General features: G+C 59.8%; 6 protein-coding genes across 15 annotated transcripts; 3 read left to right on the top strand and 3 right to left on the bottom strand.

The window, feature by feature from the left end:
- Positions 1 to 37,526: 37,526 nt before the first annotated feature.
- ASIC4 (acid sensing ion channel subunit family member 4) lies at positions 37,527 to 66,388 on the top strand. 2 transcript variants are annotated; one of them, XM_061459463.1, is made up of 10 exons: positions 37,527 to 38,833; positions 61,354 to 61,498; positions 61,643 to 61,770; positions 61,859 to 62,018; positions 62,370 to 62,426; positions 62,524 to 62,677; positions 63,052 to 63,143; positions 63,442 to 63,521; positions 63,863 to 63,967; positions 64,255 to 66,388. In XM_061459463.1, exons 1-10 carry the CDS (start codon positions 38,258 to 38,260, stop codon positions 64,372 to 64,374), a joined length of 1,617 nt encoding a protein of 538 aa, XP_061315447.1. In that variant the 5' UTR covers positions 37,527 to 38,257; the 3' UTR covers positions 64,375 to 66,388. The 2 variants fall into 2 exon arrangements, with proteins under 2 accessions (XP_061315447.1, XP_061315445.1); XM_061459461.1 differs by lacking the exon at positions 37,527 to 38,833 and adding an exon at positions 60,388 to 61,117.
- A 4,278-nt stretch (positions 66,389 to 70,666) lies between these two features.
- CHPF (chondroitin polymerizing factor) lies at positions 70,667 to 75,797 on the bottom strand. The gene is made up of 4 exons (XM_061459460.1): positions 75,404 to 75,797; positions 73,777 to 74,341; positions 73,428 to 73,610; positions 70,667 to 72,928 (listed from the first exon to the last, which is right to left on the bottom strand). Exons 1-4 carry the CDS (start codon positions 75,712 to 75,714, stop codon positions 71,666 to 71,668), a joined length of 2,322 nt encoding a protein of 773 aa, XP_061315444.1. The 5' UTR covers positions 75,715 to 75,797; the 3' UTR covers positions 70,667 to 71,665.
- Positions 75,798 to 77,969: 2,172 nt separating this feature from the next.
- TMEM198 (transmembrane protein 198) lies at positions 77,970 to 83,426 on the top strand. 2 transcript variants are annotated; one of them, XM_061459458.1, is made up of 5 exons: positions 77,970 to 78,111; positions 80,204 to 80,454; positions 80,562 to 81,137; positions 81,362 to 81,552; positions 82,020 to 83,426. In XM_061459458.1, the coding sequence occupies exons 2-5, from the start codon at positions 80,265 to 80,267 to the stop codon at positions 82,164 to 82,166; spliced, it is 1,104 nt and encodes a 367-aa protein (XP_061315442.1). In that variant the 5' UTR covers positions 77,970 to 78,111; positions 80,204 to 80,264; the 3' UTR covers positions 82,167 to 83,426. The 2 variants fall into 2 exon arrangements, with proteins under 2 accessions (XP_061315442.1, XP_061315441.1); XM_061459457.1 differs by lacking the exon at positions 77,970 to 78,111 and adding an exon at positions 78,534 to 78,555.
- Positions 83,427 to 83,566: 140 nt separating this feature from the next.
- Positions 83,567 to 100,323, bottom strand: OBSL1 (obscurin like cytoskeletal adaptor 1). 8 transcript variants are annotated; one of them, XM_061459446.1, is made up of 27 exons: positions 99,781 to 100,323; positions 97,685 to 98,501; positions 96,665 to 96,934; positions 96,184 to 96,444; positions 95,535 to 95,840; positions 95,141 to 95,422; positions 94,760 to 95,035; positions 94,351 to 94,623; positions 91,602 to 91,874; positions 90,947 to 91,222; positions 90,593 to 90,868; positions 90,002 to 90,277; positions 89,503 to 89,778; positions 89,138 to 89,413; positions 88,604 to 88,885; positions 87,644 to 87,919; positions 87,233 to 87,508; positions 86,882 to 87,148; positions 86,458 to 86,727; positions 86,109 to 86,375; positions 85,538 to 85,804; positions 85,088 to 85,200; positions 84,784 to 84,937; positions 84,522 to 84,683; positions 84,285 to 84,389; positions 83,895 to 84,161; positions 83,567 to 83,713 (listed from the first exon to the last, which is right to left on the bottom strand). In XM_061459446.1, the coding sequence occupies exons 1-27, from the start codon at positions 100,129 to 100,131 to the stop codon at positions 83,706 to 83,708; spliced, it is 7,203 nt and encodes a 2,400-aa protein (XP_061315430.1). In that variant the 5' UTR covers positions 100,132 to 100,323; the 3' UTR covers positions 83,567 to 83,705. The 8 variants fall into 8 exon arrangements, with proteins under 8 accessions (XP_061315430.1, XP_061315428.1, XP_061315429.1 ...); XM_061459444.1 differs by having other exon boundaries at positions 97,685 to 98,753; positions 99,781 to 100,322; XM_061459445.1 differs by having other exon boundaries at positions 90,593 to 90,865; positions 97,685 to 98,753; positions 99,781 to 100,322.
- A 761-nt stretch (positions 100,324 to 101,084) lies between these two features.
- On the top strand, positions 101,085 to 103,485 carry INHA (inhibin subunit alpha). Its single transcript, XM_061459459.1, has 2 exons — positions 101,085 to 101,530; positions 102,205 to 103,485. Exons 1-2 carry the CDS (start codon positions 101,164 to 101,166, stop codon positions 102,936 to 102,938), a joined length of 1,101 nt encoding a protein of 366 aa, XP_061315443.1. The 5' UTR covers positions 101,085 to 101,163; the 3' UTR covers positions 102,939 to 103,485.
- Positions 103,486 to 103,964: 479 nt separating this feature from the next.
- Positions 103,965 to 108,649, bottom strand: LOC133272333 (gap junction gamma-1 protein-like). The gene is made up of 3 exons (XM_061459456.1): positions 108,526 to 108,649; positions 105,055 to 106,250; positions 103,965 to 104,927 (listed from the first exon to the last, which is right to left on the bottom strand). Exons 2-3 carry the CDS (start codon positions 106,223 to 106,225, stop codon positions 104,920 to 104,922), a joined length of 1,179 nt encoding a protein of 392 aa, XP_061315440.1. The 5' UTR covers positions 106,226 to 106,250; positions 108,526 to 108,649; the 3' UTR covers positions 103,965 to 104,919.
- Positions 108,650 to 110,484: the final 1,835 nt, after the last annotated feature.

The following is a 110,484-nucleotide window of genomic DNA, read 5'->3' as shown; positions in this document are numbered from 1 at the left end:
ATGCTCCATGCAACACATCTGGCTCACGGGGAAAAAATCCGTCTCCACTGCTGTGCGAGATTAAAGGGAACGCGGAATGGGTGCGGAGAGGGGAGGGACGGCTCAGCAGACAGCGTGGTGGGCAGAATTCATCCCTGAGCATCACCCCACTGGCTCCTCAAACCCTGCTGGCAGGAGGCTGTGGTCCAGGACTGCCCTGCAAAACATGCATCCCCTCCTCTCCTCAGCACACATGGCAGCACAACACGTTGCAAGATGAGGGATAATTATCAGCTCAGAGATAAATGGAAATAGGGCCACATAAAACATAGTTTTATCAGAGGTAGATGGTGCCTGTCACACCAGATACCTGCTGCTGCTGCTACAGAGCTGGTTTTTGGGGGAGGAGGGATACAGATCTCAAACCAGCCACTGTGCCATGCAGAAAATTATTGCTTTGCACAGATTAGGGGATTAGCACCAGATCGAGGAGCTGGAAAGAGGCTGGTGGGAGAAGGAGCTCTGCTGCAGGGAGAGAGGAGATTTCTGGGAGAGGCTGCTGCTGGGACCACTGCAGATGTGCCTCATTTGATAGCTTCCTCTGTTACCTGAAAAGTGTGGGGCATGACAGAATCTGCTGGTGCCTCAAAACCATACCTTTTCTCTCCACTCGGCTCCTGAATTGCTAGTGCTTTGCTCATCATACCCACTTGCGATGTCTGGATGGTCTCATGGATATTTAGTGTTTTTCTTATGGAGCAGTTTGGCTGGCCAGGCATGGGGGTAAGCTGTGCCTTCATGAGCCCTTTCTCCACCAGTTTCCCCCAGCATCTCATGGCTCCTGGGGACTTCATCACTCTGTGGGCTCTGCCAGCAGGACACTCTCCCTTGCTGCCCCACATCAGGGCTGCTTCCATGAGAGACCCTGCTGTCTCATGGGTACCTCCGGCACATCCAGTCCCCAGCTGCTGGGACCTGGAAAGGCACTGTTGAAGCTGAAGGGGACAGCAAGAGGAACTTCTCGATGAGGGGAAAGGAGGCTCCAGGCAGGATGGTAACTCCTGTGTGTGGTGCTCAGTGTGAGCATCAAAGGACCCATCAAAATCAGGAGAAACTGTTTTCAAGGAAAAATGCTTCAGGTGGCTTCCAGCAAGACCCATACTATAGGCTACTCCGCCGCTGAGAAGGGCATGTGGGAATTTGGGACCTCTGACCCTGCACTGATCCAGCTGAGGAGCAAATGTCATTGAGGTTGCATGAAGCTGCCTTGCTGAGGCTCATCTAGCTCCCAGGGCATCAAGCAATGGGTCTGGGGCAGCTCTGCTCCTTGTCAGGGCCGGGCTCTGGGGCACAGGGCTGCTCCTGGATGCAGAGACACTCGAGGGCCTTTGGCAAAACCTGGTGACAGAGGCAGAGCTGGGGGAGTTGGGACAAGCGGCACAAACCCAGCCAGCCCTCAGGCAGCCTGGGGAAATCAGATACTGGGGAGTTGGAGCTGCTGCAGCAAGGGCTGCGCCGTCACCTCCCGGCAAGCAGCCTGATTTATTGCCTGTGCGAGCTGCAATTGCAGCTCATGCTGGGCAGAGAGGCAGGACCAGATCCCCTGCCTGGAGACACTCATGGCAGAAGTTCAGAAATGCTGGGCAAAGGAGACACACAGGAATGGCTTGAGACCTCCCAGCCAGCTGTGCCTGGCTGGGCACGGCCGCTGCCCATGCTCCATGCCGCTTCCCAGCCAGAGCTCTGCAGGCAGAGCCCATGGCAGGAGCAGAAGAGCCTTGAAGCTGCAGGATGGCTCTGGGCATGCAGAGGTGGTGTCCCCTGACGTCCCCCGACAGGTGAAGGGAGGCCACTGGGCTGGCTACAAGCATTGCCCCCATGGGGCTGCATCCAGCTTTTTCAGATACAACCCATGTGCTCCTGGCACAGCTGTCCTGGGAGCCAAGACATGGAGTGGGAGCTGCAGCACGTTCACCTGGGGTGGGAGATGGGATACATTGGTGTCACAGGATGGCACCATGCTCCCCATGGACCTCAAGGCTACCCCATCACCCTCACCTCCTCGGCTGCAAGCGGCCCAGGCAGGGGTTGGCTGTCTCTGCTAAATGGATTAATTCCCTGAGATGCTCTATCAAATGCTTTAATAAAAGCCTGATATATCACACTTCTTGTGTCCTCTCCATCAATTCATTTGCAATTTTACCCCAAAAAAGACAATCAAGTCAGACTGGGCAGATTTATTCTGTGTGAGCTCCAAGCAAATCTTTATTCCGCCTCGTTCATCTGCCCTTGAGGTCCTCAGACGCATTTTTCTCTTAATATTTGTTCTACTATTTTACTAGGGATGAAGCTCTGCTAACGGGCAGTAATTGCCTGGACTGCCCTGCCTTCCCATGATGAAGATTGGTACATTACTGGTGGCTGCTTCCCGCCAGCCTGCTCTTCTGTCCTTCCTCAGCAACATTATTGACTAGAAAAGTTCATTAACAGGCCCCTTAATGGCTGTAGCTGTGCCAGCCATGATGCTAACCTCTCCAGTGGTTTCCTTTGGTGCCAGCTTGCAGGAAGAGACATTGTAGGAGCAATTTTTTCATCTCTGAGGCTGTATGGGTGCCTGAGCCACTTCTAAAATCCTGCTGACTCCCCTTGCCAGTGGATGCTGCCCCTGGTTTTGGGGTCTGATGCTCCCAGGCAGGCTGTGTTGGCCAGGCAATGCAGGCAAAATGTGGGTCATCAGTGGTGGAGAGCTTTTGGGGGTAGTGGGAGCATCCCTGAGGCTGACTGTCAGGGCTCCCTGTACTGGTGCTTGCTCTGTTGCCTGCCATCCCAGAGCCGGCAGCCATGAGAGCCAGGCTGGCATGGAGCCAAGTGTGATGCTGGGATTAGGCACTGCCTCCTACAAATGAGCTGTTAATTATCATAATCTGGTAATTGAGAAAAATCTAATTATGCAAAGCTAATGGATTTAGAGCTGTGCTGGGGAGCACAGGCCAGGGGAGTGCAGATGGGCAGGGCCAGCATTGCCATCCCATGGCTGCAGACACAGTGGGGCTTTGCAGTGCCTTTCACTCCATACCTGCTGGGTGCCCAGCAAAGGCTGACAGAGACTGGGCAGGAGAGAGACCAGTCCTGCCCACCTCCAGACCTGCTGGTCCTGGGCTCTACCGTCCTCCCTGTGCCCCAGCATCCTCACTTCTGATTTACCCATCATCCCTCTCAGCAAGCTCCTGCACTGGTACCGCTGGTGAAGCAGAAACAGGGTGGGGGAACGCAGCCCACCCTCCCAGCTTGGGCATCCTCCCCAGTCCTGACCTGTCCTCCCTGGCCCCATGGACATGTCTCTGCTGTGTGTCTCTGCTCTGCTCACTGCCAGGGAAACAGTGCTGTGGGTCTGCCCGAGTGAATACATGTGTGGTGAGCCTGGTAGGCAAAGGCAGTATCTTCTACTAGACCAACAGAGATGGTTCAGAAAAAGGGATAAGATTTTGGGTACACAGGTGTTTCTTAATGCTCACAAGCAACTTTTTTCCTCAGCTAAATTGCTGGCCTCGTAAAAGACTTTGCCTCTTCTATACACCTCGAGGGCAAGGGATGCTGAGCTGTGCCAACCCCAGCACTGTACAAGACCTCCTGGCCTCAAGGTAGCACCATGCTGGAGAGCCTGGAAACATCCCCATGGTGGCATGCAGGTGGTACCAGCACTGGCACTCACCTTGGGTCTGCGTCACTGCCCCCCAGGTGCCCTGTCCTGTGCTCATGAGAACCTGACCCCTTGCAGCTTTTTGGGGTGCTGGAGCCCAAGAGTGCAGAAGCTGTGATACTCGGCACGTGAACTCCTTGACCAGTCTGATGCCTTGGAACTATGTTCCTGCGAGGCTGGTGCAGATCTTGGGATACCACCACATCCCTGTAGCCAAAGAGCCGTTGCCCCGAGTCATGCACATGCATCTCTCCTGTGCCCAGCGGCATGCAGCCCTGCCTAGGTGGCTCCTACATGCTGTGAGTGGGGGATGTGAGGAGTTTGCCCCTTCTCCTTCCCTGGGGAGCGCACGCTAAGTGCACGCAGATGCTGGAAGAGAGCAGGACTCCAGCTAATTGCCCGCACCCCCAGGGGACAGGCAGGGAGCGTACCCTGAGCTTTCCAGGAAGTTTCAGCCTCTGGCTCTGGTTCCTGCAGGATGGGATGCGGTGAACGCTAAGTAGTCTGTGGTCTCGGCACTCAGCGAGCTTCCTGCCCTCCCCGGCACTAGCGCACGCTGCGTGTCGCACAACCCCAGCCCGCCGTGCCCATCGTCCGCTCCTCAAACCTCCTACAGCGCCTTGGGGAGCACCAGAGCCGGGCTGCAGCATGTGGCTGGAGGAAGGCCGGAGTCTCCCTCCACGCCCCTGGGATACCCCCGAGCCCTCAGCAGCCCTTCCCAAGGGGCACTGTCCTTCTGTGCACCCAGCACGGGATGCCCCGGCCCCGCAGCAGCGCTCGTGCAGCCTGGAGGAGTTTGCCAGCCGCTCGACCCTTCACGGCATCCAGCACATCTTCCGGCACGGGCGCTACACCGCGCGCAACCTGCTGTGGCTGCTGGCCTTCCTGGGCTCGCTGGGCCTCCTCATCCACACCTATGCCAAGTGTGTGGGCTTGTACTTTCAGTACCCCCACAGCACCCAACTGGAGGAGGTGACAGCACGCAACAAGACCTTCCCTGCCGTCACCATCTGCAACCTCAACCCTGCCCGTTTCTCGCAGCTCTCCAGCCATGACCTGTACTGGGCAGGGGAGATGCTGGGTCTCCTGGACGGGGCTGGCCAGCCCCTCCTGCCAGAGAGCACAGAGAGGAGCAGGCTGGAGGCTCTGCGAGGGACACTGGACATGAATGAGGAGGAGAAGAGCCACCCCTTCGACTTGGAGGAGTTTTATGGGCGTGTGGGCCACCAGCTGGACCTGGGCGAGATGCTTGTCCACTGCATGTTCAGTGATGAGGAGTGCAACGGCAGTGACTTCCAAACAGTGAGTGCCCAATGGCAGGACATCACAGGGGAAAGGGAGGGCTGGGCACGACCCATCTGCTGGCACCTGCAGAATGGGGCACTGCTGTGGTGCTGACAGAAAGATCCTAGTCCCTGGTGACTGGGGATCAGGGAAGGGGAAAGCTGCCAGGGGACAGTTTTTGGCGACTGTGAGGCTAACTGGTTTGACATGGGGTTTGCTGAGGCTGGGGCAGAGCCCTGAGCAGAGTAGGGGAGTGAGTTGAACTGATGATGTTTTGGCAGGGCCTGTGCTGTGAAGCTGGGCATGAGAGGCACAGAGAACGGGTGGAATGGGGAGTCCAACCCTGGAACTTGCTGAGCCTGGATCAGCCCCAGCAGAGGCAGGCTATGGCCTTGCTCCAGACCGACTGGAAAGCCTGACTCCTTACCCCTCCTGTAGGCTCCCAAGGGAAGGAAGGTAAACCCCTTCCCTGAGAGCTTTGAATGGGAGCAAAGCATATGCATCCTAGGAGAGCAGGGACCAGGGGATGGGTTGCATCCAGGCAGTAGCAAGTGAGCAGAGGGAGGCACAATCCAGGGATATGCCAGGGAACACTGGGAGGTGGCAAAGCTCTAGTGTCCTCAGAGCCAGAAGGATTACAAAAGCTCATGAAAGTCTGTGATGGAAACCCTGCAAACATCTGAGAGATGATCAGCACAGGTTTGCAGGATTCCAGCTCTATCAAAGGTGAGGGAGAGCCTCATCCTAGATAGGTCAAGGGTGAGGGAGAGCCACACCGCTGACATAGGAGTCTAAGGGAGCCACTGAAGCCTTGCTGGGGTGGGGAGAGCTGTTACACAGGTGCAGGGGCAGGCAGGGCTGTGCAAGCCCAGTGCCCCACATCAGGAGTTGCACCCCAGCCCTGCCTTGCCTGCAGCCTCCCAGGGTGCCCGCTACCACTGTGCTGGGCTCTCCTGGCTGTCAGCCACTGCTGGTGTGGCAGATGCAGTGCTGCGTGTCAGTGTCGGGAGGGTCCCTAATTTAGCGTGACGGCTCCACTCATGGCACTAATGAGAACAAAGCAGGGCTGCCGCGTGGGGCCCTGCTACCAGGTGTCAGGCAGCCGGTGGATGCACAGCTGTGTGCTGGGACCGGAAGGCAAGGGGAACCAGTGGCTCCCTGCACAGGCCAGCTCAAGCAGGGCCGTGGCCACTGCCGCAGACACCTTCCCCCATGCCACCCTCCATAGTCTCCCCATGGGCTGCAGAGACCCCAGTTCCCAGCCCGGCACCACAGGGTTTGGTGCGTGTCACCCCAGCACTGAAACCAAGCAGTCATTGCTCAGGGATGCAGGCAGGGCAGAGGTGATGCCCAGGAGAAAGCCACCTCCTCATCTTTGCTCCCGAGTCAAAAGCTGAGGATTACAGGGCTGTAAACAAGGGGATCAATGGTGCTGATGGGAACATTTCCTGGTAATAGCTCCAGCCTGTAAAACACTGCAGCAGGGGGGAGGAAGGGGAGGCTCTGCTTTCACAGCTGTTAACCCTTCCCATCCACAGCCATGTGCTGACTTCTTGGCTGCCAGGGCTTGGACTTGCAGGGGTGGGGCTGGTGCTGGGCCAGGAAAGGATTGGGTGCTGCTGTAGGCAAGGGTCAGGAGTGCCAGCAGCTCTCAGGCCTATTGCAGCCCTGGGGACATGGGTGACTGGCTGTGGGTCAGGCTGCTTGTGTCTCAGCTTAGGCAGGCACCCTGAGCCCTTGGGCACGTAGCCATCAATGTCTGCTCTGTGGTGGGATACCAAGGCAGTGATGCCAGAGGAGGCATCCTGGCCTCTGTGGCTGTGAGGTGGCTGGCCTGTGCTGCTCAAAGATGGCTGTGAATATTTAAGTGTCATCCCCAGTAGGAGCTGCCAACGCTGATGGGAAATGTTAATGCAATTGTAGAAGGATGTTCAGTTCTAGTCTGTGGTGTATGGGAAGACAGGGCAGATGGAGAGGTGGGAGCAGCCACTGTGGCATCCCCTGGCTCCTGAGCAGGCATCCCCCAGTCCTGACAGGGATTTGGACAGGCTAAGAGGCCTTTTTCCACCAGTTGCAGGGGAGGGTGCCCAGGCAGGTTTCCTTCACCTTCCTTGGGCATTTCTCAGGGAACTTCTATTGACGATCCCAGCCCTGCCTTTTCGCTTCACTACCATCCCCCTGGGAGGAGTGAATTTCTCAGCAGGCTCCGAACTCAGGCACCAGCCCTGCCCTGAGCTCAACCACAGCCCATGCCTCAGCTGCACACCTCACTGTCAGCCACCTTGCTGCCCACCTCGCTGCCCACCTCCATCCACAGACAGCTCTGAGCATGCCACAGCCCCAGCAGGCATGCTTGGCTGTCCTATTGCTCCAGCATCAAAGCCTGTGTGCCCTGCACATGGTCCTGCCTCAGTGGGACCCTCCATCACTGGTGCTGCCCCAGAACACTGCCCTGCAGGCACATAGCCACACTCCTGCATGCTGCCCCTGTAGCGTGAGCAAAACAGCAGGCAGTAAATGCCTGCCACTTGAGTGAATTCCTGTACCCCTCTGTGGAAACAGCCTGGCTGTGGTGCCCTCCACCTGCCCTGCTCAGGGCTGGCAGATAAATGTCAGCCTATTTTTATCCACTCCCCCATGAGGCAGATGTTCCTTCCATTTGGATGAGCAGATATACCTCCATTTCCCATCCTGCTGGGTTAATCTCCCTGAAATTCACCTTCCCTCCTTCCTAGAGCTGCCCTTCTCAGGGCTGGGCAGTGGGGGATCACAGACTAATCCTCCCGAAATGAGCTGGGTTGCAATGGGATCTCAGTATCACAGTGTGGCTGCTCCTGAGAGCATCACCTGTGGGTTAGGAAGGCAAGCTCTGTGGTGACATGGGACTTTGAGGGTGATGTGGGCAGCATTGAACAGCGTCAGTGCAATGTATACCTAGCAGCACAGGTAGTGGGACTGCAGTGGAAATACCCCTGGTAAGCATCATCAGTGTAATGATACCTGTTTTCAGTGGTTTTCCTAGCTGAGGGGCTAGCATGGTGGTCATGGCCATGCTGAGTGATGGAGTGTGCAATAGCAGAGCTGGCAGGTAACAGCAGCCTTGGAGTCCATCAGAACTCCATTCCTGGAGGATGCTGATCTCCCCTCTCCTAGAACAGCTGACAGTTACAACAATGCTTGCCATTCTTCCCACCATGCCAGCACTGGTAGTGCCAGGGCTTTGAGCAGGACCAGAAGGTGGCTGTGCAAGTCATCCAGGCACCCTCGCCTTCACTCCCAGCTTTGTGCCTCAAATATCAGTGGATATTTTTGCGTTCTATTAATAGTTTTATCCCCTTAAATTACTGATCTGAATTTACAGCTGGAGCTGCCAGTTTAACAACAGGTTTTCTCAGGAATCAATTTGGATCTTGCACAGGAGATATGGGGCAGAGGGGATGGGAATGGAGGGGGGGGAATCCGGTGTGGGGCTCCCCGGGCACACTGCTCACTTCCCACTTCTGCTGAGCTGTATCAGAATGATGCTCTCAGTGCTTTCCCTCAGTGAATGCTGAGTCCCAGCCTTTCTTTCTCAGCTGGTAGGTGCCAGCAGGCCCTGGGCAGCCGGTGGGGACGGCACTGCTATCTCTGGCGCCCAGCCGCTGCTGCCTGCTCGCACCCAGCTGCCTGAGGGAGCATCTGTGCTCCAGCTCACCTCCGTGAATTATTTAAATCTTCCCCGGCTGCCGCGGGAAGACGGTAACATTGGAACCAGGGATGGACGGGAGCTGCAGATGCAGGGCAGCTCGTGAGGAGCTGCTCCTGCTTGCACTTGGAGTCGGTGCCACCCCCTGCACAGGTCCATGTGCAGCCAGGCTGCTTTGGGGATGGAGCTGAACCCTCTACAGGAGCTGGTATGAGGCTGTGACCCTGGAACTTGTGGTGGAGACACGATCGACACAGGAGAGGAGTGTGTGGCCCCTCTTGTGCGCGCCCAGGATTGTCTCCAGGGGTGAAGGTTGCAGGTCACCGACAGGCAGAGAGCTGAGGCAGGCAGAGGCAGCAGGGCCAGGCAACGTGCCCCGGCACGGGGGTGATGCGGTGGTGGGGCGGGGGTGAGCAGGTGTGGGAGCCCCGGGCCCTCTCAAGGCTGATTGCGGATCCGCCTGGCAGGGATGCGGAACCTGCCGAAATAGCGGATCTAATTATCTCTGCGGAGCAGCGGGGGACCAGCCAGCGAGCAGGGAGGGGGTGGCGGGTACACGGGGCTGGGGCATCTCAGAGAGGGAGGCAGCGAGGTCTCGATCTAGCAGGAATGTGCTCCCACAGCCTCTAGCCCCATGGCAGCCACCCACGGCTCCAATGCCCAGCGCCCCCTCCCGCCTCCCTGCAGAAGACACACAGCCCCATGCTGCGGAGGGGCGCCCAGCAAGGGTCCCCATCTGGTGCTGGGGACCCCCTCGGCCGTGTACCCCCCTGCAGCCCCTTCTCCGGCCCCAGCCCTGCTCAGTATGCTGCACGCTCCCTCTGGGCACTGGGCAGGAACTCTTCATTTCACACATCGTTTCCTGCTGCTGCTGCAGAGCCGCCCACAGTCCCATCCCCGTCCCCCTCTGCTGTCCCTATCCCCATCCCCATCCCCTTGGCATCAGCCCTGCAGTAATTCCTGGGACTGCTCGGTGCACGCTGCTGTCCATGTGCCCTTGGCACTGCCCGTGGCCATTCATCACACCCTGTCCACTTAGCACTATCCTTTTGTCACCACCAGCTATCTTCATACACTCAGCCCTAATCCCTGGCGTCATGCCTATCCCCTCCTCTCTGTCCCCTTATCACTACCTAACATCCCTGTCCCCTTGGCTCCCACAGTCCCCTCTTGTGCCCTTGGCCCCTCTCCTTGCCAAGGGGTGCTCTGCACTGCCAAAATATCCCTGCCTGCTCTGCTCTGAGCCCCAGCTGGGAAAACCTTGCTATTGTCCCCAGAGAGGGGCCCTGGCATCCCAGCCAGCCTGAAACTAGGGAGCTCCTTGTTGCCCTGACTGCTACAGCACAGAGGGGTTGCTCGACTCTGGGAGCCCCCAGGTCTGGAAGAGTTAACTGGCAAGGCCAGCTTGCTGGCCTCACCAGGCAGGAGGGGCTGCAAGGTGAGGGAGCAGTGGGAGCAACCAGGAGTGATCAATACCTTGTGCTGGAGCCATGCACAAATCGCATCTCAGAGCCATAAATCTCCTTCCCGTCACACGCGATGAAGACTAGCTGGGAGCTTATCTCCCTGCTGCGGCGCTGCCAGCTGCTCCTCCTACCCATGCCCCACCAGGGGACCATGCCAAGTGTGTGGGAGCTGCAGCCTCCCACCCCACCGGGCACCCCACGGGCTCTGCAGAGCAGTGGTAGGTCAGTGGTGGGGAGGCTGGTGGCATCCGCATCCATGAGGAGCGCCTTGGTGGGAGCAGGGGCACCAGTTCAGCCAAGGGCTGGAGACAGGCAAGGCATCCCAGCCCAGCTGAAGCTGCACTGGCTGCTTCTGCAGCCGCCTGGGATGAATCACCGGGGCGAGTGAGTCACCTGCCAGCTCCCCTGGCCACAGCCACCTTGGCAGCAGGGCTTGCAGCAGCATCCGCCGCTCTTCCTCACCCACCCCTTGGCACAGCTGTGAAGCTGTCACTGCTCCACTTTCTGCTAGGGAAGAGCAGCGTGGGGGACATCCAAGGGCTTGGGGAAGGACAGACAACATCAAGGACTCGGGGGCAGAGTCTCCAGGAGTCACTTCAGTGCTCTCTTTGTCTTTCCCAAAGCCAGATGCTGGCTGACCCCTGTCTGAGCACCTAATGCTCCAGGCAGGCTCAGACCATGGGCATGTGGCAAGTAGCCTGCTGCTGGCCTCTGGCCAGGATATATTTAATCTGTCCTACCCAAGGAAATCCAGCTCAGTCAGTTCTGGAAAGCACCAGTGCCTGGAGCAGCAGGCAGGTCACAGGCTGTGCTGCTGACCCAGTCCCACAGCCCTGGTCAGCCTCCAGCTGCCCCGGTAGGGCATGGGCTGGTTGCTCACTGGACTTGAGGGGAGGCCAGGGCTGCTCTGGCTGTGTCCAGCTCATAGCCAGCTCTGTGCCAGCAGGCTGCTGCCCAGAGCATCCTCTCCCCCGGTCCAGGGGAGAGCCAGGACCCATCACCGGGCACTGCCCAGACCCAAGCAGATGGCAGACCTGGCTGCTAAGGGCTGGCAGCTGCCACCATCATGCCCAGCAGCCTTAGTAGATGTCTTAGTAGACCAGTGTGGCATTGGTGGCCCAGTTAACCCCCAAAGCAGGCAGAGATGGATGCTGGGACTGGCAGCTGCCACCATCATGCCCAGCAGCCTTAGTAGATGTCTTAGTAGACCAGTGTGGCATTGGTGGCCCAGTTAACCCCCAAAGCAGGCAGAGATGGATGCTGGGACCCAGTGATTCCTTGGGATCTCCCAGCCAGACCTGCTTGGAAGCAAAAGGTTGTGCAGTCAGCAGCTGAGCCGGGATTGATGTATTGATCTGGCATCCATAGGGGCGGGAGCTGGGAGGGGCTCAAGCTTTGATCAGCCTCCTGCAGAGGAGGCAGATGTCAAAGGCTGGAGTGTGGGCAGCAGTGGCCTCTCTCCAGGGCAGCGGGTAAATCCGGCTGCTGTCCTGCTGGACATGGCCTGGGCTGGGCCTACAGAGAGATGGGGCTGGGCTTTGGCAACCACAACTGGCACCACCACCCTCTCTGGTGGCACTGGGGAGGGGAAAGGGCTGGCAGGAGCTAGGGCATCCCTGGATGAAGCTGATCCCCAGGGAGCAAGGGGTGCCAAGAGGATGGGCAGCCAGTTTCCCTCTCTGTGCTGCCACCACTGGGATATCCACCATCACCAGGAGAAGAAGCAGTCAGGGCTGCAGCTGCATCTCATGTGATGACGGGAAGCAGCATGGGGCAGCATCAGCTCCATGGCTGTGTCCAGCTCTGCTCCAAAGACAGAGGAGTGGGAGAGGTGAAAGGAGTAGGGCAGATGTTAGTGCAGCTGCTAAGCAGTGGTGACAGGTGGGATAAATGAGCTCAGGCTCTCCAGGGGCCAGTAAATTAGAATCAATAGGAAGCAGGAATAATTTATTTGTTTGATATCACTTGTTAATTAACTGGGCTGATGTGTGTGATGGGGAGCTGCAAGAACCCCTCCACCTGCTAAGGTGGTGCCTCTCTGATGGGGCTGGGAATAGCACGGGGGAGTCCCATCACCACCAGTGCAGCATTCATCCCCACTCTCAGCAGTGGGATGGGAGGGGACAGCATGTGAAGGCTCCGCAGCAGGGCATGAGGCATGGGGACACTGTGTGGTCAGAGGACCAGTAGTGTGCACAGTGCCTTTCTGCATTATCTTCTCGCTGTCCTGGGAGGTTGAAGGAGCTTGGTGCTTGGCTTGGTGCTCCCTGGCTGCTGTGGCACCGGTGTGGGCCACAGGCGCACTCAGCAATGAGCGTGCCTTCAACCTGGACTGCCTCCATCTCCACTCTCACACCTGCTCTCTGACCAGAGCACCCAGCAGGGCTTCTGGCTGGACCCACATGTCACTCGTGATCCCAGCACATGCCCTTGGCCCTGCCTCTCCTGCGTCCTGCTGGGCTCACACGCATCTCTGGCAGGAACAGCTGTGAGCACAGCTGGATAGAGACGTGTCCGGTGTGGGTTCAGAGCTGTACCCAGGCCCCTGCCGGTGGGGTGCTAGGCTGACCCTGCTCCACAGCCCTGCCTCGTCCCCTGGCCCCCAGCAACACCAACACCTCCCTCTTTTTTTTTAAAGAATAACATTTCTGCTAAATACTTTAATCAGATTAGTAGCAGTGTGTCTGCAGTGCTGTTAAATCAATGCTCCCCAACACATCTCGGCGGATAGAAATCAATTACTGTTTAAGCCGTGCCTTGGTCCCTGGCCTGCGATCAATATAGGAGATGTATTACTCTCCCGGAGTCTTTCCCACTAAAAACCTTTCATTTGTATAACAGGAGCTCAGGCAAAATGCCGGTCATCCCCCTCCACACTCCTTCCCCTTGCTTCCCCAGGAACCAGGCAGTCCCATCCTGGGGGCATTAGCTGATCTGGGGGCTATGTGTCACCAGGTGAGGACAGTGGTCCCTGCTCCATGGGGAGTTGTGCAAGATGAAGGAGTCTCCAACACACTGGGGTGGCAGGCTAGAGACCCATGGGCAGGATTGTCTGGAGCCCCCAGTGATTCCAGCCCCTTCTACAGGGTGGCTGAATCCCTTGCTTGCCCCAGCTTCCACCCATCACTGCATCCTCAACCAGGGCACTGCCAGACCCAGGTACCCTACAAGGAGAGTTCCACCACTTCCCCTTGTGCCCCTGCCACAGGGCTTTGCCCCTCTGCCGGCCCCTCTCCCCACAGGGCTTTTTTCCCCCTCCTCCATCCTTGTCCTATGATTTGAGAGGGAGCTCCATTATTCATGATAAGGATCTTTAATTAGCTGTGAATATTAATGACTTACTCTGTAATTAATCATGCTTTGCATGCTGGGGAGGGGGTAGCTCCCACTGACACCATGGCTAAGTATGGGTGGGGAGATCTGCTCCCGTGGCTGGGGTAGCCCTGGGTCTCACCCCATCCTAGGGGAGATGTGGGGCTGGAGGTGCTGAGTGAGACCCCACACATGCGCCACTGCCCTACTGTTTTGGGGCCAGCACCCCCACCCACCTCATGTGACTCTGGGCAGACCTGGCCCACCATAAACACACTGGCAGTTTCCCAGCCATGGGTCCAACCTCCTGACCCCAGGCCAGGGCTGAGGATGCTGTGAGGCACAGAGGGGTGCTGCTTTCACCCTGTTCCCTATTGTGGCCCTGCTTCAAGAGCTGGGGGCAACCCGGGTTGTGCTGTAATCATATTCCCCTGCCCAGCCCTGGGGAATGCCTGGTGAAGGATGAAAACTGTCTTCCATGGCATCATGTCCTCTTCTGTCCCATGCAGTGGGCTCTGGCAGGGTCCAGGCTGGGTCCTACCCGGCACTGCTGGGCCAAAGCACATGCCTGTGAAGGTCAGGTCAGCATTTTTGAAATCCCAGTCTCGCTCCTACGTAGCTGTGGGTCCCCTGCCTGAAGCAGGTGGGCATCATGCTGCCTGTAGATCCCTGCACTTTCAACCCACCTGCCTGCACACCACCTCTAGTCCCAAATCCTGCCTGGTAGCCCCAGATGTGGCTCTCACCTTCCCTGCACCAAGGGGAGGCTGAGGCACCAGAGCTGGCAGTGCAGGGAGAGCCCCCACACTGGTGTCACCTGCCTGTCCACATCCTGGCATGATAGGGACCTCCTAGGAGTGCCAGGGCTGGGTGCCTCAGCTGCTGTAGTGGCAGATGGTGAGCAGAGGTGCCCACTGCCCACAGGAGTCTCCCCCCTGCCCTCATCAAATGCTCCCGAGAGGGCAGAGTTTGCTTAAACAGAGACAGATTTAACTATTTCCATTACAGCGAAATGATGAGGTCCATAAACTTTATGGCTCTGTGCGCACGAGAGCGGCTCTAACGGTCTTCACCATCTGGAGGAGATGGCTCCATGGGGGACCTGCCACCCGCCTGCCCACCCGCTGCCAGGACCTGTGTGCTGAGCCAGCACCAGCACCGGCGGGTGGCATGATGCTGCTGGCTCCCTGTGCAGGGCTGGCTGTGTTTGACCACGATGTGATCCTGCTACAGAGCAGATGGGCTGGGTGTGGAGGTGGCCCAGCTTACACTTGCGCCTGTGGGGGTCTGCAGCCCTGCCTGCACTCGTGCTGCAATGGGGTGATGGGAGGGCACTCCTGGGTGTCCCGCTACTCCACAGGGGCAACATGGGGGGTAGGCATTCACTTTGGTCCTGCCTGTACCCCCAAATGCCATGGCCTCCAATGTTCTCCCTGACCCTTTGCTGCCGGTGCTACGCTGCAGGATCCATCCCTAGCAGTAGCAGGCACGCTGCCTGGCGAGGCCATGCCCTGAGCACACAGCAAATCCTGACTAGCCCCTGCCCGATGCCTGCTGGCTGCTGATTGTGGTGGGGATGCAGGGGTCTGCGATGACCTGTCACTGGTTAGCCCATACAAGGGGCTGTTGGTAGTATCACTGTGATCCATGCAGGAATGCTGCTGGGCCAGCTGTCCAGGCAAGGTGCTGCAGCACAACCCTCTCCTCTGGAGGGGTGCTGGGATTAGGCAGGTGAAGACACAAAAGCCATTGCCTCTGTGCTGCTCACCTTACTTGTGGCTTCCATGGCAGTACCCCATGGTTCAGAGCATCCCCCCATGATTGTGGGCTAGACTTTACATGGAGGAGCAGGAGTAAGTGGGTGTGTGGCTGCTGCTGGCCCAGGCAGGAGGGCTATGGGGCTGCCAGCTGCCATCCCGCACTGTGAGTGGGGGCTGTTGGCACAGTGCTGCAGCAGAGGATTAGGTTTGGTGCAGGAGAGCCAGCAGAGATGCTTTGAAGTCTCATGAATATGAATCAGTGGCTTGGGGCGGGAGTGGAGGGTCTGTGGCTAATCTCTCCCTTGCCATGGTGACAGGTGTGATAAACAGTGTGGGGGCCAGGAGGAGGCGAGGGCAGGGAGCAGACAGAGGACAAGGGATGGGGCTGCCCTGCTGGCATGGAGGACAGCGCTGATGAAGGGGGGCAGGCAGCTGGGCCATGCTGGGGTGCTGCACCTGGGGCTCTGCAGTGCACCCCACAGAGCCCCCCCCTTGTGCCCATCCCCAGCTCCCCACTGGGTGGGGGAACCACAGCTGAGGAAAGGACCTGAAGGGGCACACCCCTGTCCCCTGTCATCTCCCCGCCAGCCCAGCCCTGTACAAGCTGCTGGAGTCCTTACGGGGCCCAGCCAGGTCCCATCGATCCGGGCCCCTGTGCCATCATCTTGGCAGCGCTGTGGCCCTGCCTGCCATTCCCCGGGCTCCATGGAGATGTCATGTTTGGGTCCGCTCCTCCTGTGACAGCCTGAAACCCTTGGTGCTCTCCTAGGAGACAGTAACTAGAGCGGACACTTGTTCCTGGCAGGACGTGACTGGGGCTTGCAGAAGAGTCTGTGAGATCAATTTGGAGGTTGTTTTGATGCTCTCCTGGTTATGCAATGGCGGTGGCAGCTGCCTGCTCAGCCCAGGGGACAGTGCGTGGGCAAGCACTGGCTGGCAATGCACAACTGTTTGTTGTTGGGGCTCAGCAAAACCGTTTGGTCTGGTATGAGCCACAGTGGAGGCTGTTGGCTTTGCAGGTGCTGGCAGAGAAGCTGTTGTTTGCTCCGAAGGGTGATCAGACCTGCCCTCTTTCTCCCAGCACCCATGGCCTGGAATGATGTTCCTCTGGGCTGGGGCAGAGTGGTGAGCAGGGGATGTGAAGCCATCCCGGTCTGGAGTGCTTGTCAGAGGACAGACAGGAGAGCGAGGGCTGAGCCACGTCACGGCAGCAAGACAGACACATGCAGAGCAGATGTTTAATTATCAGTGCAGCGTCCTCTGATCCCTGGAAATCTCTGCATCCAAACATAGATATTTTACGAGAGCATACGCTTCCGCTGAGAGCTGGAGCCATAACACAGCTGGTCACCCCACCTTCCTGTGGATCATGTATTGTCAGGGCTGGGGCAGTTTGCTTCTGCTGTGGATGGGGCAGCCATGTGGCTGGAGCTGGGTTGGACAGAGCTGCCAGAAGCCATGTGCCTATTCTTGGGGATGAAACTCTGCTGCAGGCCTGTGGCCCCAGTGGCGCAGCCCTCCGTCCACCCTGCTGCATCACACTCTGAGGGACACGCTGGGATGCATGTGGCCATGAGTCTGGCCAAGCACAGGGGCAGGTAGGGACTGGAAACTGCCTTCTCCTTATAAACGTCACCTCTCACAGCTGGTCTCTACTGGCCCAGGCAGCTTGTAGACATTTCTTAAAGTCCTCTGAGACCTCTGAGGTCTCTGTTTTACACTGTATGAATTGCTGGGTGTAGGCATGAGTGTCATCCTTGTGGACAGGCTATATCTCCCATATCTCACTTCCCTCCTGTGGCCCTTGGCTGTTTTCTGGCACACTTGGGGCAGGTGGAAGGCTCTGCCATTGGCAGAGGGGGAGTTGGGGGAGAAACAGGCAGGGCAGACAGCAGAGCTTCATCCCCAAGAGCCGCACATTGTTCCTGGCAGCTCTGCCCAACCCAGCTCCAGCCCCATGGCTGCCCTATCCACAGCAGAAGCAAACTGTTGGAAAGTTCCAGAAGTGTTCCAAACGAGTCAGAAAGGCTGCCTGCCCTGCCACGAGCCATGTGCTGTAGGTCCCTCAAGACAGGGGCGTGATGTAGGTCCCTTGAGACACTCAGCATGAGGCTGCAGCCAGATGTGGGGCTTGTCTCCAGCAGAGAACCCAGTGCTGTGTCTCTGTAGTAGCATCATCCAGGCAAGGGCTGGCTGAGGGCAGCCCCAGTGTCCCTGCCTGGGCCCGTGGGCATGGGGAACCTGCTGTGCCAAAGAAAGGAGTCAGCAAGAAGAAACAAGTAAAGGGTGATCCTTACCCACGGGCAGGAGTGAGGGGCACCATGGCAGGAAGCACCAAAGGTCCCTCTCTAGCATCACTGCAAGAGACCTCTGCAGGCCAGGGAACCCTCCATGCCAGGGCTTTGCCACAGGAGCAAGTTCAGCATGAGGGCACTGGGCTGCCCTCAGTCCCCTCTGCCAGTTCTGCAGAGTTGCTGGGGAGATGCTGGCGCCAGGGATGCCAGCAGTCTCTCCCCTGTGTGGCCAGCTCAACCCAGGCAGCCCAGCCTGCCTTCCCTGCTCCACAGTCACCATGTCCCCTGAGGCTGTAAACATTTTGGATTCCCTGCCTTGCGTGCTCAGCCATCTTGCAGATTCAGGGCATGTTGCTGTCTTAAAACCTATCAGGTTTCCTGTCACCTCCTGGGGCCCATGAATCTGCGGGCTGGTGATGGAACTGGGACTGAAATGACCCTGCAGAGAACATCTCTGTGCACCCCTCACACCAGCACCAGCTCTCAGCGCAGCAACTCAGCCCACAGGTTTATAATTGCCCTCAACCCACGGGGAACTGCTCCAGCCCCTCAGAGGGGAGAGCAGTCCCAGCCATGCTGGAACTGGCTGCTTTTCCCTGGGTTGGAACACCCGGAACCCAGGGACATCCTGGGTATTGGGTACCACCTCCCGCTGTGGCCAGTGATGTGCCCTGTCTACCAGCTCTGCCAGAGGGCTCAGAGCTGGGACAGGCAAAGGGCTTGTCACTCCTGTCAGCCTAATAACCCAGGACTTAGAGGCCAGGGCATTTTTCTGCTGTCATGCCACTTACATGCCGCCTGTATTCCCGCTCCCAGAGAGAGGGGAAAAATGATGCTGTGAGTACTGGAGTCCCACCAGGTAGCGGCAAACATAGGCTACATGTGCAGCCGACACCCCCAGGCCCACATAAATCTCTCTCGCATGGCCCATGGCTCGCCAAAATAGATTTGATTTGTAAAATATTAATTTAGGGTTGAGTGGTGGCCTGTGCGCACGCCCTGCTCTCCCACCTTCCCTCCACCGCCACCTCTGCTCCTGCCCGATGCATCATCCCCAGCCTGCACTCTTGCCCCAGCTGGGGTGCTGGGAGCTGGGATAAATCATCCTGATGCCACGCTCAAAGATGAGCCGATTGCTCGCTCAGCGGCAGGGGATCACAGGGGAAATCACATGGCGTGCCACCCTCCCCTTGCCGGGGGTGGGGGAGACGCCACGCTCAGGCAGAGATTTATTTATTTGATTTTACTGGGCTGGCATTTTTTTTTTTTTCTTTTTTTCATCTCTCAAACGCCCACCAGGGAATTGCAGCCCCTGGAATATTAATGCCACACAGGAAGTCGCCTCGTTAAAATGTCACCTGGCTGTAATTTCTCCTGCGCTTATTATTCCCCAGGCAGCACAAGCTCCCATCTCTCCCTGCCCGCGGCGTCCTGGCACGTGGGGCAGCCCTGCCCGTCCCCTTTGCTGCAGCACAAGTGTTGCTCCATCATGTCACCCAAAATGTTCCTGGCCCTTTTCCACCACCGCAGAGGTGGGCTGCACTTCCTTCAGCATCTCCCACTGATGCTGGGAGAGCCCTGTGCCACCGGCCAGCACCAGTATGGTGTAAACCCAGCCTGGCCAGTGCGAGGGACAAGGGGTACTGGTGTGTGCAGGGGAGCAAGGGCAGAGAGGGTCGGGCAGAGGGCAGTGCCAACATGGGCTGGGGGCAGGGTGGCACAGGGAACAGCTGCCTTAAGGAAACTTTGGCTCAGTTCCTGCAAATTAATGTTTTTTTCCCAAACAGTTTCCTGGCTCTAAGCGCGACGCGGGGAGCAATTATCTTTAGTGTCGATGTTATTACCATAAAAATTGCATTGAGGACTTTTCTCCTCCGATTAGAAAGTTAACGATCATCACTGCCTTCATTGTTCCCCGCACCGTGCTCACTCTAATAAAGAGTCTGTGCACTTTACTTTTCACTTAGCATGAAAATTACCCAGCTGCTGCTATGTGCGGCTGTGCAGCCCCCGCGCTCACCTCCCGGTGATGGGCCCTTGGCAGGTACCAGTGGGGAGCAGTCACCATCACGCCAGGGACAGACAGACTGACTTGTGGGCTTCCCCGCGTTGCAGGGGCTGGGATCAGCTCAGGCTTTGGGGCTGCCTGCCCCATGTGTGCACCATGGGAGTACCTGAGGGATGCTTTTCCACGAGGAATGTGTTGTCAGTGGTCCTTGCCCATGCCCATCCACTGGGCATCCCTGGCCCTCAAAACCCAAATCCATAGGGGATCACCCCTGCTCCCCCTGCTGAGTGCTTGGGGTGTCTGGGATGGGTCCAGCCTCACCATGGCCACTGCACTCCCAGTGTCAATCTCCACCGTGGCTCTCCACCCACGGCTGAGCTGAGGGTCCCTCCTGGCCACACTCCCATTACCTCTTGTGGGCAAGGGTGAGCCCTGCTGCTGCCAGCTCCTTGCCTGCCCTGGCACGCAGGCAGCACAGCATCTTCGCACGCAGCAAGCCAGCACTGTGCCTGCCTGTGGACATCCAGGCTACGGCACTCGCCGTCGGTCCTGCGGGCTGCAATTTTCACAGGGAGTATTTGTATCATTTTGTTCAATACCAGCATAGCTCTTTAAATTCTCCAAGTGCTGTAAAAATCTTAGCTAATCTTCAGAGAGCCTTTTTTTTTTCAAAGCTCTTCATTACTCCCTAATTGTTCAAACTTCTCTTCTTTTCCTTCTGATTAAAAGCAGATTTTAAAAGTGCAGTTCAGTTTCTCAGCTATTTTCAAGTCAAATGGATTCCATCCCCCTCTCCATGTATTAATAACCTGTTCTCGTGCATCCCCCAGTGAGCCAGTAAAAGCCCTTCTGAGCAGAGACAAGGTGACAGCAGTGCTCCGGAGGGAGCAATTGGAAGGGGGTTACAGCTTGGAGGGAGAGAGATCCATCCATCCAGCTATCTATCATCCACCCCGCTATCATCCATCTACTGGAGAAATAACATTTGCAATTCCACTTTAGCTCTTCCTAATAATCATTAATTTTTTTTTAATCTTCCCAACCAGCAGCAGGAGGAGATGCATGGGTTTGGGGTGTGGGCAGCGCCATGGGGTTTGGGGGCTGCGAGAAGAGGGGTGTACAGGGGGGTAATGTGATGGTGTGTGGAAGCTAAGGTGTCTGCATGCTGGTGTGCAGGATGGCTGTGCTGCTGGGAAGCTGGATTATAGGAAAGCAGGAAAACACAGTGCTGGTCCCCAGCACAACCTGCAGCAGGAGGGAGCATGTGCCAGGCTGGAGGAGCATCTTTCCAAGGGGATTGTGGGATGTAGGGACCCTAGCGGTGAAAAGCTGGTGTGGTGGCTCCCTTGGGCTCTGCCCCTGCCCAGCAAGGTGAGCCTGGTGCTGGTCCTGGGAGCAAACGGTGCAGCAGGGTCACACACAGCACCAAGGGCGAAGCATACATCATCCTCTCACCGTCCCCTAGGACCAGCCCCAAGATGTCCTGCTGCCTCCGGCTGGTAACGCCAGACCTCCCTGCAGAGCCCTGTCCCCCAGCCCTGCTGGCCTGCCGCAGGAGACAGGGCAGTGATGGATTGCAGTATTTACACATCTTCCCAGGGAGGAAATGCCAGGTCCTGCTGGGCTCCAGCAGCTGTCGGCAGCAAGCAGGATGGGGCTGCAGCCATGCTGGTGAGCAGGTACCCATTTCTGATGAGGAGCAGGAACCCCAGGTTCTTCCCTCTCTTCAGCACCTTTCTCTCCTTTTAGTTACCACCACACAACCAGCCTTAAGCAGGGGAAATGGCATTAAAGTGTCTCCATGATTGTCTGGAGGTGCCAGGGGGAGACCCCAGCATGGCCCAGGGGATAAGCCATTGTGGCTAATGGTCCTGCTCTTTATCACGCTTCAGACCTGTTGCTGGGTTGCATTGCACCATCTTTGAGCCACTTGTTGCTCTTAGACCATCACCTGCCAGTGCTGGTGACTACAAAAGATTTTAGAGCTTGTGAACCATCTCTTTGGTCACCAGGGTTGCTAAGACCCAGGCTAGGACAGTCCTCTGCAGCTCTGAGCTTTGGTGCCTGCCCTCCTGGGCGGGCACATAGGAGCCTTGGACCCCCGGCCACATCCATGGCAAGTCCAAGATGTTCCCCATGCCATGTTGGACTGATCTCCTCTTCAAAGCTCTCAGTCATGCCACCCACCATGCTTCCCACAGTGTAGTGTGGGACAGCAATGGAAGCTGATGGGGCTGGGAAAGCCAGGGTTGGTACTGCTGTGCTTCAGGGCGCTGGCGTCCCCTCAGATGCCTGCCCCGGCAGATGGCAGCAAGGATGCGTCGCAGCTTGGCAGCGCGTGGGGACCTGCCTCGCGCCCCGACCTTGGAATAATCTTCAGTAGGATTAAGAGCTTAAACGTATAAATGTAATTGCCAGGCCCCTGCTGAGCTGGAGAGAGTGTTAGTGCCAGCACGGGGAGGCAGTGCCCAGGCACGCCTTGCTCCCTCCTGCTGCCTGCCATTGCCTGCTGCCATTGCCACCACTGCAGGCACTGCTGGGAACCACCACCCCGAGCATGGATGGTGGGTACAGGCAAGTAGCTTGAGAGGAGAGGGTGCCTGGCATGCAAAGGGATTGTGCCCAGTCACTGCCAGGGAATGAGCCTCAAAGTAGGCTCTGAAGGAGGATACCAAGTATGTGGAGCCCTGGGTGTGCTGCCCACACCCCCCCTCACCGTGGCCTCAGTCCTCCTGGGCACTCCTCTGGCACCCACCAGCTCTGCGCCCAAGGCAGGACATGTGTGCTGCTGTGTGTGCCTTGAGAAATAAGGAGGCTTGGCTGGGATCCTGGGGTTCCTGGGACTGTGTCCTCCCAGGCTGAGCCTGCCTGGATGGATGATCCAGAAGGATTTGTTCTCCTGGCCAGGGGGAGAGGGCACATGGCTGGTGGTGTCTGGACCTATGTGGGTTTTTAGCACCCACCAGTAATCAGAAGGTGTTCAGGGCTGGCAGAGGTGCCAGGGGGTCTCAGACACCCCCAGGGAGTACCCAGGTGCTGGTCTGGGGACACCCAGAGCATCAGTGTGACCCCTGCCCAGCATTGCCAGGGGGGGTGTCAGAACCCAGGTCCTGGCCCGTCCGGCTGATGCGGGGCTTGGCAGAGAGCGGGGAGCTGCCATCCCCCTCCCTGTCTGCCTAATGGTCCCTGACATTTAAATGAGATTTAGTGCTCAGCCCGACGCTGAATATTCATGAGCCCATGCGGCCCTGACAGCCTGGCTGGGGCTGCTCTCATGATTAATAATTTGTTTTTCCCTTTACTGTAAACCTCACCTGCACTCGCTGCTTGTTCTGGCACCACCAGCTCCATTGCTGCTGGGAAGCACCCATGCTTTCATGCAGTGGGTCCATCACCTCCCTGCCTGCTGCGGGTCACCTGCTGCAGGGACAGGCAGCCCCCAGCGACCCAGCCAGGGGAAAGAAGCATCTACCAAGCACCAGGAACATCTTTATGTGCCAAGCTTTGTGTGAGGGGCGCAAGCATCTTGCCTGCTCCTGATGAGGTGGCAGCCCTGGGTGTCCAGGTCCATTGCAGTGAGTCCTGGAGTAATTCTAGTTGCCCCCAGATAGAGCTATGCTGGAGAGGTACAACCAAGTTCTGCTGCTTGCTTGATGGGCTCTGTCTCTGATGGCACCAGTGCTGTCAGTACCAAGGCTGCTGGGCTCTCCCAGGTGGACAAACAGTGTGCAGGGAGCTTCCAGCACAGCCAGCAGTCTGTGAACCAGCATCTGGGACCGAATTTTGGTGCCATTTGTGTGGTTTGTGGCTATTGCAGATGTTCCCACTGCAAACCCAGCACAACAATGCCCAGCCCCATCTCAGACTCTCTGTCCTGCCTTGCATCCATCCCCAAGGTCATTGCTCCCAGGACCCTCTCTTCCCATCTCACTGCCTGCAGTGTGGAGGTTTGTGCAGCAGGAGGGCTGAGCCCCAGGGAGGTCTCATGAGACCTGGGGAAAGCCAGGGGGCCAGGCTGCCACCTCCCCTCTGGCTCAGCAGCTTGGCTTTAGCAGCTCTACTTAAATTGCATAAATATTCATGGCAAACCAAAGGAAATGTGACTGTCCCAGCTGATTATATGTGCCTGTCCTGAAGGCTGCGGCTGCTCTCCAGGTACTGCCAGCTAAGCACCTGCCTCACAGCAAGAGCCAGCAAGGGCACCCTGTGCTGTTCACCTGCAGCATGGCGTGGGCGCAAAGCAGCTGGGACCCCACACAGGGGTGGAAGAGGGGCTTCAAGCTCAAGCCAAGAATGAGGCTTTTACAGAGAAGGTCTCAAGACTCAGGGCTTTACAAGGTGTCCCAGCAGCCTTGCCAATGGACTTGTGGCCTATCCTGAGCACAGTCATGGGATGCCTACTACCTGGTGATGTGTCACAGCCACTTTGGTGACCCTGGCTTGTTCAGCACTGCCTCTGCTCTGCAGTGCTTTGGGAAGACGTGTGCAGGGAGCGGGACAGAGCTCCTGGGAGGAGCCTGGGGAGGCAACACAGCTGGGATCCCTGCACGCTGCAGAGATTAATCCCCTGCAGACCTGAGCAAGGTGCTGGGCTAATAGCCTGATTTATTTCTTCCCATCTCTCCGGAGCACGCGAGGTTCCCCACTGTGTCCTGAACGACCTCATGCATAATACCATGCACAATCCTATTAACGCCGCCCTGCCACGCGCTCCCTGCTTAGCGCCGCCACTCGCCAATGCAATTTCCCCATGATATATGGGAAAAATAATTGAACTATATTTGAAAATATATTGAGAATTATGGCTCGCACCCAGCGGGATTTATAAGGGCCATATTTCACAAAACCACAGCCCTGCAGACCAAGTCACACGGTGCTTCCCGGGAGAGACCCATGGTGACTGTGGATGTGTACCCAGGGCAGGCAGTGGGGGAACTGGTCTCACCGCCTTCATGGGGCTCAGCGTGTGCAAGGCACAACGGGATCTGGCACAGCCCTGTGCCACGGAAGAGCTGTGTGGGTGCCCTGGGAGCGGGTGGTAGCTATAGCAGGCATGGAGCACCCAGCTGCGCCGGGAGCCGAGGCAGCAGCTGCAGCCTCGGGTGCAGCCGTGCTGGCATGGATGGCTGCTGCCAGCCAGAGCCGGGATGAGCTTAATCCCCTCCTGCCGGGAGGGAGGAAGCGCTGCTGGCATCACACTGCCTGCTCAGCTGCACGGCTCTGCGTGCCGTGCCAGCCGGCCGGTCAGCTGAGCATGGCGTCCCCTGCCCTGCCGCGGGGTGTCCTCCCGAGCTGATGGTGGCTTCCCGGCCAGGCCACCCACATGCCGGCAGAGGCATGGAAGGGGCTGAGGGCTCTGCCTGTGGGGTGGCATTTCCCTGCCTGCCTGCCTCTGGGTGCCTGGTGCAGTGACGGTAGCTCGGGGCTTCCCATGTCCCTTCCCTCTGCCTCACACACAGCCCCTTGCTCCCTGCCCATATGCCCCGTGCACCCCTGCTCCAGACCTCCGGCCTGGGTCTCCCTGCCAGGCACGTCCCCAACACAGTGGGTGCCGCAGGGAACATTAATTTTCTGTCAAAGCCTCTCGCTGGAGAGAGCAGTGCCTGGCTCAGGCGTGCAGCAGATGCCCGCTGTGATCAGGGCACAGGGGGCTCATCTGGGGCGCCCAACCTTCCACTGCGCAGCCTTGTGAGTGAGGTGAGCAGGGGAGCAGTGGCAGCAGATGTGTGCCTGCCCGTGGGGAGGAAGAGGAGAGAAGCAGCGGTGCTGCCCAGATGGAGAAGCTTCCCCAGGGCCACCGGCTTCCTGGGCTGGGCAGGGAGCTGACCCAGGAGGAGCCCACCCTCTCCCTGGCCCTGGCTGACCTGGCTGCCCTCAGAGCTGCTCCTGCACCGGGAGCACGCAGGGATGGAGCATCTTGGCGAGCAGCTCCCAGTGCTGCGGGCTGGAGAGCCTTCATCCCTGCAGCCCATTGGAGGGATCCCAGGGCATTGCTGTCTGGAGGAAATTCCCGGCGTGCCCTGGGGAAGGGGAGCTATAAATAGTCACCCAGCGCAGGGTGGAGGGGGACTGTTTGGGAAGCTGCTTTGTGATAAGGACAAAGAAGAGGCGTCTTTGCACTTGCTCTTCATTAGCTGCCTTCCTCTGGCTGCCCGGGCCAGGATGCGTTTGCATCGAACGACAGCAGGATGTAGCTGCTGGTGTCAAGGACACGAACAATAAGGGCTTTAAATAGCAGCGCTGCCTTTGAAACCCGCTTGCCTGTGCCACAGACAGAGCCCAAGAAAATTGTGTGGTGCAAGAAGCCAAGGGACATGGGAGAAGGGTGCCCTTGTCCCAAGGAAAGGCCACCCAAGTGCCACTGCTGCTGCCCATGGGCAGGCTGTGCTGTGGCCAGGACACGTGGATCCCTGCCCGGGAGTGGTCCAGGTTGCCTTGGCAGATCCATCCAGCCCCTTCTGCCAGCTCCCAGAGCAGCAGAGTGCAAAGCTCACCCTGCACAGTCCCCTGCAGCCCCTGGGCCTATAGTTAATGAGCAGCACCTTCCCACACTGCCAGAAAGGTGCCTCTTGGCTGCGGTCTGCTTTCCTCTCCCTCTGGCTTTTGGGCTCTGATCTCCTCCTGCCTTCCTCTAGGAGATGAAAGAGCCCTGGGGGCGTTGCTGGGTACAGAGGCACCTCTTCACCTCCACCAGGATAAGCCAAACATCTGAGCAGCATTGGTGGTGCCAGCAGGGATTTATTGGCATGTGAGGTGGAGGAAGAAGGTGTTCTACTGTCTCAGGAAGCCCAACTCCTTGCTGTGCTGGTGCAGGATGGCCCCGGCCCTGGGTTGGACATGGGTTTGGGGACCCAGGAGCTAATGGAGAGGGATCGGAGCTGGTGAGCCACGTGTGGGCACGTGCATATGCACGGGGGGAGCCTGGCTGTGAGTATTAGCAGGCCCTTAAATCAACACAGCACTTCAGACAGGAAGGAAATAGGCTTTGCCGACGGCAGGAGCGGCACTTGCTTTGTGCACATTACAGAACATCAGGAAAATGTCAAATTTACATAAAAATGATACAAACTCATTGGAAGAAACATGCATCCAATTATCGGCCCCAGCGCTGGCACGGCTCCGCAGCCAGAGGCTGGCCGGCCGGCTGGCTGCAAGGGACCCAGCCCCGGGGTACGCATTTCATCTCTGGGTGTTTAACATCAAAGCAACAAGCAGCCCTGGCTCTGCTGGCTGCACTGCTTGCCCGATCCCTCCTGCCAGCTGCCCACCAGCATGCCCGGGCATGCCAGGTGCAGGCAATGAGGTGCCAGTGCCTGGCCATGGCAAGGTGCGGGTTTGGTCCTACTGCCAGAGCACTTTCTCCCCTTCCTTCTCCCACCTATTCCAGAAAACAGCCACAGGCATCCCCAGGGCTGTGAGAAGCTACGTCTGACACATCTCTCCTTCTGTGGGCAGGAATGTGGCAGCGTAGGCCAGGCACAACAGCCTGCATTTACTCTGGGCCTGGGGACATGGGGCTGGACATGGGGACACGGGCAGGGGTGTCCCCAGTGACTGTCCTCCACCTGTGCCTGCTCCCTGCCCATGCTGGCATCCCACCTAGGATTGATGGCACATCCTGCAGCCTCTTCCCAGCACACTGAACACTACATTTCTATCCTTGCCGGCTGCCGGGATTGATGTCTCACTGAGCGCAGGCAGCCGCCATAACTCATGCCCGGCAGCCAGGCTCCCGGCTCGTTTCTCACCGGGCACCCTCACCCCTTGAGATATAGCTTTGCCTTGTGTTGGGACATCTCAGCAGTGAGAGATCAGGATGGGGGGAGACACAGATGAGGACAGGGGACAAATCTCTCTCCAAGCATCCCATGGGCTGTCGGCCCTGATGCATCCACATTCACCCCACCAGCTGCCTCCATCCCCGGCAGCGAGTTGGAAGTGGGATATATGCAGTCCCCACGGGGGGACACTGGGGTCCCGGCTGGGGACGAAGGGCTCACTGCAGCTGGGATTCCCTGCTCCACACCAGCCAGCTGGTGCCCAGGCTGCAGTGTGTGGGGGAGGCTGACGAGCTGTTAATTACAGGTGCTGCTTGGCTGGTGCAGCGTGTCTCTGCTGCTCGGCTGGCAGAACCGTGCGGCGGGTGACACACTCCATGATAAATTGATATCCCGTTTAGCATCAATTTTCCCTTCTCTGGTGGCAGACAGCTGTGCTAATGGGATGGGACAAGTGAAAATGAAATAACAGGCCCTGAGCACACCAGCACACACCGCACCACTGGCCTTTCTGGGCACGGCTGTTGCTCCCTGAGAGACAGGTGGGACCCCACACACCCTGGGGAGGGGGAACCATGGGGCTGGCAGCCTGCGGGCAGGGCTGCCTTCACACCCCTGGCAGAGCTCTCAGATGCTGTGGCGCACCCGGGGCAGGTCTGTGACCTGTGGTGTGCCAGTGTTTGGTGCTGCCACTGAGCCAGGTGTTAGCAGAGCGCCCCAGGGCTGCCTGGCGGGAGCTGTGCTTTGAAGATAGCATTGGAAGAGGTTGCCGTGTGCCCAGCTCTCAGTTGTCAGGACAGGGGGTCCTGGTGTCTGTGTCTGTTTGGTGTTTGTAATGCATTGAGAGGGTGGTGCCTTGGCACATTTCGTATTTATAGCGCAGCACATAGCAAGGAGCCAGAGAAGCAGTTGCTTGGCACTCAGTGCCCATGCTATGTTGGGTGTTTGCAATGCACACAATGCCTGGGCTGATGGATGCAGCATCCCCAGTGCTTGCTCCAGGTTTTGTGTATGCAATGTCCTATAGCCCTTTGTACCTATACTCCACACTCTTTTCAGTGTGCTCAGCACCAGCCATGTGCTCGTTATCAGGAGTGTATTTGTCAAATTAGTGCCTGCAGTGCGTTCGCCGTCGTGGTGTGTGCAGCACTTGATGCCCATGGTTTGCTTGATAATTGCAGAGTGCTCAGCACTTAATACCTGTGGCATCGTTGTTATTTGCACAGTGCTCCCACTCAGTGTCAGCAGTTCTCAGTACACACGAGTATGCTTGGGCTGTGGGACCTGCCTCTGCTGATGTCTCCAGCACCTTCAGCCCTTGGTGTCATCTGTGGTTTCATGTTTGCCAAGTGGTGAACAATCTCTACAGGCAGTGTTTCATATTCAAGGTGTGCTCAGTGCCTGTTAGATTTGGCATTTGCAGCACAGTTAGTGCTCATACCAGCCTGCTCTCTGCGGTGTGCCCGGTGTTTTGGCTCCCGTGGCGTGATCAGTGTTCACAGCAGACTTCTGGCACTGTGGTCGGTGCTCAGTGCCAGTGCTGTGTGCAGTGCTTGCAGTGGGCTCAGGTCCTGCTGCCCACATGCTCTCTGCTCACTCCTGCAGGTGTGTGCGCTTGCTGTGTGCCCCCAGCACCTGACACGTTACTTGCTTGGTGTGTGCTTTGCGATCTCAGCCCATGGTGTGGTCAGTACAAGCTTCCTGATGCTTTTGCTATATACAGATCTTGCTGCACAGTGCACAGTATTAGTAGTGTTTCTGCTAGTTAGCTTGTGCTTGGTGCCAGATGCCAGCCCTCTTTGGAGCGGCACCATGCTCTGTGTGCACTGCTAGCACCAGCTCTCACATTAGCAGGGTTGTCAGCCAGTGCTCTCCCTGCGAGTCTCACTCTGCACCACACCCATCATTCACAGCCTGCTGTACATCCCATGCTCAAAGCACAGTTTTCAGTGCCTGTGGCACACACGGCACTGGCAGTGCCCTCGGTGCTTGGCGTGAGCTTCCTGTTTGAAGGGAGCTGGCACTTGGTGCCTGAAGGTCACATTTGGGGTTGATGCTTCCAGGATGCTCATCAGTCAGATGCTTTCCATATTCATAGGGAAGATCAGGATGAAGCCCAGCAAGGTGTTTGTTGTTTGCAGTGTGTTTCACGCTTGGTGCCAGCAGCATGCCTGGAGTTGGCAGCACATGGGTTTCTGAAGGTGCCCAGTTCCTCAGTGCCTGACATGGCACAGGCAGCGCATTTGCCGTTACCCATGTACTCTGCAGCAGGTGGTACCCTCTGTGCCATCAGCACTGGTGGCCCATGCTGAGGCTGACTGATATGGTGTGCTTGGCAGCCAGCTGTGCATCGTGCCCACAGTGCACACAGCCCCATGGCCAGATGCCGGGCTGGATCCCACCCCCAGGACCTGGGCTGTGGAAATTGCATCAGGACTCCCAGAGGCCTCCTCTGAATTCCAGCTCCCCCCTGCAGATCCAGTCTGGCCTCCACTTCTCTGCCAGCCACTGAGGCGCAGTCCTGGCTTGTCCCCCAGCCCCTTCACCCGGAAGACGGGTGAGAGCACGCAGGGTGCCCCTGCTGCACTTGCCTTTGGTGGGGCTGTGGCGCTGAGGTTTTGATCACACAGATGTCAGGAAATGGGGAGCGATGGTTCCCATGGTAACGCTAACTCTGCCCCTTGCCCGCGGCGCTGCGGCTGTGCGTGCACAGGGCCATCATGGGCACCATGCAGCTGAGCTACGGCTGCTCGGGGAACCATAACTTCCCATCTCCTGACTTGGGCGCATTTAAAACCTCAGCTGAGGCAGCTCTGCTGGCGGTTTATGGCTCTGTTGGTTTTAGGAAAGGCAATCGGGAGGCAGGAGCTTTATGGGCGAAGTGCTGTTGATGGGGCAACAGGAGGGGGCCAGGGCCGGGAAGAGCTGCAGGGCAATGCCTAGGTGCTGGTGGCTGCAGGCGACAGGGCAGGACAGGGCCTGCAGACACAGCCCAGCACGAGGTAACAGCTGGGTGATGTCTCTCGGAGCATGAAGAACAGACCCGCATGCTTCGCTGGCTGGGCATGCTCCCATCCGGCCCCTCACATCCCTTTGGGCCAGGGCTGAGACAGCGGAGCAGCAGTGGGTGGGAGCTGCCTGTGCAAGTGATGCTGGAGTGCCAGCATTACCTGTGCCCTGCACCCAGGCTACTTCCAGGTTGCACCTCTCCAGAGGTGCCTAGAGAGCCTGGTGATGGGATCCCTGTCACTGCTGTGCTGGGCTCCAGCCCCGTGGCATTGATCACCCTTCTGCTCCCATGACAGTGCTGGAGAGATCTGCTCCCTGACACAGAAACGGGGCTGTTCAGAGTGGGATGGGGCTCTCATCCTCCTGGCACACCACACCAAGGCTGCATCCATCTGCACCCTGCCCCATCAGCATGGCACAGCTCTGGGCATGTCCCCTTGGCTATGAGATTCCCTCCCAGCTGTGTGAGCTGTGCCTGTACAGCTATGTTCAGCAACACCCCTGCTCAGGCATGCATGCCAGCCCTGTGGTGTGCACTGGGGCTGGCACTGTCAAGGCAGGACAGGGATGTCCAGCTGGTGTTCAGGGACTACACACTGTGGCTCACCCCAGCAGGGACCCCAGTGCTGTGGGGGCCTCCTACTGCTGGAAGCAGGATGGTCCCCCAGACTCATGTCAGTTCATCCATCCGAGCATCCCCTGCCCATGAGTCAAAAACTGCAGGTGGGCTGCCTTAGGGGGAGTCCCTTGGTTGCTTGCACCAACTCCTTTTTCCCTAGTGGTCTCTTGGCCTGGTTTATGATAAGGGAGGACAATGGCCAAGGTGGGCTGCCTGCCCTCCAGTCACTTTTGCTTCATTGTCACTTGGGAAGGAGAGAAACGGGGGAGTGTCCTGCTCACAGTAGGGCCAAGGGAGGCTTGACCATCTCCCACAGTGCTGGCTGGAGCATCCCCCAGCTCCACTGCTGACCTCCCAGCCTAACTGCTGCAGCTCCCATAATGTATTCCTCCCAGGGTGCCCCGGTACAGCTTCAATATCATTACTGGAGTTTATTAGACCATTAGCTTTAAAGTTTTATAAATCACTAGGCAGGTGACAAGTGGTGGAGGGGGCGACTCAGGCTGCGGGCAGAGGGGCTATGCAAGGATAGTGCTGGGGACTGTCCCAGCAGGGTGCTAAGCAAAGTTTCCCTGCCGTGCTGGTGCTTTCGCTAGTGGTGCAAGCGCAGCAGCACCCCAGGCACATGCTCTGCTGCTGAGCGGCTCAGTGCAGCCACGTGCAAGCGTGCCCGGCTCCCTCCTCAAGATGGCAAAGACCAGGGAGGATCAAGCAGCTGCAGCAATAAGAGCCTATAAAACCAAACGAGTATCTCTGCACGCTGCAGTGGTGGCTCCCAGGATGCCTTCCCCTTCCCAAGAGCAGGAGGGACCATGCTCGCCCCAGCACCCAATGCCCAGGAGCGAGGCTCCTGCTGCTCCTCGCAGACGCTCTCTGGTCACGTCTGCGATGGCCTCTTCAGCCACGGGGGATGCTCTGAGGGCAGTGAGGCCATTTCCTCCACTCCTCCCACTCAGGCCTGGAGGGCAGCATTAGCCAAGCCTGACCTCCTGCTGGCCACGGACACAGAGCCTGGAGACAGGTGCTGGGCTGAGCATCCTCCTGGGGGTGCTGAACACCTTCTGTGCCCATCCTGCTGGGAAGGGAGCTCTTCTCTACGGATCTGGGAGGCTTATAGCTGTGTTTTGTCTCCGTGAGGATGTTTGAGTGCTGTGATCAAGTGGCTGGCCCAGTTTGGGGGTGGCTTGTACTGATAGAGTCAGAGCCAGACATGGATCAGGGATGCTGGTCACTGCTGCTCCTCTTGCAGCAGGTCCATGGCAAGTCAGATGAAGACCAGGAGCAAGCAGGGGCTGCTGTGCATGGCTGGGCAGCCCACAGCAGCCGCTGCCTGCTGCCACTCCCTGGGCACGGGGACAGGGACAGCCTGGGATGTGGGCACAGCTGCTCACCTCAGAAGGGCAACCTGCTCCTCAGGGTTAAATACCATGGAGTCAGCCTGGGCCCAGCAGAGACCCTCCTCTCCTATGAACTGGGCTCGCTTTTGATCCATTATCCCATTAAGAGTCTATGGGATTTAACCTGGCTCTGACGTGGGCAGACATTGTCCTCTCTGCCATGGTGGAGTTCTACACCCAGATCCTACTGCAACCCACTCCTTAAATTCTTGGAGGCAGGACCCCAAAAGCCACATAAACCCAGTGTTGTTTTTCTGGCAACAGCGAAAGGTGTCCAGGGTATCTTGTGTGAGCTCGTGCACGCAGCTTACAAAAGAGACTTTGTAATTGAGGTTTTGCGCTTAATGAAGGAATAAATTGAACGGGAGTGTTGTCCTTAATTGGGGTGTTGCATTAATTAAGGTATTGCACTTAATTGGGATAAAGCATTTAATAAGGTATTGTTTTTAATGGGGATAGTTTATGTAAATGCGATCAGCGCGTTAATGGGGTGCTACACCACCAATGCATCTGCCAGCCCTGGCAGACGTGTCATCTGTCACTGTGGGCTAAACTGAGCATCAGGTCCCTGCACATGAGGGAGCCCAGCGCAGACATAGCCTGCCCACAGGACCAGGGCCGCTAGAAAGGCTGGTCTGAGATGGCAGAGCTGCCTTCCTCCCCATTCCAGCACCGTGTGACTGATAACAGTGATGGCTCTGCTCCCTACTCCTGTGCGTATGGGTCCCTCCCACCGTTCCCAGCCCTGTTGTTCATCATGGGCACAAGACAGCCAGAGGTTTTGTCGAGTGGGGTGCAGGCAGCATTACTGCTCCAGCAGCCACCCCACAGTCAGCTCCATGGTGGATGGTGACGCCCAGCATGCTTTTCACACCATCGCCATCCCTGTTCTCCTGTAATTAGAGTGGACATCTTGTCATCCCAGATCTCCCCACAGATGAGGTGTTCACTGCCCTCACTGTGGACCCCGACCTGTGGGGTGAGCACCATCAGCGTGCTGTGCTGGGGAGGCTGCGGAGGAGGCTGTGCTTGTTAAGCCGACGTGTTTCAAAGGGTCTCGGAGGATCCAACTGGTGTGAGGCAGAGCTGAGTGCTGCGGCCAGCTGGGCTCCGCAGTCACGTTTCCTTCAATTAGATCAAAATTAATGATCGCCCTAGATCCACTTCCCTCCAGGCACGGGGCTGCGGCCAGCACTGGCTCTGAAGCGTGTGGAGCTGGCAAGGAAGATGCGGCAGCCGGCTCATGGGCTTGAGCTGGCGGCAGAAGTACGCAAAAAGCAGGACCCATGTCCCGCCCAGCTCGGACAAGTACAGCATCAAGTGGGTGTTACCTCCTGGGGGTCTCCCCTTGGGCAGCCTGTGGCTGTAACTATCCCACCACCTGTGTCCCCCACCCTCCTGGACTACCCAGCCATGGCACCCTTTGGTCCCTGGGGTTGATCCCCTGTTCCCCCAGTGAAGAGCCACTGCCTCGCCGGGTGGCTGGGAGGGTGAGCTCACTGCAGCAGCACAGCACCAGTGCCAGAGCATGGCAGGAGGATGACTGAGTGCTGGTACAGCAAGGAGTTGATCCATAGGCTCATGGCAAGATAGGGAAAGCCCAACCAAACCCTCATCTGGATCAGCTTAAGAATAGAAAGGACAGCATCTAAGTCTTGAGGGGATGAATCATCATGAGGGTGCTGGGGTGCACCACAGCAGGATCAGTCCCACCAGGCACCCCTCCAGACTGTGGGCCAGTTTCTCCCACACAGAGACCCCACCTAACTCCCTCTGCCTTTTACAGTGTGTCAGGGACCTGATGCTCCAGAATGCCCCTCCTCTGTGCTCTGTAATTTTGTCTACAGATGCAGCCTCTTGGCCTCCTCTGCTCTCGCCCAAGCTCCCAGTGCCTCCAGCCAGTCTCCAGCACTGTTCTCCGTTATTGCCATCCTCTCTACTCTTTCCAATTAGTTTGGATTTTACCTGACATGTCATCCAGGACCAGGCACAGAGCTTCCACCAAGGCCTCGCCAACAGCGAGTGTTTCAGATCCCTTGCAAATTACACTTCTTCTCACAGAGCCCTGAGCAATGTCCTGCTTTCCACCAAGCTTAGTGCAGTTGCAGGGCAGCTAGATATCCTATATATTAAACTGGCAGATCCCATATCCCAAATGAAGGAGGCTTCTCTTGGTTTTCCCTAGCTCCCACCTGCTTTTCCAAGCCAGCTTCCTGGCTGCTGGGCATCTGGAAATGCAGCTTCTGCATGCACAAATAATGGCACGTGTGCGGTGTGTCCTTCCTGGTGGGGTCTGACCCTCTGCATGCCTTGTTTATCCATCTGGTGTCGGTGCTAAACTCAGACATGCCAATGGTGCTGCCCACTGCCGATGAGGGCTCTGCCCTGCCGCCTGCCTGCTTGGCAGCCCTGCCCTCTGGCTGCTTGCCCTCCACTCGCTGGGCAGATTTGCTTCCCGCCCCAGCCCAGCTCTTGGCACTTGTCCTTTTGAATTGTATCTGATTGTTTTCAGGCCATTTCTCCGATTTGTCAACATCATTTCATATTCCAGTCCTGTCTTCCCCAGCACTTGCAGCTTCCCCCCGTCATCTGAGTGTAGTGCGTGGGCTCTGCGCCAAGCCCCTGCTGCTCAGCAATCCCCTGGGATGGGGGGCTCGGGAGCAAGCAGAGGGATCCTCCTCTCCCAATCCAATTGCAAGTCCTTGGTTGATTTCCCTGTTTTGTCAGCTCGCTTGCATAGTAGGTAGTGAAGTCAGTACCCAGGTGCAGCCCCGCTGCATGCCACAGAGTCCCTCCTTGTGGCCTTACGCCCCCCCATGCGCAGGCGTGCAGTGCTCAGCTACAGGTGGGATGCTCCTATGCAGAACTGTGGGCTGTAGACAGGATGCTGAGTGGCCATTCCCAACTGGGGCTGTGCTGGCTGCCTTGTCTGGTTCCAGGAGAAAGTGGTCCCTGAGCCCTGCTGCCCCCCCTTCCAGCCATGCTACTGCTCTGCTCTCTGCCTCTCTAGCCCACTGTCTCCCCCGGCTTGCCCCCTTCCCAGGTGCTCCCTGGTCTTGAAGCCTTCCCCACTCCTTGGCATGCAGGAGGCATGCAACCACAGGTGGGGATGGGGCTTTTCCCTTGGGTACCACTCATTTGGGCAGCTTGATCCCAACCCAGTGCTGTGCCTTGAGTCATCCTGAAAGGTGATGGCCAGGCAGAAGCACGGCACAGCAGAGGAAGAGGGGCAGGAGAAGACATATCTTTTTGGCCACAAAGGAGGGGACCATGCTGAGAGGTGTCCCCAGCCAAGGTGGCAGTTGCTAATGGAGCAGAAGATGTCCAGAGAGAGATGGGGTCTGTGGTCCCTGTGGTGTGGGGGCAAGGGCTGTGTAGGCAGCTGGGAGACAGACAGTCGTGCTTCCATGCCATGTCCATGCCATGGCTCCTGCCAACCTCATACTCACACAGATCATCTTGCCCTGTACCTCAGGATCTGCGTTTACAGGGTGGACCTGCATGTCAGATCCCCCATGCCCTTGCACCCCTCACCACCACAGCATAGAGAGATGCAGGGAGGGACTCTGCACCAGGCACTGCAAACCAAACACCCATTGCCAGTCATTGCCTTGTACCAAGAACCTTCTTTGTCACAGGATCAGGCCCTTGCTGTCCAGTCTTTGAAGGGCCAAGCATCTCTGCAGGGCTAAGCCATGCGGAAGCAGCTCATGACTTGTGTCTGTGTGTCTGTGGCCATCCGTGGTGGTGGCGGTGTTTGGGCACCTACTCAGCCCACTCCCTGCCATGCCTCTCCAAGCTGGGGATGCGGGGCTGGCACGTGCACACTGCATCCGCCAGGCAGGGTGAAGCGGGTGACTGGGGCTGTGCGTGCTCACTGCCGGAGGCAGCCTATCATGCTGTATTGACCTGCACAGAGGCAGGAACATGTGTGCCATGCACAGATCGATGGGAAGATTGAAGATGTGTGTGTGCTTGCCGGACGACTGGGGAAAGCTTTGCCTTTGGCATCGGCAGCACAGTGAAGGTCACGCTGACCTGCGGCGCAGTCCCCAGGGAGAGGCGAGGCCTGTTGCTGAGCTCACGAGGGGCTGTCTCTTCATTGTCCTCCAGGGACCCCAGCTTCCCAGCCAGGCATGCACCTCCCCAGCAGAGCCATGTCTTCTGGGGGGAGGGTACCCAGTGGTGGGCTTGTTCTGGAGGTGGAGAGTTGATGTTTCCCCCACCACTGGGTCACTAGGCAAGGTTGCAGAGGGTTGCTTGTCTTGTGGGTGAGGGGTCTGCCTCAGCCTTTCTAGCAGAGCTAACCGTCTGTCATCAGTGGGGAAACTGAGGCAGGAAGCTTGGAGAGATCACGACTTGCTGGCAGAATGTGTGTGGGGCACACACATGTGATCCAGGCACCGAGTGGCTCTGTAGTTGCTACCACAGGGTGAACCCCTTAACCTCATCACAGCTCTGACCCCACTGAATAATGCAGGCAGAGCCTCACTTCTGTAGGCAGGAAGGTGCAGGAGGACACCCTGGGTCCCCTGCTGCCACGGGAGCCGAGTCCTGCGTGGGGCTATGCACAGAGACAGAAGGAGGCGAGTGTGCCTGGAGAGAGCAGAGCAAGACCCGAGGAGGGGCAGGGTCTCAGCAGGGCAAGAAGAGGTGAGGGGACCCCGGCTCAGCCTTTCTACCAGGGCCGGTCATTGCCTGAAGTGACCCCGCTACTTGTGGTCTGCCCTGGGGAACCGCGGAGCTCAGCGTGCGGCACACAGGGGCCGGGGGGCAGGAATGGATCTGGACGAACCCATCCCGGGAGCACAGCAAGCGCAGCGGGGAGGGGAGCGGTGGTCACGGAGTGTGCGTGCTGGTGCTGCCGCCCTCGTGGCTCCGGGACACCGAGGAGCACGTAGTGTGGGTAGGGGTGCACCTCCTGCGCCCCGTCTTCAGCCTCGCTCAGGCGGTGGCTAGGCGGCCGGTTCTCCGCGGGGCCGGGACCAGGACCGACGGGTCCCGGCGCTCGCCGGCTCGGGGAGCGGCGGGCCGTGGCAGGGAGGCGGTTAACGGCCAGAGAGCCGCTGAGGCAGGAGGAGTCCGCAGGCGGGAGAGCAGGAGGGGGCCGCCGGGCGAGGTGCCCGCAGGCTGCCCGCCCCTGCCAAGCCGCGCTGAGCCGCGCCGCGCTCTGCCCCGGGGCGCTCGGGCCGGCGGGGTACAGCGGGGAGAGGCGGCAAGATCAGCATTGGCGGCGGCGGCGGGGGGCAGGCTCCGTGCCCCGCCCGCCTCGGCTCGGCACGGCTCGGCACGGCTCGGCATCGCACGACCCGGCACTGCTCGGCATCGCACAAAGCGGCGAGGCACGGCTCGATTCGGCACGACGCGGCTCTGTTCGGCTCGGCTTGGCACGGGTCGGCACGGCACGGCTCCAGCAGCTCCCGAGCCATTCAAACAAGTGGCTCCGGCAGCACTTCATAGCTGGGGCTGGGGAGAGAGGGTGCAGCGCGGCTCCCTGCCCCGGAGGCGCCGGGCCCCCTCACACTGCCTCTTTTCTCTGCTGCTCGCTCTTTATTTGACGATGAAATAATGTTGACATGTCTTGAATTATTAAGTATTCCCTGGATTTTATTAGCACATGATGCCTAAATGCTGCCTGTATCTGCTGGGGTCTTAACCAGAAAGGAGCGAAGGAGAGAGGCAGAGAGACAGAGCAAGGGAGAGGAGAGAGAGGGGTTTTTGACAGCTGTATTTGTGCTGATAAGCGAAGGCACAAGGAGACGATCGACTAGTGAGACAAGAGGGAAGCGGCGGCTCAGAGCTGCTGAGAGGGGCTGCGCTTCCCTCCCGAGACGGCTCGGCCCTCCCGGCGCCGTGCCGGGGCTTGGGGGGGACCCGAGCCCCCTCCCAGCGCCTGGCAGGGCTCTCGGACAGTGCCCGTGCCGGGGGGCAGCTCGCTGGCTGGGCACGCCGGCGGCGAGGGGCAGATGCCGATTGAGATCGTGTGTAAAATCAAATTTGCCGAGGAGGATGAGAAGCAGAAGGAGAAAGAAGAAGGGGATAAGGAGAGCCTGATCGAGGAGCCTGCCCGGCCCCGCTCTCGGGACCTGGCTGCCTTCGCCAGCACCAGCACACTGCACGGCCTGGGACACATCTGCCGGTCAGGGGGGCTGGGTGTGCGCCAGACCCTCTGGGCACTTGCTTTCCTCGCCTCGCTCGCCTTCTTCCTCTACCAGGCCACTAAGTCAGCGCTGCTCTACCTGGAGCACCCCCACGTCATGGCCCTGGATGAGGAGGCCACGCGTGAGATGGTCTTCCCCGCCATCACCATCTGCAACATCAATCGCTACCGGCACTCAGCGCTCACCGATGCTGACATCTTCCACTTGGCCAACATGACCGGGCTGCCCCCCAAGGACCGGGATGGCCACAAGGCCACGGACCTGCTCTACCCTGACCCCGACATGGCTGACATTGTCAACCGCACCGGCCACCAGCTCGATGATATGCTCAAGAGCTGCAACTTCAGCGGCGAGAACTGCTCATCGCATGATTTCACTGTGGTGAGTGCACACCTGGCTCAGCTTCACCGGGGTCCCTGCCAGTGCAGGGGGCATGCACCCAGACATGCCTCACTGGAGCAAGGCTGCTCAAGTTTGCATCTCTCTGTGTGAGTTTCCCTCCAAGTTTCACACAGAGGGAGAGAAAGGATCCTCCATGGGAGCTCTTGGCAGGGCTCTGTGCCGCAGGACTGGGCTGTCAGCAGGTCTGTGCCAGAGGGGCTGTGAGGCAGGGGCAGGAGCAGCGGTGCTCAGCAGTCCCCAGGGTGGGTATTCAGTGGGAAAGCTGCAGTGGGAAAGCAGTGATGTAGCGCTCTGCTCCAGCCTGTGCTTCCCTCTGGGTTGAGGTGCTCTGTTGCAAGATGCCTTGCACAGGGAGAGTGGCTGGGGTGGCTCAGGAGACATCCCATTGCACATCAGGGAGCTTTCCTGCATTTGAGAGGGCTGGTGCTGGGATGGGTGTGAATCTGGAGGCTGCCAGCATTGCACACGTGTTCACACACATGCTGAGTGGACCCACTTCAGAGGCACAAGAGTGGGGGTGAGTGAGGGGCTGCCTGGGGCTGCCCACCCACAGTCCAGGTCTTGCTGGCAGGGCCTTGTCCCAGCAGTGCCCTGCCTGCCCAGGCAGACAGCTCCTGGCCGGGCACTGCCAGAGTGCAGATCCCACTAATATTGAGCCTGGAATCACAAATCCCCGCTGTGGTTTGGGAAAATAAATGTGCTGAACGGGCGGAATACCTGATGGGACCCTTTTCAAACCGTAATGACTCTGGAAATGAGCCGCCTCTCTCCTACGGCTGCCAGGGGCTACTGCTCGGCTGGCTTGCTGTGCCCCCAGGAGCAGGGCTGCCAACCGGAGCCTGCTTTGTGCCGGGGAGGGGGATGTGATGCCATGGGCTGTGCGGGATGCTGTGCGGGAAGAGGAGGTTCCGTGGGGCTGGAAATGGCTGATGCAGCATGTTTTGTTTCACTTCGTGCCCATCGGTGTTGTACAACGCCTGCTCGCAGCCCAGGGTGATGCTGTCCCTGGGAAAGCACCGTTTCGGGGGGAATTGCCCTGTGCGATGTGGTAGCATGGGGATTGCAGTGGATTGGGAAGGAGACGGGATTGGGAAACAGCGAGGGGACAGCCCTGCTCCACCCAGGGCTTTGCTGGGCTGCGTGCCTGCTCTATGCCAGCTGCTGGAGTTTGCCAGGGAGAAGTGTGGTTCATCAGGGCTGGGAGTGGGGAGCTCTGGTGCTGGACAGTCCTGCACGTGGCTCGGCCACGCTGGCTCCAGCCCTGGCGTCCTCCTGGGGAATCCTGCTTGCTTTGCCTTGCGGGGGAAGCAGCGAGCTCAGCCTTGTACCAGGCAGCGGCACGGAGTGGCAATGGGATTTGGTGAGTGCTGATCTGCACTTGTGAGTCTGGCAGGGCAGAGATCAGGCACAGGGGCTGGGTACAAGCTTCCCACAGCGTGGACACGGTGTGTGGTGTGTTCTGTGCTGTGTGGCAGCAGAGGGTGACCATCAGGACAGTCACCAGGACCTGGTTCCTCAGCAGGTGACCAGGCAGGACCAGCTGGCCTGCCTGCCTCAGCTGCTTACAGGTCTGAGCTCTGGTGTGCCAGCACCTGCACTAGAGCATGCTTCAGGCATAAGGATGGTTAGTACCAGCTGATCCACAGCTCATGGCCCAAAGAAGGGAAGACCAGGGCTCCCATAGCCTTCAGCCCTCCAGCCCAGCCTTTGAGACACCAAGGGCTGTCAGCAGAAAGGGCATCCCTGTCACCTCTCACTTGCCTGAAGCAAAGGGGTGAACCTGGGGCAGGAAAGGCTGCAGGGCATTTACCTGTGGAAGGATGAGGGAAGATGTGACTTCCCTCTGCCATATACCATGTCCCAAAGCCTTGCCAGTGGAACCTGTCAAGACATCACACCGTTTGCAGCTGGAGCCTCCTACTCTTGTTCCCTGAGCCGAATTGGTCCCTTGTGCCTCCTGGGAATGACTGAAACACAGCGTGAGCTGCTTGGCAGGCGGGGTGAGTCCCAGCTGTGATGTGTGGGCTTGGGTACTCCTGTGCCTCCCAGCTGTGTCCTCAGTGAAGGGACACCCAGGCTGCCCCGTACCCAGCCGTTGTGTGGCAGGAAGCTCCAGGCTTCATCAATCCCAGTCCTGGATCCCCATGTGTGCCTTTATGTTCAGAAAGCTCTTGTAGACCCACTGCAGTGGGTGGATATGTGAGTAACAGCATGTCCCAGCAGTGATGGAGGGCTCCCAGATTGCAGTACATCCCAGTGGGGTAAATGGCCTGGGGTCTCAGGACGCTCAGCCCGTTGCTGCAGCCCCTGGAGGAGAGGTTGCATCCCCAGGGATGTCGGAGAAGGGAAGGAGCTTTTCCTGCAGCTGTGCTTGCAGGAGTGCTGGAATCTTTCCTTCCCTTTGGGCACAAGGTGGACTTCATCCAGAGGCTGGAAGTTTTGTAGCACGAGGGTGGCCAAGCCGTGGGGCTGGCACTGGCTGGATTCCTGCTCAGGAGCAGGAGCAGCACAGAGGCTGGAGCATGTCCCCTTGCGCTAGAGCTTGCAGTATATGCTTATACAATAAATAACTCGTATGGATCCTTTAAATAAGAGCTGCGAGTAGTAAATGATCTTCCCCTATTCAACGTCACAAATCTACACTCTTTATGGGATAGCAAGTTAAGAAACTATTGGGGGGGGGGGGGGGGGGGGCGGGGAATGCCCAGCATAAGCATCTACAAGCATCTTCCATGTAATAAGGCCTGGCTGGGCTGTAAATCTCCCCAGGCAGCAGGGACAGCCCCGAGCCGCAGCAAGGCTCCCCTGCAGCCCCGCTGACAAATGTGCCCCCTGCATCGGCTGCCGGAGGGCCATGCTGGAGCCCCTTCAGACCCCACTGCCCCTTACTCCCCGTTCTGCACGGAGTTGCAGGGCTGGGCTGCCCCTGCTGCTGTCCAGTGCCCGCCGGCACACTGCCGGGTGCCTCGGTGAGAGCGGTGGGTGCCAGCCCTGATAGCTGGGCGAGAGCAGCTGCGGTGAGAGGGTGCTGAGCGTGTGGAGCCGGTGCGGGAAATCAATAGCGCTCTTTACGTGCCATTAAGCAGGCGGTTGGGAAGCGGCCCCGCGCGGTTGGGGCTCAGCTACCGCAGGTGGTTTGTGCCCAACCCTCGTCCCCAAGCCGGGCACTCAGTGTGGCCACAGCCCGGGGCCGGTGCTGGCCACATCAGGAGACACTGTGGGAAGGGAGAGCCCTCTCAGCGGTGCTTCGGGGAGGCGTGCAGCTAGAGTGTGAAGGGGTCTTGGGGCTGCGGGAGAGGGTGCGTAGAGGTGGTCTCCCCCGACTAGCAGCAATATCCTGCGTGCTCGCCGGCAGCGGCTGCGGCAGGAGGTTTCTTTCGTGGCCGGGCGGGAGCCTGGTGCCTTTCTCAAAACCGCGTCCCCTTGTCAAAAGCCTTTTGTTTCTGATGTGTGGCTGCCGAAGCCAGTCCTGCTACGGCTGGAGGCTGGGGGGAGAGGGAGGTTGCTGAGAGCTGGCAGTGCGTCTCGCAGCTGGCACCGGCCCCAGCTTTCCAGGCAGGGCTTCCCGCCTGCCCCGGACATGGGCAGCACCCCACGCAGACCCCGGATGGGGAAGCCCCTATGACTAAACAGTGTGAGCATCCTCAGCTGCACGCCAAGATGGTCCTGGTTGGGGTGTGGGAAGGGGGAGCAGCAGGCTGTCACTCCTGCTTCTTCTCAGTAAGGCTCTGCCACTGTCCCCCCTTGCCTCTAATGCTGATCCCGACGTGGGGACTCTCTCTGACCTTTCCACCAGAACTGTGCTTAATAAATGTCACATTTTCAGCCCATTTTGACGTGGAGTAAAAGAGCTGGACTCATTGCTCCTCACCTGCCCTGCCCTGCCTGATGCCTGTTCAGCCCCCACCCTGTTTCCCCTCTCCCCTTGTGCGGGGCTGAGTGTGCTCCGGAGTGTTGGGGGCTCACCAGGGGCCTCTCATCTGCTTATTAGTCTTCAGGCATTGCAGGACATGCCCTGGATGGAGCACAGAGGGGGTCTGGGGCCAGGCAGTGCTGTACGGGTCCCAACACAGCATCATCCCCGCTGGAAGGTGGCATCACTGTGGTGATGGTGGGTGGTCTGAGGCTGGTGGTGTTGGTACCCAAGAGAGTCTGGAGCACCCATTGCCAATCCCATACCTGTGAGCTGCTCGTCAGAGCCCAGCCTTGCTCATTTGGGTCACCAGACTCTACGGACACATGTCCTGCAGCCCCAGTCCAGCGCCTGAGCCATCTCCCCAGGGATTCAATTTGTCCAGAGTGCCCGTGCTCACAGCTTGGCCACCATGCTTGTGTGTCCTCAGGTCTGTGTCTCTGAGGTGCAGACGCACCACAGGTTGGTCGCACTCCTGTCTGGAGCCATGGCGGTGGCAGCTCGGGCGCTGTTACACATGAGCCGCCTGGGCACGGCTCGAGGCGCTGTTTGTGCCAGAAAACGGGGGACTTTAATGCAATTCATTGCCATTTAATTTTACACAATTCCTGCTGCTTAATCCACTGAGAAATGCTAATTTATACAATTCACGTCTAAAAATAAATGTCAGTCCAGCAGCTCCCAGCAGCGGGTAGCTGCTCCCACCAGCCCCCGCTGAAGCCTTATGCAGGGACCCCAGCCCAGAACCCACCTTGCTCCTGGCCAGCTGGGCTGCAGTGCTTGGGCTGCAGCAGCAGGAGGGTGGATATAGGGGTAATGAGCATTTGGGGTACTGTGGTGGTCAGCGAGGGGTTGGTTGCACTTCGGGATGTCACCGCAAGGCCCCTTATCACAGCAGGTCTCGGGGCACTATGGCAACGGGACATGGGGTGTCTTGGCGATCTGGCTGTAGATGAGGGTTGTGGATCTCCTGAAGTGCCTTTGGGACCCCCTCTCCCCTGTGGCTTCCCCCAGGAAAGATGAGCTCAGTCCTGAGTGTGGCTGGGGGTGCACGGGGTGAGAGGGGGTTCCCAGTGCAAATGGCTGGCATGAGGCCACCTGGGCTGCATGTGAGGAGTCTGGCTGTGGGCTGGGGCAACTTCTGTGGGGCTGGCAGGTATTAACTGGTCAAAAAGCACCATTAATGAATGTGGGAGGGGAGGAAAGTCTGCACCTCTCCTGCCTGGGGAGTGAGGATGGATCACTAGGTCCCTAAGGAGGCTGCTCCACAGCAGAAAAGGAGGAGGTCAGATTCTGTGGAGAAGAAGACACATGTCTGGGAAGAACCTGTGTTCAGCTCCCCACATAGCTGGCTCTTGTCCCCAAGCTTCTCCATATCCTGCTACTGTCCTCCCCATCCCTGCCGGGCCTTTTGTCTCCTCACCATTGCCTCATCTCTCCCGCCCCTTTGTTGAGCAGAAGCCCATAGGATGGAGGTGGCACCAGCGGTGACACTGGAGAGGGGATGCCAGGGCAGTGGGGTAGGCAGCAGGGGCCGTGGGTGCCACCTCTGCACAGGAGGGGACCGAGGCGGGGGAGCCAGGGGGCGCGGAGGCGACACAGCAGGGGAACGGAGATGCTGGAGGAGCCGGCGGCTTTCCCACCGTCTCCCTGATTGAGATTGGATCACTGTGAGCATAAAAAAGCTCTCTTCATAATTATATTTAATGAATTGACTTTAAAAGCTCTTATGCTCTTATCTGGGTAATTTAATATCACACACTTAATAAGCCTGTCTCTGATATGGGGGGGAGCCAGCGGCCAGGATGCCCGTGCCTGATGTGGCTCCCCAGGGATGTGGGACGTGCCACGAGGCTGGTACCACGTGTCAGGCTGGGCAGATCAGGGGCACTGCTGCCCCCCCAGTCTAGGGCAACTGTGGGGTGTCTGGGGGCACTGCCACCCCAGTGCTGCTGGCTGCAGTGTGGGGTGGGCATTCGGGTGGCTGAGGGAGGGATGGGGTTGGGGCACCCAAGGGGCTTGGCCCCAGGGGTGGGTGCTTGCTGGTGCCTGGGGACACAGGGCTGTGGGGCTGATGAGGTGCAGGATGACTGGCTAGGGGATAAGGGGGGCTGCATGAGGTGTAATGTGGCTGACTGGGCATGGTGGCTCTGGGCATGAGGTAGAGCAGGCTGGGGTACAGGTGCCCTGTACTGGTGGTGTGGTTGGATGCCACAGGGCACCATGGCAGGCAAGGCATTGCAGTGACCCCAGCCATGGTGCCAGTGTCACCCATGGCAGGGGTCCCAGGGACGTGTGGTGCTGGGAGCAGCCATGGGGCAGAGTGCACCAAGGGTCCCAGTGCCATGATGCTGTTGGATCCCTGTGTTCCTCCAGCTCTGGCCACCTTCTCACCCAGGGTAGTGACTGGAGTAGCATGGGGATAAACAAAGGTTTGTCACCACAGTCTCTGCAGCTTTGTCCCCCTGGCTCTTGCACTGCCAGCCGGGGTGCCGAATGTTTCCCTGCAGGCAGACATTGCTGCAGCCCCAGAAGGAGGCCCTGACCCCCTCACAACCCATCGGTGCATGCAGGCAGGCGCCTGGAGCGAGCCAGAGGGACAGGCTCTGCCATATGGAGCCAGGGCCCCCAGGGATCACGGCAGGCTGGAGGTGGGCCCCGTGCTCTGTGGCCATGGGGGCAGACACTGGCATGCCCCATGCCAGGTGCTCGCTGGGCAGTGGGGTGGAAAGCCACTGGTCGGACTTGTTTCCCCTGTATGTCAGAGTTGGAGATGAAGGGATCCAGCTGGTGCCCACAGCCTGACACCACATCCCTGGTCACCCTGCACCCTCGGGTCCCTGATTCCCAAGTGATGGAGGATGGCGTGGCACCTCGCAGCGAACTTGCCTGTGCTGCTCCAGGATCCATGGCAGGGACAGGGAGAGTGGCGAGGGGAGGGTACATAGTGCTGGCCTGTGGCTGGTAGTCCCCAGATGCAGGGGTGCCTGGCAGTGCCGGATGCCATGCTCGCTGCCAAGGCCAGGCGGGCTGGAGGGAAGTGTGTGCCAAGGTGGCAGGGTGGGGGGACGAGGACACAGCTGCTGCCTGGCTCTGTGGGGGGGTGGTGAGACCCCCGGCTCCCTGTCGGCAGCATGGGGCAAGGGGCAGCCATGCCGGGTCTCCCTCCGCAGGGAAGCGGCTGGAGCAGGAGGTTTACGGAGCTGCACTAAGTGACGCAAATGGTTTGAAGCCCATAAAGAGAGACGGTTTTATGTAAGACGACTATATAAAGCTCTGCTGTTCTGCCATTGATGAGATATAGGCCTTTATTTATAGAAGGCAATGTTTGCGGTGCGAGCGCTGAAAGCCAGCCAGGGACCCACAGATAGGGCGTCGAGTCATTTCACATGCAGCTGTCGTCGACACTGTTCACACATTAAAGAAAAAAATTAACAAGTTTGCAGCCAGTCAGGTGGAAAAAACAATAATTGTTGAAAACCGTATTTCCCCCTTTTTCCAATAACAAATAGCTGGAACACTGCTAGGGAGGCTTGGGCTTGCTGCAGAAACGATGGGCTGAGGCTCCAGCCAGGCTGGGTGATGGAGCGGCCAGGGGGAGGCAGCCAGGGGTGGGAGGAGAGCCCAGGCAGGGGCTGCAGGGGCTGCTGCCAGCACCCAGCTGACTGGCAGTGGGGGGGGAGACCCTGCCTGGGCATTTATATATCCAGGACCAGAATAACAGCCCCTGTGGGCAGGGACAATGAGGCCAGCAGAGCAGCACGGCTATGTGTGTGCTGGGGGCTGTGGAGTGGGAGCAAACACAGGAGCTGAAGGTGCTCACTGCATGGGGGGCTGTGGACCAAGCCCCACTGAGTATTCCTGCCTGGTCCAACATTTCCTCTTCCTGCCTGTGCACACAGGGATGCTCTAAGGTTATTTCTTTGCCAGATGTGGCTGGGTTTTTACTGGAGAGCAAGCAGCAAGTCCCTGTGGTCAGAACGCCCTGCCAAATTTTGTTTCATGCACGAAAGGAGGAAAAACTTCTCATGATTAATTGTGCAGTAGGGGAGAACATGCATCTCTCTAACCTGCTCCTTGCTGGTCGCTGGCCTTTTCTCCCAGGTGCTGCCCCAACATGCAGCCAGAGCGGAAACTCATCCCCAGGGTACGCTCCTTGCTTGGGCTGCATGGCAAGGGTGTGAGGGCAGGAGGGTGCCAGATCTCTGCCACATCCTAACTCTGCAAGGGGGGGAAAGCCAGCCAGGGCTTCACAGCGGGGAGCAGTCAAGCTCGTGCTTGAGCAGCTTCCCACACGGTTTTGTGGGTGGCTGTCCCCTGCAAAACCTTCGCTTCGCGCTCTGAGCCGTGCCCCAGTGTGCTGCGCCAGCAGCAGTTACGGGCAGGATGCTGCCGGCCCCATCCACTGCAGCTGTATCACCGAGCCGGAGGTGAGGATGGCCCTCCCGCTGAGCCACGCTGCCAGTCTTGGGGGGCTGGACACACCCCCTGACCTGCCGGGGCTCAGGGCTCCCACATGTGCCTGCCCTGTCCCCATCGCTGCCCAAGCGGCTGGGCCTCCCCAGCCAACCTCATGCAGGTGGGCGGGGCCCATCAGCAGAGGCACCCCCAGCTCACCATGCTCCTCCCCGGGCACACACATGGACCAGAGCTCACTTTCTGTTAAACTTGCCTAAGCTCAGCCGGACTCAACAGGTTTTGCTCCAGCAGAACAAAAGGCTCCCTGCCGATTGCCTCCGGGAAGGTGAGCACAGCAAGAAAGCCAGAGGCTGGGAGGACCTGTGAGTGCTGTGTCCCAGTGGAAGGAGGGTTGGGGACCCCTATCTGTGTCGGGGAGCTCAGCTGGGCTGGAAAGCCAGGCTGGCCCCTGCCCATGGTGGCTGTGAGATAGAGAGCAGGGGCTGGGGGCATCCGCTGGCTTACTGCCAGCCACCAGCCCCTGGGATGGGCAGGGGGAGAGGGGAGAGGAGGCACATGCCTCATCAGAGCAGAGCCCCTGATTAATCGCTAACTGCCGACCCTTCAGCTCATTAACACTTTAATTCCTGGTGCTCGGTGGTGGGCTGTGCAGAGGGTGCTGCGGGTGCTGCAGGCGCTGTGGGTGATGCAGATGCTGTGGGTGATGCAGATGCTGTGGGTGCTGCGGTCAGGCACAGGTGAGGCACTCCAGTGACAGTGGCTGCAGTGGGCAGCCCTGGGGGCAGGAGGCATGCCCATGTCTCCTCCTGTATCTGTCTGTACCCTGGCTGTGCCCAGAGCATCACAGTCCCCGCGTGTCACAGGGCAGGCAGTGGCTATCAGCAGTGTACCGGCTGTGGAGAGCTGTTGCACTCAGCTGCACAGGGATATCTCACTGGTCTGCCATGCCCGGAGGAGCAGTGGCACTCCCCACATCCCTCTGCTGTCCTGTCCCTCTGCCACCTGCACCCACAGGGCAGCAAAGCAAGAGCTGTGGGTAGCACCCATGTCCCTGCGTGCACCATGGTGCCCCTGACACTACCACAGTCTCTTTTCTGGTCTTTTTCCTCCCAGACCGGAGCTCAGGCTGGAGACCCATCCGGGGTGTTTAGCTGGGCCAGGGGAGCAGGGCAGGAGCAGGAGGGAGGTGAGTGTCCCAGGAGAGCAGACACCAGCCATGGATGTTGCCCATGGGCCTTGTGCCCCATCCTAGGCATGTAGAGGTGGGCTGTGGGTGTCTGCAGCTCGACCACCCCCCTTTGCCCTCCAAACCCTGCTGTGCCCTTCACTCACAAGCTGCCTTCCCTGAAATTTTCTCACAGCCCAAGGAGTGAAGGAGGGACTGTGTGGCAGAGGGAAGCATCTCCATCTGTCTTCAACACCCCAGTGGCTGGAGTGAGACAAGGCAGTGGCCTGTGGGTGCCCTGCTGTGGGGGACAATGGGGCGAGGAGAGATGGGGTGCATGTAGGGGCAAGCTGGGGCCCACACTGGGCCTGTGACCCCCATGGAGAAGGCATGGAGCAGCCCACCTTCCCAAGCAGCACAGGACCCAGGGCATGATGCAAATCCAGCTGAGATTGATGAGAGTATTAATTATGCCCCAGTGGCTCAGCTCCCACCCAGCCAGGAAATACGGGTTTGCACTGGTAGTGTGTCCCCAGTGCCTGTCCCTCCCAACCCAGCCTGCTCCCACTGTCCTGCTGTGAACTGTGCTGTGCTGTGCCAGCTCTGCTCTTCTGGACCCATGGCACTGTCTGGTTCAGGAGGCAAAGCCATCACTGAGCAGGGAGGTGACCAGTCTGAGGCAGGAGCAGTGTGAGTGCTGTCAAGCAGCCTGGTGCACCCAGCTTTGTGGTCCTGCTGATTGGAGAGTGTCTGCAATCACATGGGCTTATTATGGGCAGAGGTTCACAGTGATTCCTGCCCTGATGGCGTGGTGCTGGTTGCACCGGGATGAGCTAATCCTGCCTGAGGGCAGAAGCAGATAACCAGGGCCCCTCAGCCAACTCTCATTGCATCCCCATCCCAACCTATTCCACCCCATACTGGACATGGGTCCAGTGAGAGTGGTGCTGTGCTTGGAGCCCCCGTGCATGTAGCTATGACAGCCACTCTGTTCCCAAGCACCTGGCTGATCACATCTTGGTGGAGTTGCTTTTCATAGACGGTTTTTCAGGCTCTGATCCCCTGCGCTGCCGCCGCCGCTCTGACATCCTGTTTCCTTATCGTCTGACATGACCTTAATTAACTCCCTGGGCTGATAATGCTCTGGGCTTCTCCTCCAGGAGCTGTATCTTGGCATCATGTCCTGCTTCACCTACTCAGAGACCACCACAGAGGCTGTGCAGGCAGCCTGGTGCAAGGGAGAAGGGGATGCATAGGGCAGGGCAGTGGTAGCTGGGGACACTGGGATGACATGGATTGGATGGGGCAGTACTGGAGGGGGTGAGTTGGTGCTGTGTTGAGAAGATGCTGCAGGGTAGATGCTGACAGAGTGGAGATAACTGTCCTGGTGCAGAGGTGGGGGTGAGGGGTGGGGGCTGTGCTGATGCCTGGGGCAGGCTGGCACAGGCAGCTGTGCCCGTGGCATCAGCATCTATCCCATGCAGGCAGAGGTGCTGTGCAGCAGCGTGAGGGGGTCTTGGCTCCCCTTGCACTGATGCAGGTAGGGCAATGGGGTTGCTCAGCCAGAAGCCCGGGTGGGGGGCTTGGGGGCTGAGCTATCAGGGACCCATCACTCCAGGGAACTGCTGGCCTGCCCAGCTGCCCCCTCTGGTTCCAGCCGCACCGATTGAAATGCTGGCACCGATGACTTTTGTAGCCACTTTATCTCCCACACTTGGCAAATATTGGCAGAGGGGAGATGATTTAATAGTGAGGTTTGCAGATGGGAATCACAGAGTGTGATCCCATCGGCTCTGTGCCGTGAGGCAGCCCGGCTCTCTCTACAGGAACCACTGCTCACCAGGGCCGAGCCTGGCATGGACACAGCCCAGGACCACTGGGGCTGCTCCTGGCACTGTCTCCCCACAAACTGGTTTCCAGCGAGGCACTGGTCTGAGCTTCACTGTGTTGCAGCACATGTCTCATCCTCCAGCACAGGCCCTGGAGTCCTGAGCTCACACTGAGCCCAGTTCAGTCCCTGCTTGGGAGTCCTGTTACTCAACTGCCACCAGACCTGGAGGCAGCTCTTCCTTAGCAGCATCTGGAGTGATGCCATAAGCCCTGCAAAAAGCAGAGGGTGCAAAATGTTCTCAGGTGGTCTTCTCTGTGCTTGCAGCCACACAACCCTCCTCCCAACAACTCATAGTCTCCAAAATCTTGGTCCTGCCCAACTCAGCTGCTCATCTCCCTAGTCTCCCAGCCCAGACAGCAGGTAGAATATGTGACCACTTGTTCCTGTGGCACCCATGGGCAGGGTGCAGTTTGTCCCCTCTGCTAGTGCTGCCTGCAGACACAGTGGGAGTTGTGTTTTCCTGAAGCTGGGCATGCAGTGGAGACCACAGTCATTATGGAAAGTGTGTACAGATACTCCTTCTCACAGCACATGATGTATGGGCTGCATGCAGCAGACGGTCCTGGGAACATGGCGCGGGCTCTAAGCAGGGGAAAGGAGAGATGGTCTGAAGGACAGAGATGAGAGCTGCCAGTGCTGCTCCCCAGTGTATGAGAGGCAAAGGGGGCATGAGAAAGGGGATGGAGTCCCTCAGCTGCAGGGGCATGTTGTCCCATCCCATCCCTACCAGGACACATCCCTGCTCCCATAGCAAGCCCTAGGAGCCTGGAGGAGCCAGGGAGGGACACTGGGGAGTTCCTGAAGGCACCAAGAACCAGCACAATGACAGTGTGGCTCAAGCATTCACGAGAAGCAGACACCTTGTGAGCCCTGAGACCCCCCCCTGCACATCGCAGCCTGCATGGTGAGCAGAGGATGGGGAAACAGGGATGCAGGCTGCGGGGTTTCCCCTGCCAACTGGTGCCTGTGCCTCCTCGCCTGCCCGGCAACCCCATGGAGGGAGTCCCTGCCAGTGCCTGGGCGTGGGGGCTCTGTCGATCAGCCCCTCCGCCGGGAGCGTGCAGACTGGGGAAAGCCAACCCCTATCATGTTTGTTCCATTGATTTAGCGCCGCGGAGAGGGTTTAATCAGCCTTTAGCCTGCACGCTCCAGCATTAAGAACAAATCCATTAGCCATGAGATAACCACAAAGGGTTGCGCTGAGGCTGGATGAGGTCCCAGCGCCTTCAAGATGCAAATTGGCAATCAAAGATCAAAGCCGCGCAGCTCCCTAATCTCTACTAAAAGGGCTCAGCTATTAACGAGCCCTTTCCCGCTGGGCTGTGATCACCCCACTTCACTCTGGCTCTCAATGTGCTGGCGGGTTACAGCATCACCCAGGCTGCCCCCCTGAGCTGGCCCTGGAGAGGAGGGTGCAGCAGAGCTCGGGCTGTTTGTTTGTGTGTTGTTTCCTTCGGTTATGACATGCTGGGGTCAAGTTTATGTTGGCGGATAGACTGGAGCTCCCAGCATCATTTGAGGTGGTTCAGCGGCTGGAGGGAAGGAGAAGGGGAAGAGGCGGGAGCTGGGATGGAGCAGGGTGGTGGGGGAGCTGCATGGGGCTTATGTGGTGACTTTGGGGACAGAGGGGGTGCTGGCAGGTGGCTGCCCCTCATGCTGCTGGGGATTTAGCCTGGTTCAGCTCCTGTCTGGCTGCACCAGGTGGCTCAGAGCAATCCCTGCTGGCCCCAGGGAAATCAGTGCCGGAGAGCATGGCAGGGGGGGCAGGCAGCAGGGTTTGGGTGAGGAACCAGGGCAGGGTGGGGAGCCTTGAAATTCCACTTTTGGGGCTATTCCTGCCCATCCCTTGTCACCCTGGGGTAGAGGGTGCACAGTGCCCCGGCTCCCATAGCCACCCTGCGTACTTCCATGTGGTGCTGGGGTCAGGCTGCAGGTTGGGAGGTCTCCCCCATCTCCCTGCCTAGGCCATCCTGCCTATGGTGCTTCCATGCACAGCCACCCCAGCAGCCCCACACCACACAGGATTGCTGCAAGGCCACTGAGCTGTGACTGGAGTGGTGCTGCCAGCACCGTCAGCAAATCTCTGGAAGCGCAGATGTGTGTTCTGCTCAGCCTGGTGCAGCTTGGGGACCAGCATCTCCCCGCATCCTGCTGCAGTGGTGAGAGGGTGAGTGAGGCACCCTTTGACAGGCGGGTAGAGGACCCATCAGCCCTGGCAGTGGGGAGCAGAGGGTCATGCCCACCTCTCTTCCGGTCTGGGGACCCACTCTGCCAGTGGCTGTTTGGCAAGATGCTGCTCATAGCTCTTAATGGCACCCACAAGCAGGCAGCACAGTCTTGCAAGAGGAGCAGAGCGAGGCACTGGCAGCGCCTCAGCCAGGGTGACAATAAATCTTGTCAGTGTAAATCCATCCATAGGCAACAGGATAACCCCCGTGACAACCCAGCTAGTGTGCAGGCTTCATCTGTGCTGTGTCAATGCTGCGGATTTACAGACAAATGCCATGGCTGGAGGGGCCATGTCTATGCCGGCACCTGCCTGCTCCCAGGTGTCCCCCAACTCTGCCCTGTGGCTGCAGGAGATGCAGGGCGAGGCCGGGGATGACTCAGTGACATAAACCATGGTGTCCCTGATGGGACGAGCAGAGAGAGTGGAGCTGGTCTGGCACCCATAGGGGAGCACCTGGACGGGTGAGGGTGAAGGGAAGGGGACATGCAGGATGAGGTGGCTTTGTCTTGCCTGCTATGCTGACCCTGCTATGTCCTCCTTGCACTGTCCCACAGAGCTCTGCCTTCTCCATCCACTTAGGAGCACATGAGCATCCTGCAGGCTGGACCACCCCACATGAGTGGGGGCAAAGAAATGTGTTAGTTCATGTGTGACATGGCAGTGTGCCCCAGGCCTGTGTGACAATGCCAGGCGCGAACAGCACCATGTGTAAAACAGTACGCTCTGTGGGTGCAGTCTGTGTGCACATGTCGCTGTGTGTGTGTCCCCGTGCAGCCGCGCCGCTCCAGCTGGGAAGCAGGGGGGATGCGTGTGCCAGGCGTGGGGTGCTGGCGTATGCTCCCCAGCTCAGTGGGCCCGGAGGAAGCTGGGGCTGAGGCAGTGGAGCGAGGCGGGTTGGCAGTACCACTGCCCCAGGCCAGCGTTCCCCGGCTCAGCTCCCGCATCTCCAGGCGTCGCGGCCCGCGCAGCCGTGGGAGCAGTAATGAGATGGAGCAGCAGAAGGACGGCGAGATAAGGCTGCCTGCGCTGCCCCAGCAGATTAAACGCTGGGATTAAGCAGGCGGTGCCAGCTCTGCTGCCTTTTTATCTCGTTGCTTCTCTCCTCTTATTCTCCCGCAGTCGATAGTGAACGGTCTCCGAGCTGTCAGCAAAGGAAATTGCTTGTTAACCCTTTGGGGACGGGAGGCACAGCACTCCCTGCGCGGTTGCTTTCGAAGATAAGCATTCCCCGGGGGCCGGGAGAGCCCTGCCTGTGCTGGGCAGGATCACCGCGGGCACTGCATACCCTCTGCATGCCTCCCCGCAGTACCCGGCATGCGGAGGGTAGCAAGGCAAGGCCCCTGGCATCCAAGATCCTCTCATACCTCTCAGCCAAAAGCCACTAGCATCAGGCACAGATGTATGTGCAGGCCAGGGGACATCCTGCAGCGCTGGGGTCTTTGCAGGGTGAAAGCAGGCAGAGGCTGCCTGAGCTCCACAAAAGAGCTCCAGCAACGCTGTGTACCCCACTTTTGGGTATCCTTTATGCTCCCTGCTTCCTCCAGCCTGCAGAATGGATGGGCTCAGTGCCACCTCTCCACCTGAAATCACAAGCTGGGCGTCCTTTTCTGGTCCTGAAGCCAAGCAGAATGGACCAGCTGTGTCTGCACAGCACTACACATGGTGCTGAGTCTCCTCTGCCTGCCAAGAGGAGCCCACTACCCAAAGCCATAATTATTGCTGTCTGTATGTGTGTGTTTTGTTGGGTTTGCGGCAGGGAGGCTGAGCTGCAGCCCATCCCAGCGCTTATCCGTAGCATGCTGTGCTGTGTGCTCAGGGGCGGTGTGCCGGGCACAGGGGTATCTGAGGATGGGAAGCGGCTGGAGAGCCAGAGGGTGCACAGATTGATAGCAGGATTGCTGCTCAGCACAGTCCAAAACCAAGCCAGCTAACCAGGTTAGCAAGTTCGGTAGTACAGCTTTCGTGCATCTTTCCAGTGACACTGAGCACATCCTGGTTCTGCCCCCAGCTTTCCCTATGTTTCTCCCAGAGGAAGCAAGAGGCAGAAACGTGGGGCAGAAACCTCCTACAGCCCCAGCGCCCAACCCATATGCTTAGGGAGAGACCAGTGTAGATAGGCAGCACATTCAACATCTCAAGAGAGATTTTCTGGCTGCCAAAAGGCTGAAGTGGGCTTCCCCAGCTCCTGCCCCCGCCCCTGCTCTGAACCACAGCACACCTCCCACCTCTGTCAGCAGCCCCGGCACTTCATCTTTTGCAATTCCTTTGGTGTTGGCTCCTTCACTTGCCAGAGTGACCCTTTTGGTTGATGCTTTAAAGTGCTTGGTGCAAGCGAACCATATGAAAGCACAAGCTGCTGGGAGATCTGAAGGTAGCAGTTTAGCCTCAGGTGGGGTGGTCCTGACCTGGGTGGGATGCTGGCCCATGGCTGCTGTGGGATGGAGAGGGCAGGAACCATGTGTCCGTGTTGGCCAGGGATCTCACTGGCACAGTGTTGGAGCCTTGAGCAGGTGGGGCTGAGGAAGCTGCTGGTGAGCTGGAGCAGATGCTGTGCCGGGCAGCCGAGCTACACAGGCAAGCAGTGCCTGAATCCGGAGAGGAAACCAGGAGCAATTGGCATGTGCAGGCTGGCAGGCTGGAGGCTGCGAGGGGATGGGATTGCTGTTTATAAATACATCAAGAGAGTAAACACAAGGGAGGGAAAAGAGCTATTAAAACCGAGGGACAATGCTGGCACGAGAACAAATGGTACAAACTGGCCATGAATAAATTTAGTTTGGAAATGAGGAGATGAGTGAGATTCTGGGATGAATTTCCCCAAGGAGCAGCGGCAGAGGAAAGCACAACTTTGTGATGACACTTGCTCTGCTACCAGAGGCAGTTGTGTGCTGCCATGGCTGCTTAGTGGGGCTGAGAGGTGAAGACCTGGGGTCCCCAGCCCCTTGTTTCAGTGTCAGAGCCATCCAGGCTCTGTGTGGCGCCAGCAGGATGTCCCCATACAGCTCCTGCCTCGGCTGGTGCAGGACTCCTGGGGCAACGGCTTGCATGGATTGCTCTTTTCCTGGCACATGGGTTTGGTTGTGCTGTCATCGATGCTCCTTCTGAAAGCAGTATGGTGCCAAGTGTCCCCCCCTTTACAGCTGTCACTGGCAGCACTGGGGCAGATGCACTGGGAAGGTATGTGCACAGTGCGTCCCTCTGCCATGCATCGCATCCCCATGCTCCAGACGTGCCAGGAGCAGGGAGCCCTACTCCAGATCCTGCCTCTTCCTGGGGGCACTGGGCCACATGCTGGCCCAGATGCTGCAGCCTGGCTGTGACCTGCTGGCCCTGCTCAGCGCTGGAGCCCGGGTGCCTTCTGCGGCTCTGCCTGGCTGGTGGTGCAGCCCGTAGCACAGCTGAGTACTTGGTATTCCAACAGCAAACCTGCTTGGCATGGGAAGGGCTCTGCCAGCATGCACCCATGTCTCTGCTGCTGACTTGGGCCTGGCCATGGGGCTCAGCTGGCACAGGCTGTCCTGTGGACAGAGACACACCTGCAGTGGCATGAGGGGTCCCAGCTCTTCTGGGATGTGCTCACAGCATCCCCCAGGCCCCTGCCATTCCACTGCTCTCTCTCCTACTGGGGAGGTGGGTTGGGCACTGCAGAGGATGCTCCAGAGCTTGGCATTTCACAGGATGATCAAAACAAAGAGCCTAGCCCACAGCTGGTGTGCCCTGCTTGGGGCTGAAGATACCTTGATCTGCTTGGACTGAGGGTGCAGAGCCCAGTGCCCCGTAGAGGCAGGAGCCTCAGCCCCACAAGCACAGCTGCATCCCACAGAACTGGGCAGAGGGCTGCACTGAGGTGCTGCTGGTGTGGAGGATGGTCATACCGCCACCGGAGCTGGATTTGAGCCAAACTGGCGCAGTTCCCCAAGCCCTCCTGGGAGCAGAGAAGGGAAATGGTGCGACCATGCATGAGAGGGGACGTTTGCAGCGGCAAAAACATCCCACTGGCTCAGAAAATTGCTGCAGAACCAGGCTTGAAATGAGTTGAAATTGCTGAATCCAAGCAGATCTTATATCCTGGGCAATTGCAATGCTGGCGTCAGCGCTCCAGCTTCCCTCCCGGGGCACCCAGGCAGGGCCTTGATGTGCTGTGTGTGGAGAGCGGGCTGCTGGGGATGTGGTGGGGGGCTGCCAAAAGGGGCTGCGGGCACAATGAGGGGCTTTGGCAGAGCTGTGCTCTGGGGCAGAAACAGCTGCAGTAGGGGCAGGAGCAGAGCAGGGGCAGCATGGTGGGTGTGCCATTGCCCCAGCTCTACCAGTGTCGCTCCGGTTTGTCCCCAGCTCCTGTGCCATATCTTCTGTCCAAGAGCATCCCTGTGCCTCCAGCTGCCCGGGGTCACTCAGAAGCAGCATTTCCCATTTAGGAGGCTGCTTTCCTTTATACCATAGCCTTGCCCATGCTAATTTGGTCTCTAGGCTGGGGTAGCTGGAGATCACTCTTAAGGTTACACACAGACTAGCATCCCTGCCAAGCCCCGAGTGGGAAGACTCCAGTGTTTTCCCTGTCCTCATTCCCATCATACCCCAGTGATGACTGTTCTCAGGAGGGCCTCTATGCTGGAGTGCTCACTCCTGTGTGGTGTGCCCATGCCCAGGGCCTGCCCGCCAGCTGTGTGATGCAGAGGCGATGTGGGAGCAGAGCTGGGTGTCTCAGTGGGGACGTGGGAGAAGGGCTGGGTGTCCCAGTGGGGATGTGGGAGCAGGGCTGGGTGTCCCAGTGGGGATGTGGGAGCAGGGCTGGTGCCCTGGGCATACAGGAGCACTGGAGCTGCACATGCCGCAGCTCATTTCTCTTGCATGAAAACATTTGGCTGGAAGCTTAGCACGGCCTCTTGTCTCCTCGGAGCAATCAGGATTTGTCGCTGCTTGCAATGTTTAACGTCGTCTTCCAGAGGCTAAATACCATGGGGAGCCATGTAAGCCACGGAAATACCTGTGTGAGCTGGGATCAGCTGGAGGCTGGCACAATGGGCTGCCAGTGATGGGGATGTGGGACTGGGAGTGCATGGGGCTGGTCCTTGTGCTCACAAGGTGGGCTGTTGTGAGCCGGGGTGAGGATGCTGGGGGGCAGCATCCTTGTTCCCCTGGGGCTCCTGAAAGCAGGGGATCAGGACAGTGAGCCCCAGAGGAGTGGAGAGGACTTGGGGGCGGGGGGGGGGGGGGGGGGGGGGGAGGGGGAAGCTGTGTGGGGTGGGGAGGAGTATACAAGACCCCCCAGTGATCTCTGGCTGGGATCTGCCTGCTGAGGTACAAGCAGCTATTCCTCTCAAGGTCGGCGTGTCTCCACAGCAGAGAGCAGGGAAAGGAGGAATTGTATAAAGAAATTCCCTCCTTAATGGGGTCTCCCCTGCACATGAGCATGGTGCAGGGATGCCAGTGTGCAGTGTCTGAGCAGGGAGACTCACACATGGTGTGGAAATCCTGCCATCCCAGCTGGGAAGCTGCAGAACCCATGCATGCCTGGCAAGTGGAGCAGAGTGCCCTGGGGCCTGTGCCCCAAGTGCTGTCCTCAGATGGACATATGTACTCCAGCCCTGCAGGGCACTTTTCTGGGTCAGCTGCAGGGAGGAAATCATGTTCCCAGTGCAGGCAGGCTCTCCTCTGCCCTTCCTCCTCCTCCTCACGTGCTCCCTCTTACCTAATTGAGTTTGTCATGCTGGAAAGGCAAAGCCCTGCAGGACTGCGCTGTGCTCTCTCCAGCACGATTTCACAGCTGGCCTTGGCACCCTGGCAGCCGACAAGTGAGTAACTCAGATGCCCTCCCCATATGCCCACCTGCCCGGGGCTACAGTGGACAAGGCCACCAACACCGCTGGTCCTTCTTCCCCAGCCCTACCCAACACTGGTCCCTGTCCCCAAGCTGTTTGTCCCCACATGCCCCAGCCTCTGTACCGTGTCCCCATCCCTCCCTTGACTCCAGGGTGATTATGATACTGCCCAGAGATGTCTGAACCGACATGAGATGGAAGCGTTCAGAGAAATGACATTTCCTCCAGCCTGGGAAGCTCATCCTCCGTTTAAAAGAAAACTAATATAAAAGCTGCCCTGGTGTGCAAGGTGCTGATGGTATCAGACTAGCAGCCTCCGGCTCTCAGAGCCACAATAAATCTCAGCAAGAAGCCGAGCCAGCTCCAGCAGCCCCATGCAGACGTGCTAGCACAGTGGGGGGGGGCCGAGCCGTGCCCCGGGGATGGTGAGGGACACATGGGCTGAAAGGGACAGCTCAGTGTGGGCTGGGGTGACCCACGGGGCTGGTCCCGAGGGTGCAGAGTGCAGGGACTCCGCTGCCACGCTCCTGTTCACACCGGCACCAGCGGGACAGTGTCAGGACTGGTGCCAGCCCTGGGGTGTCGAGGGCAGCCCCACGGCCTCAGCTTCGTGTTCCCGGGGATCCCAGCTCTGCTCCAGGGAAACACTGCGGCCTCGCAAGAACATCTGCGCTTCCAGCCGAGCAAGCGGCAGCGCCGGCATCCCGTGGTGGGTGGGATGGGGACCGTCCTTCCCCGGGACCCACCGTGCCTGGGGCCTCCTGTTTCGCGCTGCCCTGGGCCGCCGCTGCCGGGATGGCGGGCGGGGCCGGGATGCTGTCCTCACCCACCCTGCGCAGAACAGAGCACAGCTCGGCCAGCCCGGCCTAGGGGCTGCCCCGGTACCGGGCCGGGCGCCGGAAGCGGTGCCCGGCGGGACGAAAACGCGGTGCCCTGCTGCCCCCTGCCGGAGACAGGCCCCTCAGGGGAGCAACCTGCTCTGCTGGAAGCTGTCCTTGCCCATGGCCGCGGGGTGGAATTAGATGAGCTTTAAGGTTTCTTCCAACCCAAACCATTCTGTGATTCTGTGATTCTATGCTAGCTTGGATCCTGGCTGGGCCCCCAGTATGGGTACAGAGTCACGCCTTGCTCAGGCAGCAAGGCCAGCAGCATGGATGGTGCTGGAGTCACTGCTGAGGCGAGTTGGAGTTCCCTTCTTGCCAGTCCTCACTTCTGCTGCTGCCCTCGTCCTGCCCAGCTGCCATGAAGCAGCAGGGATGCTGCCCTTCGCAGGGGGCACAACAGCCCTAGCTCATCCTGGGGTTGCAGCGTCTGGGGACCCCCCGGGGGCCATCCCGGGCCTTGGCAGGGCTGGTGCCAGAGGCAGGGGGAGCAGCAGCAGTGGGAGATGAGAAGCTGCCGGGAGCGCGGTGCTGAGCTTTACAGGCACCCTGACAGGCTGCCGGGGCCCTGCCAGCCGTGCTGACAGCACGGTGCAGAGATACTCCCCCCCCCGCCCCTGCCGCACTCTGATCACAGCATCACTGTCACTTCAAAGCACCCGCCGGGCTCAGGTGGGCTCACATGCAGTTCCCACCCCATGGCTCTGTGCCTCCTGACCCACAAGACCCAGATCCACTGGGGTCCTCAGATCCAGGGCAGGGGATACCAGTTTACAGCACTTGGGACCAAGGTACACATGTGGTCCCGAGCACTGCTGGCAGGAGTCCATAGCCCCTCAGGCCTGGCACTGTCCTGCCCATGTGGGGCAGGGCTCCCAGCCCCAGAGAAGGCACAGCTGGGGATCCCGCGGGGAAGCAGGGCCAGGGCACAGGACAGTGGAGATGAGCTGGAGAGCAGCATTTCTATGCACAGTTCTCACACAGTGTCACTGGAACAGGGAATCACCACCCAGACGCAAGTGCCCATCATGCTGGGGCACTGCGGGCTGCCAGGTCCCTCTGCCCAGGGTAACACAACACCCCCAGCCCCCTTTCCTGTCCCAGCCCTGCTCAGGGAGGAATTTTCCATTCCCGAATGGAGGATGGGTGAAGGCGTGTTTGTAGCAGCCCCCTCCTCTCCCCCCCATCACCCGTCACTGGAGCAGCTCCGGAAGGCGCCTGCCACGTTTGTCTCTAGGTAAGTGCAGAGCAAAAGCCTCCCTGGAGGGAGAGCTCCCTGGAGGGGCCCTGGGTAGCCTCGGGAGCAGCCTGCACCCCACTTTCCAGAGGAGCTACCCTGACTGCAGCCATGCCACTGCCCCTTGCCTGTTGCCAGGATGGGGAAGCTCTGACAGCGGCTCAGGATGGAGGCGTTGCCCAGTTCGCCGTCGGCATCCTGCGAGCCACCAGGATCCCCGGACTGCACTACATGTGCACCCGGCCACAGTCCCGCCTGCGCCGCCTGCTCTGGAGCCTGGCCTTCCTGGCCTCTGCCGGGCTGCTGGCCACCGGCGCCACCGACTGCCTGCACCACCTCTTCTCGCGCCCCGTGCACACCCGGGCACGCCTCACCCGAGCCCCCCAGCTCCGCTTCCCGGCTGTCACCCTCTGCAACCCCAACCGGGCACGCTTCCTGCACCTCACCAAGCCCGATCTCTACTCAGTGGGGCAGTGGCTGGGGCTGGCCTGGGAGAACCACTCGCTGGTGGCCGAGATGCTGGCCGTGCTGGGGGAGGACCGGCGTGCATGGCTGACACGTCTTGCCAACTACTCACGCTTCTTGCCACCCCGCCGCTCCGAGCACACCATGCAGAGCTTCTTCCACCGCCTGGGCCACCAGATCGAGGACATGCTGGTAGACTGCCGCTTTCAGGGAGAGCACTGCGGCCCCCAGCACTTTGCCCCTGTGAGTTCCCACCTGGCAGGGGCAGGACAGCCAGACTGCCCCATGGGCGCTGGGAGAGAAGCTTCACATCCCCCAGCAAGGGTAAAGGGGTGGCAGCATGGGAGGGGGAGGCTTAGATGAGCCTTTCCAAACTTCCTTTCTAGCACTGCCAAAGGATTGCAAAGGGGTTCCTGGACCTCATCCTGCTTGCAGAACACCCTGCTTGCTCCCTCACCACCCCCCTTCTCCATCCCCAGGTCTACACACGGTATGGTAAATGCTACACCTTCAACGGGGACCGGAGGAACCCACGGGTGACCCGCCAAGGTGGCATGGGCAACGGGCTGGAGATCATGCTGGACATCCAGCAGGAAGAGTACCTGCCCATCTGGAGAGAGACGAGTGAGTGGGGCAGTGGTGCAGGCACAGCTGGGAGGGAGGGCTGCTGGGCAAGCAGGGCACGCTGGTGGGGGTAATGAGACAAAAAGGCACCAGAGCTGTGCTGGGGGGGTGCATGCATGCAGCCCCTCTGTCCTTCTCCTGCAGATGAGACGTCATTTGAAGCTGGCATCCGGGTCCAGATTCACAGCCAGGATGAGCCACCCTACATCCATCAACTGGGCTTTGGTGTCTCGCCCGGCTTCCAGACCTTTGTGTCCTGCCAGGAGCAGCGGGTAAGGAAGGATACCCACAGCCCAGGGAGGTGTCTGCGGGCACCCAGCCCAGTGCAGCCCTGCAGCGATGCCCCTCTCACCCTGGCAGCTCACCTACCTGCCGCAGCCATGGGGGAACTGCCGGGCCAGTGTGCAGGGGGAGCAGACGCTGCCTGGCTACGACACATACAGCATTGCTGCCTGCCGCCTGCAGTGTGAGAAGGAGGCCGTCGTGCGGAGCTGCCACTGCCGCATGGTCCACATGCCAGGTGAGGGGTGTGCATGATGGCACGGGGACACCTGCCCAGGGCTCGCTGGCCTGCTACAGCCTACACCGAATGATCACCCCTGCCCCATCCCTCTCCACCCAGAGACCACCCCGTCCTCTCCACATGCTGGGTCAGCCTGTCCTACCCTCCTTACACCCCAGGTTAGCCTCTGTCTGCCTTTGTACCCAGGGGCCACTCCTGCCCCAGCCAATCTGCACCCAAGGGCCACCCATCCCATCCCCTCTGCATTCAAGGGCCACCTCTTCCCCACTGCCTCCAGGGGAGTACATCAAGGGTGGGGGGCAGAAGTGGGCCAGACTGCCACCCCCCTAACCAGCTGCTTCTCTGCAGGCAATGAGTCCATATGCTCCCCCAACGTGTACATCGAGTGTGCTGACCACACGCTGGGTAGGTGAGGTGGCAAGCGGGCGGATGGGGGCCAGCAGGGTGCCCCCATAGAGGTGGCTGGGGGGATGCGACCCTGCCAATGGGTGCATGCCCCCAGATGCGGCGGTGGAGGACAGCCAGGAGCGCTGCAGCTGCCCCACGCCATGCAACCTGACCCGCTATGGCAAGGAGATCTCCATGGTGCGCATCCCCAACAAGGGCTCAGCGCGCTACCTCGCCCGCAAGTACAACAAGAATGAGACCTACATCCGGTGAGTTGCTGGTGCTGGGGTGTGCTGCAGGGTGGGCAGGGAGCTGGGGACCTGGGGAGCCCCCACCCCACTCCTGCCAGCATGCATGGAGTGAGTCCTGCCACACATGGTTCTTGCAGCATCCTCTGCTCAGGGATGGCTGCCACTAGAGTATCTCCCTGACACATCCCTAACCTCCCAGCCCTCCTGATAGCACCTCCCCACCCCATGGTTCCTGCTGGCCTGGGACATACCCCTTCTGTGTCCTCACTACACCATCCTGAATAACAGGAAGCACTTAAGAGCTGGAGGGCTGGGGGACAGGGGAGGTTCGGGGGCAGGTGTGGTGGGAGAGTGACCAGCCCTCCTTGCTGACCATTATGTTGCCCCCACAGGGAGAACTTTCTGGTGCTGGACATCTTCTTTGAGGCACTCAACTATGAGGCCATTGAGCAGAAGAAAGCCTACGACCTTGCTGGGCTTCTCGGTGACTCCCCCAACTTACTCATGGGACCCTGGGGTGGGGAGCTCTGGGTCCGAACCCCAGAAGACGTGGGGATAGTCAGGGAGGGACCACAGAGGGCAGGAGCTGGCCGCAGATTGCCTGAAGGATGGCATGCTGCTGGCTGTCTCCTGTCCTGCATATGTCTTGCTCCTTCTGTTCTGCCATCCCTGCCCCTCTGATCACACTGTCCCTCTCCTTCTGGCAGTCCACTGCCCACATCCCCACTGGCCCACCCCAGGCTCCCAGTGTGTCTTGGTGACCATCTCCTTCTCATCCCCAGGGGACATCGGGGGACAGATGGGCCTGTTCATTGGTGCCAGCATCCTCACCATCCTGGAGATCCTGGACTATGTCTATGAGGTGCGCCAAACCTTCTGGGCTGTGTGTCAGAAGTGGGATTGGGTGAGGTACAGCACATCTGCCGGGCTCCCTGTGGAGGGAGTGCAGTGTATGGCGCACCCCAGGGGCTTATGACAGCCCGCAAACTGGGGAATGCCGAGCAGGAGGCACTGGGAAATCCTCCAGTATCCCTGTGTGTCCTGAGGACGGGGAGAGTGGAGGGCAGAGGTGCTGTCCCCACTGTCAGCCCCAAGTCCCCCATGCAAGGAGGGGAGCGGGTGACAGTCGGTGCAGGCTGGGGTGCCCACACGTGGGGTGCCTCCTGTGTGTGGGTCCAAGGCTGACCCTTTGTCTGCATTCAGGTGATCCGGGACAGGGTGAGCCGGGTCCTGCGACGCTCCAAGCCACCCCTGAAGAAGCCCTCAGGCAGCATTGCCACACTGGGACTGGAGGAGCTCAAGGACCAGGTATCCCCATGGGTCTGGGCTGCCGTGGGTGCTGCAAGGGCAGGGCCTGGGCAGTGTCTGTCCTCAGCCTAGGTGGAAGGGATGTTATCCCAGGAGCAAGGGACAGTGCTGCTTCATGTTTGGTGTCCTCAGGCTGCAGAGCCAGGGCAGCCCCTGAGTGGCAGGGAGCTGGGTGCCCCCCAGGGTCTCTTGGGAGTCTCCTGGGGACAGGCTTTGCTGGGTGTGGGTGTCTGGGGGAGCAGGGTGCATGGGATCTTTGCACACCCCACTGACTGCCATCCCTGCAGAGCCCCTGTGAGACGCTGGGCCGACACGTGGAGGGTGCCTACAACACGGGCATCCTGCCCAACCACCACCACCGCCACCACTACCCTCACCAGGGCATCTTCGAGGACTTCGCCTGCTAGGCCAGCTCGGGACAGGGGGGCAGACCCCTGGACCCTCCTCCCCATCTCCTGCATGGAGAGGGACTGCAGCAGCGGGTGCAGCAAGTGCAGGCCCCTGCCTCCCCCACCCCACTGCCAGGACTGGCCCTTGCTGTTCACCCCTGGCGATGCTGCCAGAGCTGCTGAGGCACTGGCACTGGAGTGACCCCCCCCCAGCCCTTTTGCCTGTCCCCTCCACTTGCCCCCAGCACATGGGTCCAGCCCCGTCTCAAGCACATGGCATGGAGGGGAATGGGCACACTGGGACAGATTGGGAGAGCAGTGGGGTGTAGGGCAGAGGCAGTGCAGAGCATTCTGGGGTAAGCTGTGGTTCCTGCAGGACCCTCCAAGCCCTTCCCATCTGGCCCCTCCAGGGTGGGAGTCTCTGCCCTGCGTGGTCTACCCCAGGAGAGAGACGTACCTGAAGCAGCTTTCCCTCTGCCCAGGGACCACACAATTCCCCCCTCTCTTCCTGCATCAGGGCAGAGCGGCATTGCAGGGCATGTCTCTGAGCAGCACAGTCCACCCCGGCCAGCCCAGGGACACCCCACCTGCAGCCACACCTGCATGGCACCACCACTGTGACACCCTCAAACACCTGCCCGCCCTCCCCAACTTCCTGCAGCCTGCCACAGCTGCAGCCCCTCGTTGCAGTTCCCATCCAGACCCCTGCACTGTGACTGCCACCTCCCCACCCCACCCCCCAGTGTTGGCCCCCGGTAACCTCCAGTCATTGCAGCACTGCAAACCTACTGCCCACCCCTCTCCTGCCCCAGCCCACTGTACCCCCAGCCCACCCGTCCTCTCCTCACCCAGGTATTGGCCAAAGCGGCTCATCCCTTGATGCAGCCACCAGGCCCACCCAGGTGATAGGGGGAGGGGGTCCTGCCCTTGCTCCCCTGCCTGTCGCTCCTCTCTTGCACTGTGCACGTACCCCCTGCCACTTTCCCACCCCCAGGTGCTGAGCACCCGCTGTGCCTCCCCAAGACTGTACACGGTTAGGAGGGTGCCCCGTGCCCAGCACTGCCCAGACAGCCCCAGCCCAACCCACTGGCCAGAGCCTTGGCCAGGACCAGCACCCGCAGCTCCTGCCTGCCCAGAGATGGCAGGACCCATGGCAGGACCCACAACGCTCCCTCTGTCCTGTTGGACATTGCCTCTTCCCCCTCCACTGTAGCAGACACCAGCGCAGGACAAACTGCCCCAAAATATCTCAGGAGGGGGGGCAGGCTGGCAAAGCCCCCCTCAATACACATACACAGCATAGAGGGGGACCCCAGGGCAAGAATTTGGGACCTCTGGGGGAAGCTGGGTTTGAGCCAGGCTTCCCCTGGCCCTGCCAGTTTGGTAGCCATCCCCAGTGCCCGCAGATGGAACACGGCCATGCCATGCTGTGGCCAAAGCCATACACGCAGAAGCTGTTGTCCTTGCATCCTCTAAGGCCCCACATGTGGAAGATGCAGGACAAGGACCTGGTGATGTGCCTAGCAGCTCTGGTTCTGGGTACGCACAGCCCAACATTCCCCCCCAAATATGAATCCATGTGGAAACATGTTCCCCATCAGTGCAAACAGCTGGTTGTGTTGTGTCCCATGTCCCCCTGCATGGGGAGAAAAACAGCAAGCCTTCTGACAAGGCAGGCACAGTGGTGCTCTCTGGAAACCCTCTCCAGAGCACCCTGTGTCAGCTCCCCACAAGGTGCTCCCACATCTGCACATAGGAGTGTCCCAAGAGGGGTACCACGCATTAACCCACGGATGTGCCACGACCATGCCAGGCAGCCCTACACCAAGGTGTCTTGCAGAGGGCAGGGGGGTGCAGGATGTGGCTGCCTTCCTGTCAGCGGGAGCAGTAAGCCCTGAGCGGGAAGCACGGGCACGGGCACCACAGCAGGAGGGCCGACGCGAATGTCCTCGTGCTGGTGAATGTGAGAGATGTGCACCACTGTTTTGTACATGTACAAATGCTCCCTAATAAAGAGGCACAAATAGATCTGAGCTGCCTGTGAGGGCTGTGGGGGCAGAGAGATGGGGCAGCTGGTCTCACCTCAGGAGAAGGTGGTGGTGGGACCCACAGAGCACTTTACAGCCCTGCACTCGTGTGCTGGGCATGGTGAGAGCCGGCATACCCAGTCACCCAAAGGTGAACACGTCTGCCTGCAGAAAGGCTTGACACTGCCAGCTGAGGCTGGCAGAAAAGCTGTTTCAGGACAGGTCCTGAGAGCCCTGTAGCGGTGACCTAGCGAAGACCTGATGTGAAGTTATGTTGATCTGTTTCTCTCGGCACCTCTGTTCTTTCATTCAGCAACTTCCTGCTGGCACCTAGAGATGACACCTCCTGTAGGCTCTCCCACCACCTCCAAACAGGATGGGCAGGTGAAGTGACACCAGCATCTCCCCCTGCCTGTGCTCTGCCTGATGTCCCAGTTCTGAAGGTGCTCAGCTGAGGAGGACCAGCAGCATGACCCAGATTTAGCACCCCAGGGCCAGCCCCAAACCCCAGCACTGTGGCCCCTGAGTGCCCCTTCCCACACTGTGCCCATCCAAAGGCTATTGGAGAGGGACGCTGCCACCCAGGGCTCACTGGGCTGCAAAGCTATCTCAGCCCAGCCCAGCACTGCTTGAATCACCCGTAATGAGCCACATGAAGTAGTCTGGAGATAATTAGAAGGGGATCCACTAGAATGAAACAGGCCCTTAATTTTAACAAGTGCAGCCCTCTGGACAGTTGCCAGGCACCTGACCACAGCAGGACCGGCTGTGCTGGCGACGGCTCCTGTCACCGTGGAGGTGACAACCCCAGCAGACTTAGTTCCTGCAAGATGCTGTGCCAGCACCAGGGAGGGGGAACCAGGATGGAGCAGCCAGCAAGGATCCCTTCTGCCCACAGGACGGACACCTCCCTGGGGACTTCCCACTGTGCCTCCACTACTAAACACCACAATTACAGTTGTTCCCAGGAGAAAGCTGTGTTTCAAAGAAAACAAACCATCCGGCTTGGGAGTGGAGGGGCTGGAAGTGAGCTCTGGAGTGCAACAGGACATGATACCTCATTGCTGTCACCTCCTCCCCAAGTGCCTCCTGCACATGATGCTAGGGGTGACAGGCAGCAACACCTGGAGTGATACACAAAGGAGTGACCCTCAGCATCTCCTGATGACCTGAAGGTGCCAAGCTCACTGCTTTGCTCCTTGCCATTTCCACAGCCACCTTGCTGGGAAAATGGACTGGTGCCCGTCAGTGAGGCCAAGCAGGGGACACACAGCCCTCATTTTCCAGCGCTCAGCTCCTGACAGCAGGCAAGCAGGCTGGAAAAAACAAAGAGGCAATTAAAATCAAAATCTAACCGAGCTGCCTGCTTCTCCCCCCAGCCCCAGGCCTTTGTGCTGCTGCAGTCTGACTGTGCTGGGGCTGTGTATCCCCAGAAGAGATGTCCACAGGCATAGCTGGGTGTGCTCACATACCCATGCAGGGAAAGCCCCGTGGGAAAGCACATGCTGGCAGCAACCCTGCCTGCAAATACATCTACTGGCTCTTTCCCTCTTTACCAAAAAGCCCTGATTTCCCTGAACTTGGCTAGAAAAGCCAAAGCCGCTCACACTTTCTGGACGGGCTCGGCACTGTCTTAGGCTGTCACCCGAGGCACTGGGTTCAGGCAAAGCCCCCCATCTGTCTGCCCTTTCCTCCTTAAGCAGAGCAGCTTCTCTTGCCTTACCTTGCAGCTGGAGTTGTGTCCTGCTCTGCGGCTGGCAGAGCTGCTCCTGCGGGACAGGCAGCGAGGCACCGCTGGCCCCTGCCCAACGAAAGCCCAGTGTTGAAAGGGCACTGCGCTTCCCCCGGCTCTGCGGCCCTCTCCTGGCACGGCCGTGCTTCCTTCATCCTCCCAAAGGTCAGCTACGGAGATTGCCAGGGCTCAAGTAACTCTGCCGCGGGGTTTAGTGCAGCCAGAACTGACCCAAGGAGGGCTAGAGAAGCAGGTTTTGCCTTCCTCGCTTGCACTGCTGCATTTGCAGAGAGCCACACGCATGACTGCGCAGAGGAACAGCTTGAGAGATGGGGCAGAACAGCACAGCAACAGCTTGGGTTTTCCCCAGTTTAAGTCTTTTTGCTTGACATGGTGCAGGGAGGAGAGGGGAGCAGGCACCCGCTGAGCTCCAGCACACCCAGCCTGCCCCTTTTGTACTTCAGGGTGCTTGCTCTGAGCTGGACCTTCACACCCTCTTCCAAAAATCCCACATGTTGTATGGCAGTATTGGTCAGACCTAACCAAGGATTGCAGAACATCCCTGTCTGTTCAGCCACCCCTGTTAGTACCCTATCTCTTTCAACACTGTCCTGGTCCAGTGCCCTGCCTGTGCCTGCCAGCCCTGTGCAAGCAGGAGGAGGGCACAGCATGATTGTGCCCATGGTCCCATCATCACAGGTCTCTGCCATTGCCCAGTGAGCCCCTATACTTCACCCAGGCACGGGAAGGTTGTTCTGAGCCCTAGCCAAGCAGGTCAGCCTGCTCCTATCACCAAACCTCTTCCCAAAGATTTTCACATCCTTCCCGTGAGTTTTGGCATTGCAGATAACCTGGCAAACACCAAAGTGGCTTCAAACCCTGCCAGCTCCTTTTAAAAGGCAGCAATAATGGTGCTGCAAGTGCCACAAGCACTGTCATTTGCTCCTGTGTACATTGGAGGGGGGGATGTTAAGTATGCAAATGTTCTAACTCAGCCTGGGCAAACAGCAATAAGGAGGCAAAAGCAACTCCATCTAGACCATCTTGCCACAATTAAATACAATTCTGGGTTTCTTTTAGCAGCAAACTTGATTTGAAGCTGGTTTGTTTTATTATCATTTGGATACTCTTCTAACGTCTAATCACATCCAAATCCTAGGCCTGCTTTTCAGAGGGGAAATGTATCTGCAATCCACCTGCATCTGCCTCTCTCCTTCTGTCCCAGATTCGCATTTAAAGGGAATTAAGGATGCATTTGGGGGAGATCAAAAATAGAAATACTTGGAGCAAGCTAACGATTATCACCTGAAATATAATAAAATTATATTTAGATGTACATGCTCCTACTCAATGGATATGAAGACTGGAGCAGGAATCTATGAATGAGGTGTCTTCAGGGAAGGTATGCCCCACAGCCCAGGGGCTTTCCATGAATTTCACCGAGCACTAACAGCCTTGATAACTAACAGCAAGTAGGTTCAGTTAATCTTCTTGGGGACGTCTCTTTGATACGTGTGTTTCTCAAACAAGTAAAATGTGACAACCAAAGGGCTGGAGGGAAGAGCATGCAGAGCCATGAAAATCATGCCTGGAGCAGGCAGCATGGGCAAGGACACACTCCCCATCCTTGTAATGCAAATAGTAGTGGTAGGTGGTGAAACAGTGTGGGGCAGGACCATGGTGCTCTGCCTGACCCAGAACTGGAAACCTCAAGATGCTGAGACGCTCTGAGATCCAAAAATGGTGAAGCCGATGCACAAAGGTCAGGTCCAACCCTAACAATTCAACATAGTGCTCAGATGTGGTTTCTAGTCCAAGAGTTTCCTTCATAGCTGAACTCAAATGCTGGAGGGCACAGCTCACTCTACTTGGGCACCCAACCCCAATGGAGGATGCCTGCTCTGACACAGGCCAGGCATCCCCCATTACCCATATGCAACCCACAAAGGCTGTTATGGTGACAGCCCATGTGGGAGGACACACAGCTGCCTTAGCCTATCACTGTGGTGCTTTTCCACCTGCAGCTGGGGCTGAGGAGGGCTGGAAACCTGGTCAGTGGGACCATGAATTTATGGCACCAGAAAGACCCAGCATTGCCAAGAGCTCAGCACATGGGCACTAGGGCTTCCCATGGCAAGGGGCTCAGCATCCTGCTGCAGTGACTGGTAGCAGGTAATGACAGCCTCAGGGACTTTGGGCATCAGAGGAGGTGCAGGATTCCTGCTGCAAGCTCCCAGGGGTTCAAGCTGTCTGCTTGACCTAGTGCCTGCCAGCCTGGACATAAGCAGAAGGGCTTCCCCTGGCCTCACCAAGTAAAGGCAGTTATGTCCGAACTGTCGTGGTTTAAACCCAGTCAGGCAACTTGTTGACTGGGTTTAAACCACGACACCATCTCAGGCAGAGAATGTTGCAGGTGGCTTGTGGAAAGCAGCATCCCTGCATGAAAGCGGTCTGGCCAGCTGCAGCCACATTTTGTATAAGCAGTCAGGACCAAACACCACACAGCAGACACCCAGAAGAGCTCTAGGGAAGAGTCAGCTGGACCAAATCATTGATCTCTCTGTTTTATTAGTGTAAATGCATCCCTCCCCCCTCCTCTCCCCACTATTAAATACAAACCAGGAGGAGACAGTGGCTCCTCAGTTGCTTTCTCCTTAGGAGATGCGCAGCCAAACCCTCTGGTGTGCCCACCAGTGCCGGGCACCGAGTTCCCCGACCCCACAGGCAGCCCCATGGTGGGGAGGGCTCCCACCTCTGTCGGGAAGCTCTTGTCTGAGAGCTGCGACCTCCGACGTCCTATTGATATTGCGAAGGCCGAAACGGCCTGGGTCATGGTTCCCATGGGGAGCAGCTCACAGTATGTGAATACAGCAGGATCCCCTCTGGCATCCCCTGCACCCACTGGCCCTGGGTGCCAAGTACTCCCCACCCTGACCATCTGGGAGTGCTCCGGCTTGTTGCCAAGTGGCAAAACCCCAAGACCAATCTCCTTATTGCTCTTTTGGGGTGGGATGTGCCCCATCCCACTGTCCAAGCCTGTGGCAGGTGCAGAGACATGTCCCTCCCTGCACTACAAGGCTGATGCTCTGAGGAAGCAAAGGGCACAGCCCTGTCCGAGGACACTGGTGAAACCATGAGGGACCACCCCATCCCCACAGCAGTCATGGTCCTGCAGCAGGGGGGCCTTAGGATCTGTGTGACCCTGTTGACGGGGGACAGCAAGGGACAGGGCAGCCCCTCGCCACCCCACTGAGCAGCAGGGGCAGGACAGAGGGATGGGGCTGGTGGACAGCAGCTCTGGGGTGAGAAGCCAGGCATGACAACTCACAGCTCAGCAATGCTGACCCCACTTCCCCCCGGGGTCTGCACAGCCATGGCCACTCCAGAAGGACCCCAGACTGGCAGACCCCGGCCTGGGCAGCCCCAGAGGGGCTAGTCATGAGCTCAGACACCAACAATCCCTGCAGCCACTGGGAAGAGGAAGACAGATTTGAGCAGAAGAGGTTGGTGGGCACAGCAGGACAAGGCCAGTTCCTCTGCACCATGGGGTTCAAGTGCTGTTCCCCTGCTCCTGCTCGAAGAGCACCATGGCCAGCTGGGAGCGAGAGCCTATGCCCTCCAAGCTGCTCTGCACACAGCGGTGGTAGATCTCCTCGCTGAGCCGGGGGTTGCAGGCCTGGTGCCGGTAGTGCTGCAGCAGGGCAGGCTCCACAGCCCGGAAGACGTGGAGGTTGGAGTACTTGATGAACATGTCATAAATGTCCAGGGTCTCCAGGATGTCCTCGTTCTCTTGCACATCACCCGCCATGCGGGTGCGTGCTGCCATGTAGTCAGCATTGTAGAAGCAGGCTTCATGGAAGACATCACGGTCAAAGCGCCCTGTCTCCCGCTGCAGGTCCAGCGTGGAGGGCGGTACCTGGTTGTGGTAAGCGATGGCAGGATTGTAGCCCTGGAAGTGGATGGGGAAGAAAACCTGCCAGTTGTTGATGGTGTTCATCCGGCAGCGGTTCAGGAAGTCAACAGTGACCTCTGTCCCCACACCAGCCAGAAAGAACAGCGTGTCCACAGGATGCTTCTTGGAGATGATATCCATGACCTTGATTTGGGAGGGTGCATCTGTCTTAACACTGATCCATGGGATCTTCACCTCTGCATACTTGCGCTCATACTCTGTGATCTGTGCCTTCACAGGCGCAAAGATGTCATTCTCGGTGACCTGCTGGGCCTCAAAGGGGTCATAGATAAAGAGGAAGGTGAGCACCGCATTCTCGCTGCTCTCAAAGGCGGCCGCTGCGTATGTCTCCAGAAAGTGGGCAGCATAGTCCCGGTCGTGGGCTGTCAGCGGCAGGATGACATTGATGCGGCTGGCCTCTGTCACATAGGGCATGGGGATGATCTCCACTTCACTTAGGGGCCGCACCAGGTGCACACGCTTGGTGACAGAGCGGCTGTGCCCCTTCTGAGTGACGACCTCCACCTGGAGGTCTAGCGTGTACTCCATGCCCCGCGTGGGGTCAAAGCGCCGGTACCCGTTCACCAGCTGCTGCTTGCGGACATGGAGCACTGGCTGGTACTTGCGGTTCAGCTCATCCATGGCTGTGGCCACCACATCAGCCACGTCTGCCAGATCTACACCACGCAGCTCGCACTTGGGGGAGCCGTCCACACAGGCGAACACCTGCTCCTCTGTGAAGTAGTCCCAGCGCAGCACCTCAAAGCGGGTTTTGGGCTGGAAAGGGGGTGGGATGCCAACAGGCCACGTGGCAATGTGGTCCCCATCGGCAGACAGGCTGCTGGCATTCTGGATCTCCTGCTGCAAGAGGAGAGAAGGAGGAGTGAGACCCAAGGCGGGTGCAAGCAGTCTTCCAGCTCTGGCTGCAGGCAAGGTGACTTCTGATACTCGGAGATCAGCCACTCCTGGCCCAAAAAGCAGTGCCAGAACTACTCTGCCTTCAGCGTGACTCCTGTCCAGCACCTCAGGTTTGCTCTGAACAGCACCCTAAATATAGCACACCACCTCCACTGGTAGGATATGTGCCCTCTCCCACCCTGCCTGGCTTTTGCTAGCAGACCTCAGCACCCTGCTGGCTCCATTCACCCTGAACCACCACTGTAGCTCCAGGACCCATCCAGGTCCAAAGCTTCCCTCCAGTCAGCACCACTGCCCCTGCAACCACACAGGCTCAGCTGATCCCATCCTACAGCAGGTCCAGGTGAGAAAACCTCAGAGGAGAGAGGTGACACAGAGCAACCATAAAGCCCACAGGGATGACCAGAAATGCCCAGACCCTTCCAGCCAAGCCAGGTCTCACCTGGAGCTGCTGGATCTCCTGGTATGTCCTCTCAAGCTCCACCTGAGCAAAATACTTGTGCAGCCGGTACATCTGGAGAGGATCCAGCACAGGGTGGACAGTGAAGGCGCTCTGGAAACGGAGGTCGATCTCCCGCTCGGGGTCTGCATTCTTCCCCAGCTCAAAATACTGGTAACGCAGGCCCTGCAGCCAGAAGATATGAGTCACGGCCAGCTGCCAGTACAGCAAGCTCAAAGGACAAAAGGATGCAAGGGCTGGTACCCCCAGAACTTAGGAGCCCACAGAGAGGTAGGCAAACACACTGAGCCAGAACCAGGCTCTCAAAGGCCATCTCCACTGCAGGACCTACCTCGTGCTCGTTGGCACAGTTGATGGCTGTGTAGTCAATGATGCAGCGGCCAAGCCACTCATCTGGCCGAGCGCTTAGGATGTCATTGCGGCAGCTCTCCAGATGCTGCTGCAAGAGCAGGAGGAGGCTGCGGGACAGCAGGTAGCCAAAGCCCCCATAGCAGTAGCGTCCCTCAGTGTCCCCACCAATGAACTCCTCGGGGCGACCCAGGTAGAGGTGGGTATCGATGCTGAGGTGAGCAACCAAGTGGCTGATGCGATGTGCCTCCGTGTAGGTGTCATCCTGCACCAGGAAGAACCAGTCGAAGTCATTCACATAGTGGTCCAGAAGGTACCTGATGGTCTGGTACATGTTCCAGATGGGCCGCTCGTCACTGTGCGTCACCACTGTCATGCCATGGGGCACCTTGCGGCCTCGTGTGCCAGTGAAGTACACCAGGCGCTCCAGGCGGTGGGCCAGCGTGCGGTTGACAGCCACCCCGAGCGTGTTCAGCGTGCTCTTGGAGGTCAGCACACCCACGAAGAGCCGCTGCCGCATCCCTAGCTCTGTGCTGATATACCTGGTCCTGCAGGAGGGAGAGAATATCTGGCCCCAGAGCACTGCATCCCACCTCAGCCTGCACCTCCCCATCCTCCCCAACAGTACTGACCTTGTCTACCCTGCAGAAACCCTCCCAGACTTCACCACACACACAAGACATCACCTCAACAGCGCCGGCTGCAACTATGTCTGGGCCAGGGGCACAGCAAAGCGCTCTGCTGAGGTTCCCCCCAACCTGAGACCATGGGGGACCCTCTCTTCCTGTGAGCTGGCCAGCCCAGCTCAAACCAGAGGCTTGCAAAAGGCTGAGCACAGCTAAAGAAGGAAACAGGCCTGCACACACCAGCTCTAACAGGGATAGCGCTGATGTCAGCATGGGGCCAGCTGTGCCCCCTCCCCACCACGGCCCCCAGCTGCCCCACTCACAATGACTTTCAGGTTTAATTCTCCCAGCCCGGCGCAGCGGCAGGAAGCGACCCCCCCCACCCCGGCCCCCAGCCTCCGCCTGGCACACACTGGCCCCATTCAGTCCCCTGCATCCGTCCACCCACCGCCTCGCTGGGACAAGGAGGCCCTTTCACTCCCTACTCCCTGCTCCCTGTCATCCCGGGGGTGCCAGGACAGGCTGCAGCCGGCCCCAGAGCACGCTGGAGTTTGCAGCGCTGGGTGTGGACATGCCACCGCGAAAGGGGACCCTGATAGGGCCGGCATGATTGGGACACGCCCTCTGCATAGCAGAGGCAACCTCTGCACAACAGACAGCAGTGGGGGCATGAAGCTCTTCCAGACAGGGATGGAAGGGATAAGGAGAAGGGGGAAGCGGAGGGGAGAAAGGGAAGCAGCAGGGAAAAGGGCTTGCAGGGGGAGGAAATCATGCCGCAGCCCTGGGTGGCTGCAGGGTGTGGGAAAGCACATCCCCGGGTCACATTCAAAGCTCCCCAGCAGGCAGGCAGACAGGCCCCCCAACACCGGCCCGGCCAGCACATACCCGCCACCTGGGCACCCCGGGCTCTGCCGCAGCTACTCCCACCTAAACCCGACCGGCGCCGGCGGCCCAGCTCCCCCAGCCCGGCCCGGCTCCCCGCACCTGACGGCCTTCTTGGCGGCCCTGCCGGGGCTGGGCGGGCGGTAGGGCACGACGCGGGGCTCCCAGCTGTCGGCGCCCAGCCCGGCGGGCACGGCGTTGGGCCTGCGCGCCGCGTTGCCGTTGGTGTGGCCGGGGCCGGGGGGCGGCGCGGGGCCGCCGTCGGGGCGCGGGTAGTCGGCGGTGTGCGGCGGCGGCCCGCAAGGCTCCTCCACCCAGGTGACGCTGAGCAGGCTGAGGGTGAAGCCCAGCGAAACGCCGATGGCCACGGGCCCAGCGGGCCGCAGCACCGACAGCACCAGCGACAGCCGCATGGCCGGGACGGGACAGGACCGGAGGCGGCTCCGGCTGCCGCTCCCGCTGGCGGCGCCGCCGTCCGACGTGTCACCCCCGGCCCCACCCCGCCTCGCGTCACCGCGGGCGGCCCAGCCCCAACCAATGGACCGCGCTCTCACCGCCGCGTCACGGGGCGGTGGGGGGGAGAAGCGGCCCGGGGCGGGGGGCGGTGTGAGGGTTGCTAGGAGACCGCGCGGACTGCCCCCTCCCTCCCCCTCCCCGCGGCACCCCTTCGCCGCCCTCCCCTACGGGACCGGGCGGGGATGCGGGACTCTCGGGTAGGGGCTTCGCCACGGGGTGCTCGGTGCCCGGCACCGGCCTGGCTGCACGCTGAGAGAGCGGCCTCCGGCTCCGGCACGTCCTCCGGCCGGGACATGGCGCCTGAGCCGGCTTAAAAGGCGGATTTACGCGGGCGGGTGCCGCCGGGCAGGAGCATTCGTGGTGGTCTTGAAGCGCCCCGTTCTCCGTCTCAAATCGCTGCCCCGGGGGTCTTCCAAAAAGCCAGACGGGACCTGGGTGTCCCCAGGAGACCACCAGTGGTCGGGGGCTGGGGGGAGGCGGCTGTCTCTGACACTCCGAGTGGCAAAGCACAGCCACGGGCTGCTGAAGGTGGCTGGGCACGCCGGGTGCCCGGGAAGCGGGCATGCAGGAGAGCGAGGGGTGGCTGGGAGACCTCTGGGCGCAGAGTGGTGCACTGTGCCAGGCAGGAGGAGGGTGGCAGAGCAGCAGGAGATCCCAGCGGCCGGGACCCTTAACCTGTAACCCAAAACAGGGCTAATGAAGTGGGCTCAGACAGATGGGGCCGGGTCACTGTCCCACTATGAGCTGTCTGCAGCACACAGCCACTCTCCCGCCAGCCGCCTAAGAGCCCCAGGCAGACAGAGCTGTAGGAACCGACTCCAAGTGGAGTTTTCCACACACAAAGAGCACTGGAATGATCCAGTCCAGAAGCTGCAAGGCCAGCAGCCTTACATGGCTGCTCGGCGCCAGGCATTACTGAATAAGGACAAGGAAGAGGACTCGGCCTTTCTGCCCATTCCCAGCTCGTGGCTCCATTTCTAGCAGCCTCGCAGCCGTTGGGGTCTCTCAAGTGCTCTGGATAGTCTCTGGCTGCTGGGGAGCCCATCCCACCCTTTCCATAAAACACAGCCTGCCTTCCCTGGGAGCAGTGGCCACAGAGCACGGCAGGGCACCGAGGGCAGGCGGAAGCCCGCTTGGCTCCAGGGTCTCTTTCATTTTCTGGAACAACACAGCCTGTTTTCATCAGGAAGCGGTTGGCAGCATCCCAGCCCCCAGAGATACAGGACCATCATCCAAGCTCGGCTCATTTTCATAGGCCTTTTTCTCCTGAATCGACCAAGACAAGCAATAGGCAAAGGCAGTCACGTGGATGGCAGCTTAATGAAGGACATATAAAAACTAGAAACAGAGGGAACACGGTGGGATGAATTGATGCCAGAAGGGAAAGGATGCAGAAGAAATACATGAGCAGAAATTTTCCATGGACAAAAGCAGGCACAATCATAAACAACCAAAGTTGCCTGTTTTCTGTGTGCAGACAAACGTGTTAGAAATACTTATTTTTCTTTTATGGGTTGGAACACTGAATATTAGTCACCTTATACAAACCCACGTGACTTTACACTAGTAATAAGAGACGTCTCATTCTGAAACAACTCTCTTGATCTGAGCTTGTATTTAAGTAGAGGTGCAGGTCAAAGGAAGTACTTAAGTTTTCAGAAATAAGCCTCTGCGCTCACGGGAACTGCATGGAGATGGAGCTGAATGCAAAGCCAACACCTCCCCCAGGGTCCCCGTGGCGTCCTCAGGAGATCCCGTGGGGAAGCAGCAGTGCCGTTCCTCCGGCAGCCCCTTCTCAGTCCCCCGCCAGCTGCAGCTCCTGCCTTTGTCTCCCCGGCAGCACTGGCGTGGGGCTGGGAAGGGGCTGCCAGGGGAACGGTCGATCCTGCCAAGAGACTTCTCCCTGCCAGGATTTCCGGGGGGTCCGGGAGGTGCCAGCTCTAAGGAGCCCTGCAGACCACCCCCGCGCCCCACCTACCCGCCATGCCTGCACCTCCAGGCCTCTCGCAGAGGAGGGGGCAGCCCCTCTCACACTGCACGGCCGCTGCGTCCCAGCACCGCTACCGGGACACGCGCACCCCACGGCACGTGCGGCTCACTCCCGCCGCACGCCCCGCCCCCGACGAAGTCCCGGCCCCCGGGCCGTCGTGGTGACGCTACGCGGTGACGTAAGACGGAGCTGTCCGCTCAGCACCGCGCGGCGGGCCGCGCCGCCAGCATGCGCGGGGACCGGGACCGGGACCGGGAGCGCCGGGTGCCGCGGTGCCGCCGCCGCTGCGGGGCCGGGAGTGCAGGTGGGAGCGGGCGGGGCAGGGCCGCAGACGGTGGGGCAGCACGGGGGGGTGCGGCAGGCGGGGGGCGCGCCCCGCCCCCTCTGGGGAGAGGCTCGAGCACCGGGCTCCCGGCTTCCCCCCAGCCCCGCGGCTTGGGGAGAGGGCGCAGGGCCCGGGATGGGAGTGCGGGGCCCGGCGGAGCGCCCCCGGGACCCCCGCCCCGAACAAAGAGAGGGGCGGAGCAGCCCCGCGCCCCGGCGGCCCTTGCGGCCGTCGCTTAGCAACGCCGCGCCCGCCCCGCCGGCCCGGGGCCCGGCATCCCGGCGGGGAACGGCGGGGCTGGCCGGGGGGCGGTAGCACTGGGGAGGGGAGAAGAGTGGAAGGGAGGGGAGGGGAGGGAAGCATCGCTGCGGTGCCGTGTCCCGGGCGCAGCTTCCGGGTCCCCGCCACGCTGGGCCCTTCGGAGTACGGAGGGGAAAGGAGGGAAGGGCGGGGAGCCCGGGGTGAGCCGCGGCGGGAGCCTGGGGCTGCGGGGAGAGCGGCAGCAGGTGGGCAAGTCCCGGCGCCAATGAGCAGGCGCTGGGCTCCCCTAGCAACAGTGCCCGCGCCAATGGGCGCCGGGAACTGCCTGCAACGCTGCCTTCAACGCTGCCTGCAGCCCTGCCGGAGACGGGTTTTCCCAGGCGACCCTTCCTGCTGCCCTGGCCCCTGCCTGGCGTGGGTTGTGGGGCAGGGACCAGCACTCGCTGCCCTCTCGCTGCTCTGCTGGTGTGCCGAGCTGTGCCATTCCATGCCCACACTGGCCAACCAGCCGTATGATGCCCCATCCTGGCCTGCTGGGCACAGCTGGCCAACAGAACCCCGCTTTCACCTCATAGCATCACCCATCCCAAGGGCAGCTGGGGTTGGTGCGTTGCTCCTGGGCTTTGTGTTTAAAGTCCAATCCTGCTTAGCGTCCCTCTGGGGGCTCAGGCAGGGGCCCAGAGCTCAGCTGCCTGCTCCCTGCCCGCCTGCTTCCCTGGGATTAGGCACTGCTCTTCAGGGGGATTTGCCCTGGCTGGTGTGTCCTTCCCAGCCAGATGGAGGAAGGAGGCCGGTGGTGGGAGTAGAAGTGGTGGTGGAGCCTGGCCTGCGTGGCATTGAGGTGCTGGGCAATAGGGAGTCATGACTGATGCCTCAGCCCTCTTCCCTGATTTTGTGAGCCATCCTGAGCCAGCTGTTTTAATGTGGCACTGGCAAGGACTGCTGCTAGCTCCAAGACAACCAGAGACAATAAATCCATCCTAAGTCAGCTGAACCTGGAAAGGGACCGGGGAGCAAAGAGGTGCCGGAACTGGCTCCAGGTGGGAGCAGGCAGACAGCCACTGCAATTAGGTTTAAACTGGAGCTGGATCAGTCTTTGCAGGGGATTATGACCCCTCCATCTGCATAGGCACTGCGAGGGGCGTGGTGACCGCCTACTCAGTGTCCTGGTACAGCAAGGGTGGTATGGGTGAGCCTGTGGGTTAGGGGCAGCGACAGCCAGGGCTGGTACCCCCCTTTCCCTGTGGGTTGACATGGCAGTGCTGGATCCAGTTTGGGGGCCTGATTTGTTTTTACAAGGACACTAGGAGGCTGGAGTGGGGATGAAAAATAGCCAGAAATATGATTAGAGGATTGGAGAAAATGCCTTGGAGTACAAGCTTTAAGAGCTCAATCTGTTTAGCCTATAAAAATAGAAGACTGAGGGGTGACTTAATTACCAAGCATAATTACTTCACAGGCAGAAAATACTAGGTAGTGTACGTCTCCCTTTAATCGAGCAGGGAAAGGGCACTGGGGAGCCAGGGGCAGGAAATTGAAGCTGCAGACAAATTATAAAGTGCTGCATCCTGGCAGGGAAGCTCCCTGAGGGTGTGGGCTCCCTGGGGACGGTTCATCCCTGCAGCCACCCATTGTGTGACATCTGTATCACCACAGCCCATACAGATTAGGTGCCCCCATTACCTTCCTTCCCAGCCTGGTAGCAAGGGGCCGGAGCAGGTTTTCTTGTGACTCTTTGCTGAATGGTGGGTATCACTGTTGTGCACTTGCCAGCAGTGCCTCTAATTCCCTTCTCCCTCTCTCTCATCAGCTGGGGCAGGTGCTGGGGTGCAGTTTTGCAGGAGAGCCATGGGGCAGGAGTGGAGATTTTGATGCCTCTTCCGGGAGTCCCCAGAGCCATGACTGCAACTGTGCAGACGCTGCGGTTCAAGCTGCTGCCACATGAGCCGGGCCAGGAGTGGGGGCACAGCTGCCAGCAGGAAATCGAGCGTCGCTACCAGGTGGTGCCCTCTGTGGTGTGTGCCATGTGCTGCCTCTTCGGCATCATCTACTGCTTCTTCGGTGAGCTGGGCTAGCCTGGCAGCTAGTCGGGCAAATGGGGAGAAGGGCAGGAGGGAGTTGGGGGGGTGGTGGACGTCCACCCCCTGACTATGATGGTCTCTCCACAGGCTACCGCTGCTTCAAGGCTGTCATGTTCCTGACAGGGCTGATGTTTGGCTCCATCATCATCTTCATGCTGTGCTACAAGGAGCGGGTGCTGGACACACAACTGAGTGTGGAGGCCTCAGTGGGCATTGGGCTGGGCATTGGGGTGCTGTGCGGGCTGGTCACCATGCTGGTGCGCAGTGTCGGCCTCTTCATGGTGGGGCTGCTCCTGGGGCTGCTGCTGGCAGTGGCCACGCTGGTGGTAATGGAGCAGTTCTACCACCCACCAACAGTGTGGATCCCCATCGCACTGCTCCTGGGTGTGGGGATGCTCTTTGCCGTCCTCACTCTGCAGTGGCAACGCTTCTTCACCACCCTCTCCACCGCCGTCTTCGGCAGTGCCATCATGACTGTCACTGTTGACTACTTCATCGAGCTCTTCCTCCTGGTGCAATACATCTACGAACGCATCAAGGTGGCTCCTGCTCGCCCTGTGTGCTGGTACAGCTGGGTCATCCTGGGCATCTGGCCACTCCTCACCATGCTGGGCGTCCTGGTCCAGTGGAAGGTCACAGCTGAGGGCTATTCCCACACAGAAGGTTTGTGGGGGCTGGGGAGATGGATGTGGCATGGGGAGGGTGCAGGAACTGGGGGCCTGGGGACCAAGGTGGAGGTTCCCAGTACCTGGTTTGCATGCACAGATAAGGGTTTTTGAACTCTACAGGAGCCTAGCACTCAATGGGATTGAAAAGCTGGGGCTGGTTTGGGTGTGGGGCTGGTTAGGGTGCACTCCTCAGTGCTCATAGGCCCCTCTGCCCTGCAGTGATCATCAGCCGGCAGCAGCGCCGCGTGCAGCTGATGCGCATCAAGCAACGAGAGGACCGAAAGGAAAAGAAGAAGAAGCGGAGACCTCACCACCCACCGCCGCACCAGCACAAAGCCCACCCACCTGAGCCTGCCTACCGCCGCAAACCCAACCCTGTGCGCCGCTTCGATGGGGACGTGCTCTCCCCCGTGAGTCCCGCATCCAGGGTAGAGATCTCCCCCGGCCTCTGTGGCACTTCCTTCTCCCTGTGGGTGGGCCGGGGCATGGAAAGGGGAGAGGTGTCCTGGCATCAGCTGGCATCTGAGCTCCTTGAGACAAGACCATCCCTGGAGCGTCCCAGGGACTGGGCAGCTCTGGAGGGGCTGAGCTGGGACGTGCCTGCCACAGAGCACTTCACCCTTTGCAAGCAAATGTAAACTGGTGGCCAAAAGCCCTGCAGCACAGTAGAAACAGGCAGTGGGTGAGGTGCAAAGTGTGCACCCAGGGAAGGGATGGGTCTGTGTGTCCTGCTGTGGCCAGTCCCTGGAGGGCCTTAGTGCTGGGTAGGATCACACAGGGCTGGTTCGGGAGGGTGCTGCTGCAGAACTTAGGGTGGGGTTGATGGAGTGGGCCAGGAGCAGAGCCCCCTTCACTATCTGTCTCCCTTCTCAAGCAGAGCTACATCCAGAGTTTCCGAGAGCGGCAGACGGGTCCATCCCTGAACAGCCTCATCACCAGCTCGCACGCCGTGGTGGACCTGGACTATGACTGCAGTTCCACCGTACCCCTCACCACGGGCTCTGGCCCAGCTGTGAGGGTATAAGCTAACCCAGTGACCTCGAGCGACACCAGCACCCCAGCCTGCTCCGACAGACCCCTGGGACAGGTGGGGCTGTGCCCTCGGCCCCAGGCGGCCACACGCAGCTTGGGGCTGCAGATGGAGACCCTTCCTGGGGACACGTGGGACTTGGCTTGGCAAACCCTGGCTGCCTGCGGGGCCTGGAGGTGCTGGGGGAGCCCACTAGCAGGAACTTAGCCCAAGGACTGGGGACACGAGCATCTATGGATGAGCGGTGCAAGTGGCTCTACAGGGGCAGAGAGTCCTTGAGCCACCGCTGCTGTGTGTTTCCTCATGGCCTGGGCCCAATCATCCTCCATCCCAACGTTGCCCTCCCCATATTTGAGCCCCCCTTCTCCTAGAGCAGCTCCCCATGCCTGCCCCTACCCCATCACACCCCCCAGCAACTCCCCAAGTGCCTGTGCCCCATGTCCCTTCTTCAAAGAGCAGGTCCCTCAGCCCTTTCCCGCAGAGACTCCCCTGAGCATGTGCACCTGTCCCACCCTGTCCCTGAGAACAGCTCCCAGGCAGTGCTTCCTAAAACCTGCCTCCTCAGAAAGTCCCCCTGCCCTAACCATGCTCCCTGCCCACCAGAGCAGCTTGCCTACCCCACTTTTCCCAAGCTGGACTGGGGTAGTCCTGGGCAGAGCCTGCATCCCAAGGGTGATGCTGGCAAGTGATGCCTGTTCAACAGGAGCTGTGCTGGCGGGGTGCACCGCATGCATCCAGCCCGAAAATATTTTGATGGGAGGACAAGACACTGGATCCAGCCTTTGGGCAGAGGCTGGGCTGCCTCAGGGATGTGAGGACCCCTGCAGCATCAGAGGCCGTCGCTGTTTTGCTGGCGACTGGATTTTATAGTGGTTGGGGGGCCCTGGGGTTGGGCCGAGCCTCAGGCCGGGGCAGGGCAGGGTAGGAGCCCATGCCCAGAGCACCACTGTGGGCAGAGGCTCCTGCCTTGTATATATTTCTCTTGCTGTGATTTGTATTAATTTATTACGGAGTGAGCCAGGATTTCCCCACGGCCAGGCAGGCAGGATGGGGGCGAGACTGGACTGGGGTGCCCCTCTGCTTTGGGAAGCCTCCACAGCCCATCGCAGCCAGCCCCGCTGCCCCGGGAACTGCATGTTTCTGCCAGGCACCCCTGTCCCTGCAGCACTGTGCTGCCATCCCCCTTTTCAGTCTCTTTTGTAAATGTGCCAAATGCTGCTGAGGCCATGGCCACACAGTAAAGAGCCTTTCGGAGCCTGGTGTGCTGGGCTGGGAGCAGGGGCAAGGGGACCCCAAGGGCTGGGCTACCCAGGGATTCTGGGTGGGATGCAGTGCCATCACCCCTTATCCTAACAGAACCCAAGCTTGATGAGGTGGAAGAAGCCATGTCAGAAAAAAAAAACGCTGTTTAATGCAGAGCTCTGAGGCCAGAGTGGGCTGGGGACGGTATCCATTTGTCTGTACATCCTGGGGGAAGCATGACCCCATCTCCCAGCAATGGCATCTCCCTGTCTGTGTGCAGCATCCTGGCTCCTAGCTCCCTGTTGGGACAGTGGGAGTCAGAGCTGCAGCATGCCTGGAGCTGGTAGGGCACCTAAAAGGGGTGTCTCACACAAGGGGAGCACAGACTTCTGGTCCCATGTCCAGCTTGCTCCCCCCACCCCAGTGCTCAGACCCTTGCAAGCAGTGGGCTGTGGGGACGTGGCCCCTGGTGCCCCTCACCCTCCACAAGGAGCCGGGCAGTGGAGCGGTCATCGAAGGCATCGCAGGTGTAGGAGTCCTCGTCCTCAGGGCCCACGTGGTGGATGATAAGCGTGCGGTAGCAGTCCAGATTGCAGATCTCGTACTTGTCACCGGCAAAGATCTCGGTGTCCCCACGGAGCCAGCGCACTCGGCCCCGGGCGTGGGACACGGTGCACTCCAGTGTCGCCTTGTGCCGCGCCAGCACCGTCTTGTCCCGCAGGGGCTTCACAATCCGGATGGGCAGTGCTGGCAGGTAGGGGGAAGCCATTGGCATTTAGGTAGGCTCCTGTGGGAACCCCTTGAGCTGACCCTTATGCACCCCAGCCTTGATGGTGGAGCCCAGCAAGCCCTTGCACTGCACACCAGTACCTTTCACCTGCAGATTGGCCTCCGAGACAGCTGTCCCAGCCACGAAGCGGATGAGTCCCTTGTCCTCAGGGCGTACACTGCAGAAGAGCAGGAAATGACGGGTCCCTGGGGAGGGAGAGGCAGACTCAAAGTGATGAAGATGGGTGCCCATGACAGGCAGGGGGCAGAAAACCCCTCTCCACCCAAACTCTCCTTGCTTGAGCTTCAAACCAGGTGTGGTGCCACCTGCACCCCCACCTTCTTGCCGTATCTTCACCGTGCTGGAGACCTTGATTTTCTCTCCGTCGTGGAACCACTCGCCCTTCACATCACCATGCGATGCCTCACAGTTGAAGACAGCGTTGTCACCCTCCTGCACCTGGGTGTCCTGCAGGTCCTGCACAATGCGGACCTGGCGCTCTGCAGGCAAAGAGCAGGGTGCCAGGGCAGCCAAGGGCAAGGGGGAGCGAGTGGTGCAGGGCTGGGGGGGCACAGGCCCCTGGGAGCTGGGTGGCTGTACCCTGGACGTGCAGTGTGGCGGAGGCACAGCAGTCACCCGCATCACAGGTGTAGGTGCCGGCATCGGTCAGCTCACAGTGGCTTAGCTGCAGGATGCGGCGCCGACCCGCAGAGTAGATGCGGCAATTGGGCCCTGGCCGCAGCTCCTGCCCATCCTGCTCAGGGACAGCATGTTCAGGATTGCAGGCAGGCAACATCCTGCTGCTTTGCCTCCTCCTCCCCTGCCCACAGCCCCTGCAGGGAGTGGGGTGAAGCAGGGAGGGCACAGCCAGGCACTGCTGGAGATGATTAGGGTGAACCCTCACCTTGAACCACTTCACTTCCACGCTGGGGCGAGATAGCTCGCACTCAAAGCTGGCAACCCCTGTCTCTGGGACTCCCAGGTCCCAAGGGACCCTCACCATAGTGACTGGAGGCTCTGAGATGGGAAAACATAGGACAGAAAGGTTTGTTAAGGCAAAGACGCGGGCAGGGATGGGGAACTGTGCCTGGGGCATCCCAGCATAGGACAAAGGTGGCACTTCCTGTGGCACCACCATGAGCAAGCACTCTTCACTGGTGTCCCAGCTGGCTCTGGACCCAGACCCTGTTCAGGTCACATCTCCTCCCTGGGGACAGGGGGACACCTCCAGGATGTGCCTGAAGTGGGCAGCTCAGCCCTGACATCTCTCCCAGGACAGAATGGCTGCAGGACAGGCAGTGTTGGTGCCACACGCCCCCCCCCCTCCCCCCCCAAGCATGCCGAGGTGCCATACCCCGCACAAGTAGGCGAGCGCTGCAGCGCAGGCTATCAGCAGTGAAGGTGACAGTCCCTGAGTCCTCCAGCGACAGCCTCTCCAATGTCAGGCTGTGCCCACAGCCTGCGGTGCTGATCCGGCATGTGCTGCTGGGCTTCACCCGGATGCCATCCCGTGTCCAGACCCCAGGCACGCCGGGGTGGGACAGCTCCAGGTGGAAGGTGGCTGCCTCCTTCTCAAAGGTCTCCACGTCTGCCAGCGGTGTCTGGATCGACACCTTCCGAGCTGCAAGGGACCCATGTCTGCAAGCCAGGGGTGCAAGCTCCACCTCAGAGCCCCCAGTTCCCCAGTCTGTGCTTGCTGTAGTGATCCTCTAAATCCAGTCCTTTCTACCAAGTTCCCACCCTTGCCCATCCCTAATGCCCACACTCACCTCTCTGTTCAACCAAAATACTGTCTGATACTTGCTTCCAGCCAAGTACCAGATCTGCCCCTCCACCCTGCAGTGAAGTTGCAGTGGGTGGGTGCCCTCCCCATTACCATCCTTATCCCCATCCCCATCGAGTACCATCCCCAGCATGGTACTCACGCTCCACGCAGAGCTTGGCCTGGGTGCGGTCATGCAGGGTCTCGCAGCGGTAGGTGCCGCGGTCAGCAAGGCCAAGGCAGCGGATGGTGAGGGTGCGCCGGCACCCCACCTCCTGCAGCTGGTACTTGCTGCCTGGCTGGAGGAGGACACCATGCTTCAGCCACTGCACTTCGGCAGACTCATGGCTCACTTCCACCTCCAGGGACACATCGCCCTGCTCCTCTGCCACCACGTCCTGCAGCTTCTGCACGAACAGCACCTGCGCCTCTGCATGGCCCATACACCAGGTCAGCAGCAGGCCCCGGGACTGTACCCTGGGCTGTGCTGCAGCTGGCTCCTTCCCCCTCACCTTGTACACTCAGCCGGGCTGTGCTCACCAGCCCCTCGGCGTTGGCAGTCACAGTGCCTGCGTCACCCAGCTGGCACTGCCGGAGGTGGAGGCTGTGGCACAGCCCACTCCTTGTCACCAGCAGCCGCTCACCAGGGACCACAGGCTGGCCATTCAGCTGCCAGGCCACAGCCACATCCTCGGGGGACACCAGGCACTTGAAGGTGGCGTCCTCCCCTTCCAGCACCATCAGGCTCTGCAGCTCTGTGATTATCTCCACCACCCTGGGGACTACAGCCAGGGCATTGGGGCACAGCAATGGGGACCCTTCATCCTGCAGAACTGCTGAGCATCCCCGCACCCTCCCTGCCATCACTGTGCTCCCTCATCACCCCCATAGCACAGGGGTCCCCAGGGTGGTAGCCAAGCCTCACGCACAGCTCACCCTGCACCGTCAGTGTTGCCAGTGTCTGGTCATCGTTGGACTCGCAGCAGTACTCGCCAGCATCCTCAGGCTCCACGTGGCTCAGCACCAGTGAGCGCTCTCGTCCCTCTGCCATTACCTGCCGGCGAGGGCTGGGTGCCAGCACCCGCCCGTCCTTCCTCCATACCACATCTCCCCGCGCCTTGCAGAGCTCACACCACAGCACAGCGCGCTCACCCTGCCGCACCCGCACGTCTGACAGCCCACGCAGGAACTTCACCAGTAGCTCTGCACAGCCAAACCCCCCGTGTCAGCTCCTGCTGTCACCAGGGGGGCACCCCGGGGTACCCCCACTACCCTGTCACCGCTCACCTCGGACGCTCACATCAAACTGCATCTGGTCATGGGAGGAGAGGCAGGTGTAGACGCCAGCATCCTCCTTGGCCATGTTGTGGAGGATGAGGCTGTGCACTCGGCCGTCCCGCCGCAGCTCACAGCGCTCACTGGCCACTGCTGCCTGTTGCGGGCCCAGCCAGGTGACATCAGCTCGCTCCATGGAGGTGACAGCAGAGAGCACGGCGCTGCCACCCTCCAGCACCAGTAGCTTCTCCCGCTCCTCCCGCTTGTTCACAAATAGCACAGGTGCCTCTGTGCCAGGGAAGCAACAGGCTCAGCTGTGACCCCGCTGGCAGCACCGGTGTGGGATGGTTGTACAAAGCATTCTGGTGTGGGGCAGGGACTATTCCTGTCCCCCGGCATGGGTGAGGAACACTCCAGTCTAACCTTTCACGTGCAGCATGAAATGCACCTCGTCGTCCCCGGCATCACAGAGGAAGATGCCAGCGTCGCCCAGTTCCGCTTGCTTGATGGTGAGGCTGCGTGCAGGGCCCTCACTGCATACCAGCAGCCGCCCGCCTGATAGCAGTGTCTGTCCGTCCTTCTGCCACCGCACTGCTGCCGTCTCTGGGGACAGCCGGGCCACCAGTGTCACACTGTCCCCCTCCAGCACCTCCAGTGGGCTCTGTGCCTCCTCCTTGTTGACAATACGCACGGGCCGGGCTAGGGAGCACAGGGGCAAGGCAGGGCTCAGGGCTGTCCCTGTGGTGCAGGGCAGTGCAGGGATGGGACTGCTGCAAGCGGAGAGGTGGCAATGCCCACAGTAAGTCATTATGGGGCAGGAGGGCTGTGGGGCTGATGGGGGTCATGGCGGCACCAGCTGGGGGTCCTGGTGCAGGCTGTTGGGGGCTGTCAATTCAGGGGCTCCAGGCAGGGACGTGGCACAGCCCATCACTCCTACATCCCTCCCTGCAGAGGCAGCTCAGCTGCCAAGCTGGGTCCATTAATTTTGGGGTGTTCCCCATCCTGAGCGCCTGTGCCAGGCTCTCTCCCACTCTCCCAGCCCTCCATCTCCAGCTGATAAGAGTCCGGGCTGAGCTCAGCCGTTGGCAGTCGAAACAGGAGAAGCGGCGCCTGGGAGCTGGCCAAGGTTAAATTTAACCAGTCCCTGGCTGGGGGAGGAGGGAGGCTGGGGGAGGAGGGAGAGACGTGTTTCGCCATGACCCTGACATGTCCCTTCCTCACCAGTGGCTCCTGCAGGGCTGTGGATAGGGCTCCAACCCTCCCCTGCCATGCTGCCGCCCTGGCCTCTGCCATCAGTGTGGTCACAGAGGTGTCTCTTCCCTTGTTGTGACACAATCCCACCATGCTAAGTGTCCCCAAGGCACTGAGCTTCCACTGGCTCACCTGACACCTCCACGTTCATCACCATGCAGTCGCTGGCAGCGTCGCAGATGTAGCACCCCGAGTCACCAGGCTGTGCCCCACAGATGGTGAGCTGCCGCAGCACCCCATGGGCCTTGACCTGCACCCGCTCACCCGTCTGCACCTCCTGGCCATCCCGGAGCCAGCGCACAGTGGCATCAGGCTGGGAGAGCTTACAAGCCAGCACCAAGTCCTCCCCAGCCACCAGGCAGTGATGCTCCACGGCACCTGTGCTGCCCACAATGGTCACCGGTGGCTCTGGGACTGGAAAGACAGGCTGTCACCACAGGAGCAACAGCCTGTGCTGGGTGCTGCTATCTTTGGATCCTGTCCGGCTGTCCTCTGGCTGCAGCTGGGCAGCATAAAGGTTTCTAGAGCCCCCGCTCCCTGCGTTCCCCCCACCAGCTTCCCTGTGTTCACTGCCACCGAGCTCAGCCCCACACCAGCCTGGTAGCAGCCAGGAAGTCACCTTGGGTCCCTGCCACACTGGCCACCCCTACGGGACCTCCTGCTCACCTTTCACAGTGACAAAGAAGATGATACTGTCATCCCCGGTGTCGCAGAGATACTCCCCTGCATCCCTGCCCGTGGCACCCAGGACAATGAGGGAGCGTCGTGCCCCGTCCTCCTCCAGCCGCACACGTCCTGTGTCCTGCAGCTTCTCCCCATCCTTGTACCACTTCACCTCCCCATGGGCGTGTGAGAGGTGCACCTCCAGCACCAGGTCCTCCATGGCCCGGCAATGCCGTTGCGTTGGTAGTGTATCCCTCTCCAGGATCCTGACCAGTGGGTCTGCAGTGCCCAACATCATCAAAGCAGAGGGCTCCAGAGTCTGTGCACCCAGCACCCTCCACCAGGCTCTCCCCCAGCCTCTTGCTCACCTAACACTTGGACAGTGAAGGTCACTGTGTCATCAGTGGCATCGCAGATGTATTTTCCAGAGTGCTCAGCCTGAGCCACAGGGATGAGCAGGCGGCGATGGGCACCCTCCTCCTCCAGGACCAGGCTGCCTCCAGCCTCTAGCCTGACACCCTCCTTGGCCCAGGTCACATGTGCATCCGCACGGGATAGCTCACAGCCCAGTGTCACTGTCTCTCCCTGGGACACCGTCACAACAGGGATAGGTCTGAGGGGCTGCAGGATTCTCACTGGTGGCTCTGCAAAGATGGTGTGGCTGTGATGCAAAGCAGTGTGGGGACAAGGTGGCCCTAGGGACACTTCTGCTGCCACCCCCAGGCAAGCATTCATGCTGGGTGGCCTAGGCAGTGGCCACCCACCAGCTTCATCACCACAGAGCAGCCAGTCCCCCTTTTCCATGCTGGGAAAGACCCTGTGGCCAGAGTCCTACCAGTGCCTCCCTGCTCCCAGGTCCCCACTGACCTGACACTTTGACATCAAAGGAGATGGCCTCATCCTTGCTCTCACAGATGTACTCTCCCGTGTCCTCCACGCTGCTCCTGGGGATGAAGAGGCAGCGCCAGGCCCCCTCCACCACCAGCAGCAGGTTATCAGTCTCGTCCACCTCCAGCCCATCCTTGAACCATCGCACGGGAGCATCTGGCACAGAAAGCTCACACCGTAGCTCCACACGCTCCAGTGGCTGCACCAGGAGCTCCAGCGAGCGCTGCAAGGGCTGCAGGATCCTCACTGGTGGCTCTGCCGGGGATGTGGAGGAAGGGTGTGAGAACCTGCTGGTTCTGTTGTCCCTACTTACCGTCACTTGTGTCTCTGTAGGGCTGAGGGGGTGCTACAGCCTCCCACCCTGGTGCAAAGGGGCAGGAGCTGTCTGAGGACACAGTGGGCCCACAGTGCAAACCCATCACAGATGAAGGGGGGCACCCACCAGTCCCTGGGTAAGGCAGCTGCACCCCACCTTCTGCGATGCTGAGGGCAGGGAGCAGGGCTGCGACCCCACAGCACAGAGCCAGGGCAGTGTTGCCCTCACCAGGACATCCCTGCTGTGCCACCAACCTGCCACTGAGACGTGGTAGGAAACAGATGCATCCCCAGCATCGCAGATGAAGTCCCCCATGTCCTGTGGCTGGGCACTGGGCAGCACAAGCTGGCAAAGCTGCCCCTCCTGCTTCAGCACCAGGTTCTCGCCTGCCTCCACCTCCTCCCCATCCTTGTACCAGTGCACCAGGACCCCCGGGCGGGACAGCCTGCACCACAGTTCCACACGCTGCCCTGCCATGTAGGCATGGGGGACATCCTTGTTGGAGCCGACGATCCTCACTGGTGCTTCTGCTGGGAGACACATGGAGGGGCTCAGCCATGGTGCTGGGTGAACCCCACGTGAGAACAGGCACTCCCCAGGCAGCTCACCTCTCACAGTCACCCTGAAGTTGGCAGCATCATCCCCAGCATTGCAGGTGTACATCCCTGAGTCAGACGGCACGGCTGTGGAGATGTGCAGCCTCTGCAAGCACCCCTCTGAGTGAATGGCCAGGACGTCGGTTGGGAGCACAGCCTTGCCATCCTTCAGCCAGTGGACAGGGGCTTCTGGGGGGGACACCTGGCATTCCAGCAGCACAGGTAGCCCTGCCAGCACCTCCTGCAGCTGCTGTGCCTCGGGCACTGGGGCAATGCAAACCTGCATAGCTAAGAGGACCAAGACCCTGTGCCACATGGCCTCCATCCTACCTGCCCCAGGGCTGGTGGCCAGTGTGATCCCAGCCCTGCAGCACTGGTAGCTGAAAGATGAGGGAGCACCAGGGCTGGGGTGTGAAGTGGCATAACCCATGGGCAGGCAGCATGGCTGTGCCCTGGTGTGGGGATAGGCAGGGTTCCAGGAGACAGAGCAGCTGACCAGCCCCTTGACCATATCCCCCTCCACCCCAAGGGCACTGGCAAGGAGCTGCTCACAAGGAGGTGAGGGACAGATAAGATGCTACAGCCACTGGAGGGACAGTAGTGTGAGCAGAGGGAGATGGGGCAGAAGGAGAAGGGGGAAAGGGCCATAGCTGTGCATGACACCCACCTGCCACAGTGATGGTGTAGAAGACAGAGTCCCCGCCAGCATCACAGACGAACTCCCCCGTGTCCTGTGGCTGGGCACTGGGCAGCACAAGCCGGCACAGCGGCCCCTCCTGCTCCAGCACCAAGTTCTCACCTGCCTCCACCTCCTCCCCGTCCTTGTACCAGTGCACCAGGGCTGCTGGGCAGGACAGCTGGCACCACAGCTCCACACGCTGCCCAGCCATGTAGGCATGGGGGGCATCCTCGTTGGAGCTGATGATCTTCACTGATGCTGCTGCCCGGGAGAGACGTGCGGCTCAGCCAGGACGTAAAGGCCCGAGCCAGTGGTGCTGGCAGTCCCAGCCCTGTGTGGTGTGATCCCTTTACCAGCTCATTGCCTTTAAAGCCAGAAGGCACCACCTCATTCATAGCACAAGCAGCTGGGCTGCCCTGACTGGGGCTCCCTCTTCACCCATCACAGCCAGGAGGAGCACAGAGCTTTCAGCTGGCTGTAAATCTTTGCTATGCCCTCGCTATCATGGTACCTGACCTGCCCTGCCCTGGGACAGAGCTGAGGGATGGGAAGAGAGTATGCAGGTAGGCAAACACCTTGTTAGCAAGCCCCAACACTGCTACTTGCAATCTATGGTGCTAGCACCAGCCCCTGTGATGCCATACCAGGGGGGCCCACCCCTCTGCCTGTTTCCCTGTTTTGGAGGCTAACAGGTTCCACCTTCTGTCTCAGCTCAGCCTTGGCATTTGCTGACTGCGGCACCGACATGTGGCTTGCTTGCATCCAGCAGCCCCATCCTTCCACCTCACTGGGACACAGTACCCCATGCCAGATCACAGTGCTCACTAAATGCCACCATTATTGGGTTGCACACAAAATGTGTGCCACTGCTCACATCTCCAAGCAGGCTTGAGCTGGATCTCTAAAGGCAGAGGGGTTCTCAGCACAAGTTCTAGGTGACCAGCCCGCCTCTCTCTTGGGAGATGGCCAGGATGTGGCCTCTGCCTGCAGCAGCCAACACTACATGGCCACATGTGTTGTAGCGGGCTGTAGCTGTCCTGGACTCTACTCTGGTGCTCAGCCAGCCTGTGACCTTGGGTTGGCACAGGGCACACTTGGCGCATAGCAGACAAATTGGTTGAGCACCAATTGATTGAGCACCACAAATTGGTTGAGCATCAATCTGACCTTCTCACGGCCCACAGCTGCCTGCTGTGCTGGGTGTCCAGGCTGCAAACTTCCCAGCCAGTTTCCAGCCGCGATGCCCAGGCTCAGCAGAGCACTGCAACCCTGCAGTGCACAACCGGCACAGCGCCAGTGTGCAGCATTCAACCTGCACCGTGCTGAGCCTGCATCCGCCTGGCTCCCTGATCAAACGCTCAGCAGCTGCTTGTCCCCCTGGGCCTGCTAAAAGCAATCACATCACTGAAGTTCTGCTGGAGATGTTGGAAGGCACCGAAGCAAGGAAGGGGCAATGTGCCAGCCCTCAGCAGGCAGTGCTGCTCCAGTCCCACCGCCAGCTCTGAGGCAGCCCCAGTGCTTTGGCAGCTGCTAGAAGACCCAGAGGCACATAGGGGTAGCCAGGCTGGAGGCAGCAGCTGGTGGGGGATAGGTGGGATGCCTCGGGGAAACCCAAGCGTGCCACAGCAGTGCTGACAGCAGCAGCCAGCACAGTGCACATGCCAGAGAGTTGCCAGCCTGAGGCTCCTGGCACCCACCCCCAGCCCTGCCAGTGACACTGATGGCCAAATCCTGATCAAACCAAGCCAGCCTCTCTAAGAACCTTCTGCCCAAGTAATACAAAGCTGCTCAGCCAAACAGCTGAGCTTCAGCAGATGGTGCTCCCCTCTCCCAACTGACGGAAGCCAAGCTCTCCATGACACGCACCACCACAGGGCAGATGATGCCTCCTGCCTCTGCCCAAAGCCCACACTGCCTGTCTGGCAGTGGTGATTTTGCCTTTATCACAGTAAATAATGTCCCTTCTTTACCCTCCCACCAGTCACCACTTCACTGACTCTTCCAGAATCTCTTGTCGGCCATCCTATCTTCATGCCATCCTCTGATATCAGCTTTGGCCCTTTGCCACATATTAGCACCGTGGAGAGGCTTTACCACCATGGTCGCAGAAGGTTTTAACTTAAGTCTGCCCTGGTTGCCTTCCTGTGGTTGTGGAACTGTGGGTTTTGGGGCCAGAGATGAGAAGTCTTTCACTCACTTTCAACTTTCATTGTCCTCTGCCTCCCTGCTTCTCTGTGGCTGGGGCAGTCACTGCGGAAGCCACCCCCTGCTTGCACCCAGCAACCACCACCCAATGTTCAGTACCCAGGCAACTGCTGATTTTCAGGTCAGCAATTAACACTGTCCATCAGAGAGATGTCAGACAGCAAGTCACCCCACGCCAAGTGCCAATCCCATGATATTTAGGACCTCAAAGGAGGATTTGGTTACTGGCTGTGGCAGAAGTCCAGCAAACACAGTGGCATGGAGGTGCCGGTGCCCTTGGGTGCTTGAGAACTTCTGACTGTCAGAGTGAGCTGTCCCCTTTGACAGTCAGTCTGTGTGGCTTTATGCATCAGAGTTGCTGCAAAGACCCTGAGTGACCTGAAGCTGATAACCTGGCAAGAGCGTCTCTGATGAGACTCCCCAGAGCAGCATATGACAGGAACACTGAGAGGAACACATGCTGTGGCACCCTGCAACGCCAAAGAAAGTGCCCCAAGATGTTACCCTGCCAGCCCTCCTGCATCACACCCACCTGCCACGGTGACAGTGTAGAAGACAGAGTCCCCGCCAGCATCGCAGACGAACTCCCCCGTGTCCTGTGGCTGGGCACTGGGCAGCACAAGCCGGCACAATGGCCCCTCCTGCTCCAGCACCAGGTTCTCGCCTGCCTCCACCTCCTCCCCGTCCTTGTACCAGTGCACCAGGGCTGCTGGGCGGGACAGCTGGCACCACAGCTCCACACGCTGCCCGATCATGTAGGCATGGGGGGCATCCTCGTTGGAGCTGACAATCTTCACTGGTGCTGCTGCCAGGGATGGATGACACAGGGCTCAGCATGGGCACCTGACAGCAGCTTTCAGCTCCATCATGGGGGCAAGACGAGGGGCAGGAGCACTGTCAGGAGGTGGAGTCCAGGCTCCCGCACACAGCCCCCAGCTCACCAGTCACGGTCACCACAAAGCTCATGGAATCATCTCCAGCATCACAGGTGTACACGCCGGTGTCCGAGGGACCCGCTGAGCGGAGCAGCAGCCTCCGCACGCAGCCCTCTGCCTGTACTGCGATAATGTCATCCAGGGGCACGGCCTCACCATCCTTCAACCAGCCAACAGGAGCATCAGGGGGGGACACCTGACACTCCAGAAGCACTGGCAGCCCTGTCAGCACCTCCCGGAGCCGCTCAGCCTCGGGCACTGGCGCGATGCGGACCTGCGGGGCTGAGAGACAAGACAAAGGGATAAGAAGCATCCTCACATCCTCCAGCATGAGAGCTGCTGGTGCTCTTCTCCCAGCAGGACCCCCAGGGTGAGCACCCTGCTCACCTTGCACATGCAATGTGGCCGAGTCCCGCACACTGCCGGACACAAAGGTGACCTGAGCCCCGCTGTCAGCCTGCTGCACTCCCCGGATCATCAGCGAGTGCTCCATCCCGTGGCACCGCACACTACACCGGCTTCCTGCCTCCTCCTTCTCCTCGCACAGCCTGGTACCGTTGAGGAACCAGGTGCCTTGCACTGCAGCTGACAGCTCCAGGGAGAACCATGCATCCTCACCGTCCCTCACCCGTGCATCCTGCAGACCCCTCTCCAAGCGAGCTGCAGGGGCTGAGCACAGCCAGACTCAGCACTGGCCAGCAGCATGCTATGGCACAACAACCTGGCTGGCCCTTGGGGAAAGCTAGCCCCCAGGTGGGAGTCCTTGGCTTGGCATCCTCACCGAGATGCACGGAGCCAGGGAACTCCACAGGGCTGCTCCTGCCGTGCTCGTTGGCAGCACAGATGCGGAAGCAGTAGTCAGCCTCGCGGGGTACGCTGTTGCCCAGCACCCGCACGCAGCTGGGCAGGTCGGTGGCAAGGCACTGCACCCACTCGCCTCCCAATGCCTCCCGACGCTCCAGCAGGTAGCGACTGGGGGCACGAAGGTGGGCATCAGGTGCAGGGCACCAAGTCAGCAGGGCTGTGTTGCTCTCCACCACACTCATCTCAGCTGCCACCGGTGCGCTTGGGGGGTCACGCTTCACACCTGTAAGTCACAGCCCTCATTGCCTGTTTGGGGACAGCAGTAAGGCTCCGGGTGGGGTGTCAGAAGGGCTGAGTGGGGCTATATAGTGTGTTTCTCTGGGGATCCTCCCTCTGATGGAGAGGATGGTCTTGCTCCCATGTGGCACAGTGCTGGTTATAGGGGTTTGTGAGTGCCCTGGAGGGCCGGGGCCTTGGACCCTGCTAAAATACTGTTTCCCCAAAAAGCCGTCACAGTGTCATGTCCCCACCACACTGGGTGCCCATACCCGCCTCTCCTCCACATCAACCCTTTCCATGAATGGGCAGAATGGTGGACGTAGGAACCCACCAAGCCTGGGGCTTACACTTGACCCGGAGCTGGGAGGATGTCTGTGACTCTCCGACAGAGAAGGAGATGATGCCCGCGTCCTGGCGGGTGACGTGCACCAGTACCAGGAGGTGCGTCCTGCCAAAGCTCTTCAGCACGGTGCAGGGGGACTCCCGCAGCTGCAGCCCATCCCGCCGCCAGCAGGTCCTCTCCACCACCTCCCGTGTCTCCACACAGAAAACTGCATTCTCCCCCTCCATCACGTCCAGCTTCCGTGGCAGCCGCTTCACGATCACCCCTATGGGAAGAGATGCATAAAGGCTTGGGGAGGGATGCTGAGGAGCATCCCTGGGGAGGAAGGGCTCCCCAGGGTGGGAGAGAAAATGAGGTTGAGGAGCGGCAGCAGCAGCAGGCACCATGGCCAAATGGAAGGAAGGGGAAAGTGGGGGGCAGTGGGGACCCTGGCAAGGAGAGAGACAGGAAAACAAAGCCATGCCACAAGGCAAGCTGATCCCCACCTTGGACAGAGACCTCAGCAATGCTGTGCCCCTTGTCCTTCATCTGGCAGAGGTAGATGCCATCATCATCAGTGCGGGCATCACGGATGGTCAGACGCCGCACCACACCTTGCTCCTCCATCACATACTTGTGGCTGGGCTGCAGCTCCCTGTCCTCCAGGTACCAGGTGGTGGGGATGGTCTCCAGTGGCACCTGGCACTCCAGCACAGCATCCTCCCGCTCCACCACCTCCACATCCGCCAGCTGCACCTGGAACTGCAGCCGGTGCTCTGCCGCCAGGAGAGATGGGTGCTGAGGGTGCGCAGGGTAGAGCACCCACCAGCAGCCCTGTGCTCAGTGTTTTCCAGCTCACACAGAGCACCAAGCCCTCGGCCCTTCTCTGCTCTCCTCCTCTTTGGCCTGTATGGGATGGACACTGGACCAAGAAGCACATCCCCCAGAGAGAGAGGAATGAGGGAATGGGCTGGGGAGACCCAGTGGTGCCACCAGCATCTCAGCAGGGACTTTCTGGGGACGCAGGAGCATGTATGCCAGCATACTGTAGCAGGCATCTCAGCGGAGGGCAGCAGTAGAGATGGCAGGGGGTGCACCAGGAGCCGGGTCACCACAGCTGTGGGCTGTCCGCAGCTGCTAGGGCAGCTCCAGGGGCTGGGGCTGCTGCCAGCTCAGACACTTGGAGTTGTGCCCTGCAGGGCTGCCCGCCAAAACCACTCAGCACTTCCAGGGGAATTTGTCACCAAGGCACTATCCCCACCACCCCGCTCGTGGCTGGACAGCCGCAGCTCTCCAGAAATGCCACCTCTGTTTGCAAGGAGAGAGGCACAAGGGGAACACACCACATGGGAGCCTAGCATCCACTGCTTCCAGCCCGCAGTTCCCTGGGGAGGAGTCTGGGGTGACCCCAGCTGCATGGGGCAGGGGAGAGCCCAGGGTTGCTGGGCTCACACTCAGGTGCATCCCTGCCAGGTGAAAAGCCCTGGACCACCCCAGCATCCAGCAGCTCTTGGGTGATCACCTACCTTTCACCTGGAGCTGCACTGCACTGAGGGTCTGGCCGGCAGTGTTGGATGCGGTGCAAACATACAGCCCCTGGTCCTGGGGCTTGCAGTACAGCACCTTGAGGATGAAGTAGCCCTCCCGGTCCTCATAGATGAGATGCCTTCGGCCAGGGGTGAGGGACTCACCGTCCTTCTGCCAGATGATCTCTGGCTTGGGCTTGCCAGTAACGTAGCAGCGAAACTTGGCATGCTTCCCTGCACTCACAGTGAATGCTTTAGCCCCTGGCACCCTGGCTGGGACCATGCCATTGGGCACCCATGTCTCTGGTCTCATGCACTGTCCTGCTGCATGCCGCCGCTGCTGCTGCTCTCCCAGCGTCTCAGGGCCATTACCAGAAGAGCCACTGGGGAGCCTGTCTGGCAGTGCCTGGGCTTCCACCAGGAGCACAGCAGCTGCCAGGGCCTCCCGGGAGCCGCTGCGTGCCCTGCACAAGTACACCCCCCCATCTGGGGGCCGTGCACCAAACAGCTTCAAGAAGTGCCAGTCCTCCGGCTCCTGCCCCACTGCGAAGTGGCTGCTCTCAAAGAGGTCAGACAGCTTGTGACCGTCTTTCTCCCACTGCACCACTGGGCATGGCTGCCCAGACACCCTGCAGGTGAACATCACGTCCTCTCCCCGGCACGCACGTATGGACGAGGGGGCAACGAGGAAGGCAGGTGCTTCACTGTCCAAGCATTCCTCCTCCTCTCGGGGCTCTCCCACCTCCACCTTGAGTGTGGCAGCAGCATAGGTCTCGCCAATGCTGTTCTTGGCCTTGCACACATAAAGCCCACTGTCCTGGGGAGTGGCACGGGACACCAGCAGACTGTACAGGTCCCCCTTGGCCTCCACATGAAAGCGGCCTGAGGGCTCAATTGGGATCTTGTCCTTCTCCCAGAGGATGCTTGGCCGGGGGTCACCTGTGATCTGGCAGCTCAGGACTGCATCGGTGCCACTTTGCACCATGAAGGCACGTGGGTAGGCCAGGAACCTGGGGGCTCCCTCAAACCCCTCCATCACCACCTCCTCAGCGTCACTGCAGGCAGCTGGCTGGAGCAGCAGTGTGGATCATTAGCCTGGGGGGGATGCACAGACCGACCATGGTGAGGGGTTCGGGCTTCAGTACTGGAGCACTGTAGAGCACCAGCAGGAAGGACCTGTGCCTGGTCGCATGAGCATGACACTCTCTCCGAGCACCCCAGACCCCCGGATATCCTCCTGTCTCAGCCCAAATCGCCCATCCCCCATCCCAGTCCAATGGAAGAGGCAGATCTTAGCACCCTGAGGGGCCAGGGCACCCACAGCCTGCCCCAGGGTGGCAGAAGGGACCCCAGCTCCGGACTCAAGCAGCTGCTTGCGGGTGCTGGGGAGGGGTAACGGCGGCGGCAGGACGGCTCCAGCCCGCCCCTTCCCCACCCGCGGGGCATTCCTGCAGTATCGGGTGGTGGCAGAGCCGCATTCCTGCAGCATCTGGGCTGGCTCCGCAGCCAGGTGCTGATACGGGGCGGCCGCGGGTGGGCGGGCGGCACCCGGCCGGACCTGGGCTCGGAGAGGTCACCCCGCAGAGCCCTGCGGGGGGGAAAGTGAGGCTCCTCCTGGAGCAGATCCCCCTCCAGATCCTGTAGGATCCTGCCCTTGGGTATGGAAAAGGCACGGCTGGAGATCATCAGCCCCAGGGTGAGAGGGAAGGCTGGGGAGCACCACCCCAGCACTGCGGGTAGCTGCTCAGCGTCACGGGCAGAGGCAGGCAGGGTGTTCCGTGCCTCCCTTGGGCGAGTGCACCCCGACCTCTGCCCGCAGCACGGCCCAGGCTGGGGCAGGGGCGTCTCTGCCTCTCTCAGGCAGGGGGAATAGAAACTAAAATGATCCCTGAATGAGCCAGAGGGGACGGTAGCACAGGGCTGACTCCCAAGGAGTGGTAAGGACCAGGGCCATCCCCTGGCACACGGTCCCTGACCCCATAGCAGCTCGTGCAGACACTCACAGCCCTGATGGCTTGGCCACCTCACTTGGTCCCTTCCCTGATCACCCTTCCCCACACAGCCCCACAGCCCAGTCCCCTGCCCCACACACGCACCTCGCTTTGCTGTCTCTGCCAGTGTCTCCCAGTGCCAGCACTGAGCTCGTGCTGCTTCCCCCAGCTCTGCTCCTGGGTGTCAGCACACAGGGACCAAACGTTACAAATGCCTGCAGCTGCTGTCCCCAAAAATACTCTCTGATGACATGCTGGGTTGATAAGACTGAGCCTGGTCCATTCAGAGCCTCGCTGGGGCAGGGCTGGCCTACCTATGTATAGCAGCCCAGCAGGAGCACCCGGCCTCCAGAGATCAGGGGCGCCATAAACACAGTGGTGCCTCGGTGCTGGGTCAGTCTGAGGCAGGAGGCAATGTGCTGTGTAGTGCGTGGCATGGTGTGGGGCACATGGCATGGGACACCAGGCTGCAGTGGGATGGAAGATGCCATACAGGACGTGCTGAGTGGGGTGGGTGGGGCATACCACACTGGATGCTGCATGAGATACCAGGCTGCAGGAGAGGAATGTGCCTTACAAGCCGTGCTATGCAGGATGCGAGGCTGCAGGAGGAGTGGAGGGGGTGCAGAGGATGCCCACCACCTCACAGGGCAGGAAGGGATGCTGGATGTGGGATGCACCACAGGCAGCAGCGGGAGGAAGGGCAGGACTTGCTGTGTCCTCTTACAGCCTGTGTCCCTCCTGCAGCTCCCACCCCAGGAGCCAGCCCGTGGCTGGCCAGCCCAAACAGCACTCCAGAGTCCTTCTCTTGGCACTGCTGTGGGGTCTCCAGCAGGCCTGGCTCTGCCTCATCTCCTCTTCCCCATGAAGCTGTTGCATCCTTCCCCAGGCAGTGTTGGGACCTCTTGCCAGCCCTCCTGCTTCATGTCCCCAGGAACTTGCCTGCCTTCAGGCTGCCCTGTAGATGCCACAGCCCTTCCCCCACACTGTCCTTAGGGCCCTATCCTCACATCCCCATTGCCCTGTGAGCCTGGGGTGTCCCAGCCATCCCTGGCAGGGGTTGCCCAGCCCGCCGCCCCTAATATGCCCTCTCTGGCCAGGGCCTCGCAGGGCTCTGTACCCCACCAAGCCCTTGCCCAGATATCCTTGCTGGGTACAACCACTGCTACCTCCCACTCTTGCCTAAGAAGCTCCAAATCTGCAGCTCCTCCACCATGGGCAGCATCCAGCACCAGCAATGCTTGCCCAGGATGCCCCCTCCACCCGTACCAGTGCAGGAAAGCCTTCCCTGCAGCACCCAGCCCACAACCTGGACTCTCCCGCCCCACACACCCGCCACCCCCCAGCAGCATCCACCCCCATCCCAGGCGCCGTCCTCCCCCAGACCACACTGTCCTTGCAGTCCTCGCATTCCAGACGTCTCAGCACTTTCGCTGCCCAGAGATAATACTGCGAGCAGACGTTTGCGTCAGTGTCAGATAGGTCTCAATGCCACCCTGCCCCAGGGGGAGCACAGTGGGCAGACGGGCTGGGCAGGCAGGCAGGAGCCCGCGGCAGAGCCCCCCGAGCCACCGGCCTGCTGTGCACCCCACGGTCATGCTGCTCCTCCTGCACCTGCTGCCTGCCATGCTGCCCACTGCCGCCCTGGCCAGCTGCACTGGGGCTGGTGTTGATCGGCAGCTCATCCTGGCCAAGGTGCGGGCTCAGGTGCTGGAGCATCTGAGCCCCCCGGTTCTCCAGGAGGAGCCCCAGAAGGAAGCAAGGAGAGTGCACCGGAGAGATATCCTTGAAAACACTGAAGTTGAGCCGGAGGAGCTGGAGGACACCTCCCAGGTTATCCTTTTCCCTTCCACAGGTGAGAACATCTGGGTGGGATGGAGAGGGCAGAGGGGTGAAGCAGAGTGGTGGCTTGAGGCAACACAGATGCAGCAGGATGGAAGGGGTGCTGTGGTGGTCTGTGGGAGAAGAGAAAGAGGGCAAGCCAGGCTGGGGCACGGGCATGGGTGAGGTTTGGTAAAGAGCTAGGAGGTAGCATGGTATGGCAGGTGGGACAGGCAGAGCAGCCCAGGACACTGGCAGGGAAAGGGGCAGGCGGCACGAGAGGGTGCTGAAAAGCTGGGGGATGGCTGGTCCAGGCAGCATGCGGAGATATGGGGAGGGGTGAGGAGTAGGCAGGGTGGGATGCTAGGAAATGGGTCAGGATGCAGGGAAATGGGATTGAATACTAAGGGACAGGGCAGAATGCTGTGGGACAGGGCAGGATGCTGGTGGATGGGGGCAGCAGCAATAGACAAGCCTAGGTCACAGCAGGGCTCAGCTGCAGGGCGCAGTGCAGTGGCTGCTGCATAACCCTAGGCATCAGCTCCCCTGCAGCTTGCCACAGCCCATGCCAGCAGCTGGATGCCTTGCCAGCACCCCAGCGACCCTCTGCAACATCCCACCTCCCATCCAACATCAAGGACCCTCCCCAGGTTTGGGTGCACACCCTGAACATCTTTCTTCTCTCCCCTCCCTTCTTCCCCCACCTAGATGTGCCCTGCGAGCCCTCACAGCCAGACAAGCTGCTGGAGGAAGAAGGCATTTTCACCTACCTCTTCCAGCCCTCAGCACACACCCTGAGCCGTGCAATGACCTCTGCCCAGCTCTGGTTTTACACTGGCCCCTCGGCGGCTCCGAACCACTCAGCCCCCAATGTTCTGACCCTGTCACCACACGGCCGTGTGCCACTGGCGGCCATGGTGGTGCAGACACCTGAGCACTGGACTGTGTTCCACTTTGCCCCAGCACTGCTGACCCAGCTCTCGCAGCCACTCTTTGTGATCCTGGTGCGCTGCCCCGGCTGCCCCTGCCTGGCCGAGGAGGACAAGATGCCCTTCTTGGTGGCCACCACCCGTGCCAAGGGCAGCGAGAGGGCTCGTCGCTCCGCCGTGCCCTGGTCCCCAGCTGCCCTGAGCCTGCTGCAGCGCCCATCCGAGGACCTGGCCGCCCATACCAACTGCCGCCGGGCTTCCCTCAACATCTCCTTCGAGGAGCTGGGCTGGGACAATTGGATTGTGCACCCCAGCAGCTTTGTTTTCCACTACTGCCATGGGAGCTGTGCTGCAGGCCATGGGCTGAGCCACCGCCTGGGTGTGCAGCTCTGCTGCGCTGCCCTGCCCGGCACCATGCGCTCCCTGCGTGTCCGCACCACCTCTGACGGCGGGTACTCCTTCAAGTACGAGACGGTGCCCAACATCCTGGCCCAGGACTGCACCTGCGTCTAGGGCATCCCGCAGCCCAGCCCCAGACTGAGATACTGCCTGGGAGGAGTCAAGTGCTCAGGGGAACCCTGCCTCATGCCACAGGGACCAGGGGGTTTGGGCTGTGCCACCCTCCCCTGCACAAGCCCCAGCAGTTTTGGGCTGCCCTGGGTATTGTTGGGCTGCCAGACCTGCCCCAGGGCTGGTCCCAAACTGGGGCAAGCTAAGGCATGGTGGGGCAGGGACAGGCACAGCCTCTGTCAGAAGCCACCATGCTGTCTGCAACCAGCTCAAACTCTATTTCTCCCCACCTTTTCTCCTCATCCAACTGCCCCCCCCACCCCAGGCTGTGGTCCCACTCCTCCTGCAGAGTGCCTACCCGTGCTCCCAGGCAGGGCCAGGCTGCTGCAGCACGGTTTGGGATGTGTCTGGGTGAGCCCATGCCACAGCCTTGAACTCGTAGCAGGGCTGGTGGCACATGCAGCACTACAAGCAAGCCCTCTTCCTGGCAGCAGCGCCTGTTGGAAAGCTTAACAGAATCAATTAAATAAACCTGTTCCCTTTATCAAAACAGCCTGGAAATGCCAGCTTCCATCACAAACAAACACAGAGGCAATGCATGTACAGCGGGATGTGAGCTATCCGAGGGCTTTTAGCTGGAGGAGGGAGGGGACGGACAAGCGCTGCAAGAGGTGTCCAGCTCCTTCCAGGAGGCCCCAAGAGGGAACTGGGATGTGCTGGCCAAAACTGGCATGGGATGGCATGGCTGGGTTTGTTCGAGCCCCAGGGCAGGGCAACATCCCTTCTGCTCCTGGCTGCAGCAGGATGGGAAGGAATGGGGAATCCCATCACCAGGCCTCTTGCTGGGGACAGGATGACGCAGGAGCCCAGCTGGAGCAATGACACTCCACCAGGCCGATGGTGGCTGTGACTGCCTCTGTATGCACGGCAGGAACGACTGAGTCACTGCGGGTGAGCGGGGAGGTCCCAGCCCAGCTGTGCAGGATTCCCTTCCCACCCCTTCCTCCCGAAGGACCGGATGCAGCAGTACAGTACAAAACGTCTCCAGCCTTTACTAATATAGATATAAAAAGAAAAGAAGAAAAAACAGAGTGACAATCATTGCTTAGTAAAAAACAACGCTACAAAAATCCTCGTGTGACCCAGGCTGAGATGATGAGAAATGCCCCACTGGCCCCCAGCCGAGCCCGGCTCCGGACATGACATCTACCCACGATGGGACCAGGGTCCAGTCCCACACAGGGGGTCCTGGCCCAACGACCAGAGCAGGAGGGCACAGGCTTTGGTCCAAGAGCAGCTGGCCGAGTGGGGAGAGAGGCGGAGGCAGCAGGAAGGACAGCCCCTGCTCTCTGCACATACATTTCTGAACTGGCCAGCCCTGCAGCTCGTAGCCCTGTGCAGGATGCTGCGCAGCACGACCCCCCGGCCGCACCAGCACTTTCCAGCAGCGGTGCCACCAGGACCCTTCTGTCTCCTATGCTTCAAGCAGAATGCCAGCCCAGTGTCCTGTCCCATGGCTCGGCCCAGCCAGCCAGACCCACAGGCTCGGTCCCCTAGGCCCCCATGCTGCCAGCATGGCCTGACAGGCACAGCCCCGGCTTTCAGCAGGCAAGGGAGGGCACAGGGTGTGAGGGGAACATGCTGCAGGAAATGGGGGTGGGAGGAGGAAAAGGGGGTGAAACAGGAGACAGGGAGGGGGGCACAGGCCCAGAGAGAGATCATGGGCAGAGTATAAAAACGCCAGGGCGCACACGCTGACAAGCTTATAAAAATGTACAAAAATAAGATATTCCCTTTTTGAAAATTGAGTAGGAATGTCCCCCAAGGCCCCCATCCCTTCCACTGCCCACGGGCACAGGGCTGCCCGGCCAGCCCCGGCGGGCAGGCACACAGCATCCTCCACCCCGCGCTCCTGGCAGGCTCTCTGTCCTGTGCTGGCAGCAGCAGCCACTCCAGCAGATACTGCCGCCATCCCTGGTGGCATTCACAGCCCTGTGGGGAACAAGAGGCAAGTTAGCACCCGCCCTGGGGGAAATGGCATCCCCTCCCCAGGGACCCTGGGGGCAGCCCCTATGGCCCTCACCCCAGTTGGCCGCATGGGTCCCTGTCCCTGGCTCACCCGTGGTCCTGTCGCAGGCACCAGTCCCCTTCTCATGGGCGAGGTTGAGGCGGTTCTGCTCGGCGGCAATGCCGTTGGCCTCAGGGCTGCTGCTGCGGGAAGGGCTGAGGGGCCGCGGTGGCGGCTGGAGGTGGAAGGCGACCTCCAAGTGCTCCTGTGCCAGGCGCAGGTGCTCACGCAGCCGGTCCAGCTCGTGTGCCGGGGGAGCCCCAGCCAGGGCGAAGCGCCCGGCCCCCAGGCTCTCCCGGTAGTCCAGCTTGCCGTCGGGCAGTGGTGCTCGTGGCGGCTCCTTCTTCAGTGAGTGATAGGTGGGGGGTGCGCCGGGGGCTTTCTTGGAGTACTGTGGAGCAGGGCTGTTGCCAGCCGGGAGCGGGGGGCCATTAGGCTGGCTCAGGGCATCACGGATGCGCCCCACGCCCAGGTGCACGAGCTCACAGAGGTTGAGGAAGAGGCAGAGCCCGCTGACGGCGTACATGATGAGGAGGAAGATGGTCTTCTCCGTGGGGCGGGAGACAAAGCAGTCAACGGTGTGCGGGCAGGGGCTGCGGCTGCAGATGTAGGAGGGGCTGACCTCGAAGCGGTACAGCAGATACTGGCCAAAGAGGAAAGCCATCTCCAGCAGAGAGCGGCACAGCAAGTGCAGGACATAAGCACGCATCAGCCCGTCCTGCTTGATGCGGCGCCGGCCATCATGCTTCTCTCCACCTTCTGGGCTCTTCTCCTTCTCCACCTCAATCTCCTCAAAGATCATAGGGTCTTCTTCGTTATCATCCTCTGCCTCCTCATAGTCCCGCCCAGCTCCCCGGCGCACCACCGGCATGCGTGCCCGCCGGGCTGCCAGTGCCCGGCGCTGTGAGGATTCAGGCATGCGGGCGATGCGGTGCATAGCGAAGCCCAGGTAGAGCACCGATGGCGTGGCCACCATGATGATCTGGAAGATCCAGAAGCGGACGTGGGAGAGCGGGGCAAAGGCATCGTAGCAGACATTCTCGCAGCCTGGCTGCTGCGTGTTGCAGACAAACTTGCTCTGCTCATCATAGTAGATGGACTCGCCCCCCACGGCCGTCAGCACAATGCGGAAGACAATGAGGACGGTCAGCCAGATCTTGCCCACAAAGGTCGAGTGGTTGTTGATCTCCTCCAAGAGCCGTGTCAGGAAACTCCAGCTCATCCTGGCCAGGCAGTTGTCTCAAGCCCTGCAGGTAAGGCAGGCAAACAGGCGCTGAGCAAATACGTGTGCATTGCATCAGGTTCCCTCAAAACACCAGCCACCATCCCAGTTCTGTCCCTCTCCCACCACTGGTGTCCCTTCCCTCACCTGCACATCCTCAGACAGATTTGCATTAGCAGCCATAGAATCACAGAATGGTTTGGGTTGGAAGGGACTTTAAGATCATTTAGTCCCAACCCCCTGATATGGGCAGGGACACCTCACCCTATACTATGTCACCCAAGGCTCTATCTCCCCAGAATCATATCTCCTGCTCAGCATTGCCTCCCTGTGCTCCCATCTACATCCTGCTCCTGCCCTGACGCCAGGCGGGCAGGTGGAGATCTGGGGAGCAGAGGAAAGGCTGGGACACTCTCTGTCCCTGCAGGGCACACCTGTGGAAAGAGTCAGCACAGCCACAGCCAGGGTAAACACGCAGCACGGGGCAGCGCCAGCTGGGCATTGCGAGGGGACAGGCAGGGGACGGAACCACCTCCTCCACCCCTGGTCTGCAGCACCTGTTTGCCACCTGGTCCTGGGCAGGTCCCCAGCCAGTACCACACCCTGTGCCAGCACCCACATGCTCCCTTGGGGGTTCTCCCGGTCCCCGGAGGAAAGCAGCAAGTGGCAGGCCCTCTGAGCAGCATCCCCTACCACATGCCAGGTCTTCAACCTGCGGAGCTCTCCCTCAAGGACTGGCATCACTCTGCCCCACCAAACCTCTGTGCTGTGCCCTCCCTCATGCCAGACCCCCAGCCCAAATCCTTACAAGCCCCCAAAGCACGTGGTGGAGCACCCTGCAGCCTGATGGCAAGGGCTGGTGGTGCAGAGCAGCAGACAGGAGAGCAAATGGCAAGGGCAGTGTAGGGCAACTGAGGAATTGCACAAAACCCCAGCAAAGGAGCTGACACCAGGGGCTGGAGAGGAAATTACGAGGACCGCATCACAGTTCCCAGAGAAAGGAGAAGACACAAGAGGAGACACCCCACTGCCACGCCAGGTTTAAACAGCCTGCACACGAGCTAGTGCAAGGGCAGCAGGTGGCAGGGCTGCCCAGGGTGAGCAGAGGGGACATGTCCCCACAGAGCCACCAGCTCCCCCCCGCCTTGCCTGCCCTGACCCATTGCCTCTGACCAGGGAACACCCCTGCAGCCGATGATTCCTGACGATGGTTCCTGCTGCACTCACGCCACTATTGTTCAGAACAAGAAGATCTTTTTGGCTTAGGTCAGCTGCCTCCCAAGCAACCTTGCCCAAACAGAAAAGCCTTTCCAGCAAAAGCACCCATGTAAGTGACATGCTCTCGCTGATAGCCTGGCACTCAGCAGAACCTGCTGAGATGCAGGAGGTGGCATGGGCTGGCACCAGGGACCCAAACCCAGCCCACCAGGCCCACCATCCTCGTGTGGTCAAGCACCGTGCAAGGTCTCCCCGGTCTGAGGCCCTCTCCCCCACCACCCTGCTGAATGGTGGATGCTTTGTGTCTGCCTTTAACTCTTGCCTGGCAGCACCACACCGCCCTGGCCCCAGGATGATGGGCTGGGATAGGGGACAAGGCAAGGAGATCAGGCAGGAGGGCAACCCCTGGAGCTGGTAAGTCCGGGGTAAGTGAAAGCACACACGTGGGCACTGCGTGGTAGCCAACGAAGAGTGACACAGAAACAGACCGCAGCATGGGTCAGGAGCTGCAGTGGGCACGGTAGGGCACAATAGAGCTCCTTGGGGCTAGCAGCCAGAGGCCAGCTCCCCGCCAAGGGGCCCAAACACGAACCGCCTCCGGGCCACGCTGTGAGTCAGGACCAGCTCCACGTGCCGCGGCTGGGCCCTCACATACACCCCAGGTCCCCCCGCCTGGAGCGCCCAACCCCTCCGCCCCAGCCTGCCCCGCCCAGGGACCCCAATCTCCTCAACCCAAATCAGGGCCCCTATGCCACAGCACCGGGCAGCCCACCCGGTGCTCACCAGTCCCTGCGAGCCCAGGGACCTCCGTCCCACTGACCACGGCCAGCCCACGCTGGGGCCCGCTGACCCCCGCCCCACTGAGTCCAGCCCACCGACGGCCTCCTGCCCCGCTGGCTGACCCCAGCCTGCCCGGGATCTCAGCCCTCCCGACCCACCCCGCTTGCGGCCCCAGCCCCGCCGCCCGCAGCCCATGCCCGGGGCTCCCGCCCCCCCCTCCTGGGGGACCACCGCCCACCTGCCTCCCCCCTCCCCACCGACCCGCGCCCTCCCGCAGTCCCCCGATGCCTGGCCCCACTCACGGCGCGCCGGAGCAAGCGGCTCCCGCCGACAGCGGCGGACAAAGCGGAGAGGCGGCACGCCGCCGCCTCCCGCCGAACAAAGGGGCCCGGGGCCGCCCCGCCCAGCGCCCGCCCGCCGGTGCGCACCGACCGCCCCGCACCGACCGGTCCCGGCCCCGCGGGTGACTTAGCCGCCGGGCGGGACGTTGCCGCCCCCGGTGTCGTACCCGCCCGTGGCTCGGGCAGCGGAGGAGCCGGCCCCGGCCGAAACTCGCACGGCGTCTGTCGGCGACATCAACCACAACAAACGGCGCTATCCAGGCAGCCACCGAAATGCCTCCGCCGTCCCAGGTGCCGGGCTCCCAGCCCCGGCGGTCCAGTCCGTGCCCGCCAACTTTTGCTCCCGGGGAGCTGGCTGGCTTCCGGGATGCCGGTCCCGGCGAATGCGGAGCTGAGGCTTCCAGCTCGGTGGAGCGAACCGCTCTAAACCGTTAGTGCGGACGGAGGCTCGGGGCCCTGGCTCAGCCCGCGGGGTGCTCAGGCATGAGCAACACCTTCCCAAGGAGCACCGGTGAGCCTGGCCGCGGGGGAGCTAAGGGATTTGGATCACCACCCTGAAGCCGTGGGCTGTCCCTCCCTCTGCCAGGCAGCCCGGCGACTCACTTTCTGCCCTGCTAAAATTGGCTCTGGGGTGTTTTGTCAGGGCTGCTTTCCCTAGTGCCAACCACAGCCATGACGCGCTGGGCAGAGCACCCTGTCCTTGTACCATGATGTGGGGACAGGGGAGGGACACTGGGCTGCCTTGTGCAACCATTATAGTCAGGGGGAAGCTGGTTTCTGCATAGGCTCGAGAAATGCTGCTTCTCCCCACAGACACGTGCTCCCTCCTGCAGAAGGGTTTCCACCAGCAGGCACTGGTGGGTGCAGCACCTCCACCCTAGCACTGTGGGCTGGCTGCAAGATGGATGAGGCAGGGTGGCTGGGGCAAGGAGAGGGGTGGGAAGTGCAGCCGCCACATCCACTGTGGGATTTGGTTATTCTGGGCCCATTAAGTATCAGCAGCCCTGCTGCTTCCCCAGGTCAACAAGAGCCACCATGGTGCTGCCACAGTGCCCATACTGCTAGGGCACAGGCTCGGTACTCGCACACAGTACGGCACAGTGCACCCTTGAGCACAGTCTCCATCCCAGGCCAGGAGCAACAGGCAGAGGTGGATGCAGGGAGACAGCAATCCGAGCACAGAAACTCAAGCTTTCGGAAGGATGCAGTGAAGTGTTCAAGGCCAAGGAGGGAACCTGAGGCTGCAGCCAGGTGGCACTTGTAGTGTGGCACGGAGAGCTGGGAGCAGAGCAGGGAGCTGCCAGCACGAGGGCTAAGTCCTGGTGGGCTGGAGCCGGCAAGCCACACACAGCCTGTGTTGAATCTCCTGGTCTTGCCAGGCATTAAAGCAACTTTGGGTTTTCTTTCCCCACAGTCACCATTAGTTTTTAAGGAATCCCAGGTCTTACCTCCAGCCTGCCTGAGCAGTTTGCTAGGGGTTAGGTACCTACATGAAGCTTTGACTCTGGTGCTCAGCATGTGAAGAACAAGCCCCTGTAGCACTGTCCTCACATTAAACAGTGGAGTGTGACCCGCTGAGGCACTGCAAACTGAGGCCGTTGCACCCAGAACAAAGCTGCTTCTTGGGCTGGGGCCAAGTACCACTGCTGCAGCGACAGCAGTTTTATGCCTGTGCTGCAGGGCAGAGTGAGGCTGGGGAGGCCAGTCCCAGAGACTGGTGTTGGACACCCTTTCAACAGGCATTACTGTCCTTGCCAGCATCCAGCCATTCACGTCAGAGTCCTCCCATTTCCCCTGCAGTGGTGCCCTGTATGTTCCCAGGCTCTATCCTCATCTTGAGCTTGGAAAACCCAAGCACCTGCAGGCATTAATCTTCTAGCCTGTGGCAGAGGGCAAAACCACAGCATCCAGGAAAGAAAG

The sequence above is a fragment of the Pezoporus flaviventris genome, unplaced genomic scaffold, assembly GCF_033815535.1.
Source record: "Pezoporus flaviventris isolate CSIRO_AGI_PZ_B2104156 unplaced genomic scaffold, CSIRO_AGI_Pfla_v1 ptg000029l, whole genome shotgun sequence".
Lineage (NCBI taxonomy): Eukaryota > Metazoa > Chordata > Aves > Psittaciformes > Psittacidae > Pezoporus > Pezoporus flaviventris.
This window is presented reverse-complemented; position numbering and strand designations above follow the sequence as displayed.

Bases quoted from the DNA above. Each gene is read 5' to 3' on its own strand.
- OBSL1 (XM_061459444.1), bottom strand. From the start codon at position 100,131: ATGCCATGTGCCCCACACCATGCCACGCACTACACAGCACATTGCCTC. The intron at 96,445-96,664 runs GTGGGGATCAGC...CTCTTCCCATAG, and splicing joins TGCTGAGGTCTCTGTCCAAG to GGGTGATCGTGAAGCGGCTG. The intron at 86,376-86,457 runs GTGAGGGGGAAG...TGGGCCATGCAG, and splicing joins AGCCCGGCTGAGTGTACAAG to AGGCGCAGGTGCTGTTCGTG.
- INHA (XM_061459459.1), top strand. From the start codon at position 101,164: ATGCCACCCTGCCCCAGGGGGAGCACAGTGGGCAGACGGGCTGGGCAG. The intron at 101,531-102,204 runs GTGAGAACATCT...TCCCCCACCTAG, and splicing joins TATCCTTTTCCCTTCCACAG to ATGTGCCCTGCGAGCCCTCA.
- CHPF (XM_061459460.1), bottom strand. From the start codon at position 75,714: ATGCGGCTGTCGCTGGTGCTGTCGGTGCTGCGGCCCGCTGGGCCCGTG. The intron at 74,342-75,403 runs GTGCGGGGAGCC...TCCCTCCTGCAG, and splicing joins GCCGCCAAGAAGGCCGTCAG to GACCAGGTATATCAGCACAG. The intron at 73,611-73,776 runs GTAGGTCCTGCA...TTCTGGCTGCAG, and splicing joins ACTGTGCCAACGAGCACGAG to GGCCTGCGTTACCAGTATTT.
- TMEM198 (XM_061459458.1), top strand. From the start codon at position 80,265: ATGCCTCTTCCGGGAGTCCCCAGAGCCATGACTGCAACTGTGCAGACG. The intron at 81,138-81,361 runs GTTTGTGGGGGC...TCTGCCCTGCAG, and splicing joins GGGCTATTCCCACACAGAAG to TGATCATCAGCCGGCAGCAG. The intron at 81,553-82,019 runs GTGAGTCCCGCA...CTTCTCAAGCAG, and splicing joins ATGGGGACGTGCTCTCCCCC to AGCTACATCCAGAGTTTCCG.
- LOC133272333 (XM_061459456.1), bottom strand. From the start codon at position 106,225: ATGAGCTGGAGTTTCCTGACACGGCTCTTGGAGGAGATCAACAACCAC.
- ASIC4 (XM_061459461.1), top strand. From the start codon at position 60,521: ATGCCACTGCCCCTTGCCTGTTGCCAGGATGGGGAAGCTCTGACAGCG. The intron at 61,499-61,642 runs GTGAGTGGGGCA...CTTCTCCTGCAG, and splicing joins GCCCATCTGGAGAGAGACGA to ATGAGACGTCATTTGAAGCT. The intron at 62,427-62,523 runs GTAGGTGAGGTG...GCATGCCCCCAG, and splicing joins GTGTGCTGACCACACGCTGG to ATGCGGCGGTGGAGGACAGC.